General features: G+C 44.5%; 2 protein-coding genes and 1 long non-coding RNA gene across 4 annotated transcripts; 1 reads left to right on the forward strand and 2 right to left on the reverse strand.

The window, feature by feature from the left end:
• Positions 1-36,901: 36,901 nt before the first annotated feature.
• Positions 36,902-83,976, reverse strand: rasip1 (Ras interacting protein 1). Its single transcript, XM_051919841.1, has 16 exons — positions 83,713-83,976; positions 72,129-72,311; positions 71,210-72,036; positions 68,276-68,499; positions 67,933-68,106; positions 58,165-58,363; positions 54,940-55,075; positions 54,752-54,902; positions 54,502-54,663; positions 46,325-46,362; positions 46,007-46,158; positions 45,789-45,901; positions 45,450-45,693; positions 45,082-45,257; positions 43,548-43,689; positions 36,902-37,481 (listed from the first exon to the last, which is right to left on the reverse strand). The coding sequence occupies exons 2-16, from the start codon at positions 72,260-72,262 to the stop codon at positions 37,300-37,302; spliced, it is 3,054 nt and encodes a 1,017-aa protein (XP_051775801.1). The 5' UTR covers positions 72,263-72,311; positions 83,713-83,976; the 3' UTR covers positions 36,902-37,299.
• A 741-nt stretch (positions 83,977-84,717) lies between these two features.
• On the forward strand, positions 84,718-114,794 carry LOC114666881 (cytochrome c oxidase subunit 6B1). Of its 2 annotated transcripts, none has more exons than XM_051919840.1 (4): positions 84,718-84,739; positions 109,428-109,577; positions 114,152-114,252; positions 114,445-114,794. In XM_051919840.1, the coding sequence occupies exons 2-4, from the start codon at positions 109,472-109,474 to the stop codon at positions 114,496-114,498; spliced, it is 261 nt and encodes an 86-aa protein (XP_051775800.1). In that variant the 5' UTR covers positions 84,718-84,739; positions 109,428-109,471; the 3' UTR covers positions 114,499-114,794. The 2 variants fall into 2 exon arrangements, with proteins under 2 accessions (XP_051775800.1, XP_028677750.1); XM_028821917.2 differs by lacking the exon at positions 84,718-84,739 and adding an exon at positions 94,970-95,070.
• LOC127526016 (uncharacterized) lies at positions 86,984-87,483 on the reverse strand. The gene is made up of 2 exons (XR_007933641.1): positions 87,254-87,483; positions 86,984-87,039 (listed from the first exon to the last, which is right to left on the reverse strand). It is a non-coding gene; the product is annotated as an uncharacterized LOC127526016 (long non-coding RNA).
• Positions 114,795-127,678: the final 12,884 nt, after the last annotated feature.

The following is a 127,678-nucleotide window of genomic DNA, read 5'->3' on the forward strand; positions in this document are numbered from 1 at the left end:
AAAGTGCGGATGATGATTGACTTACCCTCATACTTAAGGTCAACACTTGGGCTTTTGAAGGTGAGACTGAAAGTGGAAGCTAAATGGAGGGTCAATCATGTAAGTTCTGGGCGATGGGGCCTGGACATTTATTTATCTGGTCCAGGTAGCCATCATGGTTGAAAGATACAGGCTTACTGACAGCTGTAAAGCTAAATACCTGCTCACATTAGCATTGTATCAAGTATCCAACATTCATGATGGAGCAAAAGTGCAGAAATGACTCAAGAAAAAATACAAGTTGCCCATGAGAAAAGCGACTCAAGTTTCAAAGTATCCGCTAAACTTTACACCCTGGGGGCATTTTTCAGCAATCTCCACCTGAGGAGCCTTTTTTATTCAAAAAATATATGCAGGACAGTCAGTTTTTCACTAAGCCCTGACAGGTAACTTCTCAAATGTGATAGAATCTGAGTTTGTGTAAAATTGAAACATTCCTTTACTTAGAATCTGCTGCCAAACAGGGCAGTAATACCAGGGCAGTTTTTTTTCACCTCTGAGGTGGTCCCAGACATGTCAACTGTACCTGACTAAAGTTTCATGTTGGTAACACAAAGAATTCAGAAGTTATTTCATTTGGGACCATGGGTCCCCCTCCCCTATCCAGGTTTCAGAAAAACTTATTTTTGCACATTAAACAATGAATCATAAAACAACTCTGAACCCCTTCCCCTAGTCCACTCAAGTACCCCCAACCTACACATCTACATGGAACCATTTACATTGTTTGCTCCTGCTTCAATTAGATTTGTTAGGCACACCATCAGCGGTGTGTCATTATGTCCATATATGGACATCTCAATATCGTTGGGGGACGTCAGTGACTGCCATCCAATGGTATGAGGTTTGCAGAGTGTGTGACCTATCGAGTCAGCGCTAATAACTTGGAAATGTCAGGTGGTACTTGCCAAATGGCCTACACCTCCTCTTATTTGGAATATATCTCATTGTTGAAGCATCGTACAATTATGTGATTGAAGGCTACTGAAAGTACTGATCTGTCACTTGTAGATTTTTGATGTTTTGTGAATTAATATGCAAGAGCACACGAAAAATCAGAAGAGCGGTGTAACGCTGTTTCCAGTTTTCGGCCTATAGTTCGCGTTTGCTCAGTCAGTGGGAGGGTTCATCGTGTTGGTTGAAATCTATTGGTCGGGACTTTTTGCTACTTGGGTATTTCTTACACAGAATAATTACTATTTTTTTCAAATGTTTTTGGAGAAAATTTACAAAACACCACATGTATCATACGAAAATAAAAGTCAACCGCAAATATTGTAACAATTTGATTGCCAGGAGTGTGAACTCAACATACATCGCTTACAAACATGATATTGTTGGCATCGGTGTGGGGCCTAGTTCACCTGTATGATATAGCGAAAGATTTTTAAACAATTACTCGGCCCAGTACTAGGCCGCTCAGTGTGTAAGTGGGTACTGTCAAAAGTACAAGTAGATGTGGTACGGGGGTCTTTCCTTGTTTTATAGAACGTTATAACAAATTTAAAATCATTCTGCCTACCTTTATTTTGCGTGCGAGTCGCATTACTATCACTAGAGTATGTGCCAAGTGTAGCAAGAAGGTTATTTGTGCCAAATTTAATTTTAAATTTATTTCACAAAACAATGCATTTCAGCTGAGAGAGGGGGGGACTGCCAGTGAGATGTACAAATGGCAGCTGGAAGTCAGGTTAGGGAGATGGGCAGAAAACATGTGAAACAGGTTATTTTAAAAGGTGCTTGACCAATATGTCTGTGAAGGTATTAATAACCAGCCTGTTCTTCTGGTAGTCATCCATATCTGACATTAATTCTATGAAAATGTCATTCTGTGAGTGTTTATAATGTCGAGGATCCAGCATGACGTCAGAAGTATCTCACTATGCTGCCGACGCTCCTCGTTGCTGGATGGAACATCTGTGTGCCAGCATTCTCCCACTTGGCTGGGATGTCCCTTTTTGAGGATTATGCATTATATTCTGGAAAAGAATGTTATCTTTTAAAGCTAGTTCAATACGTCTGTGTCTTTTTGTACCAAATTTCTCTCTTGTATTTATTTTCTGCTATGGGTACAAAAGGTATGGTATTTGATTCTAGTCAAATCTGCATCAAGAAACACATCCCGGGCAGAAAGCGCGCCCCCCTGCTGGATACACCAAGTCAGTGCGACGTGAAACGCTGACATTCAGCACGAGCGGACATCTTGAAGGATAAGTTCAGTGCTTTTTTAGTGGAGGTTATTTCAGCATTTGCCACGGGAAATTGTGTTCTAAAGTTAAGCGTTTTCTATAAATTAAAAAATACAACCCCTCCTTTAACCGCCACCTTATCGTGGTGGAGGGGTTTGCGTGTCCCAATGATCCTAGGAGCTCTGTTGTCCGGGGCTTTATGCCCCTGGTAGGGCCACCCAAGGCAAACTGGTCCTAGGTGAGGGATGAGACAAAGAGCGGTTCAAACCTTCTATGATGAATGAAAACTTTGGACGCCGTTTTCCCTTGCCCGGACGCGGGTCACCGGGGCCCCACTCTGGAGCCAGGCCTGGAGGTGGGGCTCGATGGCGAGCGCCTGGTGGCCGGGCCTGCACCCATGGGGCTCGGCCGGGCACAGCCCGAAGAGGCAACGTGGGTCCCCCTTCCCATGGGCTCACCACCTATGGGAGGGGCCAAGGAGGTCGGGTGCAGTGTGAGTTGGGTGGTGGCCGAAGGCGGGGACCTTGGCGGTCCGATCCTCGGCTACAGAAGCTGGCTCTTGGGACGTGGAATGTCACCTCTCTGAAGGGGAAGGAGCCTGAGCTAGTGTGCGAAGTTGAGAGGTTCCGGCTAGATATAGTCGGACTCACCTCGACGCACAGCTTGGACTCTGGAACCAATCTCCTTGAGAGGGGCTGGACTCTGTACCACTCTGGAGTTGCCCCCGGTGAGAGGCGCCGAGCGGGTGTGGGTATACTTATTGCCCCCCGACTTGGAGCCTGTACATTGGGGTTTACCCCGGTGGACGAGAGGGTAGCCTCCCTTCGCCTTCGGGTGGGGGGGACGGGTCCTAACTGTTGTTTGTGCGTATGCACCGAACAGCAGTTCGGAGTACCCACCCTTTTTGGAGTCCCTGGAGGGGGTGCTAGAGGGCATACCTTCTGGGGACTCCCTCATTCTGCTGGGAGACTTCAATGCTCACGTGGGCAATGACAGTGAGACCTGGAAGGGCGTGATTGGGAGGAATGGCCCCCCCGATCTAAACCCGAGCGGTGTTTTGTTATTGGACTTCTGTGCTCGTCACGGATTGTCCATAACGAACACCATGTTCAAGCATAGGGGTGTTCATATGTGCACTTGGCACCAGGACACCCTAGGCCTGAGTTCGATGATCGACTTTGTGGTCGTGTCGTCTGACTTGCGGCCACATGTCTTGGACACTCGGGTGAAGAGAGGGGCGGAGCTGTCAACTGATCACCACCTGGTGGTGAGTTGGCTTCGATGGTGGGGGAGGATGCCGGTCAGGCGTGGTAGGCCCAAACGTGTTGTGAGGGTCTGCTGGGAACGTCTGGCAGAGCCCCCTGTCAGAAGTAGCTTCAACTCCCACCTCCGGCAGAACTTCGACCACATCCCGAGGGAGGTGGGGGACATTGAGTCTGAATGGGCCATGTTCCGTGCCTCTATTGTTGAGGCGGCTGACTGGAGCTGTGGCCGTAAGGTGGTCGGTGCCTGTCGTGGCGGCAATCCCCGAACCCGTTGGTGGACACCGGTGGTGAAGGATGCCGTCAAGCTGAAGAAGGAGTCCTACAGGACCCTTTTGTCCTGTGGGACCCTGGAGGCAGCTGATAGGTACCGGCAGGCCAAGCGGAATGCGGCTTTGGTGGTTGCTGAGGCAAAAACTCGGGCGTGGGAGGAGTTTGGGGAGGCCATGGAGAACGACTTTCGGACGGCTTCGAGGAGATTCTGGTCCACCATCCGGCGTCTCAGGAAGGGGAAGCAGTGCAGTGTCAACACTGTATATGGTGGGGATGGTGCGCTGCTGACCTCGACTCGGGACGTTGTGGGTCGGTGGGGGGAAGTACTTCGAAGACCTCCTCAATCCCATGAACATGCCTTCCAATGAGGAAGCAGAGCCTGGGGACTCAGAGGTGGGCTCCCCCATCTCTGGGACTGAGGTCACCGAGGTGGTCAAAAAACTCCTTGGTGGCAGGGCCCCGGGGGTGGATGAGATACGCCCGGAGTTCCTCAAGGCTCTGGATGTTGTAGGACTGTCTTGGTTGACACGCCTCTGCAACATCGCATGGACATCAGGGACAGTGCCTCTGGATTGGCAGACTGGGGTGGTGGTCCCCCTCTTTAAGAAGGGGGACCGGAGGGTGTGTTCCAACTACAGAGGGATCACACTCCTCAGCCTCCCTGGAAAAGTTTATTCAGGGGTCCTGGAGAGGAGGGTCCGTCGGATAGTCGAGCCTCGGATTCAGGAGGAACAGTGTGGTTTTCGTCCTGGTCGCGGAACAGTGGACCAGCTCTATACCCTTAGCAGGGTCCTGGAGGGTGCATGGGAGTTTGCCCAACCAGTCTACATGTGTTTTGTGGACTTGGAAAAGGCATTCGACCGTGTCCCTCGGGGAATCCTGTGGGGGGTACTCCGAGAGTATGGGGTACCGGCCCCCCTGATAAGGGCTGTTCGGTCCCTGTACGATCGGTGCCAGAGCTTGGTCCGCATTGCCGGCAGTAAGTCGAACCCGTTTCCAGTGAGAGTTGGACTCCGCCAGGGCTGCCCTTTGTCACCGATTCTGTTCATAACTTTTATGGACAGAATTTCTAGGCGCAGCCAGGGCGTTGAGGGGGTCCGGTTTGGTGGGCTCAGGATTGGGTCACTGCTTTTTGCAGATGATGTTGTCCTGTTTGCTTCATCAGGCCGTGATCTTCAGCTCTCTCTGGATCGGTTCGCAGCCGAGTGTGAAGCGGCTGGAATGAGAATCAGCACCTCCAAATCCGAGACCATGGTCCTCAGCCGGAAAAGGGTGGAGTGCCCTCTCAGGGTTGGTAGCGAGATCCTGCTTCAAGTGGAGGAGTTCAAGTATCTCGGGATCTTGTTCACGAGTGAGGGAAGAATGGAGCGTGAGATCGACAGGCGGATCGGTGCGGCATCCGCAGTAATGCAGGCGCTGCATCGGTCTGTCGTGGTGAAAAAGGAGCTGAGCCGCAAGGCGAAGCTCTCAATTTACCAGTCGATCTATGTTCCTACCCTCACCTATGGTCATGAACTATGGGTAGTGACCGAAAGAACGAGATCGCGAATACAAGCGGCTGAAATGAGTTTCCTCCGCAGGGTGTCTGGGCTTTCCCTTAAAGATAGGGTGAGAAGCTCAGTCATCCGGGAGGGGCTCAGAGTAGAGCCGCTGCTCCTCCGCATCGAGAGGAGTCAGATGAGGTGGCTCGGGCATCTGATCAGGATGCCTCCTGGACGCCTCCCTGGTGAGGTGTTCCGGGCACGTCCAACCGGGAGGAGGCCCCGGGGAAGACCCAGGACACGCTGGAGGGACTATGTCTCTCGACTGGCCTGGGAACGCCTTGGGATTCTCCCGGAAGAGCTAGAAGAAGTGGCCGGGGAGAGGGAAGTCTGGGCATCTCTGCTCAAGCTGCTGCCCCCGCGACCCGACCTCGGATAAGCGGGAGACAATGGATGGATGGATGGATAAAAAATACAAATAGCCAGTTCTGGCATTTTACAATGGACCCTGTGGGGCTTAATATTACAGTAAGGAATGCGACCAGCAAAAAATGAATAGTGTGTGTGCTTGGAAATGGAGTGTATTAAAAGCAGACGGAGTAACTAAAGTGTAAATATTCTCAAAGCACACTCAAAAACCGTAACGAGACATTTCTACTTTGTTATTATACCACACTGGCTCACCCTTGAATTCCGCAATGCACTGCAATTCAAATCTTACTTGTCTTGAAATGCTTTATTATTTTTGTACACGTCCAAGATGACTTGTCGATATTTTCCTTCATCTTTGTATAAGAAATGTAGTGACAGCAGCACCCTCTCCCACCCAAACCAACAACAAGGGGAATTTTTCAAACCACAAAATGAATGTGTTAGTCTGTCGCCTATCCTTAGCTGAAGAGTTACCAACAAACTCGCTCAACTCAACTTCAGTGTGGTTAAGGGGCGGTGGTGGTAGTGGGGGGGTCTACACAAGCTCATGGTTTCTCTGCCCACAGCCTTTTCTCTTCCTACTTTACGTAACATTACATCAGGATTACATCTTTGCCTGAAGAAGGGGCCTGAGTTGCCTCGAAAGCTTGCATATTGTAATCTTTTTAGTTAGCCAATAAAAGGTGTCATTCTGCTTGACTTTTCACTACTTTACATAAGAAAACAAAACAAATTGGACAAACGAGAGGAGGCCATTCAGTCCATCAAGCCTGTTTGTTTAGCTGTTAGCTAAGGTGTCCCCAATAACTCATCCACATTCTTCTTAAAAAGTAACATACAGTATTCAAATGAAACCAGTGATATTTAATTTACAAATCCATCTAGTGTATCATCTTGTTCTTCTACACTAAATTCATACATGTATTATTAGCAATATGGCTAATCAGTCAAATGCTTTGTGATAAACAGTATTTTTGGTTTTCCCCTCAGGTGCGTCAATGTATAAATATCTCGGCAGGCCCACTCTGCATGTACTTTCTAAGGTAATGCCTGCTACTCTGGCAAACTTTCCGTAATCCCGATTTTATAGTCACGGCAAACGCAACTCCGCAGTCCAGGCTTTTTTTCTCTGTCGGCTTGAAAAGCTGAACCCATCCCAGTCAGCGGTGGTCCAGCTTTATAGAGCGATCATTGAAGGCATCTTCACATTCTCCATAACATAGTCTGCTATGGCGATTCACTCCAAACATAAACCCCAGTATGTTATTCGGACAGCAGTGAAGATTGTAGGACTGAAACTGGACTCCATTGTGGTCCTGTAGACATCACGGGTCAGGAAACGAGCAGGAAATGTCAGCAGAGACTGCACTCGCCTGGGCAGCCATCGAGGAAATGTTAGCGGTCACTAAAGAACGTAAACAGTTTGTGTCCTACTGCAGTCACTCAGGTTAAATACAGGTTTGGGTTAGGGTCACGGTCAGACCCTCTCAGATTCATCTCTATCTCTTCCTATTTCTATTCTCCTCCATTCAGTTTATTTTATATTGGACTCACCTAACATATTACTGGCCCAGAGTGCAATTCTAATTTTCTGTATTGCTTTATATATCTTTGTTTACTGTATTTAATATCATGAAGGTGTCATGTATTGTAACTGTGTTGTTTGATTCCATGTACCTTGTTATGTGTATGGATGGAACACCAAGAGAACTTTCTAGCAACTACGCTGCCTGTCGATAAAGTTCAAGTCACACTCGACATTTCAGTCACTTAAAATCGAAAGGCATGTCAGCGAGTCTCATAGAAATGTGTTGAATGAACTAAGCATCTTCTCCTCATGCATTGCCAGATAAAATTGTTGCTTCTGCCAAAAAAAATAAGGAATGCCCTCCCAAAATGGCCCTTGGGGGGAGTTGGGGTCCACCAGGAGTTCAGAGTGGGAGGTACCAGTGCTGAATTTAGCATAATGCTGGTATCTTGCCATTTTAAAAATCTGGTAGTTCAGCACTTTTTGAGTACCAGCATACTGTGGAACACTAATGGAGACGCAGGATGTTTCACATCAGTGATAACCTTCATGGTAACAGGAGTCAAGATATACATCAGGTAATCTAACTTGTGTTTTTTTTTTTAATTCAATTAAATGGAGTTCTGAACTTGAATACTTTTTCGCAATGACAGAATGATGTCTTGCTGCATCCCAGCAGGGCTTGTCAGTAAAGATTTAAATGAACTCTGTACCTGTGACAATACTGTCACAATAGGACGGAGTGGTGGCTCTGAGGCTAGGGATATGCACTGGCAATCGGAAGGTTGCCGGTTCGAATCCCGTAAATGCCAAAAGGGACTCTGCTCTGTTGGGCACTTCAGTAAGGCCCTTAATCTGCAATTGCTGAGCGCTTTGAATAGTGAGAAAAGCGCTATATAAATGCAAAGAATTAAGAAATCACAGATGCAGTAATAATAATAATAATTCTTAAGGAAAAAGTTTGCTATAATAATAATAATAATTCTTAAGGAAAAAGTTTGCTATTTTTCAAGTCCAAGTTATTTCTTCATACTCAATGTACAGTATATATTAGTTTGACACATACAATTGTGTTCGTAAATTAAATCAAACCACATTAGAATGCAATTTTATGTGCCAAATTAACGCAATACTTTGTGAAGAAATAAATTCAACTTAAAAAAAAAAACACCAAACTTGTCCTTCATGAAAGTTCATTTCAAAGCTTTTCGTGGCAGCGATGAGTCTTGGCTCGCCACAGACTCCGCGTGCGTTATGTAACTTTTGTAAGGTTAAACGCTCCAACTTGAAAACCAGAAAAAGAACATACTAGAAACAAAAATCTCCTGTTTGTTTTAATCCAACGCCGCTTTCATGGATGACAAAACTGAACTAGCAGCTCCTGGCCTGATCACTTTATGAAGGTGGCATGTTGCTGCCGTCTTTTCAAGTTCGTTTTTTGCTCCCTTATTCCATATGACTGCAAATTGGCCCTGAATGACGATGAGAGTGTTTGTGCCTCACGAGAGACCCCATAGGCCAGCAACCCCATCCTAAATCTGATTTAAGCAGGTTCAGTACACAAATGGCGTGCTAATTTGCCAAATTATGAATAATCAAAACTACGTTAAATTCGCCTGTTTATTTTTGTAGCGCACTTCACCGCGTGCACCCGCTACAAAAAAAAAGTAAAAAGAAAATTGAAAAAAGATGGTCACTGTGACTCAGCAGACTTGAGTTGCCCTCCCTCAGTGCTTGGACCCCAATTCTTATCACTATGTGAATTTCCCCTTGGGATTAATAAAGTATCTATCTATCTATCTATCTATCTATCTATCTATCTATCTATCTATCTATCTATCTATCTATCTATCTATCTACAAGCCTTTTCTGTGTAGTTAGAGTGGATCTCCCCCCATTGTCCAAAACAAATTTGTTAAGTTGAGTGGCCTAGTGATGTACTGACTTTCATATGGAGCTCTAAATGTTGAACCAGACGCTCCTGGGACGAGCACCAAAAAAAATACTGTACATAAAAAATTAAATTAAATAAATAAAAAAGCAAATGTGGAGTCTCGCCACAAGAGGGTGCTGCTGTGCAATCACGTAATCACATAATGACAACTAAAGCCAAGGAGCGTGCTGGGCAGCAAATAGGTACATGTAGATAGGGAAGGCACTATATGATAGATAATTAAACTTAATGTAGTAGGCAGGATTAGATAGATAGTTGTGAAAGACACTATATAATAGATAATTAAATTTAGTGTAGTAGGCAGGATTAGATAGATAGATAGATGTGAAAGGCACTATATAATAGATAATTAAATTTAGTGTAGTAGGCAGGATTAGATAGATGTGAAAGGCACTATATAATAGATAATTAAATTTAGTGTAGTAGGCAGGATTAGATAGATGTGAAAGGCACTATATAATAGATAATTAAATTTAGTGTAGTAGGCAGGATTAGATAGATGTGAAAGGCACTATATAATAGATAGATAATTAAATTTAGTGTAGTAGGCAGGATTAGATAGATAGATGTGAAAGGCACTATATAATAGATAGAAAATTAAATTTAGTGTAGTAGGCAGGATTACATAGATAGATAGATGCTATATAAGAGATAGATGTGAAAGGTGCTATATAATAGGTAATACTTTATTTGTCCCATGGGGAAATTTAGCTAAATATGTCAAGATTTCCACAAATGTCTCACCTTGCAGCTTGCTGCCTGCAAACTTTTGGAATTCGCTCTCGTATTGTGTCCGCATACGATAAAGAGTGCTCGAGTCTGAAATGAAGGAGCCGGGTTAACAATGCAGTTTGAACAAACTGAGGTGCCCCCAACATCTTTGCTGGGGTCTCCCCATGTCATTAGACACTCTCATTGCTCTCTTGTTCTACAGCTCCATGCTGGAGTTTTTATATTCCTGAATCCTTAATTTTTTTTTCTGGTATCCAAAGTTTGACCCAAAAGTCTTCACAATTTATATGCTGACTGTGATTTACTATACCGCTTTGTTTTCTTATAGTCTTGTATTCCAGCCCCACCTTTGCTCACCTACTACATCGTGAGAGATCGAGCTCGCCTTCTTGAAGTCCTCGTAGGTGCCATCAATAACCTTCTTGAGTTCTGGCCTGCCTGAGTGCTCCTCTAAGAAGTCCCCGTGCACCTGGGTGATGGACCGGTCACACTGCAGGCAGCCTCTGGCTGGGCGTCCAAGATGTAGGAGCCCAAGAAGAAGTAGAAAAGTGAAGGGGTACATGCCCGAGCCTTCCTTTAAACGGAGAAGGATACAAGACACTAAAAGGGTTAAAAAGAATGACGTCACAAGAAAAGGTAACGCAGGTAACGCAAAGGGAAACAAATGCAATCTCTAGTTTGACCACAAGATGGTGCTCACGCACATACATGACTCCGTAGAGAGGGCAGACCTGAACAGAGACGGCAAGAAAATGGCATTCCATTCAACGAAAAAAAAAAAGAAAGAAACGTTAATTAACGGTAGATAACTGCCTGCCGTGGACCAGTCCTCGATAGTCACAGAGCAACGCTAAAGTTGTGCTACCCAGTGAACTCTGTTGGAATTTACGGGATCAGCAGCCCCAATCCGGCACTTCAGCATCGCGGAGACCAGGCAGGAGCTACGTTTTCGAGTGCGAGTCCTTTGAAGAACGGGCTCGTCTTCCCGGCCGGACAGGTTGCTGCCACTCAAGCGTTTAGCCCCGCCCATAGCGTCTGACCTCCCCATTGCTTGAGAAGCTCGAATCTGTTTTTTCGCGGACAGCTGCACCACAGCGCTCTCTGCTGGCTACCGTAATATAAATCCAGTAAGGTGCAGTTTAAAATGCAACCTGTGCGTTAAATTCGTTTTTATGTCTACACACCCCTAGTTTTATTTTTAGTAGAGCTGCTGATTAATCACCTAAAATTTTTTGCGATTGCATTTTTTTTCACGCAACTCGTAAATGCGTTTATTTATTCCGGTTAATTTGACCGCGCTTCACATATTGTTAGAGCAGCAGCGCCAAATGAATCCAAATCTTTTAAAAGTAATAATGTAGTACTAGTAGGGAATAAAGTAGTATTCCTCTGTTATTTCTTTATCAGGGCCGAATTATTGGTATGGACGATCTGGGCAGGTACCCAGGGTGGGATTTTGCCAGCGGCCGCAACACGAACAAATTTAGAATGGTGATTACAATCAGAGCCGGTCAATACATTAAGGCAGGGGCGGCCTTAGGCATGTGCAAACTGTGCACCCGCACAGGGCCGCCACGCCAACACAGTATATACTGAATATAAAACAGAAAGAGAAAATAACGACACAGTTGACGGCAATGTGGCCGAAAAACATTGTGTTTCTTGTTAATTAGTACGCTGTATTTACTAATGTCGCTCGAGGCGGAGCAGTAAGCTATATGTAGTATTATAACGTTCTGCCGTAATGAGAATATCACGGGCCGCCACTTGGTTTTCAAGTTACGGACACGCGCATATAGAAGCGCAGCTAGTGCACGTGGGCGAGTCGTCTTACAAGTTCATGTGTCACCTAATTTTAATAAAGTATTAGTGTTAGCGCAATAGTCATAGTGAATATCTGGTCGGATAGGGGACACAAGACATTCGCATATCCATTCTAAGCACAATGAAGAGATTTCGAGTACACGAAAGCTGGCAAAACACAGCGGCAAATTTCGGCAAAAGTTAAACGCTTGTGTCAAGAGCACGAGGCGGCTATGCAGTGTCCGCAACGGACGTGTCCATCCGCCGTGCATATGATACCATATTGACACTGGCGGGCGATTCTTTCTCTGCCCAGGGCCGCCAAGAGCGGGGCACCGTTTATGAAAGTGAAGGGGCGCGCGTTCCGGACAGAGAGGGAGACCCCAAACCCACGCGGTTGTCAGACTCTATGAATACCCGCTATGCGCACCCAAACTCGTCTAGGGCTTCGACCTGCTCTGTCCCATTTGATGATCTTCGTGATGATCCACACCAGTGCTTCCCAAACTCGGTTCTGAGGACTCCCTGTGGCTGCGGGTTTTTATTCCAGCCAAATTCACAATTAGTGATAATAACTGATCTCATTTATTTAGTTGGTCTTTTTGTCCTTCTCTTATTATGCTTTTTAGAAAAGCACAGCAGTATGATTTTACATTTATAAGACGTTTAGAAATATTTCTACTTTTGCTTTAAACGCTTACCTCTCTTTTGCTGTTGTCCTATTGTTTTGTTATTTTTTATGTGCAGTTCGCATCCTTCATTGTATCCTAATAATGGTAATTAAAACAAAAAGGACTGACAGCCAGGTAAAGAGCACTGAATGATGAAAGGCGGCAATAACTTCAGCGTCAGACCCACTAAATAGTAAATGATAAATTAAGAGCGAAAATCAGGCTGAAAATTGTTAAAAAATAACAAAAAAACTATCCCCTTTTAAATGCTTAGGACATTTTCATATACAGTACATTTACCAAACTCAGTTTTGTTATTTCTCCATCCATCCATCCATCCATCCATTTTCCAACCTGCTGAACCCGAACACAGGGTCACGGGGGTCTGCTGGAGCCAATCCCAGCCAACACAGGGCACAAGGCAGGAACCAATCCTGGGCAGGGTGCCAACCCACCGCAGGTTATTTCTCCATTGACTCCAAAACATTGAAACTGGGAAATAACAACTCACTTCACTGGGCCAGGAGTCCAATTCAAAACAGAAGTTAGATAGATACTTTATTAATCCCAATGGGAAATTAAGTTGGTTGGAACAAAAGCCTGCAGCCCCCCCGGGGGGGTCCCCAGGGCCGAGTTTGGAAAGCCCTGATCCACACCGAAAGTCCTCTTGTTGGGTGACACCCTGCACGTGCCTAGCTGTACATTTAATCTGGGGCACAGGGGGCAAAGTGATCACCGCAACAGATGCATCTTGGGGGGGCTCGGGTCGGAGATGTTTTACTGTGCTTCATAGCACACGAAGGACTACATCTGATCTCTTAATTGAGAAGTCGTTGACCGCTACATTTAAATTTAAAATAAGAGAACGTGTTGAGCAGATGGAAAGAGTACTTTGAGAGGCTGATGAATGAAGAGAACAAGAGAGAGAAGAGGTTGGATGATGTGGAGATAGTGAATCAGGAAGTGCAACGGATTAGCAAGGAGGAAGTAAGGACAGCGATGAAGAGGATGAAAAATGGAAAGGCTGTTGGTCCTACCTGTGGAAGCATGGAGGTGTTTAGGAGAGATGGCAGTGGAGTTTTTAACCAAATTGTTTAATGGAATCTTGGAAAGTGAGAGAATACCTGAGGAGTGGAGAAGAAGTGTGCTGGTGGGCTGATATTTAATAAGGGTGATGTGCAGGGCTGCAGTAACTACAGGGGGATAAAATTGATGAGCCACAGCATGAAGTTATGGGAAAGAGTAGTGGAAGCTCAGTTAAGAAGTGAGGTGATGATTAGTGAGCAGCAGGATGGTTTCATGCCAAGAAAGAGCACCACAGATGTGATGTTTGCCCCGAGGATGATGATGGAGAAGTTTAGAGAAGGCCAGAAGGAGTTGCATTGTGTCTTTGTGGACCTGGAGAAAGCATATGACAGGGTGAGGAGAGAGGAGCTGTGGTATTGTATGAGGAAGTCGGGAGTGGCAGAGAGGTACGTAAGAGTGGACGTGCAGGACGAAAAACGTTTTTCAGATTTAGTCAGCAAGTGAAACCTGTTAAAATAAATGTGAAAGACTCCCAGTAGCAAAATGCTTGTTGACCAGTGAATCCTCATCTTGGTTCGTTCTCCCCATCATCTGCACGTGCTGTGCTGGCCTGGCCTGTGGCCGAAGTGCTGATTGTTTGTGCCTCACGTTTCGTTTGGTTTCACCGGTGCAGTGCTAGTAAATTATTATCACCGTCGGTAGAATTTGTGTACGTCACGCGTGGATTTTTAGCAGTGTTCTTTGTCTATTATATACTTTCTCCGAGTCATTTGTGCCATTAGATGCGTCTCTTGTGTGTGAGTGAGGAGCTGGGTCAAGGCTGAGCGCATTCCTGAGGCTCCCCGAAATAAAATAACCCTCAGAATCTGAGCGAGGACCCACAGTGCTCAATGTGGTGAACCTCCTCACCAGGTGGTCTAAGCTAGTCCTCAACTCTCTTCTCAGTCTCCAACTCCCAGAAGTCCACTGTAACATATTCACACATTCTCATCACCCATTTATTGTACAACCTCCAATGAGACCCCCTGTTGACTGGGTTCGGATTTGTCCCCCATTGTCTGCCTTAGTGATGGTGGCACACTGGTTAGAGATGGTGGTGCCTCATGGTCAGTGGGCCTGGGTTCAAATCTCAGCTTCTTTCTTCTATCTATCTATCTATCTATCTATCTCTATCTATCTATCTATCTATCTATCTATCTATCTATTATATAGTGCCTTTCACATCTATCTATCTATCTATCTATCTATCTATCTATCTATCTATCTATCTATCTATCTATCTATTATATAGTGCCTTTCATTATCTATCTATCTATCTATCTATCTATCTATCTATCTATCTATCTATCTATCTATCTATCTATCTATTATATAGTGCCTTTCATTATCTATCTATCTATCTATCTATTGTATAGTGCCTTTCATATCTATCTATCTATCTATTATATAGTGCCTTTCACATCTATCTATCTTCTTTATTATCTTTGCCCAGGTTTTCTATCACCCTACACGAGGAGTGCAAAACAAAAGGGCAAGAGAAGACAGGAGCGACAGGAGTTCTACCCAACATAATGTAACACCAGTGTGGGGTGTCCTGGTAGGAGTAAATGTGGGTGTGGGCCCTGGTGGCCGGCCCAAGGTTGGCATTGACCCTCAGTGACAAAAGGGGACTAAGGAAATATCTGGATGAATTTGAAGTGGTGATAAGTGAAAGCAACATCCACCTTCATTTGTGTTCCATGCTGAACACAACAAAAAGAATGTAGAAGGAAAAGTTGGGAGATACGGCAGTGGAGGTGCGTAATGTTTGTAAGAAATACACCAGCAAAGTGTCCAGAACTGAGGAGCCACGAATAGATGGAGGTCAAGTCATGGTCTCTCACTGGTAGCAACACAAAAGCTTCCGATGGAAACCAGCATGGCATGGTGCCAGTCAGAGGGGAAATATGGCTAGCATGATGCCAGCTAAACAGCAAACTGCTTAATTCCCCCATTTATCTATCCATGAATCCATTTTCCAAAACCTGCTTTCAAGGTCACTGTGCCATGCTGATGTTCGGTGCGAGGGAGGAACCAGCCATGGTGGAGACACTGGTACACCTCTCATTATGAGGCATCCCTGGAGAAGAGGAGCCCAGTTATTTTAAGGGTTGTGGAAGGCTGAGGGATGCTAGGACACCAGGACACCACTAGAGGGAGTTCTAGCCCTGAGTCCAAGAGCGGGTTTCAAGCTGCCTTTTATGCCAGGCTGGGGTTCCCATCAGGGTAAGAATACACCAAGTGAGGGATAAAAAGCAGACAAAGGGGTGAGTTGTCTAACCTGAAAAGACAGGGGTTCAAGAGTAATTCAGGTGTGCTTTTGAGTTCTTTATTTATACTTGGGTATGCCCAGTTATTGATACATTGTGCCTCCTTGGCATTATTCAGAGTGAGGGAGGATGCCATAATGGTAACAATTCCCAACTGCTTCATAATTCAATCATCCTGGGTTCAAATCAGTGCTCTCTGTGTTTGCGGTCCCAGCTTTCCTACGAGATCTCCAAATCTTAGGTTAATTGGCAACTCTAAGCTGGCACCATGTGAGTTCAGCTGCATATCTCCTCAAGGGTTGACATATCACCCCCCCTCCCGCACCCAGAGCTGCCACCACAACTTTACATTACATTAAATGAAGAAGATTTGACAATGGAACTTAAGGGTGACTCTGCCCCCCAATCCCCACCTGACTCCCACCTCCCCCCACATTGACCTCCTGCTACCCACACAGGCTTTTTGGGCATAATACACTTTGGACTTGACACTTCAGAAATCTGTTATCACGCTGCCCTGTTCAACTCGCTTGCTCACACGTCTTACTAAGAGAACACAGGCAGTCCTATTGGGACCGTGGGCCAAAGGGGTGGACAGGGTCAGCATGAAGTGCAGGTGCCCACATCTCCCTCTCAATCCAAAAGAAAAGGCTAACAGAGAAAAGATGGAAGAAACCAGAGAACTCACCAGTCTCAGGAAGCCAACTGAATCTACTGGCCTTGTCACAGCCAACTATGTCGTCTCTGGGAGCTACCACTGCAGAACCCTCCCTTGCCCCGCCCTCTGCCCCGCCCACCGAGTCTGAGCAGCCACTCCCCAGCTGAGAGACACCTGACTGTCTGCCATTGGCAGGCCTGGCATGCCCAAACAACCCCCCATGTTTATAGTGGTAGCACCCACATCGTGCTGTGCCAATCAGCTTCTGAGTTTGGCCAACTGTGGAATAGCAGGATGACCCTGAGATTGGGGTCTTAATGTTGGGCACAGGTATTGGTGGTCCTGTCTTATGCCCGAAGCTGTTGGGTTTGTCCATGCCTCCCTGTGACCCTGAACTGGAGTAAGCGAGTTTTTGGAAATGTGGTCTTCACTACAGGGTTATGGGGTTTATGAATAACTATGTGAATCAATTTTGACACAAATATTAAAATTAGTTTTATGTCAGCTACTCCTACACTTTCATCTTCTTGTCCTGGTTGTTCAGGGCCAACGGGACCCATGCGTGCAGGAGAGGATACCATTCTATCACTAAGGTCACTCATAGAGCCAACTCCAGGTGGAATACCAGTTCTGTCACATGGAGTCAACCTTGGACCAGGTGCCAGTTGATTGCAGGGCACACTCATTTGGAAAAGGCAAAATGCCAGTTAATTATAGTGGCACAGTGACTCATATAGAGACAACAGTGGGCAGGGGGTCATGCCATTGTTGGCACACTCGCTCATACACCGCCAACTCTGGACTGGTGTATCCAGTCAGTCGCTGAGCACACTAGCTGATATGAAAACACTGGCACATGGGGAATCAGCGCATCACCGGGCACATTCATTCTTTTAATATCTGCATAGCATTTTAATCACCATGGCACAAATTGACATAAACTGAGTCCACCCTTGACAAGAGGTCAATCAATCACAGGACCTGCTCATGTGGAGCCATCCCTGGACAGGAGGTCAGCCTGTCCAAGGACACACATGGGCACATGGCGCCAACCCCAGATGAGCGGCCATTCCATCACAGAACGCACTTATTAACAATGAGCCAACACTGGACTGCAGGACTGTTCATCACTGGGTACGCTACGTCATTTACTGTCAACTCCTCTGGTCCAGGCCAGTCCATCACAGGACACACTAAGGCACATGGAGCCAACTATGGAAAGGAGGCCAGTCCATCACAGGGCACATGAACTCATATGAACCAACACTAGATGGCAGAACATTTCTTCACAGGTCACACTAAGGTGCCAGTCCTGAATGGTTGGTCAGTGCATCATGGGAAGCACTTGCTCACAAAGAGCCATCCCTGGACTGGAGGCCAGTCCATCACAGGGAACGGCCAGGTAAATGGAGACAATTCTGGACAGGAGGTCAGTTCATTACCGATCACGCTAGTTCACATGGAGCAAACCCTAACTGTCAGGCCGCTCCATGATTTGAGTCGCTCACTCATTTAGAACCAACTCTGGACAGGATGCCAGTCTATCACTGGGCACACTAGCTTAGCTGGTGCTTACCTGACATGTGAGACCAGTCCATCTGAAGAGACTGCACTGAACCAGAGACCAGTACATTACTGGGAACACTCACTGATATAAAGCCAGTCCTGAGCGGGAGGACAGTCCATCACAGGGCACACTAACACATATGGAGTCCATCCTGGACAAGAAGGCCAATCCATCACCACAGCCACTCGTTAACATTGAGCTAGCCCTGGAGCAGACACTCAGTCCTATCAGGACAGTCCAGGATAGGAGCCCACTCCATCACAGGGCATAGTGCCAACCCCAGACAGTCCTTCACTGGACACACTCACTCATACTGAACTAGTTCAGAGTTACCACTCAGCCTACCCAGAATCCTTTTCGGAAGGTGGGGTCCCAGAAGCTGAGAGCCCCTAACAGATAAAGCAGCCGGATTCTCCGCTGGCTAAATGGAGATCTCTATTTATCTGAGTGATAGGACTTGTGTCTTGTAAGCTGCAGTGTCCTAAATCTGTGCCATCTTAGCCTCTGGGTTGGCAGTGCCACGCGCTGAGTGACTCTTCAGCGGAAACCTACTGAGGCACACTGCGTTGGCAAAGAGAAAGAGCAGCTGCAAGCTGAAGCGCACCAACGGGTGTAGATGAACACATCACGGCGGAGACGGACACATTCCGGGGATCGACGGACACATCTCAGGGAAGATGCTTAACGTCACAAACACAAACGCCACCCCTCTGTGACTCCATCTCAGCAAAAACGGAACCTCATGGGCCTCAACAAGCTGTTTGTTATTAAGAAACCAAGGCCACCCCTCTAAAGATGGACACTGGGGTGTAAAGAGCAGAAAACCTGAAATCCCCTGGCTGGGAAGGAAATTCATCTGGTAGGTCAACCCTCACCATGCTTCTCTATCCAGCAGGGGGCGCTATCTCCCTTGTTGGAATAAGTTCTTTTGTTACTTAACCTGAAACTACACGGTGTGGAATAAGCGCTCTGTTGGCGCCGACCCGACACAGACTGACAACGGAGGCACAGGTGAAAATGAACAAAAATATTTAGTTTTGTATTCTTCAGCCGTGGGGCCCCACGGGCACTACACACTCCCCAAAACACACAGAAAAGAAAAACACCCAGAAGTCACACTCTTCTTCCTCCACTCCTCCCAGGCAGCTTTGTCATCATCATCATCCTCCTCCTCGTCCCGACTTGGAGGCAGCAGCCCACCCGGACGTGCTTTCAGGTGATAATTAACCTAATTCAGGCCGCACTTCCGGGTGGGCCTGCATTCCAGCCCATTGTTAAAGCCGTGCAGCGCCTCCCGGTGGTGGGCACGGAGCCCAACAAGGCTGAGCCCTGAAGTCGCACACCTGTGGCCCCCCGATGCAGCCCATGGCTGCTCCCCCGGACCCAATGTCAAAGGGGCCTTCCCAGCTGGGCATGGGTCTCGGCCGTCCGCCCCAACAGATACGAAATTAAAAGGCGATACCCCTCCCTTAGTGATACGGCGGTAAGAAATCACACAGGAGAAGTAACTTAGCTTTCTTTAATGACGATAACGGACGAGGAAGCCAATGACAAGACCGTCACCGAATTGGGAGCTCGATGTATACAGTCTGCCATTTTTCGTCTCTGCGTTAGAAGGATTTTCAGGATCGGATGACGTTATGTCCCATCCGTCCATCAGCAATGTTCCGAGGCTTTAGACCCTTTCTCCACATGCAGGCCCCCACTTAGGTAAATCACGTCATCCCAAACAAAGCAAAGAAGACCCAATGTCATGCTGACTCTGACACACAGACATAGTGCCCGTTGCCCATGTCGCAGTTGTCCTTAACTTGTCTTGTCTTTAGATGCTAGCCTAGCAATTCTACATGCTGGGCCCCTGTACTAAATCTGGCTTCATGTGAGAAGAAAAGAAAAGAAGATGTAGAAGATGTAGTCTGATTACAGCGTAGTGCGGACATCAGTTTAGCACACCCTGACTAGAGCTGCTGATTAACTGTGCAGACTGCATCTCACTAAAACACAAGTCACATGACAGTTAGAATTTGTTACTAACCCTCACCTACTCTGTTCCTCTTCTCGGTACTCAAATGTGGCACTTGGTGCCACGGCCCACCCGCCAAGTTTGTTTTGCCTGCCTAAGGTAAAGTCATCTGTGATGGAGGATCACAGGAATCATGGGAAAGTGGGGGTCCTGTCATCGGATTGGCTGGCCCAGCGCTGTCTCAGCTGTGGAATAGCCAATAGGGGGAGGCAGCTTGATGGCTGAGGTCTCCAGGACTCTGAACAAATCCAAATCATATTATGGGATATCATCTACTGTTGAATTCTGCTACCTACTTCTAAAATTTTTATTTTTATACCGTATTGAGGGTTTGTTCTGTTCTGTGTATTGTGTTGTATTGACACCCACTGCACGCCCAACCTACCTGGAAAGGGGTCTCGCTTTGAACTGCCTTTCCCGAGGTTTCTTCCATTTTTATTTTTTTTTGGGAAGTTCTTCCTTGTCTTCTTAGTGACCGGGCAGATCCAAGCAACTAGAGGCCAGTAAGCTTAACGTGCATCACAGGAACATTAATGGAAGGAATTGTTAAGAATAAGCTTGAGCAACGCATGGCAAGGACAGGAGTCATTAGGAACAGTCAGCGTGGGCTCAGACGAGGAGGTCGTGTTTTACTAACAGGCTGGAATTCCATGAGGAGTCAGCAAAAGGATACGAGCAGAGTGGAGTATGTGAGATTATTAATCTGGAATTTCAGAAAGCATTTGACGCGGTGCCACATGAGAGGGTGGGCATCAAACTAAAAGGAGTGGCAGTTCAGGGTGTGGGGTGTAGATGGGTGCAGAATTGGCTCAGACACAGGAAGCAGAGGGTGGTTGCTTTGAGATTAGGGGTCTGCACTGGCAATCGGAAGGTTGCCGGTTCGAATCCCGTAAACTCTGCTCTGTTGGGCCCTTAACCTGCAATTGCTGAGTGCTTTGAGTAGTGAGAAAAGTGCTATATAAATACAAAGAATTATAAAGAATTATAAAGAATTATGGTGTGAGGAACCAAATCAGGTGTGTGGGTGTGTGTGTATGTGTCCTGCGGTGGGTTGGCACCCTGTCCAGGATTCGTTCCTGCCTTGTGCCCAGTGTTGGCTGGGATTGGCTCCACCAGGGGTGGCACAGTGGGTAGCGCTGCTGCCTCACAGTTAAGAGACCTGGGTTCACTTCCCGGGTCCTCCCTGTGTGGAGTTTGCATGTTCTCCCCGTATCTGCGTGGGTTTCCTCCGGGCGCTCCGGTTTCCTCCCACAGTCCAAAGACTTGCAGGTTAGGTGGATTGGCGATTCTAAATTGGCCCTAGTGTGTGCTTGGTGTGTGGGTGTGTTTGTGTGTGTCCTGCGGTGGGTTGGCACCCTGCCTGGGATTGGTTCCTGCCTTGTGCCCTGTGTTGGCTGGGATTGGCTCCAGCAGACCCCTGTGACCCTGTGTTCGGATTCAGCGGGTTGGAAAATGGATGGATGGATGGAACCAAATCAGAATTGGGTGACGTTAAAAGTGGTGGCCAGCAGGAGTCAGTGTATTTTTAAGATATAGAAATGAAGAAGAGTCAATCTGAAGGAGACTGAAGACTGCAAAGTGGTGGCAGGGGAAAGTGTAGTTAAGCAGCATAGGATGGTGGTCTGTAGGATGACGTTGGAGATCAAGAAGAGGAAGACAGTGAGGGCAGAGCCAAGGATCAAATGGTGGAAGCTGAAAAAGGAAGACTGCAAAGTTGAGAGTAGGGAACCCAGCCACCGGGGATGCACAAACCAGTGTGTTTCTTTGTGCCAGTCCCAAGCCCGGATAAATGGGGAGAGTTATGTCAGGAAGGGCATCTGATGTAAAATTTTGCCAAATCAATATGCGGACAACAATACAAATTTCCATAATATGGAAGAAGATGATCTGCTGTGGCAACTCCTAATGGGAGCAGCCGAAAGAAGAAGAAGAAGAAGAAGAAATGATTTAGATAGGAATATAAATAACTAGGGGGCTTCACCCCCTGCTCACTTCACTCGCCAACCCCTGTGTTTGGTTTTCCAGATGCACACTTTTAAGATTTTTTTTTCTTTGAATTGTTACAATTTCATTCGTTTCACCCATTGGGGTGACCTTTCCAGCAGGCATCCCTTGCCAACACCAAGCAGAGGGTGTCCTGGCTGGGAATTGAACTGGGCTCCAGGAAGTGTTAGGCCGGGTTTATACTTCACGTGACGCGACGCATGCTCCAGCGGATACACAAGCGTTTTACTGTTTATACTTGCGCATGCACTTTACGTAAATCCGGAAGATTCTACCAGGTGGCTGTGCGAGATATCATCACGGTGAGAATTGCCTGAAACATCCATTAAATTCTGAGGACACCTTGTCACAATATCTCTGAAAAGAATCTAAGTGAAGGTTTATGGATGTGGTGAGAGAGGATATGCAGGTGGTGGGTGTAACAGAACAAGATGACGAGGACAGGAAGATATGGAAGAAGATTATCCGCTGTGGTGACCCCTAACGGGAGCAGCCGAAAGAAGAAGAAGAATCCAGGGATGTGCCCGTTTCAGCAAACATCTGGCACGAGACAGAAACAATCCCTGGACTGAGCATCAGCTCATCGCAAGGTGAATACAAGCACTCACATACACACTGGCGTCATTTTAGTGTCACCAAGTCCCCAAATTTGCATATCTTTGGAAGGGAACCGGAGCCCACTGAGGACACCACCAGGAAAACATGAGAACTCCAGGCAGGGAACACCAGCGACGGGACTCCCTGCGAGACAGCAGTGCTACCACTCTGCCACCGTGTCACCCCATGTGTGTCATTATTAACAGCATTCATTATTTAAATGAAATGAACGATTTATCTGTAAATTGTAACATACATACTTTAATGCATTTCATCATGAAAGTGACATCAAGTATTAATCTAAAGATTCTAAATGTGCAGAGTTGGAATATCAGACACGTAATGTGTTCTGTGTGGTGATCTATGGCTGCCTGCCGCTGCTGTCCACACAGGAGGAAGTCAAAGAAGCTCCTAGTGATTAACATCTGGGTCGGTTTTAAGATAGATAGATAGATATGAAAGGCACTATATGATAGATAGATAGATAGATAGATAGATAGATAGATATGAAAGGCACTATATGATAGATAGATAGATAGATAGATAGATATGAAAGGCACTATATGATAGATAGATAGATAGATAGATAGATAGATATGAAAGGCACTATATGATAGATAGATAGATAGATAGATAGATAGATAGATAGATAGATAGATAGATAGATAGATAGATAGATAGATGTGAAAGGCACTATATGATAAATAGATAGATAGATAGATAGATAGATATGAAAGGCACTATATGATAGATAGATAGATAGATAGATAGATAGATAGATAGATAGATAGATAGATAGATAGATAGATAGATGTGAAAGGCACTATATGATAGATAGATAGATAGATATGAAAGGCACTATATGATAAATAGATAGATAGATAGATAGATATGAAAGGCACTATATGATAAATAGATAGATAGATAGATAGATAGATATGAAAGGCACTATATGATAGATAGATAGATAGATAGATAGATAGATAGATAGATAGATAGATAGATAGATAGATGTGAAAGGCACTATATGATAGATAGATAGATAGATATGAAAGGCACTATATGATAAATAGATAGATAGATAGATAGATATGAAAGGCACTATATGATAAATAGATAGATAGATAGATATGAAAGGCACTATATGATAGATAGATAGATAGATAGATAGATAGATAGACAATGCAGGTATACAAACAGACAGTAACTTTATATAATATTAACGTTTACCCCCCCGGGTGGAATTGAAGAGTCGCATAGTGTGGTGGAGGAACGATCTCCTCAGTCTGTCAGTGGAGCAGGACGGTGACAGCAGTCTGTCGCTGAAGCTGCTCCTCTGTCTGGAGATGATCCTGTTCAGTGGATGCGGTGGATTCTCCATGATTGACAGGAGTCTGCTCAGCGCCCGTCGCTCTGCCACAGATGTCAAACTGTCCAGCTCCGTGCCAACAATAGAGCCTACCTTCCTCGCCAGTTTGTCCAGGCGTGCGGCGTCCCTCTTCTTTATGCTGCCTCCCCAGCACACCACTGTGTAGAAGAGGACGCTCACCACAACCGTCTGATAGAACATCTGCAGCATCTTATTGCAGATGTTGAAGGACGCCAGCCTTCTAAGGAAGTATAGTCGGCTCTGTCCTCTCTTACACAAAGCATCAGTAATGGCAGTCCAGTCCAGTTTATCATCCAGCTGCACTCCCAGGTATTTATAGGTCTGCACCCTCTGCACACAGTCACCTCTGATGATCACGGGGTCCATGAGGGGTCTGGTCCTCCTAAAATCCACCACCAGCTCCTTGGTTTTGCTGGTGTTCAGGTGTAGGTGGTTTGAGTCGCACCATTTAACAAAGTCCTTGATGAGGTTCCTATACTCCTCCTCCTGCCCACTCCTGATGCAGCCCACGATAGCAGTGTCGTCAGTGAACGTTTGCACGTGGCAGGACTCTGAGTTGTAGTGGAAGTCCGATGTCTTTATATCGGCTAAACAGGACCTACTTCTACTTCAGTCCCTGATTTGGGACCAACACAGGGTGACAACACTGAAAGTTGTAGTGAGCTACCGTCTCTCCAGACTGAAAGCAAGGAAATAACTGGCGAACATAGTAAGACAAAAGAGAAGAAACGAAATTATGACAGCGACTATTTACGAATGAGTTGTTATGAGCCTAAACTGCTTTGTGTAATTTGTAATGAAGTCCTGGCCAACAGCAGTTTAAAACCATCACTTCTTCGTAGACACATTGAAACAAAACATCCACCGTACAAGGATAAACCTGTAGCATATCGTGATGACCACACAGGGGGTTCACCAATTTATTCCGTTTTTCTGAAGGGGTTCACAAGGAGACAAAGGTCGAGACTCGCTGCTTTAATGCTTACAGAGCGAGTCCATTTATCACTCTAAGGTATTACATAGCACCGTGTACAATGGACTTCATCTCAAATTGCTTTATGGATTGTGACAAGAGATGAAGATCAGCCGGCATAAGGGACTGGTCACCCAGCCTGGACGGAGAGCGTCGGTGGATGGACGCTTAGTGTCCAGTTGGGAGGACATAATTGAAGGACAGGGGGTTAGTGACTACAACTGGGGGCCTGTGTGTTTCCCCCAGCCTCCCTCCTGTTTGGACATCCACCAGTGGGTGTTGTTGGGTGGTGATTCCCCTGAGAGGTGGCTTAAAGAAACCATCTGATGAAGAGGAGAATTCCATTGTGTGGTGTATGCTGGATTGTGGAAGAAGAAGAAGAAGAATTCTGTATCAGGCAGTTTGTGAGAATAAAAGGTCATTTGAACCCTGGACTGTGTCGGTGCAGTTGTTTCCGGGGTTTGGGGGTCTCTCTGACACCACCTAACGGCACACAGGATGAATGAAATCTTGTTTTTTTTCACTTCTTTCTGTTTCCATCCCAACTGAAACCTTAAAAAGAGACTTTTGGAGAAATTAGGTGAATGGGATTGATGAGCTCTGTGGGGCTGAACGTGAGCTCTAATGCCCTAGTAAAGGCGCTATATAAAATGGAGACTTGACCTACTCTTAATGTGTATGAGTGTGTAAACATACGACGGCAGGCTTTTGAGTTGGTTGTGTTGAGTTTCTCGAGTCTTTACGCCAATCCCTGACTGGTCTGGATGAGACAGCTGACCCAGCGGAGGACCCTCGTCCCCTATACATGACACCACTTTCAAAGTGTATGAGGATTGTACGCTGCTGGCCAGTGGGTAGCCTGGCCCATCACCTTCAGTCCAAGTAGATCCCAGATGTTTGGAGGTGCCCGTGTGGAATCAGAGCGGCAAGGCGCTGCTAGACTGGCAGGCTGCTCACGGCCTTCACGCTGGCTGACGTCATCGACTCCTTGGAAGCACGTTCTTGGTCAGGTGATGAGAGAGCAGTCAGGCTGGGCGTGGGGCATCCTGCAAGGCAGGCTTTCCTGCCAAGCCGTTTCCTGCAAGCTCAGGAAGGAAGTGGGCTTCCTGCTTTAGGACCCAGCTGCACAAACAAGGCTGACCCCTCCGAGCTCGCGTCCACCATTCTGCTAGAGTGTCGGGCCTTGACGGCTATCCATGGGCTCACTTTTAGCTGGACCCAAGTTCAAACCAGTAGCCCTAAACCAGTTTTGCAGGCAGCACAAATCAAGATGGCAGGTCACTTATAGAGTGCCTTGGCTTTTGCATTCTACTTGTTACACACGGAGGGGTCATTTAGCCTATCTGGGACCACCTGTTAGTGTGCTTGATGGGATGTTGTGTCATTGCATGCACCACACACACTATGGAATTTAAAAGAACCAAACCAGTAATGAAGTGGTGCACCAAAGGACGGCTCACTGGCTTGTAACTGTCAGTATAATGGGAGTGTTCGGCCCCCCCATTAAATTAAAGATAAATGAATGGTTAGTAAATTATGAAATAGTGCGTGTGTATTATATAGTGCCTTCCATATTTGAGTAGCTATCTGTCTATTATATACAGTAATGCCATTCACATCTGCCTGATACAAAGTGCATTTCATATCCATCCACATATCATATAGTGCCTTTCATATTTCATTTCACACATGCGCCCCAGAGAGTCACCTCTTCTGGGCTCACCTGAAGTAAGTAATACCACCCCGGGACGAGAGGGGGGCACTGCCACTAACAGACTTGTTTCCTCCTCCCCTCACAGCCTTTGAGGGCACCGAATTGAATGAGGCCCCTCCCATTGAGGGCAGGAATCAAAAGAGGCCCCGCCCCTTCCACTCCGCAACACATACAAGCAGAACAGCCACAGAGGACGGCGTCACCCAGCCTGGACAGAGAGCGTCGGTGGATGGACGCTTAGTGTCCAGTCGGGAGGACATAATTGAAGGACAGGGGGTTGGTGACTACAACTGGGGGCCTGTGTGTTTCCCTCAGCCTCCCTCGTGTTTGGACACCCACAAGGGTCATTGGGGGCCGCCAATGGGTGTTGTTGGGTGGTTATTCCCCTGAGAGGTGGCTTAAAGAAACCATCTGATGAAGAGGAGAATTCCATTGTGTGGTGTATGCTGGATTGTGGAAGAAGAAGAAGAAGAATTCTGTATCAGGTAGTTTGTGAGAATATAAGGTCATTTGAACCCTGGACTGTGTCGGTGCAGTTGTTTCCAGGGCTTGCGGGTCTCTGTCTGTCTATTATATACAGTAATGCCATTCACATCTGCCTAATACAAAGTGCATTTCATATCCATCCACATATCATATAGTGCCTTTCATATCTTATTGTCACACATGCGCCCCAGAGAGTCACCTCTTCTGGGCTCACCTGAAGTAAGTAATACCACCCCGGGACGAGAGGGGGGCACTGCCGCTAACAGACTCCTCCCCTCACAGCCTGGAGAAACCGCCCCTTTGAGGGCACCGAATTGAATGAGGCCCCTCCCATTGAGGGCATGAATCAAAAGAGGCCCCGCCCCCTCCGCTCCGCAACACATACAAGCAGAACAGCCACAGAGGACCTGGCTTGGGTTAACTCAGCGGTTCTCAAACTGTTGCCATATGTGGCGTAATGTCGCTATTCATAAGAAAATTTTAAACATGTAGCGGTGTATCGGCAGCAAAAAATATAGGAATACATTTTATTAGGGTTTCAAAAAAACGTTACTTTGGGCACGATTAAAACTGCAAATACTTAAAGGTTGAGAAACGCTGGGCGAACTGAAGCCTGACCATCCAACCAAGACGTCTTGTTAGTTCGTTAGAAACCTGCAAAGTGAAGTGCTTAACTTTCTGTTATTTTGACTGAGTGAAAAGGTGTTAGGGTGGCACGGTGGTGCTGCCTCACAGTAAGGAGACCTTCCCGGGTCCTCCCTGCGTGGACTTTGCATGTTCTCCCCGTGTCTACGTGGGTTTCCTCCCACAGTCCAAAGACATGCAGGTTAGGTGCATTGGCGATCCTTGCTGTGTGGGTGAGTGTGTGTGTGCGCCCTGCGGTGGGCTGGCACCCTGCCCGGGGTTTGTTTCCTGCCTTGTGCCCTGTGTTGGCTGGGATTGGCTCCAGCAAACCCCCGTGACCCTTAGGATATAGCGGGTTGGATAATGACTGACTGACTGACTGACTAAAAAGGGGTTTGTTACCCAGCTGGCACCCCAAACATCTTTTTTGTTGTGGAATCATATTTTCGCCCCGCTACACTATCTAATACTTATTATATTACGCCATTCACTTCTGTCTGTTTTATTATATAGTGTCTGATCTCCACATCATCAGGCCAGACTGCGATTACAAGTTAGACCAGCAAAGTCGGCAGTGGAACATCTGACCAGGCAAGGACCTTCAGAAACTGCATGGCAGGTGAACCAGAGAGAAGGCAAGAAGGATTAAAGATGATTTCCACGCTGAAAAGGAAAGAGCAGGTAATGTCGATCCATCAGCCACAACATCCAAACCACTGACGTCAATCCTATTGATTATCTGAGTACGATGGCATCTGTCAAGGGCAGGGACATGTTAGGCATCAAGTCTACAGTCCGTTCTTGAAGGTGATGTGTTGGAAAATGAACAAGCGTAATGATCTGAGCGTCAAACTGTGATGGCTGGACGACTGGGTCAGAGCAGCTCCAAAATGGCTGACCTTGTGGGGTGTTTCCCAGGGTCTTGTAAAAGTGGTCCAAGGAAGGACAAGTGGTGAACCAGCAGCAGTGTCATGGGTGCCCAAGGCTCATTGATGCATGTGGGGAGCAAAGGCTACCCCGTCTGGTCCGATCCCACTGAAGAGCAACTGGAGCAGAAAATTCTAAAAAAAAACGAAATGCTGGCCATGAGACCAAAGTGTCAGAACACACACAGTGCATTACAACTTGCCGAGGAGCAGTCAGAGTGCCCATGCTGACCCCTGGCCAGTGCCAAAAGCACCTACAGTACAGTGGGCACATGAGCATCAGTACTGGGCATGAAGCAATGGAAGACGGTGGCCTGGTGCGATGAGTCACATTGTCCTTTACATCAGGTGGACAGTCGAGTGCGTGTGGTGTTCCTGGGGAAGAGATGGCAGCAGGGTGTACCAAGGTGTGTGGGCCAGCCGACAGAGGCCACGTTTCTGCTAAGAAACCTTAAATCCTGACATTCACGTAGATGTTACTTTGAGACATACCACCTACCTAAAGATTGTTGCAGACCCCCTACACCCCAGTACTCCCTGATGACAGTGGCCTCGTTCAGCAGCGCCCTGTTACACTGCAAAAACTGGTCAGGAATGGTTTGAGGAACATGACAAGGAGTTCAAGGTCTTAAGATGGCCTTGAAATTCCCCAACTCTCAGTCCAATCGAGCATCTAAGTGATGTGCAGATAAAACAAGTCCGATCCATGGAGACCCCACCTCACAACTTACAGGACTTGAAGGATCTGCTGCTAACGTCTTGGTGCCAAAGACCCTATGACATCTTCAGAGGTCTTGTGGAGTCCATGCCGCTACACATGATGTGGCTGGTCGGTGTATCCAGGAGGGAACAAAGGCAAGACAATCGGAGGCTGAGAGTAGGCGTGAAAAAGTTGCTAGTAGAGAAGATGAAAGCAGAGATTAAAAAATCAATCGGCCATTAAGACCTGCAGAAATTGCTGAGCTTCTTATGATTTTCTGTGAAACGCGTGCTTGAAGGAGTTTGCATGTTCTCTCCCTGTGTCTGAGGGACAGTCCAAAGGCGTGCAGGTTAGGTGAATTGGTGATCCTTAATTGTCCAGAGGGTCTAGTTAGTGTGTGTGTGTGTGTTCACCCTGCAATGGACTGGCACCCCGTCCAGGGTTTGTTCCTGCCTTGTGCTCTATGCCCCATTTGTTGGAATGAAAAATGCAATGCATATGTCTCTGTTACATGCTGTTTGGTATGGGATTCATAGAAGCTGTATTCAAGTTTGTGATGTGCCATCTGTTGGAATGATAAATTAAATACACATATCTCTGTTATGTGCTATTTGATATGGGATTTGTAAAAAGCAGTTTCAATGTTTGTGATGCACCATTTGTTGGAATGAAAAATGCAATGCATATGTCTCTGTTACATGCTGTTTGGTATGGGATTCATAGAAGCTGTATTCAAGTTTGTGATGTGCCATCTGTTGGAATGATAAATTAAATACACATATCTCTGTTATGTGCTATTTGATATGGGATTTGTAAAAGCAGTCTTAATGTTTGTGATGCGCCATCTCTTGGAATGATAACTGCAGTACATACGTCTCTATTATATGCTATTTGGTGTGGTATTTGTAAAAGCTGTATTCAAGTTTGTGATGTGCCATCTGTTAGATTGATAAATTAAATACATATGTCTCTGTTATGTGCTATTTGGTATGGGATTCGTAAAAGCAGTTTTAATGTTTGTGATGCACCATTTGCTGGAATGAAAAATGCAATGCATATGCCTCTCTTATATGCTATTTGGTATGGGATTTGTAAAAACAGTCTTAATGTTTGTGATGCGCCATCTGTTGGAATGATAACTGCAGTACATATGTTTCTGTTATATGCTATATGGGATCGAATATGTAAAAGCAGTTTTAATGTGTACGATGCACCATGTGTTGGAATGAGAAATGCAATGCATGTGTCTCTGTTATATGGCATTTGAAATGGGATTCGTAAAAGCAGTGTTAAAGTTTGTGATGCACCATCTTGTGGAATGACAAATGCAATGCATTTTATTACTACAAATATTTGTGATGCGCCATCTGTTGAAATGACAGACACATAATTCCAATAAGACTGTGGGGACGCGCAGAGCAAAACTAAGTGCTGATGGGTTTAGTGGAACTTTCTAGATTAAAAGAGACCGATAACCAATCTGTGGCAAGTTTATCGGTGGGGGGGGGGGGGGGGTTATTGACAAACAGGGGTGTCCAGATGGTCAGAATCACAGCTCCAGACGGATCACACTCATCAGCCTTCATGTTAAGGCGTCCGCAAGGATGCTGCAGGGAAGACTTGGGCTGCTGGCTCAGCCAAAAACACGGGAGGAACAATATGGATTTCATCCAGGCTGTGGACCAGTGGAGCAGCTCTTGTCCCTGGCGAAGTAGCTGGATGGTTCATGGGAGTCTGACAACCCAGTCTACACGTGTTTTGTGGATTTGAACAAAGCATATGACCGTGTCCCTCAGCATGTGCTGTCGGAGGGGCTGCAGGAATATGGAGGTAACAGGGCCGCTCTTGTGTGCTCTTCAGCAGTGTGAGCTGTGTCTGAATACTTGGCGTCAAGTCAAATTTTGGTCACTGTGGGTGGTTCTCCATCAAGGCTGTCACTTGTCACCACTCCTGTTTGTGGTTTTCATGGAGGGGCTATCAAGGCACAGACGAGGACGTGAGGGTGTCCAGTTTGGGAGCCTAGGACTGGCATCGTTGCTTTGTGCAGATGATGTTGTCCTCTTTGTCTCTTCTGACTGTGACCTTCAGCACACATTTGGGGGGATTCGCTGCAAGTGTGAAGTGGCCGGGATGAGGAGCAGCACCTCCAAGTCTGAGGTCACAGGTCTCTCTCGGAAAAGAGTGGATTGTGTTCTACAGGCGGAGTGTTCTTTGTGTTTCATCTTATCTTTAAGCTGCTCTTAGTCATGTCCCATGTGTTTTGTGGGTGGTCCCCCAAGAGGCGTACGTGGTCACCTGCCAATCACTGCCCCCCACCCTATACATCTGGAGGATCTCCCACAGTTCCTGACGGTTCATTTCGAGTGTGCCAAGGAGTTATGGTGAGTTCTTGTGTTGTTCCTCCGCTGGCGCTTCTTGATATCTCTGGTCCTCTGTGCTCTGTTTTTGACTTTGCCTCGGGATTCCTGCATCGAGACTGCGTTTGCCTTGCATTGCCTGGTGTTTCAGGAAGTTCTAATTCGTCTGTTGTGCTCCATGGAGCTTTTAAGAGCATTTTGTGAGGATAAACATTTGATTTGTATTATACTAGGGGGCATCGCCCCCTGCTCACTGCGCTCGCCAACCCCCTCGGCCTGCGCTATGTGCCAGCCACTCCACGTCTCCGCCGCTCGCGTATGTGGATTTCACTTTCACCAAACCACAAATCTTTTAATTCTCGTGGACAGGCCTCTTCATTTAGAAGGATCACTACTTTTCCCTGATGGCAACACGAATTACATGATCTACAAGTCTCCGACTTAAAGTTTACAGCCGAACAATATCTACAGACTGTAAACTGAGCAGGTTGGGCCTGAAGACCACCCTCTGCAATTGGATCCTGGACTTCTTGACAGAGAGGCCCCAGTCTGTTGAGATGGGCTGCAACACTTCCAGCAACATCACACTGAGCACTGGAGCGCCGCAGGGCTGTGTGCTTAGTCCTCTGCTGGTCACCCTGCTGACTCACGACTGCACTGCCACAACAACACCAACCACATCATCAGGTTTGCAGATGATAGGACGGTGCTGGGACTGATAAGCTGGGATGATGAGGCAGCATACAGAGATGAGGTGGAGCTGCTGTCCGCATGGTGTGAAGACAACAAATCTATCTCTCAATGTCGACAAGACAAAAGAGATAATCGTGGACTTCAGAAAATCATATCCTGCCCACATCCCACTCACCATCAACGGATTAGATGTGGAGACTGTTTGGAGTACCAAGTTCCTCGGTGTGCACATAACTCAGGAACTTACGTGGACACATAACACCTCATCACTAATCAAGAAAGCCCAGCAGAGACTACACTTCCTGAGGCGGCTGAAGCCAGCAAGTCTTCCCCCTTCCATCTTCACCATGTTCTACAGTGGCACCACTGAGAGTGTTCTGACCAGCTGCATCACAGTCTGGTATGGCAACTACAACATATCCGACCGCAAGCGCCTGCAAAGGATAGTGAAGACAGCAGAGAACATTATTGGGGTGCCTCTCCCTTCACTACAGGACATATTTTACAAACACAGTGTCTGTAAGGCCTGCAGCATTGAGCAGGACCCCTTACACCCCTCACATGGACTTTTCACACTTCTGCCATCCAACAGAAGATACTGCAGCATCAAAGCCAGATCTGCCAGGCTGCAGGAGAGTTTTTACCCCCAAGCTGTCAGACTTCTTAATACCAGGCTGCCCCCTGGGACCTTCCACACGGCCTCAACCACCTCAAAAACAGAACTTTTATACATGCGAGCCACTGACCTGTGAAGACGAGTGTGCAGGTAGAGAAGAACTGAAAATCTCATACTGACCTTTAAGGATTTTCACATTCTTGATATTCTTCTGCTGTGAAACATTCTGACCTGTCATTGTTTACACATCTTAAACAACTACAGTGGAACCTCGGGTCACGACCGTAATTCGTTCCAAAACTCTGGTCACAACCCGATTTAGTCGTGACTCAAAGTAATTTCCCCCATAGGACTGTATGTAAATATAATTAATCTGTTCTGGACCATACGAGCTGTACGTAAATACAGTATATATACGCTCGCTCACGCTCTCTCTCTCTCTCGCTCGCTCTCTCTCTCACTCGCTCTCTCTCGTTCTCTCACGCTCTCTCTCACGCTCTCTCTCTCTCTCACTCGCTCTCTCTCTCTCTCGCTCGCTCTCTCTCTCGCTCTCTCTCTCTCACGCTCTCTCTCTCTCTCGCTCGCTCTCTCTCTCACTCGCTCTCTCTCTCTCTCGCGCTCTCTCTCTCTCACACGCTCTCTCTCTCTCTCTCGCTCTCTCTCTCACTCGCTCTCTCTCGTTCTCTCACGCTCTCTCTCTCTCTCTCGCTCTCTCTCTCTCTCGCTCGCTCTCTCTCTCGCTCTCTCTCTCTCTCTCACGCTCTCTCTCTCTCTCTCGCGCTCTCTCTCTCTCTCACTCGCTCTCTCTCTCTCTCTCACGCTCTCTCTCGCTTGCTCTCTCTCGCTTGCTCTCTCTCTCTCACTCGCTCTCTCTCTCGCTCACTCTCTCTCGTTCTCTCACTCTCTCTCTCGCTCGCTCTCTCTCTCGCTTGCTCTCTCTCTCTCTCACGCTCTCTCTCTCTCTCTCGCTTGCTCTCTCTCTCTCTCTCGCTCACGCTCTCTCTCTCTCGCTCGCTCTCTCTCTCTCTCTCTCGCTTGCTCTCTCTCTCTCTCTCTCGCTCGCTCTCTCTCTCTCTCTCTCGCTCGCTCTCTCTCTCTCTCTCTCTCACTCGCTCTCTCTCTCTCGCTCGTGCTCTCTCTCTCTCTCGTTCTCTCACGCTTTCTCTCTCTCGTGCTCTCTCTCTCTCTCTTTCTCTCACACTCTCTATCTCTCTCACTTGCTCTCTCTCTCGTTCTCTCACACTCGCTCGCTCGCTCTCTCTCTCTCTCTCACTCGCTCTCTCTCTCTCACTCGCTCTCTCTCTCTCCCACTCGCTCTCACTCGCTCTCTCTCTCTCTCGCTCACGCTCTCTCTCTCTCTCTCTCGCTCACGCTCTCTCTCTCTCGCTCTCTCTCTCTCTCGCTCTCTCTCTCGCTTGCTCTCTCTCTCTCTCACTCGCTCTCTCTCTCTCTCACTCGCTCTCTCTCTCTCTCACGCTCTCTCTCTCTCGCTCGCTCTCTCTCTCTCTCTCACTCGCTCTCTCTCTCTCACTCGCTCTCTCTCTCCCACTCGCTCTCACTCGCTCTCTCTCTCACTCGCTCTCTCTCTCTCCCACTCGCTCTCTCTCTCTCTCGCTCACGCTCTCTCTCGCTCTCTCTCTCTCGCTCTCTCTCTCTCTCACGCTCTCTCACTCGCTCTCTCTCTCTCTCTCGTTCTCTCACGCTTTCTCTCTCTCTCGCTCGCTCGTGCTCTCTCTCTCTCTTTCTCTCACACTCTCTATCTCTCTCACTTGCTCTCTCTCTCGTTCTCTCACACTCGCTCGCTCTCTCTCTCTCGCTCGCTCGCTCTCTCTCTCTCGCTCGCTCTCTCTCTCACTCTCTCTCTCTCTCTCTCACTCGCTCTCTCTCTCTCCCACTCGCTCTCACTCGCTCTCTCTCTCTCCCACTCGCTCCCTCTCTCTCTCACTCGCTCTCTCTCTCTCCCACTCGCTCTCTCTCTCACTCTCTCTCTCTCGCTCGCTGCACAGTGAATGCACAGAGAGAGACTGAACACGTGTGTAAATCACCAGCGCGTACGAACTGGTAGTTTAGACTGTCTTGTTCGTCACCCGAGTGTGTGGTTGTGAACAGATGCAAAAGTTTGGCGGACTTTTTGGTCGTAACCCGATTTGTACGTGGTCCGAGATGTTTGTGACCCGAGATTCCACTGTATTATCATTCACTGATAATTTCTGTATTATCCATATCTATTATTTATTATGTATTTATTATATTACATATCTATTGACTATATTTATGTATGTAGATTGCAAATACCATACATTGCATCAATGTTCACATTGCTAACTACACGTCAATATTGCTGCTATTTCTTTGTCTTGTCTTTGCAAAATGTGTTGTTTGTGTTTTAATTTGAAATTTTTATTTTAATTCTATTTTTAATTTATTATTTCCACGTTATGTTGTTACACTGTGGACCCTGACCTTCTCAATTTTGTCTATATACTTGTTTATGGTTGAGATGACAATAAAGTTCACTTTGACTTGATATTCAATCTCTTTTCGCTGTTCTGTTATTTCACTGAGTAATAATTTTCATTTGTTTGCACTAATGCGATCGTTACTATCAGTTTTTTGACACTTTCGAATTTTCATACTTCCATTATCTCTAACCTGTTCTGCATGTGTATCGCGCCAACGTTTTTGAATTCTTTACAACGTCCTACTTTGTCTTCTACTCTTTGTCTTTTATTTCCGGCCCCCGGCGTGGTTATAATCACTTGGCACAAAGTCTTGTCTCAAGGGATGGGAAAGTATCTCTTTGAAAAAGTCTCGCCTCGTCCCAGGATTTTTTTATTATAATAGAGAGATTTATATTTTGTTTTTGTCCTTTTATCTTGCCGGGGTTTGGCAGTACATCCCCCTCCAGTGTACATTTTTGGGAGTGTTGTGTTCATAACATTGCCAGTTCAGGGTGGTGAAGTTAAAGACAAAACACTCAGTTCACCGTTCAGGCTCCATCCCCATCTTCACCTATGGTCATGAGCTGCAGGTAATGGCCGATCGAATGAGAACAGAAGTACAAGCGACAGCAGTGAGGATTCTTCTCTGGGTGGCAGGGTGAGAAGCTCAGCGATTCAGGAGAACCTCAGAGTAGATTCACAGCTCGGCTGGATCAAGAGGAGCCAGTTGAGGTGGTTTGGGCATTTTGTAAAGATGACCCCCCCCTTACAAGGTGTCCCCCCCCCCAAATCTGCTCTGGGCACATCCCACCAGGTAGAGACCCTGCGTCAGACCTGGGACACGCTGGAGGGATTCTATCTCTTGGCTGGCTTGGGAACGCCTGGGAGTTCCGCAGGAAGAAGTGGAATCTGGTAGGTGGGGGATCAGGGAAGTCTGGGCTGACCTGCTTGGCCTGTTGCCACCGTGACCCTCATCAGGAAGAGCGGCTTCAGAGAAACAGATGAGGTTAAGCAAAATTTTGAGGAATTACTGTAATAAAGAAAGAGCGAGAGGGAATTGACTGTATGATCGGGACTTTATACAGTGAAACAGAATGTAGAATACGGACACGACAGGACTTCAGAGCAGGAGTGAGTTCTGGTTAGACCACAGAGAGGTTTCACAGAGTGTAGGGAAGAGCTGAGGAGATGATAGGAGTCTATAAAATAAAAGAGACACATGACGGAACACACATAAGGACAATAACACTTTCTTAGGTTTAGAGGGGGACTTGACAGCCCCTACACAGTACAATAAGGTACAAGCCTAACCAGCACGATCCAAATTTGAAGTAGCAGTGAACTGCTTTAAGACGTCTTGCTAGATCTTCTGATGAGGTGCACAAGAGCACACGTCCTTCAATGAACAGGCTCTGAAAGGCCTTGGACCTTAAAAGAACAAGACGGGCAAAATAACAGAATCCTTCAACATACACAGAGCAGGATCAGGGATTCATTTGAGCAATTAAACATTATAACGTGAAAGTAGATCTGGGCCAAGACCTGTCACAGCCCGTGAAGAATGAAGACGACTAGTAGCATGCATAACCTACAGGCATAGTCATACATTGACAGAACTTCAGAACATAGTGAACGGTGAAATATACACACACACTGTACACCAATATCTCGTGAGGAGGACAATCAAGTGACCTTCAGACAGAAAAGTCTCGTGCATCGGGGAATGGCAATACTAAGATACACACCCTTGCGCCATTTCACGTGAAACCTACAAAGAAACTGGACAAAATATTTGGTCCATTGTCCCACCATTGTGATGACCTGCCGTTTCTCACAGGTGATGGATCCTCTGATTGGCCGGTAAAGACTCTTGTTCCAGGTTCCACAGGAAGGTTCTGACCCGTTGGACCTCCGAGTAGAGTTCTTCTGAAGGGATTGGCACAGAGAGCTGCAGCTGAGACACCTCACTTGGCAGTATGAGAGGAGGGTGGTCCAGGAAGCTTTCAAAGATATCTAAATGAACAACGAGATGACAAGTCAAAAGACCCCTTTTGTTGTAAACACTTGGGTTTCAGTTTCCTTTCCAGTGGTGTCTGGAACAAAAGGCCTCTGTAGGAAGGATAAAGGGCAGGCCCGGCTGGCCAGTGAGGCCATATTTAAGGTAAGTTCAAGTAGACAGTGTGGGGAACGAGGCACGGCTAAGGTGGGTTCATTTTTTGCTTGTGTAACCTGCCACCCCAAAAGTAATATTACAGGAGATCTCGAGCAGGGCTGTCAAACTCAGTTTTATAACACTTTATACCCCCAACGCGGGCCCAACATTTTCTTTACAAACCCGACTAACAGATGTCTCTCTGCTCATCGTAATCGTACAGTGCATCCGGAAAGTATTCACAGCGCATCACTTTTTCCACATTTTGTTATGTTACAGCCTTATTCCAAAATGGATTAAATTCATTTTTTTCCTCAGAATTCTACACACAACACCCCATAATGACAACGTGAAAAAAGCTTACTTGAGATTTTTGCAAATTTATTAAAAATAAAAAAACTGAGAAATCCCATGTCCATAAGTATTCACAGCCTTTGCTCAATACTTTGTCGATGCACCTTTGGCAGCAATTCCAGCCTCAAGTCTTTTTGAATATGATGCCACAAGCTTGGCACACCTATCCTTGGCCAGTTTCGCCCATTCCTCTTTGCAGCACCTCTCAAGCTCCATCAGGTTGGATGGGAAGTGTCGGTGCACAGCCATTTTAAGATCTCTCCAGAGATGTTCAATAGGATTCAAGTCTGGGCTCTGGCTGGGCCACTCAAGGACATTCACAGAGTTGTCCTGAAGCCACTCCTTTGATATCTTGGCTGTGTGCTTAGGGTCGTTGTCCTACTGAAAGATGAACCGTCGCCCCAGTCTGAGGTCAAGAGTGCTCTGGAGCAGGTTTTCATCCAGGATGTCTCTGTACGTTGCTGCAGTCATCTTTCCCTTTATCCTGACTAGTCTCCCAGTCCCTGCCGCTGAAAAACATCCCCACAGCATGACGCTGCCACCACCATGCTTCACTTTAGAGATGGTATTGGCCTGGTGATGAGCGGTGCCTGGTTTCCTCCAAACGTGACGCCTGGCATTCACACCAAAGAGTTCAATCTTTGTCTCATCAGACCAGAGAATTTTCTTTCTCATGGTCTGAGAGTCCTTCAGGTGCCTTTTGGCAAACTCCAGGCGGGCTGCCATGTGCCTTTTACTAAGGAGTGGCTTCCGTCTGGCCACTCTACCATACAGGCCTGATTGGTGGATTGCTGCTGAGATGGTTGTCCTTCTGGAAGGTTCTCCTTTCTCCACAGAGGACCTCTGGAGCTCTGACAGAGTGACCATCAGGTTCTTGGTCACCTCCCTGACTAAGGCCCTTCTCCCCTGATCGCTCAGTTTAGATGGCCGGCCAGCTCTAGGAAGAGTCCTGGTGGTTTCGAACTTCTTCTACTTACGGATGATGGAGGCCACTGTGCTCATTGGGACCTTCAAAGCAGCAGAAATTTTTCTGTAAACTTCCCCAGATTTGTGCCTCGAGACAATCCTGTCTCAGAGGTCTACAGACAATTCCTTTGACTTCATGCTTGGTTTGTGCTCTGACATGAACTGTCAACTGTGGGACCTTATATAGACAGGTGTGTGCCTTTCCAAATCATGTCCAGTCAACTGAATTTACCACAGGTGGACTCCAATGAAGCTGCAGAAACATCTCAAGGATGATCAGGGGAAACAGGATGCACCTGAGCTCAATTTGGAGCTTCATGACAAAGGCTGTGAATACTTATGGACATGTGCTTTCTCAATGTCTTTACTTTTAATAAATTTGCAAAAATCTCAAGTAAACTTTTTTCACGTTGTCATTATGGGGTGTTGTGTGTAGAATTCTGAGGAAAAAAATGAATTTAATCCATTTTGGAATAAGGCTGTAACATAACAAAATGTGGAGAAAGTGAAGTGCTGTGAATACTTTCCAGATGCACTATGTTCTACCTCACGTCCCTCCTTATAAGCTTTTATATTCTTGGACGTTGCAGTGGGCATACCAGCAGGCATAGCACCGAACTGAGCTTTGAGTAAAAGAATTACAACAGTGCCTAAAGTCGAGCAAAAATGGACGAGAATTTGTAAGAAAGGCAAAGTCCATCTGTTAACTCCTGCGTGCGTCGCGATCAGATGTCACTTGACCACGTTAGAAAACGGGTGTAAATGCACTGGTGGTGCATCACACAGACCACATGGAGAGTTGGTCAGGAACATTTGCAGTGGAAATGCAAATGTGTCTTCTCTCCACATACAAACAGTCACGTCAGAAGAAAAGTCAAAAGAATGATGTCGGGTGCTGGTCAGGTAAGCCGCAGAAGGCTGGCCCAGCTTTGTCACTTGCCGAGCTTTAAAAAGTGAGAAGAGTCGGTAAAGTAGAGTTGCCCTTTCCTTCCTGAGGCACTCGCACCAAAGTTCTTTACAGCAGTGTGGCACATCACTTCCGTTTCACTTTTTCTTGTTGGCGTTATTGATTTCAGCTAGGGTTCCTCCCGTGACTGCGGTTCAAATGTTCTTTTTGTGTCAGTTGTCACATATTTGCACCTGGGGACCATATTCTGGGCTCTGAAGAGGTAAGCAGTTCCACTCCTGAATGAGAGGGGGCGCTGACACTAACAGTATTTTCTCTTTTCCTCGCAGCTCCAAAAAGCTGCTGAAGGACACAGCCTAGCCCCGCCCCTTTTGGCACCAACGCTATCAAACAGAGCCGCCCCCAGAGAGTGGCGTCATGGACCGACCCGGCGTTTGAGGAGGACCGAACTCCACGTCACGTTTATTCTTGTAGCCACCTTGTTTTATTGTATTTTGTTCTCTGTAGTCTGGTCTGCTTCCTGGCCACACTACACAGTGTTACTTTGCTAATTATACTGATATGTAATACTGATGCGCTGTGCAAGAGAGGACAGAGCCAACTCTACTTCCTTAGAAGGCTGGCGTCCTTCAACATCTGCAATAAGATGCTGCAGATGTTCTATCAGACGGTTGTGGCGAGCGCCCTCTTCTACGCGGTGGTGTGCTGGGGAGGCAGCATAAAGAAGAAGGACGCCTCACACCTGGACAAACTGGTGAGGAAGGCAGGGTCTATTGTTGGCATGGAGCTGTGGCAGAGCGAAGGCTCCTATCAACAGGCTCCTATGGAGAATCCACGGCATCCACTAAATAGGATCATCTTCAGACAGAAGAGCAGCTTCAGCGACAGACTGCTGTCACCGTCCTGCTCCACTGACAGACTGAGGAGATCGTTCCTCCGCCAAACTATGCGACTCTTCAATTCCACCCGGGGGGGGTAAACATTAACATTATACAAAGTTATTGTCTGTTTTTTACCTGCATTATTATCAATCTTTAATTTAATATTATTTATTGTATCAGTATGCTGCTGCTGGACTATCTATCTATCTATCTATCTATCTATCTATCTATCTATCTATCTATCTATCTATCTATCTACTATCTATCTATCTATCTATCTATCTATCTATCTATTATATAGTGCCTTTCCTATCTATCTATCTATCTATCTATCTATCTATCTATCTATCTATCTATCTATCATATAGTGCCTTTCACATTTATCTATGTATCTATTATATAGTGCCTTTCACATTTATCTGTCTATCTATCTATTATATAGTGCCTTTCACATTTATCTACCATATAGTGCCTTTCACATCTATCTATCTATCTATCTATCTATCTATCTATCTATCTATCTATCTATCTATCTATCTATCTATTATATAGTGCCTTTCACATTTATCTATCTATCATATAGTGCCTTTCACATCTATCTATCTATCTATCTATCTATCTATCTATCTATCTATCTATCTATCTATCTATCTATCTATCTATCTATCTATCTATCTATCAGCTTTGTTCTCTTACGTCTGTGTTATGCACACCTTGTGTCTTGTGGGTGGTTCCCCAAGAGGAGGGACCACCTACCCATCACCGCCAGGGACTGCCCCCAGGCCTACAGAGGTGAGGGTTTCCCACAGTTCCTGGTGGTTCATTTGAATCCTCTAGGGAGTTGACATGTTTTTTGAGTTTGTTTACCTTGGATCGACCTTTTTGAGGGAATCCCTTGTGCCTTTTGTGCTCCATTTACACATCAGAGCATTTTTGTGACAATAAACACGTCTGTTTTGCTTTTTCCTTTATATCTAGGTGGGGCTTGATGGGAAATTCCCTACCCAGTGGACATTTTGGAGAATTTTCATAACAGTTGGGTCATTTATGTGAGCAGCCGGTTTCCATTCTAACTGGAGGTTAACATCCACAGCGCACTTGAGACTTGAGATGTATATCAATGGCAGGTGTAAATGTAAGTCACATACGGATACGATCTCTATTTGAAATGCAAGTTAAAGGCTGTCTTTGAGAATACCAATGGTCACCACAGGCCGCCTGTAACCTGTTTTAATAATAATTAATAATTCATTACATTTATATAGCGCTTCTCTCAATACTCAAAGCGCTATTGAATACTGAAAAAGGAGGCCACTTTAAAAAGGGCCATCTTAGGGGTGGGGGTTGCTTTGTTTTCCATGCAATTTTTGTAAAAATTGATTTATTTGTATGGAATGTTGTGCGATTTCAATAAAATCAATAAAATAAAATAAATAAAAAATAAAAAGGGCAGTGGGCTTGAGTTTGACACCCCAGTGTGGTACAGCAGGTCCACAGCTCCCGTCAACGGCCAGTTTTAAATAAATAATCGCCGCACTTAGTGAGGGGCCCGTGGTTGTGTGGCTGAAGCAGGTCCTGGGGAATTTGTGATGTGGACGTTCCTCACGTTAAGTGCACAGGTGAGAAGCGGGCCGCATCCCTAATTGTTCCCAGGAGCTGCTGATTGCCACAGCTGCCATGTCCTCTTCATAAATAGAAGCACGAGGCGGTTAGAGGGGTGGAAAAGTAAAAGAGAAATAAAAGAAACGGAGGTTGCAGGAGTAAGGAGGAAGATGAAGAGAGAAAGCGAAGAGCGAGCGAGGCAACTGGATTGAAGAGCCCCTCACGAGCAGTGTATGGCCGACACTAGAGGAGGGGCAGTTGGAAGTGGCCGCCCCAGCTGAATGATTTCTAGGAGCTGGAGTGACCGGTAGTGTGGATGACTCCCCGCGGAAGGCAATGGGAGTCATGGAGTCTTGGGAAGGTGTACCTCAGCGTGAGCGACCTGGCCGTTGAGGAACCCAAGTCTCAGTCCGGTAAGGTAGCCGTACGGAGCCAGGGAACGGACAGCAGTAAGGTCAGCTGCAGGAGGGGCGACTCCCCTGTTGAGAAGCCCGTATGGGAGACCCGCCAGATAAAAGAAGACACCGGGCTTTGGATTTTAAAGGGACTGCTTCCAGTATTGTTTTAACCTCGTTTTTTTTTTAAAGAGTTTATTTATTGGATTTTTAACCTCCACTCTGCACCTATTTTATGGATTATTTATTTAATGACTTTTTGAGGCACTGCACTTTACTTATTTGGACACTTGTTTTGTTGATTTTAATAAAAGCACTTTGCACTATTACACCATCCCCTTGCTCCATTTGTTATGCCTCACTGTCGAGTTCATCGGTAACATTACCGACGGTGAAGGGTTCAAGGGCTCCCAGAAGCTGAAAGGGAGCGTGGAGCGAACCCGCATTGTCACACCCTGACCTGGTGAAAATCAAAAAGGGCTTTGGCAGAGGAAAAGATTTCATTCATCTTCCTCACTAGAAACGAAATTAACACAATAATAACAGAACAAGCAGATTTGGGTACTCGAGGCTTTAAATGAGGGGCAAGAATCAGTGCCTGGGGGTCTCCTTAGCATCAAGGCCATATAATTTAAAAAGGACGCATATAACATGGAGGTTGCCGCCCCTTTGTTCATAATCTTGGTGCTGGCATATGAAAGTAGCGTACAAATGGTTATTCCCTGAAAAAACATCTCACACCTCCGCTGCTGATGAGTGATATAACATCAGTTACCTGTTAAATGTCCTCTTTACAGAACATCAATAAATCGAGAATCATACCTGTCATCAAGTTGGTATCCTCTGGTGGTGCCCATGAAGCAGGGGGCTCCCTCGCAGGTCCCAGTTTATAATGTTGCAGCAGGTGATTTAACTGCATAGGACTTAGCAAAGGATAGTCCTCTTGCAAAGTAGACCAGCTAGACTAAGGGCAAGAAGTTGAGTAGATATTAGACATTTGTGTCATCCATGCCTCTATCCACACATCCATTCCTTTTACTTTTTACTAACATCTCTCTCAAGACTAAAATCTGCCAATACAGGTCATTAATCCTGCTGATTCTTCTATACGGATCTGAAACGTGGACTATGCTCACGTCTGAGCAGAATAAACATGAAGTCTTCCAAATGCTTTGCTTACATCAGATCCTAGGCATCACTCTTCGAGATCAACTTCGAAACGAGATCATTCTGAAGAGATGCGATAGTCAACTGACAGTAGACATGGAGATCCAACCTAGGCGATACAAATTGCTATGGCGAAAACGACCCCTGAATTGGAAGGTGCAAAGAGCAGCACCAAAAAAGAGTTGGAAAAGAAAATTGAGGAGGACTTGAAGAATCATCATCTAAGCCTCCAGGACACCAAAGCCATTGCCTTCTCCAGCATGGAGAAATGTCATTAGTGAAATATCGAACCCTTGCAGCTCCACAGCAGTGTATGTTCTACGGAAGAAACCCTACCTGTCACCAGCTAGGAAAAAAAGAAGAAGACGAAGAACAGTTGTTTGGTATTTTTTGTAGAGATCTGTGAAGGAGTTTAATTTGTCACCTCCACTTGTGTGCTTTCTGCCTCTGTGAGAGATCCTTCAATGTCCTACTGAGTTACTCAGTGGTGAAATCCTGCTCTACAAATCTAAAGATTACATCGGATCTAAGTAAGAGGCAATTTTTAGGAAAGGACGACGATCATATTGATTTCTTGAAGTGGGCCGGTACTCTCCAGTGCTCAGTGTTTCGCTGTTCGCAGTACCGTTTCTTTTCTGTGTGCTGGCAGTTTTTAAAGTTAGCCAGTACTCACTTTTTATCCTTTGGAATTTGTTCACTTTTTTTTTCAGTACTCTGTACCGGCACTTCTCTTACCATTTCAGTAGCATAATTCCACATGTGCCGAATGGTAGCTATCTCCTGAGAATTGAGGCAAAAGGGAAGGCTCCCTTATCCGCTGGTCTCCTACCTAAATCTCTCCGTGTCTTAGCTTACATATGAATGATAGGGGAGGGCTAAAGAAGTTGAAGTACCTAGAGTCGCACCTCTTCATTGTCTAACTTCAAACACTGATAACAGCACAATCTTCTCTAAGATCAAATCAAAATGTACAAACAGTAAAAGGTTAAGCAAAGATTTTGGTACACGAACAGATCTTTACAAAATAATATTATTTAGAAAATAGTGAAAGAAAACAAACTCAATAAGAGTCTATGCTCTCAGAAATGCCAAAAGAAATAAGAAAATTGAAAGTCCTCTGTGAGGACGTCTTTGCCAAGTAGTGTAGTACCATGAACTGTTAGAAGATGAAGGTTTTCTTTTCCCCTACCTGAATCAGGAGAGTCTTTGGGATACAGAGGAAGTTCACAGTGATGGACAGCTTGCGAAAGAACTCATTGGCAATATCTCCTAGTCCGGCACCTTGTAACCAGTCTAGCACAAGATCAAGGTTCGTTCGGATCTGGACAGCACGAGACCATGAGAAGAACAATTCTGAACTGGAGCCTGTTGAGAGAAGACAACATGAGGGGAACTGGTAAAGAAAAAGGCCGTAGAACGTCTATGATAAAGGAAACACCTAAAGCCCTCACTCGACCCAAATTTAGCTATGAAAAATATGACCTGCATGAACATTGTGGATTTCGTGTCCTGAGAGATCTAAACATTGACTGATTGAAGAAAGGATAACAGACGTACCTCTTTCCATTAGGGTGTTGAAGAGGGATGCGTTACTAAAGAAGAAGAGGTAGCCAAACGTCTGAGACACAAGGTCAGGGTGCAGTTGACAGGTTCGGGTTAAATCCAGGGTTGATCTGTACACTTCTAGGACTCTGGCTACTCCTGGTGGCATGGATGACAAGTCTTCATCTGGAGTATCTCCAGATGATTTACTAGAGAATGGGTTAGAATCCAGCAGAGCTGGGAGAGCCGAGTAAAGGGTCTGTTGAGAAGCACAACAGTCAGTCAAGCTGTGGTAAGGTGGACACATGATCAGATTGGAATATAAATCTAGAGTAATGTTAGAAGCTTTCAAACCTTAGTTAGATAGTAAACACACTGCTGGAAGGTATACATGATGACGTCATCAAGCAGCGTTAAAGCCTCTGACCCCATCTCCAGGTCAGCTGACAGGGCTGGATCGCACAAGTCTGCCAATTATAATAATTCACAACATTTACGCTGGAAGACCTTCCCCAACTAGACTCTTAGTCGAGTTCCTTCTATTCAGAGGGTAGGTAACATTAAACACTTACTCTCAAACTCCCAATCCTTTTCCATATCCTGGACCTTGAGCTGAATAAAGTTGAGCAGCTCTGTAGCGTTGGACATCCAGAACATGAGTGGCTGCAGCTCGGTGGTCACAGCCTCGATGCTAAGAGTGCTCACCTCATGGCTGTCTTGCTGGCTGTTCACACACAGAGTAGACACATATGGAAAGGAGACAATAGACAGAGAGAAGCTAAAATGTACCCACCACCTGCAGCAGCAGTTCTCCTCATAAAAAGACCCTCAACCCATCTCTCCATAACACCTTCGACCATCCATTAGAAATGCCCAATCAAGCTACTTACTTTTCCGGCTGCTTGTCTCCAATCTCCTTAATCTTCTCCTGTAACACAGACATGGTGTAAAATGAACATGTAAGACAAAACTGTCATCAAAACTGGGTACTGACAACTTAACACACTGTCTGGGGGCATCAACCCCAGAACTGGAAGTGTCAAACTGTTTTTAGGTCCTGGATGGTGTCTCTGAAGATTCTGGGGTGGTAGGCAGAGATGAGGAGCCCCAACAGGCCAACTCAAAACCAGTTCCTAGAAAGAGAGAGGTAGTGATATTTGGGGACTCAGTCATTAGGGGGGATTAAAGCGCAGGTTTGCTCCAGAGACAGAGAGTCTCACACTTTGTGTTGCCTTCCGGGTGCACACGTGGGGGACCTCCCTGGAAGGGTGGATAGGCTCTTGGCCAGAGCAGGGGTGGATCCAGTTCTCTTTGTCCATGTTGGAACAAATGACATACATAGGGGTAGTCTGTCAGTTCTGCCATCCAAATTCAAAGAGTTAGGTGCCAGGCTGAGAAACAGAACTGACAAGGTAGTCTTCTCTGACGTTCTGCCTGTGCCACACACCAGTCCAGGTAAGACTGAGGAGATTAGAAGGCTTCACGTGTGGCTCAGATCTTGATGCTGTAAAGAAGGGTATAGGTTTATGGGGCAATTGGGACTCCTTTTGGAACTGAAGGGGTATGTTCCCCCATGATGTGTTGCATCTGAACCGGAAGGGCACCAATGTGTTAGGGAGGTGTATGAGTAAGTTAGTCGAGGATTGTTTAAACTAGGGAATGGGTCAAGGAGTTTAGGACAGGTCAGGTTTAGAACTGTACATGGTGGAACAAACAATAGTGTAAAAGTAAAAATGCATAGTAATGTAAATTCTAACCCAATGTTTAAATGTAACAGTAAAAAGAGTAACACATTAAAAATAGCTTGCCATAATGCTAGAAGTATCAAAAATTAAACAAGCGAGTTGGAGTCGTATGGAGCAGAGCATAATTCTGATATTATAGCAATAACTGAAACCTGGCTAAATAACAAAGATGGGGATGAGCGTAACATAGAGGGGTACACATTTCTTAGGAAGGGTAGACAGAGCAGAAAAAGACTTGGGTTTGCTGTTTATGTCAAACAGAATTTAAATGCAAGTCCTCTTCAGTTGGGCGATGAGCCCCATCTTAGTGAGGACATGTGGCCTCGCCTAGGGAAAGCGGCCTTACTTTAGGAGTGTGTTATAGACCACCCAATCCAGACAGTGATTTCAACACACATCTTTTTAGTAATATCAAAATGGCAAGTTAACAGGAGGATGTTATAGTCATGGGGGACTTTAACTATCCGAATATTAACTGGGATAACCTTGCAAATAGTGGAGCACAAGAGCAGGAGTTTTTAGAAGTAATCAGTGGCGTTTTCTTAACTCGGTATGTTAAAACACCACTACGGGGTGAAGCCTGTCTGGATTTAGTATTTTGTAATAACCACAATAAAATTGAGGGTGTAGAGGTGATTGAACCACTAGGGTCAAGTGACCATAATATAATAAAATTCTCAGTATGTAAGAGTGCAGATGCAAAGACTAAAATTGTTAAGTTGAGCAGATCCAAATTTTGGTGCGGAGTAAGTCTAATAAAGAGTTGTACGATGATTCGGTGGCGGGGAGTCAGTCTGTGAGTTTGTGGTTTTATATAACCCCATTCTGAGGAATACACAATAATCGGAATTGTCTGCAATAATCAGTCCAGCATAGCTGGCAGACACTTTTTTTTATCTCTCAGGGACACTTAAAAGACCACCGAACCATTATAATCCACTCCAACCTTGGTTTGTTTCTCCTTCCCCATTGACTTTAATGTATTTTACCGAGTCCAGCGGAGTTCCCAAATATTTCCACATTCTCACCAAAGTTGCAGCAAGGTGAATTTCACGGCCGGTGTGTGCTCATCTCTAGTGGGGACTGAACTGGCAACCTTATGGTGTACAATTCACCACTTTAGCCACTAGGGGGCCATACATGTGTTAACTATTAGTGTGCGACCATAAAGCCTCTTATGCATATGTAACGGGCAGATCTATTCAATTTGTAACCATTGGATGGTCTTTATATATATATATATATATATATATATATATATATATATACTGTATACAGGGGGGCTTTGCCCCCTGCTTGCTTTGCTCGCCAACCCCATGCCTGTGCTATGCCCTAGCCACTTTGCAGTTCTGCCGCTCGCGTATGGGGATGCGGTTGTACAATTTAAACAGATTTTTATTTTCCTGGGAATTGTTACATATGCATAATAGAACTATTTTACATTACAGTGAGTAATTAACCATATTAAAAAAGAGTAAAATGTAATAATTTGAAAGTAAATTATGTTTCATGTTGCGTTCGAGTTATTTGTTGCGTAATGCGATTTTGTTCTGTTTGGCTTTGAAATTAACAAGCAAATACTTTTTAAACTTACACTTTTACTGTAAAACTTCAGTAAAAACAATATTTGGAATTAACTTTTCATCAATATCGCATTGAATTTTGATTCTGTGTTTGGACTTACATCGTGACAATGCAACGTATAACTGCCCGTGAGTGAATTTTGTTTCTTTCTCTCAATTAAATAAAACAACTTTTTCGAATGTTTGGCTCTGAGATTTGTTAATTGTCTTTGCAAAAGCTTTTCTAATGGGAAACTGTAAAGTTTTTAATACGAATGGGATATCAAGATCTCCTTTGTTGTGTAATGTTATCCCCTGAAGATGTCCTACATTACTTTTCTTGGATACATTCTTCTTTCAACAGGCAGAGGAAGAGTGAATGGTGTTAACGGTTGTAGATATTCTTCATGATATTGTAAGTTGATGTTTTCATGTTCCACACAATCACCACCAACTGTTTCAGCACAGTCTATTGATACGCATTTAACCAATTTGCCGTGAACCGTTTGACATTTTTTGTTTGACTTTATCGTTTCTTGTTCCAGGGATTGCCCATGTACTCATTTTTTTCTGTTGATAACCCTCCGGGATTAAATTCTTCAGTAAGATCTGGACATAATACGTCTTCTTAAATTGGGAATTTAAAGTGAGGAAATCGTTAACATTTATAAGAGCTGAGAGAGCTTGAAGTGTGTCTGTCAAACTTCACACGAATGAGAGGCGAGATTACCAGGTGTGTGGTTGAATATGGTCGAGAGGAGGGCAGGACTTGAAAAAATCTTCCAAAAAGTCTCGTCTTGTCGCAGGATTTTTTTATTATAATAGATATGTACAGGGTGTTCCAGACCTAACTATGCAATTATTGCATTGCATTGCATTAAAAGTTGCATAGTTAGATCTGGACCACCCTATATACAGTATATATATATATATATATATGTAGTATTTACAGTGATCCCTCCTCGATCGCGGGGGTTGCGTTCCAGAACCCCCCGCAAAAGGTGAAAATCCGCAAAGTAAAAACCATATGTTTATATAACGAAGGGCTTGACTACGCATGAAAGATAAACACAAAAGAGCACAAAAGTTAACTCTTTACACAGCAAAACACGCTGATGCTGAATGAGCGAGACGAGATGCTGGCTAACGCAAAGCGGAATCGAATGCTGCTCTCCGTCGCTGGGCCAGTCAACACCCAGGAACTTAACCGTGTGCTCTGATTGCGTAGCTTCTCAGCCATCTGCCAATAGTGTTCCTTGTATGAAATACAACTGGGCAAACCAACTGAGGAAGCATGTACCAGAAATTAAAAGACCCATTGTCTGCAGAAATCCACGGAGCAGCGAAAAATCCGCGATATATATTTAGATATGCTTACATATAAAATCCGCGATAGAGTGAAGCCGCGAAAGTCGAAGTGTGATATAGCGAGGGATCACTGTATACACACACACACTAGGGTGCTGTGCCTCCCTGGCTGCCTATGGCAGTGCAGCCCCCCCTCAGTAGCCCGCTTTGCTCTCTGTTGGCCCACAGGTATATTCCAACACAGTCCAACTCTGGCCCTGAGATTTACTTATACTTAAAGCAAATGGTAAAGCTATTGGAAATCGTTGTCTATGTGACATGAATGGTAATCTTCTTGCTCAATTATCGCCAGTATCTAACTTAATACAGAAGGTATATGACTTCTCCTGTATGATCACCAGTCATAAATTTGTCGGCAATTGAATGTTATTCAGTTTTACAATTTGTAAGCAGGTGCCATCATGTAGGCTTTCTCTGTCGCCTCCTACACACCACACAACTGAACTACTGCTGTTCTTAGTGGAGCGGATGTACACGAGGTATTCTGCTTGACATGTGTGCGTTGAATTAGTTGTATTGACATAAGAGCATCATTGTTGTATTCTCCCAATGAAGAAAAAAAAATGATACACTGTATGATGTAGGTTTTGAAGAAAAATGAGTGTTGCATAAAGACATCACATGAAAATGTTGCACGATTTTGCTAATCTCTGTATATAATCTTCATTTGGATCTTGATCTTTGTTTGTCCGCGAATTCCACGCATGCGTAGACCACCTTCCAGTTTAGTACGTTGTTGTCACTCACGGATGTCAACAATGTGCCGGAATAACGAAAGGGGTGGTGGACAGTGTTACGCTGGTTAGCTCCTGAGGCCTGGTTAGAGAATGAGATTGCCGAAGATAAAAGGTACGTGCCTATGTAACATATGAATGAAAGAAAGACAGTGGGTAAAATAAATGACAACGTAACAGCATGTTCCGGAAATTATTATTGTTACGTTGTAGCCGGCGAGTGCTGCGCGTCTCACAGTTGTACCCTGGCTTGCTCACATGTCAGTGAAGTGATCCCTATTTATGCCTTAAAGAGCCTGGATACCTATGTGTCCCCCTTTTATAACCATTGCTCCGTGTATATTGCCTTACTCTTTGGATTGCCACAAAGCAACCTGCGAGATTGGAGAAAGGTTGACAAGAGATCGTGAGAGGAAACGACAGCGTCGTGAAAACGAGACGGACTGTGAACGGAGAGAAGCAGAAATGCTCCTCCACCACCACGTAATTACTATTCGGACAGTGATTCCGAGTAGGCCGTTCCTATCGAATCAATGTCCAAGGGTTTTGTTTTGTAATTTTGTTTCCCTTATAAAAAATCATAATGCTGTGCAACGAAGGGCCCAGTTCACGACTGGCAGCCGCGTTTAAACAGGGAGCCCTTCACAGACAACTTTAACGCGCGCAACGTAGTTGGGCACACATGGCTAGTATTTTTATATATACAGAGTAGATAGATTCTGGTGACACCATTTTGTTTTGTTTTTTTTTGCTTTTGATCGGGTCACCTCTGCCATGTACAGTATAAGTGGCCATGTTGTTTATTGTTGCTACGCTGGTTGTCAATCACATGACAAGGGTGAGTCGCCACTCCCCACACATCCAAGATGGCTGCTTCAGACATCCAGAGAGAGAGAGAGAGAGATGTTGGCAGTACACACTGATAAAGCGTGTTGATGCACCCACCACCGGATCCCAAATCAGGACCCAAGCTCAGCCGGGCGACGGGTGACACCTCAGCACCACACTCATTCTAATGCAGTGGAACAATGTGAGGTTTTTTCACAGGGGCTAGAGTGCCAATCCTGCCACCAAACCCCTGAGTTTTCCCTACACGTCGGAGGACCTGCTTGCAGGTTAACATCCAAAGCATTGACTTTGGGCTTGAAGTTCCTTTTTTGTTCGTTTTGGCTTTTTGACCTTTGCTTTGTCTTTTTTTGCTCTACATTTGGTTTAGTTTGCCTTTTTGGAACCAACCTCTGCCTGTCCTACTGTATATCCAGCCTGCCCCCTTGTTGCCCCCCATCCAGGGGAGGTTTAGGTTCTTCAGTTTATATATGAAAACTATGGGGTTCACCCCCTGCTCGCTTCGCTCGCCAACCACCCCGGCCTGCGCTACACAACAGCCACTTCGCATCTCTGCCGCTCACATTGTGAAGAGGGGGGCTGAACGCACCTCAAGGAGATGTGGTTGCTCCTCCGAAACCCCCTCTTAAACGGTGATACAATGGGAAACAAATTGTTTTTTTTTTAACCTCCTCTTTGCTCGATCAGCTGCTGGCTTGCTGCTGCTGCCGTGACGGGTGATCTGGAACCTCGAGTGGCACTTTGAACATTTAAAAGCCTGTACAGCAGCTGTCCTACTCTTTGTCTTTAATTTCCGGCCCCAGGTGTGGTTAAATCTCTTGGCACAAAGTCTCGTCTCACGGGACATGAGTTCTTGATATTTTTTAGTTTATAATTTAAAAACAGAATAAGAATCTGAAAATCTAACAACATCATTTAAAGGTCGACAAATTCTGAAAAGAATGATACCAAACATATATATGTAGGTTTTAAAATAGACCCAATTTTAAGCGTGACAAAAAAACGTCACATAAAGTCATTGCACAAAATCGTTGCACTTTTAGGCTTAGGATTTTATACAGTTAGGTCCATAAATATTTGGACAGAGACAACTTTTTTCTAATTTTGGTTCTGTACATTACCACAATGAATTTTAAATGAAACAACTCAGATGCAGTTGAAGTGCAGACTTTCAGCTTTAATTCAGTGGGGTGAACAAAACGATTGCATAAAAATGTGAGGCAACTAAAGTATTTTATTAACACAATCCCTTCATTTCAGGGGCTCAAAAGCAATTGGACAAATTAAATAACTGGAAATCAAATGTTCATTTCTAATACTTGGTTGAAAACCCTTTGCTGGCAATGACAGCCTGAAGTCTTGAACTCCTGGACATCACCAGATGTTGGGTTTCCTCCTTTTTAATGCTCTGCCAGGCCTTTACTGCAGCGACTTTCAGTTGCTGTTTGTTTGTGGGCCTTTCTGTCTGAAGTTTAGTCTTCAACAAGTGAAATGCCTGCTCAGTTGGGTTAAGATCAGGTGACTGACTTGGCCATTCAAGAATTTTCCACTTCTTTGCTTTAATAAACTCCTGGGTTGCTTTGGCTGTATGTTTTGGGTCATTGTCCATCTGTATCATGAATCAATTTGACTGCTGTATTTAGCTGGATTTGAGCAGACAGTATGTCTCTGAACACCTCAGAATTCATTCAGCTGCTTCTGTCCTGTGTCACATCATCAATAAACACTAGTGTCCCAGTGCCACTGGCAGCCATGCACGCCCAAGCCATCACACTGCCTCCCTCCACCGTGTTTTACAGATGATGTGGTAGCTTTGGATAATGAGCTGTTCCACGCCTTCTCCATACTTTTTTCTTGCCACCATTCTGATAGAGGTTGATCTTGGTTTCATCTGTCCAAAGAATGTTTTTCCAGAACTGTGCTGGCTTTTTTAGATGTTCTTTAGCAAAGTCCAATCTAGCCTTTCTATTCTTGAGGCTTATGAGTGGCTTGCACCTTGCAGTGCACCCTCTGGATTTACTTTCATGCAGTCTTCTCTTTATGGTAGACTTGGATATCGATACACCTACCCCCTGGAGAGTGTTGTTCACTTGGTTGGCTGTTGTGAAGGGGTTTCTCTTCACATGGAAATGATTCTGCGATCATCCACCACTGTTGTCTTCCGTGGATGTCCAGGTCTTTTTGCGTTGCTGAGTTCACCAGTGCTTGCTTTCTTTCTCAGGATGTACCAAACTGTAGATTTTGCCACTCGTAATATTGTAGCAATTTCTCCGATGGGTTTTTTCTGTTTTTGCAGCTCAAGGATGGCTTCTTTCACCTGCATGGAGAGCTCCTTTGACCGCATGTTGTCTGTTCACAGCAAAATCTTCCACATGCAAGCACCACACCTCAAATCAACTCCAGGCCTTTTATCTGCTTAATTGATAATGACATAACGACGGACTTGCCCACACCTGCCCATGAAATAGCCTTTGAGTCAATTGTCCAATTACTTTTGAGCCCCTGAAATGAAGGGATTGTGTTCAAAAAATGCTTTAGTTGCCTCACATTTTTTATGTAATCGTTTTGTTCACCCCACTGAATTAAAGCTGAAAGTCTGCACTTCAACTGCATCTGAGTTGTTTCATTTCAAATTCATTGTGGTAATGTACAGAACCAAAATTAGAAAAAAGTGGTCTCTGTCCAAATATTTATGGACCTAACTGTTTATGTAGAGTAGATATTTTTCCCTTTTTTTTGTTGCCTTACTATTTGTTGTTGATATCAATAAAAAAATCGATTACAAAAAAACAAAAAAAATGAGGAGACTCACCAAGACCAGAGATTTGATTAAATTGGCCGTTTTCAGTAGTAGGACGGGCAAGTGTGATGGCGCCAGGTGTCTGGAGGCGTGGTCTATGCAAAGTGCCAGTAGGTAGGCGGGCGCCAGGGCTCCACCCTCACTATGCAAGGAGTCGTTCTTCTCTACAATCTCCTAAACAGATGCACAAGTGGATTAGTCAGATGGTGAGGAGCGGATGAAGAAGGTGGGCGCACAAGCAGAGCGGCTCGACCCAGCCTACCTTTAGCAGCTGCTCTTCAAATTTTGGGTGGTATCTCAATATTGGTTCTCGGGACTGCAAGTAATCCCGTAGAGCTGCCTGCCTGTCCACAATGGAGCGCCCACAGGCCCCACAACAGAATGCTCCACTCAGGTTGGGTGGGGGCGTAGATCTGGGGCAACCAGGGCAATACAGACGGACGGGCAGACGTAGGATCCTTGTAGAGAAAGAAAAAGTGTTTCCCCAGGCCGATGATGTCTCCCGTTTTTAATTCGGCCTCCCGGAGCAACTCGGCGCCATTATGGGTCACAACTCCACCCCTAAATGGTCGGATTACAGCAGACTCTGAAAGAAGAAAAACATAAAAATCAGAAGTAAAGGAAATAAGAAAATGGGAGGAATGTGGAGCATTTCACAGAGAGACCGCCCTGGGATCGGGCTTTCAAAACGTGAAGATGCTGTCGTTAATCTTCACAGGGAGCCAAAGCCTATTCTAGCAGCACAGTAACAGAATATTGAAAGTTATGGGTTTGCTGGGCCTCCCCTCCATCTCCGCATTAGTTTCTTCTTATTTTGGTTATTTTTGTAAATTATTTTGTTACTAAGCAACATGTGGACCTCAAATAAAGGTGCTTCATACAGAGCAAGCTGAACATTTCCATGTTGGCTGCACAATTTTTTTGTTTTCAGTATGAAAATATACAGGTCTACAGTGAGCACATCGCTGGTCAAACATCTGAAAGAAAAACCAAATGTCATTCTGTGACGTGGAGTACGTGTGGCGTCTCAATAAGCCACATGGGTAGCCAGCTGCTCACTGGTCAGTTTGGCAGGCCCTTGACTGTGTTTGCCCCGCGTGCATTCTGTTTCCTTCCCTTGACGCTCAGCAGATGGCGCTGTTGTTCTTAATCTTCTTGCTATGAGTCACCACAGCAACGCACTTGACCCTCAGCAGATGTCACTGTAATTATGTGGCAGACCATCACAACCCTTAACATTTTATCTATACAGTGGAACCTCGGTTTGCGAGTAACTTGGTTTACGAGTGTTTTGCAAGACGAGCTAAAATTTTTAATAAATTTTGACTTCATAAACGAGCGAGGTCTTGCAATACGAGTAGTATGTATACGCTTTGTCTGCTGAGCGTCACGTGATCACAACTGAGCTGATGGTTCTTCTCTCTCTCTCTCTCTCACTGCGGGATTGTGGGCAATCGTCTCCTATTCTCCGTCTGAGTCGGCGTGCTTCACTCTTATAGTCAACATCCATACGAGCGTATACTGTTTACTACAGCATTGTGACTGTGTGTGTGTGCTGTGACGTGTGAGTCCCCGTCTTGCACCCCAAAACACAAAGCTGAGTCTCAGTACTTTAGCGACACCAGCTTTATTCAGCTTGAAACAGCAACAGCGCGGTTATTTATTGTAGCGGGATCTGCCGTTCTCCTATACACAGACACAGCAGTCGGGCAGGGCCGTGGCCAAGTAGTACTGTGCCCTGCGCATTTGTAATGTTCCTTGTTCCTTGTATCACCCATCGACGGCAGGCGCTTATAGCATGTCCGCGATCTTTTCGGATTTCCTTTTACGGCGAACTGCTACAGCGCTGGGTGCCTGCGATTGCTTTGAAACGCTCTTCTGCATATCGTCCCGTTGGATGGAATCCAACAAGAGTTTAGAAACTCACTCATACCAGCCATGATTCTTTTCAAAGGTAAAGTGCAGGTTATTTTGTTTTATGTATTTTTACTTTATATTTTGTATTAATCATTTTTATATGAAAAGTTTTGGGTTGTGGAACGAATCATCTGAGTTTCCATTATTTCTTATGGGAAAATTCGCTTTGATACACGAGTGCTTTGGACTATGAGCATGTTTCCGGAACGAATTATGCTCGCAAACCGAGGTTCCACTGTATACAGTATATAAACTAGCTGTGCTACTCATCTAAGATGGGCTGAAATTTAAGTAATCAATGAAGATGTCAATGTTAATGTTTGTATTAATAATTTTGTATTGCATGTAGAAATTAATTGCATTACATTTATAATTCTGACAGATGGCGCATCACAAACATTTTCAGATGCATTACTATGGGGACAAATAAAGTTCTATCTCTCTGTCTATCTATCTACAAATGTTTGTGAGGTGCCATTTGTTGGAGCGGCAAATGCAATGCATATGTCCCTGTTATATGCTATTGAGTACTGGATTTGTAAAAGCAATGTTAATGTTTGTGATGCACCACCTGTTGGAATGAAAAATGCAATACATTTATCACTACAAATCTGTTGGAATGACAGAGACATAGCAGCCGGACAGATGATTCGATCAAACAGGCGATTGACTTTTAGGGAAATCTCTGAGGATCCGAACATATCACATGGTTCTGTTCAAAACATTTTAACAACAGATATGAACATGTGATGAAAGTTGTTCTACACGTTTTGACGGTTGAACATAAGCAACAGCGTTTGTCCATTTCATTAGAGCTGTGCGATCGTGCCGCTTCAGATTCTGGCTTTTTAAGAAATGTCATCACGTGAGATGAAACTTGGGTCTATGGTTATTATCTTGAAACCAGGGTTCACAGTTCTCAATGAAAATCATCCAGTTCTCCTCGTGTGAAAAAAAAGGCGCATCAATCAAGAAGTCCAACATCAAGGTGATGATGATTGTGTTTTGTCAACTTGATGGAATTGTGCCAGCTGAGTTTGTACCCAGGAACACTGCGGTGAACTCTGAACATTATAAAGGCTTATTAGAGTGTTTAAGAAACGTAGAAAAGAACCTTGAGAAATGGGCAAACAGTTTCATCCTCCATCACGACAATACTCTGTGTCACACATCGCTACTGGTACGGCAATTTCAGTCAAATAAAAACATTACGGTGTGTCTTAGCAGCACCGGACCGATACACTCTCCTTGCACATTTGATTCATGAAATGAATGATTACCCGAGAACGAGTCACACGATTCTCTCTCATTTGATTTGTGAACTGAATCATTGCCCACGAATGACTCACACGATTCTCACTCACTTGTTTTAAATATGCATCTTAAATGTCTTGTCATGCTCTGTGTACTGAAACGAGACAATGTCATATGAATTGTCATCATCTCAAATATATATTTAATTATATATACATACACACATACAGTATCAAATTATATAATAGTGATATGATCAGGGTGGAATCCCCACCCACCCTGAACTTTACATATGCGCCAACATCTAATCCTAACAGTGAATCAAACAAATTAAAAATGAATCAAAAGAATCAAATCACTTAATCGGGCAGTTTGAAAGAATTAGTTTAGTAAAATGAATCGAAATGCCCATCGCTGCACTCACTCACTCTCCATACTCAACTAAAGACAAACCAAATTCACAATTCACTTCTTCTTCCAGTGTCACACGTCAGCGATGCCTACCTGAGGAGGTAAAAGGCTGGCCTCGACGTACCAGCAGGTGCCAGGGCAGGATGTCAGGAGCAGAAAGAAAGGTGTCTACTTGAAGATATTCCCTCTTCCTCCGGTTCTTAGCCCCCTCTCTCTCTTTCTGGCGCTCGGCTGCTGTCATTGTGCGGCCAAAAATGTGAGTGGAGCGAGACATGATGTAGAGAACAAAATCCTGTCAAAAATTTTATAAAAGAAAGAAGCAGAGAATGAGAGTTCTGCAGGTACGGGGCTCTCACCACCCACCAGGTGGCACTCAGTAAAGTACAGAAGATGATGATCCCATCAGGGGACAGTGGCTTAGTTGATGATAATAATTTTAGGACCTTGATGAGAAAGCAAACATTCCAGGGCACACTAAAACAAATATTTTGTTGTATGGCATAGGGATTAGCAGTGCTGACCTAACTTTCACATCCTCCCCTTGTTGGCTTTGTGGCCACCAGGGGGCGCTCCAGCTCCCCAAACCTGACACAGACAGGCTCTAGATAGAAATCTCAATAAAACAAGAGGATTGTATTCTTGGGGAAACTCTTATAGTAAGTGTTTTCCACAGCACACGCACAAGGCAATTCTATGTCTTTGTCTACTTCAGGGGTGGGCAGCATCGGTCCTGGAGGGCCGCAGTGACTGCAGGTTTTTGTTCCAGCCCAGTTTCTTAATGAGAAGTCAATTATTGCTGATGAAGCACTTATTGCTCAAGTGATATTTTTCTGCTTCGTTTTAGTGGTCTCACTTGTTAAGGCCCCCCACCCTTATAATTGCTTTTTTCAGTCTTAATCAGCTGCATTCTGTTATTGGTGGCTCCTTATTAGCAATAAAATGCAAATGACAAAGGAGCTGGCAGTTCTCCATCTAACTTGTTTCCATTTACACCTATGTGGATTCATCCTGCACGATTTGGTTTAATAAAACACTTTAGAGAAAAATGTGACAGACTAAAAATGATCCATTTTTGGAAAGAAGAAAAAGTCTACGATATAAGAAGCTAACATTGCAGATTAACAAGCCGTACAATTCAATAAGAGTCTGAGCTTGGCAAGGATTGCTTTCTAATTAAGCAAATGGGTTGGAATGAAAACCTGCAGCAACTGCGGCCCTCCAGGACTGACATTGCCCACCCCTGGTCTACTTCTTTCTCATCCTCTCTCTCTCTCTCTCTGCCTCCCCCTTGCCCACCTCCTACCAAGTCTGGCTCTCTGAAAGAAGGCAGGGGGCTTCTTTTATGTTGCACTCAGGGGTACTTCTGGCGGCCTGTTGGCATGGTCCAGAAGCACTTCTGGGTGAGGTGGAAGCCCAGTGGAGTAGGGCTCTGCAATCCCTACAGCCCACCCTGGCAGCATTCACAGAACCCAACAGGGCTGAGTTGGCAAACTCCAATTCCCATTACACCCTGTGGGAATTTGTGGTGCTGTAGTTACCCTTGGGGACTGCCATCTAGTGATCCAGGGCAGATAATGCCCCATGCACGCTCTCTTCCCAGGTCCTTCCATTATGAAGGTGTCCAGGCCGGGGCTCTTACCCAGCCATCCGCCACAGCTGGCATTACCTCGAGGGATTTCTCCGTCCTCTCACATCCCAAAGGCACACATTAGGTGAACTGGCATCTCTACATTGGCCCAGAATGAAGAAATGTAAATGTGCACAAGAATGAATCCTTCCAGATTACATTTCTTTAATTTATGGTCTGTTATGTATTAATATGTTTATGTGTTTTATTGTTTTCACATGCACTTTCTGTGATGTTTGTAATTATGTTCTGTGTATTTAAATTAAATTCTGTGAATTTCCCCTTGGGATTAATAAATCTATCTATCTATCTATCTATCTATCTATCTATCTATCTATCTATCTATCTATCTATCTATCTATCTATCTATCTATCTATCTATCTATCTATCTATCTATCTATCTATTATATAGTGCCTTTCCTATCTATCTATCTATCTATCTATCTATCTATCTATCTATCTATCTATCTATCTATCTATCTATCTATCTATCTATCTATCTATCTATCTATCTATTATATAGTGCCTTTCCTATCTATCTATCTATCTATCTATCTGAAGCGGCTGGGATGAGAATCAGCACCTCCAAATCCGAGACCATGGTCCTCAGCCGGAATAGGGTGGAGTGCCCTCTCAGGGTTGGTAGCGAGATCCTGCCCCAAGTGGAGGAGTTCAAGTATCTCGGGGTCTTGTTCACGAGTGAGGGAAGAATGGAGCGTGAGATCGACAGGCGGATTGGTGCGGCGTCCGCAGTGATGCGGGAGCTGCATCGGTCTGTCGTGGTGAAAAAGGAGCTGAGCAGTAAGGTAAAGCTCTCAATTTACCAGTCGATCTACGCTCCTACCCTCACCTATGGTCATGAGCTGTGGGTAGTGACCGAAAGAACGAGATCATGAATACAAGCGGCTGAAATGAGTTTCCTCCGCAGGCTGTCTGGGCTTTCCCTTAAAGATAGGGTGAGAAGCTCAGTCATCCGGGAGGAGCTCAGAGTAGAGCCGCTGCTCCTCCGCATCGAGAGGAGTCAGATGAGGTGGCTCCAGCTTCTGATCAGGATGCCTCCTGATCACACATCTAACCGGGAGGAGGCCCAGGGGAAGACCCAGGACATGCTGGAGGGACTATGTCTCTCGGCTGGCCTGGGAATTCCTTGGGATTCTCCCGGAAAGAGCTAGAAGAAGTGGCCGGGGAGAGGGAAGTCTGGGCATCTCTGCTCAAGCTGCTGCCCCTGCGACCCGACCTCGGATAAGCGGGAGACAATGGATGGATGGATGGATGGATGGATGGATGGATGGATGGATGGATAGATAGATAGATAGATAGATAGATAGATAGATAGATAGATAGATAGATAGATAGATAGATAGATAGTGTGGCACCCGGCTGGGTTTGTCGCCTGGCTGGGATGCCCAGGAGGAGCGGAGGAGGGCTTGTGCCTCCTCCAGGACACGAGAGGGCATCCTGCCTGGTTGCCTTGGGGACCACGGGTACAGAGCTTTGAAGCTCTACCCTGTAGGGGCCTGTGGTCACCACCAGGGGGCGCCCTGATGCCTTGGGAGCCCTGGACCTCAGTACTTCCACCACACCCGGAAGTGCTGGGGGGAAGAGGATTGGGGACACCCGGAGGACTTCCGGATGTACCGTCAGAGCTTCCGCCACACAGGGGTGTGGCTACGGAGCCCCTCAGGATGCACCTGGAGTCCTTCCGGGGTGAATAAAAGGGGCCGCCTCCCTCCAGTCGTGGGCAAGAGTCGGGTGGAAGTGGACGAAGCTTGGTGGAGAGCAGCGGAGGCGGACCAGAGACTGAGAGAAGGCATTCTGCGTGTGGCCAAGGACTTGAGGGGTGATTGGTGCTGCGGCACTGGGTTTGTGCTCATGATAAGTGTAAATAGTAGTTGTGAATAAACGTGTGTGGTTTAAACATCATGTCTACCTGTCTGTGTCCGGGCTGTTCCCCACAATAGATAGATAGATAGATAGGAAAGGCACTATATAATAGATAGATAGATAGATAGATAGATAGATAGATAGATAGATAGATAGATAGATAGATAGATAGATAGATAGATAGATAGATAGATAGATAGATAGATAGATAGATAGATAGATAGAACTTTATTTGTCCCCAGGGAGAAGGCTTTTATTAACGTCATAATGTCACAGTTTGAACCGCACTAAAACAACACCAAACAGTTTTTCACATTCAGTTCCCTGATAATTTCAAGCTTCAGATGATTAAATTAATAAAACATCTTGCACTGTGATGATTACAAAACACAATGAGAGGCCTGAGGGCTCGATATTAGAAGCTGCAGAGCTCAAATGTATTGTGTGTTTTGTGTGTTTCAGTTTCTAATTGTAAATTTATTCTCGGTTCTTGGTAATTGTTGTTAATACTGCAGTGGGTTTCTTTAACGAGATGGCCAGTGGATGGTTGGAAAAATTAAATGCTGTGGTGGATGGCTGGGGATCCTGCCCAGCCTGGACTCCTGGAAGGACTGGGAGAGGGACAATACCTCCTCTGGGCCACAAGAGGGCAGTCGGCCTGGTTTGCATCGGGGCCAAGGGATCAGAGCTTAGAAGCTCAACCCTGTTGGGGCCTGTGGCCACCACCAGGGGGTACCCGGAGGATTGCAGAGCCCTGCATTGCAGCACTTCCGCAACAACTGGAAGAAATTCCAGGCACACCCAGAGTGCTTCTGGGTGCTCATGTAGCACTTCTGTCACACCAGGAAGTGCCACCGGAAGATCATCACAGAGCACCTGGAGTTATAAAAGGGGCCGCCTCAGGCAGGAGTCAGGTGGAACAGGATGGCGCCTACAAGGCAAGGAGTAGAGGTGGCAGAAGTATAGAAGAAGAGGAAAGAAAGGACTGAGTGTTTGTCTAATTTGGACATTGTGAGGTGCAGTGTATAGAAAAGAAATATTAAATGTGTGTGTTTTGGACATTTGGTGTCTGTCTTTCTGTGTTCGGGGGCTGATTCTCCACAACGCGTATAAAGAAAATTCTTCAATGTTCCTTAAATTTTTTGAACACGGTATTATAAGTTTATACATTGGTTTACTTTTGCAAAAATGTTTATCGTGTGGCAATTGGTTATGTGGAGAAAGAAACAGAGGAATAGGAACTGGGGGTTAGTACGTTTGATACGACAAGTTTAATTATTCCGTCCATCCTTCCAGGGTCAGCAAGCATGGGGCACAAGGTAGGAACAATCCCTGGAAGGGGCGTCAGCTCATTTTGTTCTTGTCTGTGGCCCTTACGCTTCAGTAGTGGAGAGACGCCCACGTCATCTATCCTTTTGCTGCTGACATCATCCGACATCCTAGTGTGTACGTTGGACGATGCAGGTACTGTATGTGCCACTTCTCTATAGTCAAGCATATATTGTTAAATTCATCTGTAGATTGTCTTTATTGAATTGGTTTGAACATACGTTTTAAGTTATGTTAAGAAAAATGTTTAATCTGGCAGTAAGGAAGTGGGATAAACCGGTTCTTGTTCAGGGTATAATCATGACTCACTAGATCAGATGGATAAACTGACTTCTGTGGAGGACAAAGAATGACAAGCTGGTTTGATCTGGCCAAGGATAGAATGGAGGATGGGTCGTACCTGAGGCCGGACAGAGGAGCTAATGCACTACACCCCTACTGGTCCAACAGGTGCGTCAAGGACCACAGGGCGAGCTTACGTGTAGGGCTAGGAGTCCATGTGGAGTTTCTGCTATTCCATCCATCTAGATCGGGGGGTTCTCAAAGTCGGTCCTGGGGACCCCCTGTGGCTGCCATTTTTTTTCCTCTACTCTTATTCTACATTCAGAAAAGCACAGCAGCATGATTTTTACATTTCTAAGACACTGGCTGTCCCCCGCGGCTCTGTCTGCAACACTACTTGGTCACTTACTCCATGTTTCTATGGTTCTCTGTGTGAAGAATAACTTCCTAAAGTTTGTGTGAAATTTCCCCTTAACAAGTTTCCAACTGTGTCCCCATGTTCTTGATGAACTCGTTTTAAAGTCACCGTCTCAATCCATTGGACTAATTCCCTTCATAATTCTAAAGACTTCAATCATCTCCTCTTAATCTCCTTTTGCCTAAACTTTCCTCATTATTTATAGTGTTGGAACCAGCCTAGTCGCTCTTCTCTGGATGTTTTCTAATGCTTCCAGATCTTTATTGTAGCCTGGAGGCTGTTGTGGTGTGAAATTTTGCATATAAGTTGATATTTATTTGTAACATAGACAAAGCAAATGTAATATTAGTGTTACATTATTGATGAGAACAGCAATGGTTTGATGGTTAGGTACCCCACCACTTTTTGGGACTGATCCTCTTTGTAATTATTTTCGACAGGGTTGGGAGAAGCACCTCAAACCAGTTTGGCCAGTGATTTTCTGCAGGGCTCTCTCAATCAACCCCCACAGGAAAGTCAGACTGTCTGGTAAGTATCCGTTGAACAAATGGTTTTGGGGGGGCAGCTGTGAAGGTATTCTCTGCCCCCATTGGTCTGAAGTATGGCTTGTATCAAACACCCTGGCACCGAATGTCAACAAAACAAAAGAGATCATCGTTGACTTCAGGAGAAAGCACATGCCACACTGGCCACTTACAATCCATGGAAACAGTGTGGAGTCAAGCGAGAAGCACCAAGTTTCTGGGAGTGCACATTACAGATGACCTGACATGGACCACAAATACCACTTCTCTTGTCAAGAGGGCACAACAGCGACTTCATTTTCTTCAAAGGCTGAAAAGAGCAAACGTTCCCTCTCCTGTCCTCACAACTTTCTACAGAGGCTACTATAGGAAGTATATTGACCAGCAGCATCTCAGTTTGGTATGGCAGCTGCACTGTCGCGGAACAGAAGATACTTCGAAGAGTGGTGAGGACAGCAGGTCCTCACTCCCATCTGTTCAAGAATTACACTACTCACGTTGCCAGAGCAGATCCGTTAAGATCATAAAAGATCCCACACACCCGGCACATGGGCTGTTTGAACTTCTGCCCTCTGGAAAACATTACGGCAGTATGCACTGCAGAACGACCAGATTTAACAGGCCATCAGAATACTAAACTCTGTTAAATAACCTTTGTCCTTTTGCTCTCTTACTTACTGTGCACTTTATTACCACAAATAGGTCTTAAGTTTACATTATATTGTATTGTAATATCGTACAATATTACATTGTCTATATTATATATATTATGTATAAACTAGACAAAGAGCCCGTTTCGACAACGTAAGATGAAATGGGCACGAGTTTGTGTCAGCAGTGTATGAAGAACAAATGATAAGTAACGAAGAAGTTGTTTTGTAATGATTGTAGTCCGCTTTACTCATTACCGTACAGGCTTGTACTGTTAGTTGATGAATTTTCCAGGCCTATAGTATAATATTGAATGATAAATGTTCCAGTGGGCGGCACGGTGGCACAGTGGTAGCGCTGCTGTCTCGCAGTAAGGAGACCTGGGTTCGCTTCCCAGGTCCTCCCTGCATGGAGTTTGCATGTTCTCCCCGTGTCTGCGTGGGTTTCCTCCGGGCGCTCCGGTTTCCTCCCACAGTCCAAAGACATTCGATTCTACATTGGCCCTAGTGTGTGCTTGGTGTGTTTGTGTGTGTCCTGCGGTGGGTTGGCACCCTGCCCGGGATTGGTTCCTGCCTTGTGCCCTGTGTTGTCTGGGATTGGCTCCAGCAGACCCCCGTGACCCTGTGTTCGGATTCAGCGGGTTGGATAATGGATGGATGGATGGATAAGCACCACAAACCTGATATAGGTGTATTGAATGAATGCGTAATTGAATCAGAATGCGTAATTAGGCCTTGAGCTGTAGTCGAAATCGCCTTTCAGGCCTCTAGAGCTTTAATCGAAGTCGCCTTTCTCTTTGAATTTTTGCAGCCTGCCGCGATGTTGGGGTTGGCTGTCAGTCTCGTAAGGTTTTTCGGGCAGCTGTGCAGAAGGCGACTGCACATTCAGCTTCGGATGGACGTGAGTGAGTGAGTGAGTGAGTGAGTGAGTGAGTGAGTGAGTGAGTGAGGAGGCAGGCGAATTATGTATTAGGATATTGTATCCATATAGTGCAATATCAGAATCACTGTGAAACAATGTGCAATATTTTCTTTCATATTATATTTCACCCACTGACTGGCTTACATTTATATATATCTTTTGTTTTTATTGTTTGTACTGTGCTGCCATGTGCTGTCTTACGCTGTCTTACCTACTTTCTGTGTAAGAAGTGAAATGTTTGTAATGTCTGTATGTTGTCTTGTGTGAACTTGTCTTTTATGTCTGCACATTGAGCCTGGAGAAGCGCAATTTCGTTCAGCTATGCATCTGTTGTTGTACTGTTGTATGGTATGTTCACTTACTTACTTACTTACTTACTTACTTACTTACTTACTTACTTACTTACTAACTATCAGAAGCCTTTAAGTACCATGACGCCCTATTTGCTGGGCTGGAGGCCTTGAACAGAGAATCTATAAATTTGCTTGCTTTACCCCTCTCAAGCTCTCTCTCTCTTACCAAACTGATGAAAGAGCATCTCACACACCATGAACTGAAAAGGACAACACAATGAGGAGCACAGCTCGGCAGCCATATTGAGACAGGCATGCGGCCTGTCCTGAAGAAAGATGACCACAAATGAGGCCTTAACTAGAGACATTTAAAGTAACTAACAAGTCTGTGTGCCACCTGAAACTACACATCAGCATTTATCAGGTTGTATGGTTGCCAGTGTTCAGATGTATTTTGCTTATTGTTATTATTTATGAATATTATCAATAATACATTAATTAAAGTTGTAACTTAACTCCTGCTTGTCTTTTACTCTCAGTAATTGCCTGATGTTATAGATGTAGAAGGGAAGGTGGCGAGAAGTTCTAAAGTACAATACCTTATAAAGAGTGCTAAGTCTGTGAGATTTGAGGCATTCTGACAAAGGCTACAGATTAATAACACAAAAGGGGAAAGTAGAGTAATAAAATACTCTAACAAGACAAAACAGAGACAAAAACTGCTCACAGGACACCAGATGAGGCCTCACCAGTGTGTTATAAAGCTTGAGCAGAACCTCCTGTGACTTGTACTGCACACATCAAGGCGCTATATAGCATGACACTCTGTTAGTCTTCTTAATGGCTTCTGTCTGGAAGTTGATGGCGTCAAGTCCGCTACGACTCCTAAGTCCTCACAAGGTGGACTTCTGATTTTCAGACCTCCCATATTTGGGGCAACATGTTGTAATAAAGAGTCTGAAGAGGAGAACAGGTTCAACCTAGGACCTTAACTGATAAAATTCTTCAAGAATTTGTGTGTTCTTCCTCTATCACCTGGATTGTTTGTTGGGTTCGCTTGTTGCCATCACACACTCCTTGTGCTCCTTAGATCACAGATTGTCATCGAACATTTAATGTTACTTTGTAGGACAAAGCTGACATCTTTCTGCAGGGCTGTTCACTTCGGGCTTTCTCTGATTGTCATCGTCGGTGTCATCCGGTAAACTGGATTGGGTTTTATTGGCTGTGTTTATGTCGATTAGTAGATTGATGTGTGTCGTTGACGTGAAGGTGGGTTGTGTAAATAGCTGCATATCTATTAGATATACTGTATATATTTGTGTTTGCAAATCTATATAGATAAAAGCCAAATACCACTGAATCACTCACTCATCACGAAATCTCCCGAACCATGAGGACTTGGGATTTGAAATTTGGAATGTAGGTTACCCTTGGCCCATAGGTGCTCGCTAAGAAACGGCTTTAAAAATTTCACGGCCCAAGCGCGAAATTTCTTATAGTTTTTTTAGACCCGTTTGTATGTCTGTCCACTTTTCACGAGAGAACTACTTAACGGATTGAGATCGGGTTTTTTTCTATAATTTGCTTGAACATTCCGTTGATTTTGCAACTTCTCTCATCGCGTTACGTATCATAGTTCGCTTGCGGTACCGATTTATTAGCGGGAATCTGAGAGAGACTCATTGGGGGGCGGGGCCCTCCTCACTCACGCGTCTGCCTCAGGGTCGTAACCTTAACTCCACTTAGTTAGCGAACGAGAGAACAACTTAACGGATTTAGATTGGGTTTTCTTCTGGGTGGTGCCCTGCTTTCTCCTTAAAACAATGAGACAAATCTCCAGCCAATTCAGTGTGAATCTTAGCACCCCGGTGCCCCAAGAAGGGTCTCCCGCACTGACTCCCAACCTTTCTGCCCCACCAAGCCTTTACCTTTTTCTCATCGTATCCCTGAAGCAGAAGAAAATATGGTCTGTCTGTAGGCGGCAAAATCAGACTCTGGGACAGAAGCTCCAAGTCACTGGTGCCACCTTCTCCCTCCTCGCCTCTCTCCAAGTCTCTTTCTGTGTCTCTGTTGCCATCTGCTTCCTTTGGCAATAGGGCAGCCTGGAAAAACAAGACACAGCAGACCTTCAGAGTTTAAGCCGGACAGGGTAGATTCGGGGTGCAGAACAACAATTAGTGTTGAAGACGAAGGGGGCTTCTATGAATGGGGGATGTAAAAGGGTTTTGTGATGACAACAACATCTGTCAGGATGAAGAGTTCACTGTGCACCTCTCCATCATCCAGCAACATGCTCTTCACGTTCTTCCGGTCCCCCTCGCCTTGTCCGCTCCGGCTGCTGTTGCCGTGCCGGCGACGTATGCTCAGGTTCATGTCACTGATGCTCCGTCGGAGGTCGACCGTCTTCTCAGGGATCTCACTGCTTGCTTCGCCACCACTCCCGGATGCCATACGTGTTCTGGCTGCTCGGAAACGACGTGCCTGTGCATTGACATCTGGGGGAAAAAAAAAAATCAGCATTGAGTCTTTGTGAAGGATACAGAGGCCAAAAATCCCAATAAGTGAAAAAGGGATTATCTCTACATATACAATGTGCCCTGCCAAGGAGATACACGCGAGAAAGGAAATCAAAACAAAATAAAAAACAAAAAAACAGCGATCAACGCCAAAAGAGAGACAAGAGTTGAAGTCAAGGGCCGAGGGAGAGGTGAAACCAACCGAAACTCGCGAGAAACAAAATTCGCTTATTAGAATTTCTTCCAGAAGGTTCTTTAAATCCGCAGTTCAGATAGATAAAGGAATCTCCAAGCGACCTTATATCCTGTGCCTTTAAACAGCTTGTAGAATTCCAGAAAATGATGTCCAGCCTTTAGACAATTAGACAATTAGCTTCTGATAGCCAATTAGCCTAACTGGACTCAACATGTAGATGGATGTTAAGGCCTACCATCAAACCCACCGCCTCTTTGCTTGACATACAAAAGAAATTAGTCAAGACCTCAGACAAAAACAATGGTGAAATTTTGTGAATTTCCCCTTGGGATTAATAAAGTATCTATCTATCTATCTATCTATCTATCTATCTATCTATCATATAGTGCCTTTCCTATCTATCTATCTATCTATCTATCTATCTATCTATCTATCTATCTATCTATCTATCTATCATATAGTGCCTTTCCTATCTATCTATCTATCTATCATATAGTGCCTTTCCTATCTATCTATCTATCTATCTATCTATCTATCTATCTATCTATCTATCTATCTATCTATCTATCATATAGTGCCTTTCCTATCTATCTATCTATCTATCTATCTATCTATCTATCATATAGTGCCTTTCCTATCTATCTATCATATAGTGCCTTTCCTATCTATCTATCTATCTATCATATAGTGCCTTTCCTATCTATCTATCTATCTATCATATAGTGCCTTTCCTATCTATCTATCTATCTATCATATAGTGCCTTTCCTATCTATCTATCTATCTATCTATCTATCTATCTATCTATCATATAGTGCCTTTCCTATCTATCTATCTATCTATCATATAGTGCCTTTCCTATCTATCTATCTATCTATCTATCTATCTATCTATCTATCTATCTATCTATCTATCTATCTATCTATCTATCTATCTATCTATCTATCTATCATATAGTGCCTTTCCTATCTATCTATCTATCTATCATATAGTGCCTTTCCTATCTATCTATCTATCTATCTATCTATCTATCTATCTATCTATCTATCTATCTATCTATCTAATCCTGCCTACTATACTAAAATTAAGATCTATCTATCTATCTATCTATCTGGTGGACCTCCACAAATGTGGTTCAACCCTGGGAACAATCTCCAAATGCCTGAAGGTTCCATGTTCATCGGTACAAACAATAAGACGCAAGTATAAACACGACGGGACCACACAGCTGTCATACCGCTCAGGAAGGAGACACATTCTGTCTCCTAGAGAAGAACAGACTTTGGCACAAAAAGTGCAGCTCAATCCTTGAACAACAGGAAGGGACATTGTGAAGACACTGGAGGAAACAGGCAGACAAATATCTCCATCGACAGTAAAACAAGTCCGATGTCGACATACCCTGAAAGGCTGCTCAGCAAGGTAGCAGCCACTGCTCAGAAGCCGCAGTTTGCAATGGCACATGGGGACAAAGATCTTCCTTTGTGGAGAAATGCCCTCTGGTCTGATGAATCCAAGATCAAACTGTTTGGCCATCATCAACCATCGTTGTGTTTGCAAGCCAAAGAACACCATCCCAACCGTCAAGCATGGGGGTGGGAGCATCATGTTGTAGGGGCTGCAGGAGGGACTGGTGCATTTCACAAAATAGATGGCATCATAAGGAAGGGAAATGACAAAAGAGTCTTCCAAATAGACAAAGACCCCAAGCAGACCTCCAAAGGTGTAACAAAATGGCTTAAGGACAACAAGGTCAAGGTATGGCCATCACAACACCCGGACCTCAATCCGATTGAACTGAATAAGCCTGTGTGAGCCAGGAGAGGAGGCCTACGAACCTATTCCAGTTACACCAGTCCTGTCTGGAGGAATGAGCCACAATTCCAGGAACGTATTGGAAGAAACTTGTGGAAGGTGACCCAAAACGTTTTGGCTCAAGTTAAACAATTTAAAGGCAATGCTACCAAATATTAACAAAGTGTATGTAAACTTGTGAGCTACTGGAATTGTGAAATAGTCAATAAAAAGTGAAATTCTCTGAGGTCTGTGAGCGTTGTTGGAGAAAACGACTTTTGCCCTGCACAAAATCGAAGTCTTATATGATATGAGAAATGTATAGTTTGTTAGTATAAAGTCTGTGGTGGGGTTACAGAGTGAGTTTTAAAGAATTCACCCAAAGTGTATGGAAACGTCAGAATTCAACTGTAAGGTAACCCACTGAACAGTGAGGATGCGCTCGGCAGCCCCTAACTCCTGAAGAGACACCAGCTATGTCATCATTTTGGAGTCACCAGCTCCTGGCTGGCTTACCTTGGACTTTAAACCACACATCTAAAATGAGACTGCAAGGCGCGTTTCTTGTAGAATAACTTATTTACCCCCTTGCCCCTCAACCCCGATGCCACCTAGAAAAGCATGTGACTTTAAAAGGTGGCCCACTGAGTGCCACACCCTGCACCCACCCTTGTGTCCTGAGGTGCCTCAAGAGCTCTTACCAGCTGTGCTGTTGGCCTCTCCTTTGCGCTCCTTCTCGAGCCTCTCACGCTCCTCACGTTCAAAATCATCTCTCCGGCGGATCTCGAAGCGCCGTTCAAACCCTTCTTTTGGTCTCCACATCTCCATGAGCAGCAGGGGACGTTCTGAGCCACTGAGAGCCCGTCGGCACTCAGCTACCCATCCACTGCTCACCAGATGGACCTTGGCCTCGGACCTGGACCTCCCAATGACGTCACAAAGCACAAAGTCATCTGCTGTGGCTGCACGATGGTGTCCCGGAGTGCCAGACTCATTCTGACTTCCGTCCTTCTCATTTTCTCCTTCTGGTTCTTCAAGGCTGCTGGTGGGCTGCTGCAGCACATGGCCATAGCGAGAGATGAAGTCGACTATAAGTTCCCCGGCAGTTGAAGCCTTTGTGGCAAGCACACTCTTGTAATTTGCCCCCGTGGAGAGGGCATCTGCATAGATCTTAATTAATCCTGGGGGGTTGTAGACTGCCTCTGGGACCCTCTCCCGCTCCCCACCTTGTCTCTCACGGTCGCTGTTGGAACGTCCTCTTTGGAAGAGGTGTGAGAGACGCTTATGTCGGGGTTGCGACGCTCCACCTGCTGGCTTTGAGCGCAGGAAAGAGGGTGGTGTGGGCGAAGACCCCAGAGGGGGCAAGTGGGAGGCCAGGGAGGGAGTAGAAATCGATAAGGAAGACGGTGGTGGATTGGAGGACAAGTGTTCAGGGTGGGCTGTCATCTGATGCTGGAAGTGAAACGTGCCACTGATCCCCGCACTGGGGACGTCGGGAGCAGAAGCTGCATCTGAACTGGTGGTGGACCTGTCAGGTGGAAACACGGAGAGATCAACAAGTGAGCGCAGGGCATACGAGGGAAACGTCAAAATGAAGAAACGCCTCGGCGGCAAACTCACTTGACGGAACCAGCACTTGGCCAGCGTCGACCCAGCTTAGCAAAGTGTTTCTTGGGGGAGTTGATCCACAGGCCCACTGGGAAATGCAGCTTGCGGAAGCGTGGGCTGCTCTGCTTGCGGTCCTCGGAGAACATGACTGCTGGTAGGTGAGGGCGACGAACGACGCCGTGCCCAACCTGCACACTTGAATGGGTGAGAGAAAAACACATTAAAGCTGAAACGTCGAACTTCAGTCCATCTGCTGAGCTAAGCAAACATCAATAGAAGAAGAAGAAGAAGACCTGGTCAGGCACACAAAGACATTCAAGCAGAAAACACACAGTTACACACAGGGCTGCATATGGGGGTGAAGATGGGGGCACACAAAGGTATCAAGGCCAGTGTGTGTACTTACTGAAATGCCCCCTGACAAATACTGACTCACGGACATAAAGGCACTTGCAATCACTTTTTCTCAAAACAGAATGTTGAGCTGTTTCTGGAGCGCAGTTAGGATGTTTCTTGGCACCTACTAGGGGTGTACCTGGCAGAATCCTTTAGGAAAAGATCCAAAGGCAGACCACGGACTTGCTGGAAGGATTATATCCCTTGACTGGGCTTATTTACATACAATATACTGTGAGGAACGGCCAGGACACCATAAGTCGGGGAGGACAAGGGGAGACATCATGCACAGGACATTGTCTCCACCAGAACAGTAGATGGCAGGCACTCCTGGGTTACAGTAGTACCATAGATTCCCACAGGGCATTCTGGGACTTGGAGTTCATCGGCTCAGCCCTGTTGGATTCCATGAGTGCTGCCAGATGATGCTGCAGGGTCTGAGGAGCCCTACTTTGTGGGGCTCCAGCCTCACCAAGTCTTGGGGCTACTGGAAGTACTTCTGGGGTTGACTTGACTTGACTTGGGGTTAATATAAAAGGGGCTACCTGCCTCAACCCGGGGAGTCAGATCTGGGGGAAAGGGAATGGAGCTTGCATGGAGGAGTACTGGCAGTGACCGAGACAGAGAAGACAAGTATAGCTTGTTTGTATATTATGCTACTGTGTTTCTGTATTGTTCTTGGGGCGTGGGAAACACTTACCACAATAAAACTCTTTTCATTCATTTTATACTTGTGTCTGGGTGGGTGTTTGGTGAGCCAAGTGCCCCCTGCTGAACACAACATACATATATAGCTAGATAGATAAGGCACTATATGATAGATAGGAATAGTGCTATACAATAGGTGGATAGAAATTATGGGCACTATCTGACAGATTGATAGATAATGTGAAGGTGCTATATAATAGATAGATAGATAGATAGATAGATAGATAGATAGATAGATAGATAGATAGATAGATAGATAGATAGATAGATAGACAGACAGACTATGGTCTGAACAGAATGACTAGATAGATAGATAGTTAGGTAATAATTAAATAGTGCCTCTGCTATTCATTAGATAGTGTCACACATTGGTGCCTTTGGGCATCACCTTCCAACCTCAGACAAGATAACCAATACCACCCCAGAATGAAAGGGGGTGCTGTTGCTAAACATCTCTATTGCCCTCAGTCCAGATCTGAAACCCATGGAGGTTGTCCAGCACTTACCAAGTTCCTCCCAGACTTGCCGTGCCCCCTTTATTGGATACACCAAAAAAAAAACACGAAACAGATACGACCCAAGAAATGGTGTCAGAATTTGACTCTGCATCGCTGAGGGTGGAGTTCCTAACAAAGCCTATTTATTTGATAGCGAGAAGCTGTAATTGACAAGGGCCTTGTTGTGGGCCTCTGTTCCTGTCACAATAGATAAACAGGAGAGGTGCTATATGATAGATAGATAGATAGATAGATAGATAGATAGATAGATAGATAGATAGATAGATAGATAGATAGATAGATAGATAGATAGATAGATAGATAGATAGATAGATAGATGAAAGGCACTATATGATAGATAGATAGATAGATAGATAGATAGATAGATAGATAGATAGATAGATAGATAGATAGATAGATAGATAGATAGATAGATAGATAGATAGATAGATAGATAGTGTGTGTGTGTATCTATCTATCTATGGTTGGAACACACAACAGAATGACTAAAAAGGAAGAAAATTAAAATGAAAGAAAAACCTCTGCCTTGACCGTCCCAGTCCCAGTGAGGTGCTATACAGACATATTGCTGAGGGGCTCCTTCATACCAACAGGGGGCCTTAGTGGTTTCTTGACACACGTCTGCTGAATAATTTGTTGGCTGAAAGTCCTCAGTGCTATTGTATCACAGAGCGTTTGTGCAGCGTTGTTCATAATGGCACTCAGTTTTATTTTAATTCTCTTCTCCTCTACAACCTCCAGGGGGTCTGGCATGTGTCTCATAACTGAGCCTGCACTTTTAATTAGCATGTTGTTTTGGTGGCCCTTCCTTGATGTGATGTTACTGGCCTAGCACACCACAGCATAGAGAAGAGGACACTATCTAATAGATAGTCAGTTTGATTTCTAGACACTCAAAGTGCTTTACGTAGCCAAGCTGTGTTGACAAAGCCAGAGAAGTCGACATTTGCACAAATGGACTTTTCAAACACAACACACGCCCTGTGTTGACGTGACACACACTTGAATTAATCATATGGTAAGTATACACATATCTGGGGGCATAAACACATACGCACACTCACACCTGCTGTCAAACATCTCAGAGTCACACGCATTGCACACATTTTCACGCTCTGTCAGTTCTGAGCCTAAGCAGGTCTGCACACTTGCACATGAAACTATGTGTGGATGTTTGAGCACAAGACACCCAAACACAGAGAGTAAGCATACGCAGGCCTATTCCAAAGCCTGAACGCGTTGTACTTGACTCCATTGTAAAGGAAGGTGCAGACAGACAGGTGTCCCACCCCTGGTATTTTTTTTTTTTTTTGTTAGGGTGACTGCCTCACAACGCCAAGTGTTCCCCCAACACAATGGGTGGCAGCATCCCTCTGGTGTGGCTCTCATTCTGGACACCCACAGGGCTGCGTGGGAGTTGTAGTTGTGGTGGGCAGCCCTGCTGGGGTGTGTGGGTGCCAGTCAGGAAGGGGTTCTGCCTTACCCAGAAGTGCTTCTAGGGGGGCACACTTGTTAAGCCAGACATACTCCCATGCCCAGGATGAAAGGGAGTGCTTCACCTACTCCCTGAGAAGTCGGAAGGTGAGTCAGGCGATGTTCATCTCGGATGAGTGGAGGAGAAAAGATAAAGCAGGAAATAAATAAAAGAAAAGAATTGATGGCTTGATATCCTGGAAGAAGAAGAACCTGTAAGAAGGAATTGTCTGGAAAAGACACACTACTGGAACCCAGGACTGTCTGTGTGTAGTTGTGTCTGGGGCTTGGGGCTCAGTGACGCCCCTACAGGCCATAGCTTGAAAGTTTTCCCATTTTACGTTAAATCAGCTTTGAGACTCAGTGGATTTAATTTTTTTTTTTTTTTAAGACGCTGATCAATAGAAAAAGACTCTTAGACGTGAATGGAAAAACAGATTTGTGCAAAGTGATGTAAATTAATTACAAATATGAAATAAGGTGTTATTTGTTTAATTGATCTCTTTGTATCTAGATTCTCATAAAGGTCTGATCACGTTTTTGATCACATTTATGCAACAACTGAGAAAATTCTAAAAGGTTCACAAACGTTCATGCACCCCTGTAACCGATCACATTCGTACCCCCCCCCTTTAACATGTCACCCCCCAAATCATCACTGCTGCAGCCAGCTGGTTTGAGAAATCCCAGAATGAGTTCAGTGGAGACCACCTATCCAGGGTTTCACTTTGACTGTCCTCTAAATTCGCCTGAATGTGGAAGGACCAACTTGAGTCGTATCACACAGGTGGGCCCACCGACAAAATGAGGACAAAATAAAATACAACAAGCCGCTCTACGGAAAGCTCCAATCAGGGGACATAGACAAGAAAGCGACTGAATATCCCTTGGAGTCGAGTTCAATCAATCATGAAGAAACGCAAAGGGGATGGCAGAGCAGGAAATCAGCCGTCCACAAAACATCAAGTCAACAAGGAGACCAGTGAGGGAGGCCACCAAAAGACCACTGAAGGAGTTACAAGCTACAGTGGATGAGACTGGAGGGCCTCTACAGAAAACAACGGTACCCCGGAGCTTAACCAGTCCTAACTCTGAGGGTGACGGGCAAAGAAAAAGCACCGAGAGTTTGTCAAAAGGGACATGGGAAACTCTCAAGTCAGCTGGAAGAAAGTTTAATGGTCTGATGAGGCCAAAATGGAGCTTTTTCTGGCCATCAGGTGTAACGCTGTGTTAAACGGCACATTGTCACAAACACCGTGAAGCACCATTGTGGCAGCATCAGGCTAAGGGGACGCCTTTCTGCAGCAGGCCCTGCAAGGCTTATGGGGGCAAATGAATGCACTAAGAAAAGGAGAATTCCTGGACGAAAACCTGAAGAACTGGGCAAGAAACTTGGGAGAAAATTTGATTTCCAGCAAGACAACAACCTCAAGGAGAAGGCCAAAGCTACACAAGGAACGGCTTCAAGACAGCAAAGTGAATGTCCTGGAGGGGCAGAGGTCGAGTCGAGACCTCAATCCAATTGAGGATGTGTGGCGGCTCACTCACGATCTCCATGACACCTAACACAGCTTCAGCAGTTTGTCAAAGAAGAAGAACTGGGGGGGAAATGGCAGTGTTGGGGGGGAAATGTGCAAAGCTGAAGGAGAACAAGAGACCTGAGGACCCTGACTGAAGGCTGTCATGGCTGCCATCCATTAAACGCTGATTCGAAGAAGCTGACCACTTCTGTAATCAATTATTTGGTTGTTTAGATTCCTTTAAGGAGAAATCCTGAAGGAAAACCTAAAGCAGTCGGCAAGAAACCTGGGAGAAGATGGCAAGACAACAACCAAAAGCAGAAAGCCAAAGCTACCCAAGGAATGGCCTCAAGTAACAGCAATGTGAAGATCCTGGAGGGGCAGACACCGAGTCGAGACCTCCATGCAATGGAGGATGTGCGGCGGCTCACTCACGATCCCCATGACACCTGACACAGCTTGGGCAGTTTAGCAAAGAAGAATGAAGAAAAATGGCAGAATGGAGATGTGCAAAGCTGACGGGACAGCAAGAGAGAGACCCGAGCACACTGACTCCAGGCTGGCATGGTTGCCATCTGCTACATACTGACTGGCAGGGGTGAATATTTATGTGATCAGTTAGCCTGTGTTTTATATTTATAATTCATTTAGACCATCTTGAGGAGATCTGTTTTCAATTTGACATTCAAGAATCTAATTCTGTTTATCGGGGTCAAAAAAGCCAAATGAAATCCACTGGGATTCAATATTGTTTAGCAATAAAGTGTGAAAATGTCTTATTTCAAAGGTGGCATCCTATCACAGTACCACGCCTGGAGTCACTGAGCTCTTCAGAATGACCCATGTTGCTTCACAAATGTCTGTAAATGGAGACTCATGGTGAGGTGCTTGATTTTAAACACCTGTGGTAAAGGGGTCTAACTAAAACTCCTGAATTTCAGTAAATAAGAGGGGGGTCCCAATACTTTCGTCCATATAGCGCAGCGTTTGATACCGTTGACCATTCTATTCTACTGCACAGGCTAGAAAATGATATTGGGCTCACAGACACTGTACTCGCTTGGTTTAGTTCTTATTTATCAAATCGATTCCAATACGTACAGAAATGTGCTGACAGGACTCCATCATTATACACAGAAGTTCAATATGGTGTCCCGCAGGGCTCAGTACTGGGACCTTTACTGTTTTCACTTCACATGCTTCCACTGGGATCTCTCATTAGGAAACATCATGTTAATTTTCACTCGTATGCAGATGACACCCAGTTATACCTTTCATTTAGAACAAATGAAGTTTCTTCAATGTTGTCTTTAATTAGTTGTGTTAGTGAATTGAAGGAGTGGATGAATGAGAACTACTTGTCTTTAAATACAGATAAAACAGAGATGTTAATTATTGGAGGGAATAACGCTGATCACAACAATATTTTGTCATCATTTAACTCAGTTGGAATCACCATTCATTTTACTGAATCAGCCCACAATATAGGAGTTCTCTTTTTTGTCATTTAAAGCGTACATTACAAAGTTGTCCAAATCATGTTTCTTAAATCTTAAAAATGTTAGGAAATTAAGGCATTTTCTAAATAAAAAGGATTCTGGGAAAAAATAATTCATGCATTTATTTCTAGTAGGATTGACTACTGCACTGTGGTGTTCACTGGATTTTTAAATTGCTCTTTATACAGCCTCCAGTTAATCCAAAATGCTGCTGCAAAAATTATTACAAGAACAAGAAAATACAAACACATAACTCCAGTTCTTAAATCCTTACACTCTCTCCCGGTTAAGTTTAGGGCAGATTTCAAAATCCTGCTTTTAACATATAAAGTCTTAAATGGCCGAGGTCTGGCTTACTTGTCTGAACTTATCATGACTTACAAACCTGAGCGCACATTAAGATCTCAAGATGCCGGTCTGCTTATGATTCCAAGGATTAATAAAATAACAGTAGGAGGTCAAGCATTTAGTTACAGGACTCCCTAAACTGTGGAGTGGTCTGCCTGCTACTATAAGAGATGCCCCTTTGGTCTCAGCTTTCAAATCCCGGCTGAAGACTCATTACTTCAGGTTAGCACACCCTGACTAGAGCTGCTGATTAACTGTATAGACTGCATCTCTGTTGTCAGTCATTAGCACTAAAACATAAGGAATATGATAGTTAGAATTTGTTACTAACCATCACCTATTCTGGAGGATCGCAGGAATCATTGGGTAGAGGGGTCTTTTCATGGGATTGGCTGGGCCAGCACTGACTAAGCTGTGGAATGGCCAATAGGGGGAGGCAGTTTGATGGCCGAGGTCTACAGGACTTTGATCAAATCATCTACTGTTGGATTATGCTCTGTATTTGTAATATTTCTAGTGCACTATTATATTATATTGATGATTTGTTCTGTTCTGTGTATTGTATTGTATTTACCCCTTTTTGTGAATCCACTGCACACCCAACCTACCTGGAAAGGAGTCTCACTCTGAACTGCCTTTCTCAAGGTTTCTTCCATTTTTTCCCCTACAATGGCTTTTTTTTTGCAAATTTTTCCTTGTCTTCTTAGAGAGTCAAGGCTGGGGGGCTGTCAAAAGGCAGGGCCTGTTAAAGCCCACTGTGGCACTCCTTGTGTAATTTTGGGCTACACAAAAATAAATTGTATTGTATTGTATATAGTGTATATTCACAAATGTGGGCAAACCAAACTGAGTGCCACTATGAACAAAGCTGCACATCCTCTCTGTGACACACCAACACTGACGACTTTCAGCCAGCAATGTGTGTCAAGAAACACTACGGGGGGCTCCTTTTCACCAACAGAATACGCCCGTATAGCGCCTCACTGGGACAGGGACTGCCAAGTCAGACATTTTCTGTCATCAGAGTTTTCTTTTGATTTAGCCATTCTGGTGCATATTTGAGAGGGTTTTGCTACTTGTCATAATATAATAAAAGTTTTTGTTTATGGGTGGAGGCTTCCGTAAATCTGTGAAGTTCTATTTGCCAATCAGAACACAAGCACACACACCTGAATGCCTTCAGCACAAGTTGTCACCCATGCGTGTCTGAGGATCACCTTTTTCTGGTTCTGCGGAGGTAAGCAATACCACCCCAGAGTGAGAGGGGGCGCCGACGCTCACACCGCTTCACTTTTCACTCGCAGTTCTGAGAGGCAGCCCAAGGACAGTCAAGTCAAGTGAAACTTTATTTATAAAGCACGTTTACAACAAGTGCAACTGAACTTAAGTGCTGTGCACGAAAGGGTTCAAATATGTATATACACATCACAGAACTGCAAACATGACCAGCCATTACATAAAAGAGAAACTCCAAACACCCACACATACATACACTGTATTGCCAAAAGTATTGGGACGCCTGCCTTTACACACACATGAACTTTAATGACATCCCATAGGCTTTAATATGGAGTTGGCCCACCCTTTGTAGTTCTAACAGCTTCAGCTCTTCTGGGAAGGCTTTCCACGAGGTGTAGGAGTGTGTATGTTTATGGGAATTTGGGACCAGGAGTGTATTTGTGATGTTGGATGAGAAGGCCTGGCTCACTCACAGTCTCTAATTCATCCCCAAAGGTGTTCTGTCGGGTTGAGGTCAGGGCTCTGTGCAGCCAAACCAAACTTGCTCATCCATTTCCTTATAGACCTTGCTTTGTGCACTGGTGTGCAGTCATGTTGGAACAGGAAGGGGCCATCCTCAAAGTTGAGATCATGAAATTGTCCAAAATGGCTTCGTATGCTGAAGCATTAAGAGTTCCTTTCACCAGAATTAAGGGGCCGAGCCCAACCCCCTGAAAAACAACCCCACACCACAATCCAACTTTCCATTTGGCACAATGCAGTCAGGTGAGTCCCGTTCTCCTGGCCAGACCTGTCCATTGGATTGCGTGATTCGTCACTCCAGAGGACACATCTGCACTGCTCTCAAGTCCCGTGGCGTGTGGTGGGCTTTACACCACTGCATCTGAGGCTTTGGATTGCACTTGGTGATGTCAGGCTTGGCTGCAGCTGCTCGACCATGGAGACCCATTCCATGAAGCTTGCTACGCTACACTGTTCTTGGGCGTTTGGAGGTCTGTAGCTATTGATTCTGCAGAAAGTTGAAGACTTCTGCCCACCTCAACATGTGCTCTCCCCAGTCTGTGATTTGATGTGGCCCACCACTTCGTGGCTGAGCTCCTGTTGTTCCCAATTGCTTCCACTTTGTTGCAATACCACTAACAGTTGACCGTGGAATATTTAGTAGCAAGGATATGTCACAAATGGACTTACTGCACAGGTGGCATCCTATTACGGTACCATACTTGAATTCACTGAGCCCCTGAGAGCGACCCATTCTGTCACAAATGTTTGTAGAAGCCATCTGCATGCCGAGGCGCTCGATGTTATACACCTGTGGCTATGGAAGTGATCGGAACACCTGAATTCAATTATTTGGAGGCGGGGGTCCCAATACTTTTGTCAATATAGTGTCTTTATGATCATGAATGTACATGAGCCAACATATACAAACATAAAGTCAACCTCTTGCTGGGTCAAATGAGAGCAAGAAGAAATAAGATATTAACGATGACTTAAAAATGGCCAATGTCGGGGCAGCCCTAATATAATAAGGCAAGCCATTCCAAAGAAAAGGAGCAGCCCCCCCGCAAAAGCCCAATTCCCCCCATACCCTATCCTGCTTCAGCCTTGACCTCAGCACAACGAAGAGCATCTGGCTAGCAGACCGCAGTCCTCCTGTTGGCGCATACAAGTGAAGACGTTCTGAGACGTAAGATGGGGCTCCTCCATTCAAACTTTTAAAAACAAGTAATGGAACTTTAAAATTGATTCTGAAGCGGGCCGGTGGCCAGTGGAGCGAGGTCAGTATCGGTGAAATAGGGAGATGCTTACGAGAGCCGCTGCATGCTGGACTAATTGTAGGTGTCCTAACAAGGCCTGATCAACACCTACAGTACATACAAAGAACTGCATTGAGAACTCCAAACGAGATGTTGCAAAAGCACGGATGGCCTTTTCCAGATCACTAAAAGAAAGTAAAGCCGTCACCTCAGCTAAACGCCTCAGCCGGAGGAATTCTGCACAAAATGTATCAGTCTGTCGAGTCTGAATGAGCTGTCAAAGATCACATCCAGGTTCCTACCTTGAAGCTTCAGGGTGTATACAGTTTGGGAAGGGGTCCGAGGTCCAACATCAGGGACTCTCAAGGTTTTCCGAGCTTTTGAAGACCAACATCTGGTGCCCGTACCGCCACATTCCGGATAGGACACTATAAAAACGGGCAGTGCCCGGGAGATGGCAGCTCTTTTAAGAACCAACTAGCAATGCAGGCGAAGTTCTCGCTGATGGGATCCCTTTTTTTGCTTTGCTGCGCTTAATTGCCTTACTGGCCAAATTTCAAAAATTGAGTGACTTTGATTTTTTTTTTTGTTTTGGTTAAATGCCCACATTTAAATGGGGTAACCCAACTATTTATGCTGGCCCATTTAGAGTCTGTCCACCAGTCACAAGGTGCCATCGTATGAACACAGGCGTCCGCCCTTGGGAGGGCAAGTCACAGCTGCATATTTCCAGGCCCATACTATACTGTGTTATGCATAATAATCATAATAATGAGAATTCTTTACGGTGATATGGCGCTTTTTCTCATTTCACATAATGAGTGGGGAGCCACTTCAGCCACCACCAGCAAAGTGCCACATCCTCCTGGATGATGCGATGGCAGCCATTTGTACGCCTGCCCGCTCACCACACATGCATGTAAAAAGAGAACTTCTCTGTTGGAAATACCCGCACACTTATACCCATCCACACAGAATGCATGTATAACGTTACATAGCATGTAAATTGGGCACACACTCCACGATGGCCCCCAGCCCTGCTTTCCTCCTTATTCCCAGGCCGTCCCACTCTCTACTTCCTCACATTTTCACACTTGTTCCCTGCACTCCGCTGCTTGATATTGGTATCCCGATGTGAGAGCCGCACCTCAACGACTTAAAAACGAGACCTAAAAAGAGACTCACATCAGCCGCAGAAAGTCAAAAGTACGGTGAGTTAGGCAGGGCAGCTTTAACACCACCCCACATTGTCACTGTCACAGCTCTTAGGCTGGTAAGACCCTCCAACGCTTGACGCTACTGAAGATGAATAGCAGCCTTAAAGAGTTCCAGCTTACTCGCCCTACTTGAATCAGCGCCCTTCATCTACCTGTCAACATAAAGTGCCATCCATTTTGATATTTAAAATCCCGGGTGATTCATCTCGCCCACCCAACCAGATATCAAATCCATTGATTACACAAAGCACATTGGAACATTGCTCACTTTGAAAGGCGCTGTATACACTAAACGTAGACTGACCCTTCCTCCGATTTCACATGAAATGGACCTTCTTGCTTGATGACCCTTCCCACTCGTAGCTAATCTCAGTTATTTGACCCTCCAGGGCTGGGCTGGTAACACCACTTTAAGAGGGGTCCACCAAATCAAAAAACTAATTAAAAGGGTTAGCGGGCCCAGAGGGTCTCACACTGTGGTTATGTTCTTTTCTTTTTTTTTTTTGGCTGAAATCAGCTTGCCAGTTGGGACCACCTATTACAGAGTGCAGAGTATCAAATGTACCAACAGATAGGGAATAAACAAAGAGAGTGGAGCATACGGGCTGGCATAGAAGACACCCTGGCAACTGTGCCCTAAGTCCGTCTGCACGTCGGGCTGCGGCTTCAGACAAGCCAAGCACGCCGGGCCAGCGTTACAACTATGGACCCCCTTAGATCTTCTAAGGCTGACGATGTTTTATTGCAGCTCATGTCTGCTCTCAGACAATAACACCTAGGTGAGGTAACTGATGCCATGCCTGTCAAAGACACCTTCACATGCTGCACACTTAGCGTCGCCCCATTCTCCTCTACTTTTTTTTTATCATTTTTAGTGTTACACACCAACCAAAGAGTCAACCATCGAGTATGACTTACCTGATCTCTGTCCTGTAAGGGTGTCCCACAGGGTCGCACTATCTGGGACAAATTCAGGGGGTGTCCAAAGTTATTTCCAAGCTGCTGGGAGTGCAGTTTCCCCACTCTTGTGCCAGCGTTATTGACCCCCTCAGAATTCACCAGGAAGGTACAGCTTTGATCACCACGCAGGACTCACTGTTGGGATTGTCCGTGTGCAGCTGCAGCCTAAACTGGAAACTCCCACATCCTTCCCTTCCTCTCAGTCCACCTCCCATCCTCCCCCTTTCACATTTTCATCTCAGCCCCATATTCAACCCCCCCACCACCATCACCACCCCTGCCTTGAACCTGGGCATTATGAAGGCTGGTGGTCTGCAGGGGATTATTTTTATTGTACAACACTGGACGTTTGAGAGATGACATCATTTACTGTCCAAACAGGACTACCATCACCAGACCAGCACCCCACCTTTACCAGGCATCACCCTGGCTGCCTCTGGCCTGAACAAGGGGAATCTGCAAAACAAGAACAGACTGTTCAGGGATATTCATTCATAAGAAAAGAAGTGTAAACAAATAATCAAGACAATGAAAGGAAAGTGGGAATGGATAAAGAGGAGACGACTCAAGGTTGAGACACACAAGCCCGATATCAGGAAAGAGCCCAGGACTGGCAGAAACTCTTTATTGTTCCTGAGAGCAGCAATCACAGGAAACAGATCTCGGCGGAAGGAAACTCGGCATTTTTTATGCTTGTATTGGATTTAAAGGGGGGAGCACAGCGCAACAACTGCAGGATAAATCTTTGATCGAATCCCTAAAGGCTGATTTACACTTCCCGCGTGACGTCCGCGCGAATGCAAGGCGAGCGCGCGCTGAGCCAAATAAACACGTTTATACCTGTTGCGGCCCGTTCGATCTGCGCGCGGCTGTGTCTGGTCAATGTCGCATTGTTATCAATGTCACAGCAGAGGATGAGAGACTCTGCTGATGGATGAAGGGCTGTGCCTGCGATTGCCGACTTTAGGTGGGAGAAAAGGACAAGGTGAGAGTTGTCAGATCCATTAACCAAAAGCGGTGAAGGAGGGGCGAGTGAGTGCTGAGGTAACCCACAAGATGAGAAAATGCATTTCAAAGGTTTTGCACGCCTTCCTGACCTGTTGCGTCATATTCATCCCTCATATTCATTTAATCAGTCTCTCCCTGAAATTCACCATTTTGAATACACGGACGCCGCGTCACTCCGAATCGTCGCGTAGTTTGAAATTTTTCCCTGGACAGCGCTCGCTGAGTCGCCCGCGCGCTGCATTTTGGGGGCGTTTTTCTAAATATGACGTCACTTTCTCCGCCCGTTCCTCGCGACCAGCGCATAAACCGGGCGGTGTTTCTTAAAACTACGGGCTGCGACCTAATCCGTGTCTGTGATGGGTCGCCACACGAATGTGTCGTAAAATTGCGGCAGTACGTGAAATAAAATGCTATTATGTGTCACAGTAGCCCTTTCGTTTCTGTGCGTGACACGAAAATAAGAAGTCTTCCCCCACCTCCAATCAGTATGAGAAGACTTGACAGCAGATACACGAATAAGAAAGAAAGAGAAGGGGAAAAATTGACAGACGAGTTTTTAAGGTTCATAAAGACACCGCGACGCACATACAGAATATCAAAATGAAAATAACGGAGGGCGCACAGGAATGGGACGATTTTCAGGGAGTTACAGGGCGAGTAGAATGGGTGGGAGTGTAAATGTATATCAGGCATGTCCAACTCCGATCCTAGAGGGCTACCGTGGCTGCAGGCTTTTCTTCCATCCACTTTTGCAACACTGACCGATTCTGCTGTTAATGGACTGTTTGCCCATCAGTTTAATTGCCTTATTTTTTAAGATGCAGTCCTCCGAATTGCTTCACTTTTTCCTTAAACGACACTCAAACAGAAATGAGAGTTGAAGTGAGCCAATGGCTGCCTTCTAGTCGGAATCGGAATTTGAATTAGGATCAAAATGTATTGGACACATACATTTATACATGTATTAGAAATATGACGTGGTGCGCTTGGTGCTACATACATGATAAGAGAAGGGCACTCTCTGGAGGCTTAGGGACAGACTGTACAGGTGACAGAGGACAACACCACAAAGTGGAATGAATGAAGGTTGTGTCATCTGCAAATTGACATTACATTAGAGATCTTTATTGTCACATGGACTATGACAGCATAGCGATGATGATGTATACATAAAGACAGAAATAAAAAAGCCAGTCGACCATTTTCTAACCCACTTAGTCCTGACCAGGATCGCTGGGGGTACTGGAGCCTGGATTCTGAATACTGGATCCCAGCTAGCATAGGGCACAGTGCAGGAACAAACCCTGGATGGGGCACCATCTACACCCACTCCTCAACCAGACACTCGTCGGGCCAGTTTAGGATCGCCAATTCACCTAACCTGCACGTGTTTGGGCTGTGGGAGGAAAGTGGAGCACCAGGAGGAAAACCACACAGACACAGGGAGAACATGCCAAATCCATACAGCAAGGGCCCGAGACACAAACTCTGGTCTCCTTACCACAAGGCGGCAGAGCTACCACTGCACCACTGTGCCACCCTTAATAAAAAATTACCAAAGATAATAAATATCGTGTCAATTTTTAACCCTCATAATGCAGACCAAGGTTGCGAGGATCTGGAGCCTCTCCCAGCCAGCAAAGAGCACAAGACAGGAAGATAAATTGGCCAGGGTGCCAGTCCATCACACACACAAACACGCACACACATGAATTACTCCATGGGATTATAAAGTTTATCTAATCTAATCCACACACACGGGCCAGTTTAGTGTCACCAATTCACTTCACCTGCATGTCTTTGGACAGTGGGAGAAAATTCACACGGACATGGAGAGAACATGCAAACTCCACACAGGGAAGTCCCAGGATGCAAACCCAGGACTCCATACTGTGAGGCAGCAGTGCTATCACTCTGCCAGTCCTAAATAAATAAATACCGTAAAGAATAAACAGTACACTAGCACACAATTCCATTATTAAATTAGTGTAGCGGCTTTAGAATGGCTGCTGGTGATTTGGAAGAAGACAGACACAGCAATACCCAAATTCTGCCGTTTATTCTACAAAAGCGTCATCCACTTTTTTCTGCAAAAGCGTCCTCCAGCTTTTTTTTTTTTTTTTAATTAACCATATATACACAAATACGATAAATACAAATTTAATAATTGAATATAAACAGCAACAATGAAGGACAATAATTAACGTTGCAACATACCTACAAGACAAGCAGTAAAGGGCACAGTCAGCACATGTAACGTCAGGCGCTCTCTGTCTCCTGTAGCAAGCCAAACAAAATACCAATGAGGTTGGATCTCCGCTAAACCAAACACTTTTAAAATCCACTTCTGCCGACCAAAAGTGACAACAGACCCTCAAAACACATCAACAACCACGTGGTGTGATGTTTCCACTCAGTTTCAGACAGAAAAACACTCATTTAAAACTTGTCAGCTTATACAAGAGACGGAGAGCATTGAGAAGCACCTTACCTGCAAAAGCGTCCTCCAGCTTTTGCCAGGAGTCTGCTGTACGTCACATGTGCGTCCTATGGGTGTTACATTAATTAAAGCCCCCCCCCTGCTACAACAGACAAATAAGAACTATATACAACAGATACAATGATTACATTCACATTAAACAAAATTCACAATATATAAAACAGAAGAATTTCAGTATAAAAAAATATAGTTTTGAGAATGTTCACAATAAAACAAACTAACTCAGCCACATACTCCCTTCTGAACTTCTCAAAACACTGAGGGTCAGGTAATGGCAGAGTTCTGAATAACAGTAACATAACATAACATGTCATTATTTTCTCACAGTACATCACAGTACTCTTATGTGCGACAAAACCGTCTCCCAACCAAAAGGGAAAGTGTCAAAAGGAAGCTGGCCAGACTTCCAATGTTCACTTGCGTAAGAAGGTGCCTTATACACAATCTCATCCTAATGAATAAATGACTGTTACTCCAACATTGAACTTAATTAACAGAATTATACATATTATACACATTGCTAATTAACTTTGAACTATTCCAATAGGATAACTGACGGTTGTTCACAAAAATAAAGTTTTGGCTAACCCACTAACACCACCACTAGCTTGTTTGTTTCTCTGCGTCATGTTCTGAATCAATCTGTTAACTGGTTTTACTATCCTTCCTACTCTTGTTCTGATGTGCCCTACTGTGTTACTTGGTGCTCTATCGTGTATCAAAGTGATCTCAGACATTGATCCTCTGGCTACTTGGTCCTCAGGATGACTGTGGTTCAGTTCTGGCACTTCTGCACCATGCATACTATCCGTTTCACTGTTGTTGGCCCTATTTGTCTCAACCCCAACACTGTGACTCACAGCACATGGTCCAGCATGACTACTTACATCATTACTGTCTGCTTGGGAGTTGTCAGCCTCTGGCACAGCATTGTCAGGGGATACTTCAGGAGGTTCAGATGATGCACATTCTCTTTCTGGAGGAACCCCTGAAGGGGTTGTCTCTGCTACCCAACTGGCAGTACGCTCTATAGGGTCAACTTCTGATCCAGTCACAGAGGCAGTTCTCTCCACATCACACTGGTCCCAACTTGGTTCAGAGCCACTATCAAAGGAAGGCTCCACTTCCTGTTCGATTACCACTGGCAAGAAGCTAGCTTGCAAGATCAAGTTCCTATGAACAATCTTCTCCTGTCCATTAATGGTGTTTTTGATGTGGTATGTATGGCACTTTGAATCTTTAGAGACCACAGTGTACAGTGTAGAGTCCCATCTGTCAGCCAACTTCCTGCGACCACGTTCACCTCTGTTTGCCAAGAGAACTCGATCTCCTTCCTCAATGTCTGCACCTTTTGTCTTCATGTTGTACAAGTCTGCCTGGCGCAGCTGGCTGGAATCAGTGTTGACTTGGGCCAAGATGAGAGCTTCCTTGAGGTCATCCCTCATTCTCCTGACATAGCTATCATAGTCAATGATATCACTGTTCCTCTCCACATTGTGGAACATAACATCCACCGGCAGTCTAGGGACCCGCCCATACATCAGGTAGAAGGGAGCATACCCAGTTGACTCATGAGCTGTACAGTTATATGCGAAAGTCAATGTCTGCAGCATTTGCGGCCATTTAATCTTATCCCTGGGCGGTAAGGCTCTGATCATGTTCCCTAAGGTTCTGTTGAACCTCTCAGTGTGGCCATTCCCCATTGGGTGATAAGGTGTTGTTCTGGACTTTTTCACGCCTGCAATCTGTAAAAGCTCCTGGATCAGTTGGCTCTCGAAACTCGCCCCTTGGTCTGAATGGATCCTCTGGGGGAATCCATAGACACAAAAATATCTATCCCAGAGCTGGCGCGCAACTTGTTTTGCTGACTGGTCTGAGCAGCAGAAAGCATGGGCCATCTTGGTGAAGTGGTCTGTCACCACCAATACATTCACACTCCTTCCTCTGGAGTCCTCTGCAGACCAAAAGTCCAGACAAACCAGCTCAAGGGGGTATGTAGTCTTGATACTTTCGAGTGGGGCTCTCCCCTCTGGCTCCAGTGTCTTGCTGACTACGCAGCGTTTGCAGCATTTGACATAGTCTCGGACGTCGTGCTCCATTGTACTCCAGAAAAATCTCTGCCTTGCCAGGTACAGTGTCCTACTCTGACCCTGATGACCGGCATCATCGTGGACACCACGAAGAACATGTGTGACTAGGGAGGAAGGTGTCATATACTGGTGGCGCTTCTTCCCAGTCACTGAGTCTTTACATACCCTGTACAGGATATCATCAAGCATTTTCAGTTTCTCCCATTGTTTCAGAGTCTTAAGAACCTTCAGCGATAGTACAGCCCTTTCTCTCCTTGATGGCCGCCTCCCTCGGGTGACAAATGGGATGACCTGGGACAATATAGCATCTCTCCTTTGCTCATCCTGGAGCTCTTGGAGTGAGAAGACAGGCAAGGCATCTTGGCCAGGTGGGATTAGCTGTTCCAGGTCTTGAGCCAACCAAGTGACCACCCTCTGGTTGGCTCCTTGGTCCCATTCCATATGACCTGAAAGGACCGCAGACACTTCACCGCTTGTCATAGAGCAGTGTCTAAGGCTCTCAGGTGGGAATGAGCACTTGATACTCTGGTTGCTAGCACTGACTCTAAATGCCTCCTGGACCATGCCCTCTCTAACCTGCTCCGACTCCTCTAACAGTGCTTTGTACGGCTCTTTAATGAGCCTCTGGCAAACACGATTTTGGACAAAGGGCTGCCTGCTTAGGGCGTCTGCAACAATGTTCTTACTACCAGAGATGTACTTGATGCTGAAGTTGTATGGGGACAATTTTGCTACCCATCTCTGCTCGCACGCGTCGAGTTTGGGCTTTGTGAGGATGTAGGTTAGCGGATTGTTGTCGGTCCAGACGGTGAAGTTGTGTCCCTTTAGCCAATGGCTAAATTTATCACAAACAGACCATTTCAGTGCCAGAAACTCTAGACGGTACGCTGGATAGTTGCTCTGAGCACGGGTGAGAGCCTTGCTGGCAAAGGCAATGGGGCGTGCCTTACTCTCACCCTCTTGGACCTGAGATAGCACAGCACCTAATCCATCCTGCGAGGCATCTGTGGACAAGATGAATGGTCGACTGAAATCAGGGTGTGCAAGGACAACAGAGTCTAAGAGAGTAGATTTTAACTGTTCAAATGAGTCACGCTGCTCTTGCCTCCAGTCACTTGGATGTAATTTCCTGAACGAAGCAGCACCTCGTGCATTCCCTTTCCTCCCCTTAGGTGCAGCAGTCAGGGCGAACAAGGATTTAGCTATACTGGAACAATCTTGGATGAACTGCTGATAGTACATGACCATGCCCAAGAATGACCTGATCTTCTTCTGTGATGGCGTTAAGCCATCCTCCATCATAAGGTCAGCCTCTGTCATAGCAGCGATAGCTTTGACCTTGTCAGGGTCAGTTGAGACACCACTTTCATCCACAACATGCCCCAAGAACCTCACAGTTCTTCTGAGTAGCTGGCATTTTTTGGGGGCCAGTTTCAGTCCATGAGCATGGAGCCTGCTGAAGACCATCTCCAGCCTCTTGAGGGCTTCAGCCTCATTGGGTGCATACACTAGCACATCATCCAAGTAACAGAGCATCGTCAGGAAGTTCTGGTCACCAAAAATACCCATCATGAGGCGCATGAAGCTTGCAGGGCTATTACAGAGGCCCTGCGGGAGCCTGTTAAACTCATACAGCCCCATGGGTGTGGTGAAAGCTGTAAGTTTTTTGTGTTCCTCTGCCATTGCGATGTTATAAAAGCCAGAGGTAAGGTCCATGGCACTAAAGATGGCACTCCCTCCCAGAGCTGCGAGACAGTCAGACTGGTGTGGCAAGGGATGTGCGTCCTTGACTGTGCGCATGTTCAGCCAGCGATAATCCACACATATCCTGAGATCACCATTCTTCTTCCAAACAAGCACTAGTGGGGAGGCCCACTCACTGTTAGACTTGCGGATGATCTCAAGCTCTTCCATCTCTGTGAGCGCTTGACGGAGCTTATGATATTGCCCTGGTGGGACACGTCGATATGGATGTCTGAAGGGTCGATCATCAGACAGATGGATGTGGTGAACAAAGTCTTTAGCCATCCCACAGTCAAGCTTACTCTTTGAGAACACATCCTCATACTTTTGCACCAGCTGCAGCAACTGAGATTTCCAGTGGTGGGACACCTCACAGGAGTCAATATCCAGATCTTCCAACCCCAGCTTATGTAGGCTATCATGAAAACTGGGACAAGGAGGGCAGCCTGGCTTGCTGACCACTTCATCACACAGCGTCTGACTCTGCAGCTCAAGCTCCTCAGCTGGTGTCTGTCCAGTGGTCACATCCAAATCTTCAACAGCAATGCAGGGTGACACATTTGCAACCTTGGTGTTGCGCTTTAAGATGATAGGTTTGTCAGAGGTATTCAAAATCCTTATTGGGACCCACTTATCACCACTCATGGAGCACACCGACCTGCAGACAATGATGATTTTCTTGTGAGTTTGTGCCTTAGATGGTTCGATCAAAATGGCACTGCCCTCAGAAAGAGGTGAGGCTGCAGGTAATTTGGCCCAAACCAGGTGTTCTTGTTTAGGGAGAAGAGTCACTGCCTGTGCCAACCTGGCGGTTCCAATAGCATCTGGGATTGTTTCACCTCTCCACCTGTTAATGCCAGACAGCATATTAAGAAACTGCATTATTTCAGGTGCTTTAGTGGACTCAGGTTTGCTTACAACTTGCCAGAACTGGGGAGACTGCTTGAACCACTTTAGAAGGTGCTTTATAACATTTGTGCCCAGGATAAGCTGGTCTTTTTGCCCAGGGATCACCAAGGCAGGCACACTGAATGCACATCCATACACCTCCATCCTTAAATTGTAAATGCACTTGGGCCTAACCTGAACTCCACCACAGCCAATGAGCACAACATCAGTCTGGATATTGTCAGTCTCCAGTGCCAATCCAGCATTCTTTAGCACCTGCTCAGCCTCTGCATTAATGGTGCAAGCCATAGAGCCGGTGTCGAGCAACGCTTGTAGTGAGACTTTATCACCCACCTGTGCACTGGTATAAAACAGACTGTCAGCTTTATCAAGTCTAATTATGTTCTGAAACAGTACAGTACTTCCAGGTGGGGCAGATTTCAGGCACTTTGTATACACAAACTGCACATCTTCATCAAGGTTGAGGGCTTCAACATTTTTACTCACACTGTCCCCTCCTGAGTGTGAGCAACTTAGTTTCCCTGATCAGATGAGCTAACATTCTGTGCAATAACGGCTTTGGGGCAGTCTCTCCGCTGATGCCCTATTTCTAGACAGGTTAGACATCTCCTCTCTCGCATACAATGTGTTCGTGTTGAGTGAGAGGCGTCCCCGCAGACTTGGCATGGAGGGAAACGTGCTGGGGTTGAAGCCTGTGGTCTAGCTGTAGCGTGAACAGGCTGGCTGGTGCGCTCTAACACTCTCTCCAGCATACTTAGCACACGTTCCAGAGCACTTGGCTCTGAAATGACTGCCTCACTTGACTTGGTTGGATTAGGCGGGATGCACCTGGCTGTGTTCACATGAGCACATACAACTTCAGGTTCTGGCACACTGCTACTTGTTACGGCAGTGGCCACTTGTATAGCATGTGACTTCATCATGTCTGCACCTGATCTTTTAGCTCGGCATTCTCGCTGATGCTCATCTATAGCCTCTTGCACCTCTGTAATTGACCACTTGCTTGTAGGCTTACACTTGAAAACACATGCGAGACTACGGTCAGGACAGTTTCGGATGAACATCATGGCTATTTCTGCATCCATATTCTCTAATTTACTACCCTGACGTCCCAAGTGCCTATTGGCCACTTCAGCAGCTGTGTTCAACCTGACCCAGTAATCTATTGGCGTTTCTGTTGCTATTGGTTGGGTGGCATAGAAATCGGCCAGTGGTAGACATGAAGCAGGGCTCTCACTAAAGTAGCGTCTCAATATAACATAGATTGTCTCAGGGTTAACAGTAGCACCAGGTGAGGGGTTGCTTTTCAGTCCCACTTTGACTATACTTTTTGCCTTACCAAGGAGGTGGTTCAGGACCTCATCTCCCTGCTCATGACTTGGAAGGCCTTTTTTATGCAGGTACACCGCCATCAGCTCAATCCACTCCTGAATGGAGTATCTGTCTGCACCATCGCCACGATACATCGGGGGCTCTTTGATATCCGGCCTCACTACTAAGTTCACTTTGGACAAGTTTAGAGTTGTGTCAGGTGGTTCAACCCTAGCTGACTCAGCTGATGGAGGCTGACTTGGAGTGAATGGGTGCTGACTAGCCAGCAAATAGCTGGCTATGGATTCACCTATCTGGCTCCCCAACTCACCAATTAACACACGTAACTGTTGTACAGTGTTGTCATTTGTAACATTGAGTCGAGAATTGAGGTTCAAGGACAGGTATGTCATTTACGCTTTCTGATTCAAATGGTTCATTTAAATCATAGGTTAGCACTGGGGTCCTACCAACTTCTCCATCTATATTAAACAAACCCCTCCCCCTGCCTGAAAGTTGTGTAGAAATATTAAAGGTATGTTGACCTCTGCCTGCCATATCTCACACAGGAACAAAACAGTTACAATAACAGTGAGCAAGAACTATTAAGCAGTTTACATTAAATATTTCAACTTATGTCACTAACTCTTAACATGAACTTATATTAACCACAGTTGCGCTTATGCAAAACACCAAAAACCATCTCAGCAGCTACAAAAAGATCCACACTTCCACCAACTTGATATCCCACGATGTCACGAGCACACAGCTTGACCTCGGCGATCGGCGGTAGCTGATCAGTGGATCCGGGTCACGGCACCAGTTTTATGTAGCGGCTTTAGAATGGCTGCTGGTGATTTGGAAGAAGACAGACACAGCAATACCCAAATTCTGCCGTTTATTCTACAAAAGCGTCATCCACTTTTTTCTGCAAAAGCGTCCTCCAGCTTTTTTTTTTTTTTAATTAACCATATATACACAAATACGATAAATACAAATTTAATAATTGAATATAAACAGCAACAATGAAGGACAATAATGAACGTTGCAACATACCTACAAGACAAGCAGTAAAGGGCACAGTCAGCACATGTAACGTCAGGCGCTCTCTGTCTCCTGTAGCAAGCCAAACAAAATACCAATGAGGTTGGATCTCCACTAAACCAAACACTTTTAAAATCCACTTCTGCCGACCAAAAGTGACAACAGACCCTCAAAACACATCAACAACCACGTGGTGTGATGTTTCCACTCAGTTTCAGACAGAAAAACACTCATTTAAAACTTGTCAGCTTATGCAAGAGACGGAGAGCATTGAGAAGCACCTTACCTGCAAAAGCGTCCTCCAGCTTTTGCCAGGAGCCTGCTGTACGTCACATGTGCGTCCTATGGGTGTTACATTAATTAAAGCCCCCCCCTGCTACAACAGACAAATAAGAACTATATACAACAGATACAATGATTACATTCACATTAAACAAAATTCACAATATATAAAACAGAAGAATTTCAGTATAAAAAAATATAGTTTTGAGAATGTTCACAATAAAACAAACTAACTCAGCCACATTAGCAATACTGTAATCCCTGTTGCCAGTGTCTAGTGTATATTCAGTGTATACAGCAGAGTATAGCGACACACTTTGAAGCCTCAGCCAGCCGCTCCACGCAGTATCCCGGCATTCTCAGCCCTCACCCAGAATGCTTTGCGTGGGAACGTCCGCTTCTCGAGAAGACCGGCGGCAGCATCGCTAGGTAGGCTGTGAGGGGTGGGTTGCGCGACACCTGGGCGCTTCATATTAAGTTGATAAAATGTAGAAAAAATGTTTTGTAAGAGGGTCGCCGTGACAGCACAATTCCAAATGCGCGTTTTTCATGTAGAAAACTAGAAAGAAGAGGGGCTGTCCTGCGAGTGGAAAGCTTGTGGAGGGGCGAGGTCAGCTTTCCGTTAGGTCTAAACTGCACGGCTGGTGTTTCCATTAAGTGGATAATTAAGGCGCAGGCGATGGGCTTTCATGGAGGCAAGAAACAGACCTGTTTTCTCCTGTGTGTACGTGTGGAGAACGAGTCATAGAAGGCCACTGTAACATTTGCGTGTATTCATCAAAGTCATGTAACTGTTCTTTTTACTGCAGGATATTATCGGTTTAGTCGATCTTGTATGCACGTAGTGCTGCCAATATTCCTCGATAAGGTAAGTGCATTTCATAAAGAAACGTGTTATAACAGCGGACGAAACTCAAGTACAGGCGTTCCCAGGTTCTGTCTTGGGGTACCAGATTGGCTGTGTGTATTTATTTATAAAGCACTTTAAAAACAACATCAAAGCTGACCAAAGTGTTGTACAACAAAACCCAACATATCAGACATACAATAACCAAAGGGTAAAAGAAACAGAAACACTTAAGAGCTGAAGAAAATCATAACACATTTATTAATTTATAATAATTTATTCTTGCCACTTTCACACGCAAATGGTTCAGTCCTAATTCCATTAAATGATTTTTACTAATTGTATCCAAATACTGACGATTAGTGATGAGCAGTACAGACAACGGGTGCAAATGACACTGAATACTAACAGCAAGCAGCTACTTCAGTATACAATTCACTTGTGAATTAAATACTAAGACCAGGCTTAAATGACCAGAACACAATAAAAGAGCAAAATCTTAAAAAGCACACAAATGCATGCTATGTTCCCCTAAAAAAGATAGCAAACCCATTTTGTAAATTCTTTATTGACACAAAAAACAGAAACTGGGAAATAAATGTTTAATAAAGGCAGAAAGCAGAAGATGGATGCAATGAACACCTACAGTTATGGTGGACTGAACTTGAGGACGGCTTAATTACGTCTTTTATTACTAATTAGCACACAAATTAATGGAAAATCGAAGCTGTAGTTTTTCTAACAGGCAGTCTCATTTGCACCCGTGTGTGCATTGCTCATTGCCTTTAAGTACAATTTAAGTAGCAAACTCCACAGAAATAAAATGAATTGAAATAAAAACGGTAAAACAAAGTGCATAAAAGTACAACAACAACAAAAAAAGAAAACCACATCTGAATTTCTTCTAAATGTAGATATCATACGAGAGCCTAGACCAGGCATTCCCAAACTCGGTCTTGGGGACCCACTGTGGCTGCAGGTTTTTGTTCCCACCAGATTCATAATCTGATAGCACTGATCAAATTTAATTAGCTAGTATATTTTTTTCCTCTTCTTGTATTCTACATTCAGAAAAGCACCACAGCATGATGTTTACAATTATATGACATTTAGAAATATTTGTTTTTGCTATAGATTTAAATGCTTAACTCTCTTTTTTTGATTTCATTATATATCACCCTTTTCCTTTGCAGTGTGCCCCTTTCATTGTATCTTAATAATGACAATTAAAAATGAGCAGAGCAGACAAACACTGAATCATGAAAGGCCGCAACTACTTCGGCGTCAGTCCCACTGATTAGAAAATAATGAATTAATTAAACAGTTAGAACACCTGGAAAAATAGAATGGAAAACAAGATGAAAATGTTAGAAAGAAAGAAAAACACATTTTTCCCATATAACTGCCTAGTACATTTTAATATATATACATACACATATATACAGTGGGTATAGAAAAATGCTTTACAGTCTTAAATGAAAACACACAAACCAATATTTTTTCCAGCTTTGCTTACTCAATGCAACCTCTAACATCCAAGTGAAAGATATCACAGCTACAGTTCAGAAAAATTATAAAAAATCAAAAACAAGACCTACTGAGATTAATAAAGGACCCCCCCCCCAATGTTAATGTCATTTTGTTGAACCCCCTTTTGCTTTAATGACAGCCTTGAGTCTGTTGGGATTCTTCTCTATCAGCTTTGCACACCTAGATTGAGCCCACTCAATATTTGCCCCCTGCTCTTCTTTACAGAACTGTTCAAGTTCGCTCACATTGGATGGTGAGCGTTGGTGGTCTGCAATCTTTAACTCTTTCCTCAGATTTTCAGTGTGATTTAGGTCTGGGCTCTGACTGGCCACACCAGGACATTCACTTTTTTCTCCTTCAGCCACTTTGTGGTCCATTTTGCTGTGTGCTTCGGCTCGTCATCGTGTTGAAAGGTGAACATTCTGCCCATCTTCAGCTTTCTGGCAGAGGGTAGCAGGTTTTCCTAAAGAATTTGACAGTATTTTGCCCAATCCATTTTTCCTTGTAAGTGCTGGGGGGAAGAAGACCAGGGACACCCGGAGTGTTTCTGGGTGCGCAGCCGGTACTTCCGCCACACTGGGGAGTGCCGGCGGAAACTAATCGGGAGGCACCTGGAGCACGTCCGGGTGATTATAAAAGGGGCCGCCTCCCTCCATTCGAAGGCTGGAGTCGGGAGCGGAGTAGACAAAGTCTTGGAGGAGAGGAGTGGAGGTGGCCTGAAGAGAAGAGAAAGGCATTGTGAGGCCTGGACTTTGGGGGAGTTTTGGGGTTGTGTGTGCACTGTAAATATTGTAAATATGATTAAACGTGTTGGTTGGTGAACCATCGGTGTCCGCCTGTCGGTGTCCAGGCCATGCTCCACAATATATGTGTGTATATATATATATATATATATATATATATATATATATGTGTGTGTGTGTATATACACACTGCGGTGGATTGGCACCCTGCCCGGGATTGGTTCCTGCCTTGCGCCCTGTGTTGGCTGGGATTGGCTCCAGCAGACCCCCGTGACCCTGTGTTCGGATTCAGCGGGTTAGAAAATGGATGGATGGATATATACACACACAAGGGTCTCTGCTCCCTGCTCGCTTCGCTCGCCCACCCCCGGGATTGGTTAACCGGATATACAATTAAAAGGGATTGTTATTTTCATGGGAATTGTTACATATCCGTTATTTTCACTTTTACTTTAAAACTTTTGTAAAAACAATACTTGTCGTTTATTTCCGGCCCTGGGCGTGGTTACATGTCTTTCTTACAGGACGTATAACGCTGCTCGCATTGTGAAGGGGATGCGGCTGAACTCGCGCTAAGGAGATGCCGTTGGATCATTTGTTGTCTTTCTGCTGCTTCTGTCGCGCTGCCCGTCAATCATTTTAAAGCCTGTACAGCCGCTGTCCTTTTGCCACTTCGTGTCTGTGCCGCTCACGTTGTGGGGGGGAAGGGGGAGGCTGAACACATGCTAAGGAGAAGCAGTCGGCTCATCTGTTGGCTTTCTACTGCTGGTGAGCTTTTTAGCCTGGGACGAGATGTGACTTTTTCAGAGAGATATTTTCACATCCCATGAGATGAGACTTTGTGCCAAGAGATTTACCCATGGGCGGCACGATGGCGCAGTGGGTAGCGCTGCTACCTCGCAGTTAGGAGACCCAGGTTTGCTTCCCGGGTCCTCCCTGCGTGGAGTTTGCATATTCTCCCCATGTCTGCGTGGGTTTCCTCCAGGCGCTCCGGTTTCCTCCCACAGTCCAAAGACATGCAGGTTAGGTGGATTGGCAATTCTAAATTGGCCCTAGTGTGTGCTTGGTGTGTGGGTGTGTTTGTGTGTGTCCTGCGGTGGGTCGGCACCCTGCCTGGGATTGGTTCCTGCCTTGTGCCCTGTGTTGGCTGGGATTGGCTCCAGCAGACCCCTGTGTTCGGATTCAGCGGGTTGGAAAATGGATGGATGGATGGATTTACTCATGCCCAGGGCCAGCAATAAATGAGAAAGAGTAGATGACAAAGTACAATGTCGTAAAGAATTCAAAAACGTTGGCATGATACACATGCAGAGCAGGTTAGATATAATGGAAGTCCCAAATTTCAAAAGTCTCAAAAAAATGATAGTAAAGATCGCATTAGCGCTAACAAACGAAAATTATTACTCGGTGAAATAACGGAGCAGCGAAAAGAGATCGAATATATTGTACAGATTTAAACTGTTCCTTGATAACCCTTCGGGATGAAATTCTTCAATAAGATTTGGACGTAAATATGTCTTCTTTAATTGGGAACTTAAAGTGAGGAAAACATTAAAATGTATAAGAGCTGAGAGCGCAGGAAGTGTGTCTGACAAAGGCATTCACACCAATGAGAGTTGAGCGGACTGTGGGCGTGGTTGAATATGGTTGAGAGGAGGGCGGGACTAGAAAAAAAATCTCAAGGCAAAAGTCTCGTCTTGCAGGACTTGAAAAATCTCTCTTCCAAAAAGTCTCGTCGCGTCAAAGGATTTTTTTCATATAATAGAGAGAAAAAAATTCCCTAAATCCTGTTTATGGCTTGCCATTCTGGGAGTATTGACTGTTGTTTGATGGGAGCAAGCTGCAATACAACAAAATGTAAGAAAAGTGAAGGTGTCTGAATGCATTCTGAACACACTGTGCGTGTTTGTTTGTGTGTGCGTGTGTGTGTGTTTTTTTTTAAGCCCAGTATGAGCGCACTCTGAAATGGATCCATCTGTAAAGCCAATAATGAACAGTTCATTTAGATTTTTTGTCTGATGCCTGTTAATGTCTTGAAGATATCTGTAATTGGAGATGACATATCCAGGTTACGTGACTTCACAGACTTCACAAAGTGAAAAAAGTGTGTGGGGGGGGGGGGGGGGGGGGGGACTGGACGAACTTAGTAGTGCTGAATCATAAGAATGATCCCCAATTATTCAGAAGCAGAGCTCAATGACTGACCCAAAGGGCCTCAGCGGTGGCAGCAGCAGCTCCACTCAGGAGAACATGCACCGCTCAGACAGTGAAGTCTTCTTAGCTAAAGTCTCAGCCTCCAGCGCTTGTTTCATGTATGTGTAGGAGACCTCCAGCTACAAATAGGCTGTGCAGTAAAGTAATGAGGAGCAAAACCCTTTATTTACAGCGTTATGTGTGAGGAGGAGTGATGTAACATTGGCACTAAACACGCAACGCAGAAGTCTGTACAGTTATTAAGAACGGGGACAAGTTATTGTACTTCTTTGTTGGAGTTATGAGCCGTGCTGCTTTATTTTGAATTAACTGTCGAAAAGTACATGAGATTTGAACAGTATGAACAAAAAGCACCACATTAGTCAGCTCTTTTTATTAAAATGAATAATCTCACTTTTTAAGATCCGGCAACTTACAAAACTGCTTTAATGGTACAGTCTGTCTACACTGGTAAAAGATCAATGAGATGTGACGACCGTCGGTTACACCAGAGCTGACTTCTACTATCCCAGAGGGACATTTGTCAAAAGTAATACCTTCATTTCAGGCATATTTTTCGATGTGGTGAGAAGTTAAGAAAAATGACCCCTTTTATCGGCTAACTAGAAAGATTACAATGTGATGCAGGCTTTCAAGGCAAGTTGTAACTGAAGTTAAAGGCATTTGATTTGAGTAATCAGTGTTTCCTTACTAGTGAGAGTTTAAGAAAAACTTTTTTTCCAGATTTAAATGCAAACATTTTTCAGTGATCTGCTGTTTCACCTCAATAAAGCATTAATTAACCTACTTAACGTTACTTTTTTTTCTCAAAAAAAAAAAAAAAAAGGTAAAAAGCGTTGCATTTTTTGGGTTGAAAAATGACATTTTCATTAAATCTCTTCTTTCTACTGTAAACCAAGCAAAACACTAAAAGTAAAAAGTGAGAAGTGTAGAAAGTTTAATAATCATATAAATAATAATAATAATGAATAATAATGTGAACTGCACGCGTTTTTCAATTTCACTGCCTGAAGACAAATTCTCCTCATTATCACTGCTGATAAGGGGCATTTCTTAGTGGACACCATTATGAAGCTAGGAGAAGACACACCTACATAATTGCCTGGGTAACACTTGGGACTGACGCATACGCTGGACGCGGCTACACCATTGCTCAAGCTAGACACGCCTACACCGTTGCCCGGGTAACACTTGGGCCTGATGCTATCTCTAGACACGCCTACACCGTTGCCCAGGTAACACTTGGGCCTGACGCTCACGCTAGACACACCTACACCGTTGCCCAACCTGATGCTCAAGCTAGACATGCCTACACTGTTGCACGGGTAACACTTGGGCCTGACACTCTTGCTAGACATGCCTACACCATTGCTCAACCTGGCGCTCACGCTAGACATGCATACACCGTTGCCCGGGTAACACTTGGGCCTGATGCTAACTTTAGACACGCCTACACCGTTGCCCAGGTAACACTTGGGCCCGACGCTCATGCTAGACACGCCTACACCATTGCCCGGGTAACACTTGGGCCTGACGCTCACTCTAGACACGCCTACACCATTGCCCAGGTAACACTTGGACCTGATGCTTACACTAGACACGCCTACACCATTGCCCGGGTAACACTTGTGCTTACGCTCACGCTAGACATGCCTACACAGTTGCCCGGGTAACGCCTGCCTCTAACGCTTTCAGCTGTAATTTTACAACCTGAGTGACACTCGGGTCTAACGCTAAGGAGGTTAATGAAAGGAGTACTCCATCTAATAGTATTTTTTTCATATTTTACTTACCCCATGTAGTTTTTAGTAATGGCTGAGAACATTTTTAACCTTGTGGTTTTCATGTAGAATGTAGATAACAAAGTTTCTGATAGAACAGGCTTCTGTAGTGACCAACGCTCAATAACCGCACATACTATCAAAACATCTATTAAAAAATTGTGTTACTCGTGTCATGTAATCCACATGTCCGGTTGTCCAGATATATGCTCACAACGTCCGAAACACCTCCACTTTTATTAAAACATCCACCATAATAAAAGGACAAATGTTTGTTTATCTGTGTGTCTGTCTGGTTGCAGTATTTTTGTCATTGCAACAGATGGCACACCAAAAATATTTGTAGTAATAAAATGAAATTCCTAGAAATGTTTGTGATGCACCATCAGTTAGAATGACAAATGCAATGCATTTGTTTGCTACAGATGTTTCTGTTGTTCAGTCTTTTGGAATGACAAAGGCAGCACATTTTATCACTACATGCATTATAAATACAATCCAACAGGTGGCGCACTGTAAACATTAACGCTGAGGTCTACGTTGATTACTTAGATATCATTTGTTTAAGAAGGCACTTTCAGGAAATGCTTCCATTAACAAAAGTGAAACGTGCTTAGACCCTTGTTTGGTGTTGACAGTGGTGTACAGCTGAGTGTAATTGGCTGATGAACTCAAGTTAACATTATGTTTCTGAATTACAGCTTTCAATGGTTACACAGACAGCGAGAGAGAAAGAAGGGAAGAAAGAGAATTGGCCAGAGCAGCAAACAATGACAGACGCCATGTCTAAATGGACAGATTTGAGGGAGTATAATCTTCAGACTTGTTCACATAGTGATTTGATACACGCGAGGTAAACCATCGAAGAGCTGTACCTGTTAGGCCCATTATTTTCATCTCTAAGTAGTGGAATGCTATGATGAAAAGTATAAAAGGTGGTCCTTAAATCTAAAAGCATAATTATGGTCGCACTTCCTGCATCAGAAAAGAGAAGACTACCATGCACACCAGGGGTGGGCAGCGTCGGTCCTGGAGGGCCGCAGTGGCTGCAGGTTGTTGTTTCTTAATGATCGGTCAATGAAGCACGTATTGCTCAAGTGATGTTTTGATGCTTCATTTTAGTGGTCTCGCTTGTTAAGGTTCCCCACCCTTAATTGCTTATTTCAGTCTTAAACAGCCGCCTTTGGTGTTTTTAATGGCTCCTGATTAGCAATAAGATGTGAATGACAAGGGAGCCAGCAGTTCTCCATCTGACTTGTGTCCATTTACACCTGCATGGATTCATCATGCACTGTTTGATTTAATATAAAACTTAATAGAAAAATGTGACGGACTGAAAATGGTCCATTTTAGGCTTCAAATCATTTATATCAGGGGTCTCCAAGTCCGGTCCTGGAGGACCACCGTGGCTGCAGGTTTTCATTCTAACCCTTTGTTTTAATGAGTGCACCTGTTTGTGCAGCTAATTAACTTCATGTGAATTCATTTTTTTTAAGATCTGTTCCTCTGAATTTCTCCATCGTTCCTCTGAATTGCTTCATTTCTTTAGTTAAATGGCACCTAGACAGAAGTGAAGTGAGGGAGCCAACAGAAGACCAACTAAGTCAGGGCCTCAAACTCCAACCAGCTGCTTAATGAGGTGCCGATTCTTGTCATTAATTAAACCCGTTCTTTAATTTCGTGGCTTTGTTGCTGTCTCTCGTGGTGCATTAGCAGACATTTCCGAAATTGTTAATTTTCTTTTGTAAGAGCACAGGTAAAATGTTTTGGGGACCTGAGCAGATTGACATTCCTGAGACCTTCACCTTTTCTTTATTTTCAGATATTGTATGATGGATGCCAGTTGTTTTGGCTCATTTTGTATCTCATTATTGTTTGGCTGATAATTAAGGAAAAAGAAACAATTAAGGGGTCTGAGTCTTCAAGAGCAAGTCATTTAAAATAAGTCCAAAAGAAGTTAATTAGCAGCGAAAACCGGTCACTCATTAAGAAAAGGGCTAAAATGAAAGCCTGCTGCCATGGTGGTCCTCCAGGACTGGAGCTGGCGACTCCTGATTTACATGACATCCTTGGATTGGAAAAAATCTACAATCTAAGAACCTAACATTGCAGACTAATGAGCCATAACATTAAATAAGGTCTGATATTGGAAAGGATTGGTTTCTAATGAAGCAATTGGGTTGTTAAGAAAACCTGCAGTCAATGCTGCCAACCTCGATCCACACCAACAGTTAAAGTAGTCTGAGTGCTGGGACTGGGCCGGGGTGATAGCCAGATTAGAGTTTCTCATAAAGGCTTAAATACGGTAAGGTACAAGTTATAGAATCAAAATCGTCATTGACTGTAGAAAGAAAATCCAAATTGCAGATTGGTCAATAATTGTTAAGAAAATTTGGATACATGTCTCATCTCTTTAACAGAAATCTAACAATAAATTAATCAAAGATGGTGCCATGTAGCACTGATTTATTAAAGATATGCAATATTGTTTAACTTCTCGTTTTGTCGGGCAGAGTGAGCCCAGCATCTCTCAACAGGAGCTTCATTTCTGTTGCTACACTACTGCAAAATCAGAGCAAACGGTCCAAATAAATCACGCCGTGTAGTAGTTCAGTTACAGTAAAGAGTAAATCACCTCTGGCTGCAGAGTGATTACAGTAGAAAAGTTATAGTGCTAAGTAAATGTACAGTAAAGCAATTAAAGCAGAAGATAGCCCAGTAGAGTTACAGTAAAAGATTGATCAGCGTGTACAGTAATTATGTTTATTCATACAGTCACCTGTGATCTAAACAGCATTGTCCAAGAGTGCAAACTAAATCACAAAGTTCATTAATGCAATTACAGTGCAAGATAAGTCAGACTGGATGACGGAGTGGTGACTGTTCAATGTCAGCCGTGCAGTGGAGTGATTACCGGACCAGCGTTAGTCAAACCTAACATGAAAAATAAAATTGCAGCAAAGTCAATGTCCAGTAAAAAAAAACTATCATCCCTGCTGAGAAGGAGGATGGTGTATGACACGGGCGGGAGGCCGGCGCAGAAAGACAGACGGACAAAAAGATAACGTCATGCCCGGCCGGTATTGTATACTGGATGGACCAACCGAAGCCGAGAGTCAGGTAGCTGTTCCATCCCCGATATGCCAGGTGACAGTAATCCTTGTAATGCAACTCAGTCAGGGTGCCCACAGGGGTACTTGGGAGTGCAGCCCTGTCGGGGGTCCCTGGGTGCTGACAGAGGAGGACCTCCCTTACTTTCTTTGTGGCCAAGATGTGCTTCCAGGGTGACACGGCTCAGGACCGAATGCAGTCCCAGATCGGGCTTCAAAGGCAGCAGGCGGGACCCCGACAGGGCTGCACTTCCGGACTCCTACCCCCAAATACCCCCATGGGTGTCCCATGACCACTGCTACCTAGTGTATGGGGAATGGACTGGCTCCCGAGTCTTGGCTTCTGCTGGTCCGTCCACTATAATATACTGCCAGTCCATCCATCTGTCTTTCTGCTCTGGTCTCCCGTCTGGGTAATAAACCACCCTCCTTCCTGGCCAGGATGTCCATTCTCCTTCTACAATAGATAGGTAGAACTTGACCCCAAGGGGAAATTGGGCGATTTATAATGTTAATTACAAGTGTACAGATGAAATATCAAAATGGTTGTCAACTTAGAGTAGGTACATTCCTTTCTTAAGGGAAGGTTATTAGTATTTCAGTCTTTATAGTGCCTTTCATAGCAATCACACAGTGAAACAGAAATCTGTGGAAATCTGTAAGCATGATGTGTAATGTACTGTTACTTCTGATTTATAGAGGAGCTTAATTAACGTTGCATTTGTGTTTTGAGATCGCAAAGAGTGCCTGAATAAAGAAGGTTAACAAAATCCAATTGAGTTGCATTTCTAAGAAACATTCATTGTTGGATTTTGCTTTACGTTGTTTGTTGTAATTGTTTTTTAAAATGAACTTCTGTTACAGAACACTCCAGAAATATAAATTTGTAGTGAGCGTGAAGACGATCAGATTCTGACTGTTTTTTAAAACAGTGGTTTGTTTGTTTTATTTTGGGGACCACAGTAGCGCACCCAGCACACTCTCACACAGAGACCCATGATAAAGCGTTTCAAAATGAATGGATTAAAAATATATCTATTATATAAAAAAAACTTTCGACGCGACAAGACTTTTTAGGATACAAGACTTTTTGGAAAAGATTTTTTCAAGACCTGCGAGACGAGAATATTGCCATGATATTTTTTCCAAGTCCCACCCTCCTCTCAGACATTTTCAAACAAGACCACGGCCCGCTCAACGCTTTTGTCAGACACACTTCCTGCTCTCTCAGCTCTTATAAATTTTAACATTTTCCTCACTTGAAGTTCCCAATTAAAGAAGATGTATTATGTCCAAATCTTTTTAAAGAATTTCATCACGAAGGGTTATCAATGGAAAAAATGAGTACAACGGGCAATCCTAGCACCAAGAAATGAGTAAGTCAAATGAATTTACGCCAAATATGTTGATCCGTTACATGGCAAAATAGTTTAATGTGTATCAGTAGACTATGCTGAAACAGTTGGTGGTGATCATGTGGAAGATGAAAACAACAACTTACAATATCCCAAAGAATGTCTACAACCGTTAACACCGTCCGGTCTTCCACCACACAAATTTCTGTAAAAAGAAGGATGTACAGTAATCCCTCGCTATATTGCGCTTCGCCTTTCGCGGCTTCACTCCATCGCGGATTTTATATGTAAGCATATTTAAATATATATCGCAGATTTTTTGCTGGTTCGCGGATTTCTGCGGACAATGGGTCTTTTAATTTCTGGTACATGCTTCCTCAGTTGGTTTGCCCAGTTGATTTCATACAAGGGACGCTATTGGCAGATGGCTGAGAAGCTACCCGGCTTACTTTTCTGTCTCTCTTGCGCTGACTTTCTCTGATCCTGACGTAGGGGGATTGAGCAGGGGGGCTGTTCGCACACCTAGACGATAAGGACGCTCGTCTAAAAATGCTGAAAGATTATCTTCACGTTGCTATCTTTTGTGCAGCTGCTTCCTGAAACGACATGCTGCACGGTGCTTCGCATACTTAAAAGCTCGAAGGGCACGTATTGATTTTTGATTGAAAAACAAACTCTATCTCTCTCTATCTCTCTCTCCCTGCTCCTGACGGAGGGGGTGTGAGCTGCCGCCTTCAACAGCTTTGTGCCGCGGTGCTTCGCATACTTAAAAGCAAACAGCCCTATTGATTTGTTTGCTTTCCTCTGTCTTTCTGACAGACTCTGCTCCTGACGCGCACTCCTTTGAAGAGGAAGATATGTTTGCATTCTTTTAATTGTGAGACGGAACTGTCATCTCTGTCTTGTCATGGAGCACAATTTAAACTTTTGAAAAAGAGACAAATGTTTGTTTGCAGTGTTTAAATAACATTCCTGTCTCTCTACAACCTCCTGTGTTTCTGCGCAAATCTGTGACCCAAGCATGACAATATAAAAATAACCATATAAACATATGGTTTCTACTTCGCGGATTTTCTTATTTTGCGGGTGGCTCTGGAACGCAACCCCCGCGATGGAGGAGGGATTACTGTATCCAAGAAAGGTAATGTAGGACATCTTCAGGGGATAACATTAGACACCAAAGGAGATCTTGATATGCCATTCGTATTAAAACGTTAACAGTTTCCCGTTAGAATAGCTTTTGCAAAGACAATAAACAAATCTCAGAGCCAAACATTTGAAAAAGTTGCTTTATCTAATAGAGAGAAAGAAACAAAATTCAATCACGGGCAGTTATATGTAGCGTGAATGCAAATGTAACACTTCACATGAAAATTAAAATCTGTTCAAATTGTACATCCACATCCCCATATGTGAGCGGCAGAACTGCAAAGAGGCTAACGCATAGCGCTGGCCTGGTGGGTTGGCAAGCGAAGCGAGCAGGGGGTAAAGCCCCCTATTTGACTAAATTAAAAAAGCAAAAAAAAAAAAAAATTCAATAAACAAATAACGTATTCGCAAACCCCCCCTGCGGCGATAATAATTTACAAAACTACACAAATGAATTCAAACAAAACATGATAAACACGACATGGGCCAAAACATAGTCCAGGTGTGGGTAATGATGGGGAGTAGAATGAACCCCCCCACAACAAACAGCACTCTGAATGAAATGTACAGTGAAGGGGAGTGCTCTGTATGATGAAGACGTATCCAAGCAAGATGAAACTGCACAGCACAAGCACATAAATCCAACAAGAACTGCAATCCATACAGTGATTGATTTGTAATCCGACAAAGTGTGAAGAGTAAAAACAAATAGATACAGATGATCATGACTTTACCTCTGTGTCTTTCTGGTTCCTTATTTAAGAAAGCACCTAATTATCCCTCTTTCCAGCAACACCTGCGTCACTCTGAAGGTCTCCAATGGTGTAACACTGTCAGGGCTGCTGGGAGGTGTAGGCCGTTTAAGTAGCGCTGCTACAATAAAGTATCTTATCTACAAGTTGTTTCGTAACTCGTGTGTTATAAATCCGCCAGAGGCAAGATAAAAACTTCATTGTTTTTTTTTTAATTTGTTTACTTATAGTGTTATAACAAAAACTTTTGTTTACAAAGCAAAAAACAAGAATGCATAAAATTAGATTTTTTAATTACTCTGTCGCGAAGTTTCTAATGTCAGAGAGTGGAGTGAATGGAGAAGCGTTCTCAACGAGTACCGTTGTTTCCATAGGATGTGAGTACATGAAGGCAAGAAAGCTGGGGTATGGTAAAAAGATACAATGCCAAGAAGTTCTTACAAAGCTGTGTCCATCAGTGATAAAAAATACGGTGTTATACGCTGTGACACTAGAGGGCACTGTCGCTCCTCTAACCTGACAGACAGACACTGACGATGTGCGTTGAAAGCACCAAAAATTGATTTATTTCTTTTATATTCTTTGCAGTGCTCTCTAGTCATCACAGCTACAGGCAATAAAGCACCATACACCACACAATTATTTCTTTTCTTTCTCCTCCACCCCTCCCAGCAAGCTCCGTCCTCTGCCTCCTGACTCTGGCTCACCTGCTGGGTGTTTTGCCGTCCTTTATATATTGTCCGACCTGGAACTGCTTCTGCTGTTCCGTCCACATGACTTGCCAACTCTTCCAGTCAGATGGAGAAATCAAGTTTTCCGTTAGCTCAGAAGTACGTCTGGGCTTCCGTCCCCATGACTCGATAGTACTTCTGAGCTGTGTAAAAAGCAGAAGTCCCCACAGCGTCTCTTGGCGGCACCCATGGTACCCAGCAGGGCTGTGGAGCCGGACTCCAGATCCCATGGTGCCCTGCAGGAATCCGGGGCACCGTTATGCTGCAGGGAAGTTACCCTCTAGTGTCTCGGGGGAAGCAGTGTCTAAAAGTAGCTGCCTTCCCCCATCCTTCCATTCTCTGGGCGTTCCAGGTGGGTTGAGCTGCTGGCCATCCCTTACAATGCAAAACTTAAAAATATTATCTTTTTAATAGCTTCTGGTTTTTAGTTAATACGAAATGTCATCAGCGATTAACTTGATGGTCAATTGTGTTCCATTGAAAGAGTGAAGACAGTTGTGATTCTTTTGTGCAGAGAGGCAAGTTAACTCATAATTTAAAATGTATTTTTCCTTTTCTTTATTTTATTTTGTAGATATTTGAAGATATTTAAAATACTAACAACCCAAAGATCTGACAATGTCAGAAGCTATGCAGGAAAAACTGAAGAACTACAGAACGGCTCCATTCGATGCCCGCTTCCCCAACACCAACCAGACCAAACACTGCTATGAGAATTACTTGGGTGAGGTGTTTTTGTTTTTTATTTTCATTCTGAGAATGTATAGCATGTCACTCTCAAGTGGGCTGGTGGGGTAGGGGGCACAGGTCTGGTGTATAATGAGGCCCTATACAAGACTGAAAGGATCGAGGCAGACTCTTACAAGTTAGATGCTTAATATACTCAGATTATAGAACGCTTTGTAAGTTTTAGACAAAATGGCAGATTTTAAACTGGTGGAACAGGAGAGATGGGTTTAGAGTTTTCTTCTCTAGTACAGGTTGAACTCTTCCAGACGTATGTACAGCAAGAATTGTGACATGTGAAGAAACGGGTTGAGAAAAGATGGCAGCAGACTATTCAGGTAAGGGACACTGGAAAGAGAGACACATGTAAGGAGGCTGCGAGTGAGTGGTGAGACGCACATCATTACATTAATCTTCTTTCTGAGATCCCGTCTACTCCAAAAGTGCTTCTTGTAGAACTGGTAGTCTAGCTTGGAAATGTTTCTTTTTTTTTTTTTTTCCCCAGTGCGGACATTGATAGTCAGGTCTACTCCATGAGTTGATGGAAGGTAAACTTAACATGCACTGAAATTCTCTTAACTGTCCACTATGCAGACAACTCATTGTGCCAATCAGAGTGTTAGTCCTGCTAAAACTCCATTTAAAATTCAACTTCATAATCTGTTGTCTGAGATTCTTACTTGTGTGATTCCCATAGACTAGTGACAGTACAGTAGTATACTAAACAATTGACAATCTTGAGCATCATTCCGTGTTAAACATGATCACACACATCAGTTGCACTTCTTTAGGTAAAAACTGTACCTGAATTTAGCAGTGCCAGTGCTCATGGTCTTGTACTGTTCACTGATAATAAGTGGTCCACTCCATCTGGTAAATGGTTTATCAGTGGCTTGCAAAGGTTTGGCCTCACATCCCAAAGCTATGTTAGATGCAACAAGCCAATGACAGCAACTGATTGTTTCTAATTGTGGAAGTGATACCTCTGGACAGTGTACCCCTCTTGACCTGCATTGATGCCTTTGTCTTTGACTCTCTGAACTAGAGTCTCCTTCAGTGTTAGTATTGGGGTACACACTAAGTGATACTGTTGTAAGTCACTCCCGTGGTCTAGTACCCCCCAGGTCAGTGTTTTCACTCTTGAAGTGCTCTCAGGTATAGTCTTCTTGGATGGTCTTTTCCAGAGATCAAAATATCCAATGTGGACAACAGAGAGCGTACAGCTCCCCAAACCTGGACACAACAGACACGTAGCTCAGTCTTGCCACACAGCACCTGTTTATTTTAAGTGGAGAAGTGCTTTTGAACTTTGCTTCCCGCTACACAGCACAGCACAAAGCACCAATGCACTGTCCCTTTCTTCTTTCTTTTCCCTTCCTTCTCTTTCTCTCACCTCAACTCCTCCTCCAGCAAGCTTTGTCCACCTCCTGCCGACTCTGGCTGCTCGAGTTGTGGCCGCTGGCTAAGCACCAGTGCTCCAGGTGTCCCGTGATCTTCCGGCTACACTTCCGGGTGTGGTGGCAGCCCTGCAGGAGGAGGCCACATGGCTGAGCAGGGTTGAGCTTCCATGCTCCAAACCTGTGGCACTGTAGCACACCAGGGGGGCTGTCCTCTGTCGTCCTGGGTGAGGTATTTCCCTGTGCAAGCTCCTTCCCCTGGTCCTTCCATTATGGAGGCATCCCTGCTGGCTGTCTGTTACACCAATAATTCTGACACTTGCAGAGGCCTTAAGAATCAAGAAATCAAGTAAAAGCAAAATAATTAATTTGTTTACTGTGTGTCATAAGCAAGTAGAGCATATGTGTCTACTGTAAATATAATTACTTTTGGCTTTTCCTCAGCAAGACCAGTTTGTATGGTTCTGTAAACTCATTTGAGCTCCTAGAGCCAACCCTCCCAAGCACTAAAATCCTATGACCATTGTATTTGATTGTTTTTACTCACAACTTTAATATATGTTTCATGCTGGCTTGGACCCATGTCTGTATTTATAACAGATTACAATATACTGAGGCTGCCTTTCTAGCAAATCTTTCCAATGTGAACTAAACACATGAACTCTGGCAAGCCTTTAGACCACCAGTCAGCCTTGTCCTGCGCTTAAACTTTGACCTCTAAACATAAGCAAACACGCTTTTGTTATTTTTTTGCATTTTTTTGATTTTATTACAATCAAATAACATTCCATACAAGCAAGTCAAGTTTAACAAAACTGGGTTTGAAACAAATCAACCCCACCCATAGGCCAGCATAGTAAAACTTTAATAATAGTAAAAATATGTAAATAAATAAATGAATTAAAATAAATATTTTTAAAAAAAGGAGAAGAGAATCCGCTCCCTCAATTTAAATGCTTATTCTAAAATGTTATTGATTTAAGCAAACACATTTTGTGCATTAAAAAGCCACGGCATCTTAATGACCAAAACCTTGATTTGCAAGTAAATGCTGTAGAGGGAAGAAAAGCTGCATATACACACAAACTCTCGAGTAAGAGCTCAAATGAGACAGGGTGACGCTGATATACAAGCTAAACACTTTCTGTTGCTTCGTCTGAAATTAAAAGCTTAGTCTCAAAGTGAGTACGTTTTATAAGAAGAAAAACAACATTTATTTCTATAGCACATTTTCATACAAATGATGTTGCTCACAGTGCTTTACAAGATGAAGAAAGAAAAAAGAAAAATTTAAAATTAAGATTAGGCAATACTAAGTAACAAAGAATAAAGTATGGTCCGATGACCAGGGAGGACTGCAAAAACAAAAAAAACTCCAGACGACTGAAGAAAAAAAAAACAAAATCTGCAGGGGAACCGAGTCCACAAGACCATCCAGCCCCAACTCTACCTCACATAAATGACCTCAATCAGTCCTCATGGTTTTCAGGCTTCACGAGGAAGAATTAGATGATGATGAGGGTCATGTGGACCTCTGGTCTCCCATCCATCAATGTAGGGACTGCACGGTGGCCTGATCAGGTGGTGGTGGCGCAGATCGGCACCACAGAAAACTGAAAACAGAACAGCAGCGAAAGTAGGGGTTAGTATGGATTCTGGAGATATGATAAAAAATGATAATTAAATGCTTATACAGAATCTCAGGGGTATCATATCAGGGGTATCATATATACTCACGTATTGAAACCCAAAAAATCTATCATAAAATCAGACCCTGACTTATACGCCTGTTCAAAAATGCGACACTTAATTTTTTTTAAATTTTTTTTTACATTTTCTTGTCTCCTCCAATCTCGCACCAGCTTCTCAGACGCATCGAATTTTGTTGCAGCAGCGCAGTTACCAATTTCTTTCGCCACTTCAACGACTTTTAATTTAAAACCAGCTTCATATTCCTTCTGATCGAATGCTCCATCGTAGATAAGGGATGCTCTTACGATAAAGGAGTATGAGGGTGTGAGATACAAAAAACACAAAACAGTGCAAATGTTGCTTCGGAATAGTTTGGGTGTTACCGTGTGGTCACATAGGCACAATACATAGGAAAACAAGGCTGTGTGCTCCGTGGTTACTTTCTCAGGTGGGCGTTAACATATCATAATCTCTTGGACCAATAGTGTGAGTTTTCTGCAGTCGACTTATATGACCAACATTATAAAATACCGGAAATTATATGGTAAAACCAAGCGAGTATATACGGTACACTAAAATGAAGCTATGAGAAAGTCATGTTAAAATAATGGGTTTGCTCCCTGTAATCGGCTGGCATCTCGCCCAGAGTTGGTTCCTGTCTTGTGCTCGGTTCTTTTGTGATAGGGTTCTGATGTCCATGAAGTTGTAATTTAAAAAATGGATGGATGGATGGACATAACAGCGTTATCAGCCTCATCTGTGGTGACCTTCCCCTCCAGCACAGCTGCTGCTGCTGCTTGAAGAACCGATCGACTTTTAAATATCTATATCCATATAGAGTGGATTCAGAAAGTATTCAGACCCCTTGACTTTCTGCACACTTTACTGTGCTGTAGATTTCATTTTAAATGGATAAATCTGACATTGTTGCCCTTCAATCTACACTCGGTTATCCCATAATGACAAAGTGAACACGGTTTTCAAATGTATTAAAAATCAAAAACTGAAATCTCTCATTCTAGAAATATTCAGACCCATAATTCAGTACTTTTTTAGAAGCTCCTTTGGCAGTACCCCCATTTTCGAGTCTTCTTAGGTAGGTCTCTATAAGGTTTGTACACCAGGATTTGGGAAGCTGATCCCTTGTTTCTCTGTTACAAACCCGTTTAGTTGGAGGTGACAGACGTATGAGTTTGGGAGGCAAATGTTTCTTTGGATGCTGCACATTGTATGTGCTGGTATTTAGATTTCCCATAATTCCTGTGCTCATTGTTAATGGTTTTATCACGTCCTTCAGACTCCCTGTTTGATCTTTTATTGTGTAGTCCTGCTAGTCTGATTTCTTTCATTCCAGTTGACCTTGGGTATTTCATGACTCCTTGATGAGCTTCATTCACTCTGTCATCTTCTAGCCCATAAAAAGAATTTCACATGCAAGTACATAATTGACTATTTTTTTTCTTTCTTTTATACTTCTGTGCAGATTATCATCGCTGTAATAAGGCAATGAGTGCAAAGGGCCAGGAAGTCACTCCTTGCCAGTGGTATCGTCGGGTCTACAAAAGCCTGTGCCCAGTGTCTTGGGTAAGAGTTTGTGTGCCTTCAGATGCTCCTTTGGAGGCCGTTTTAAAATATGCTCACGAGCCTCAGGGGTTTTTGTTCAGCCGCACTCATTTTCCATCAATTCTGTACTCCATTTAACAAGGAGATGCTCTTAATCTTACATTGACATTTCTGCAGTAATGAACAATAAGTCAAATCAATTTATTTTTTTAGGTGTCAAAATGGGATGAGCAGGTTGAGAACGGCAGCTTCCCTGGAAAGGTGTGACTCTCTTTCACGCCGGATCGTGAACACTGGCCGTCTCCGAGAATAAACTGAAGCCTTTCAGTTTTCATGGCCCAGACCCAATCAAGTCTCCTGCTGCGCTGTTCACAGCTGACAGTGCTCGCCTCTTTACGCACTTCAGGTGCCGCACCAAAGGACTCCATTTCTGGTTGGCGAGGTGGAAATCAACACACCGCTTATTGTGTTTTAGCTGTCGTGCCTTATGATGTTAATCATGAAATGTCTGAATGTGGCTGAAGGTCAGTTTCACTGAACAGAGAATAAATATAAATGTTAGACTTTGGACTTGGCCTCAGTTATTAAATAATGTGATTTGAAACTATTGGACTGGTGCACTGAGACTGCAGAAAATGAGCGTGGACAGGGATGGCAGTCACAGAGTGGGGAGTCGCATTTGTGGTCGGGTAGATTGGCATCTCTTGGTTACCCATTATACAGGGTGAGCCAAAAAGCGGTAGCACATCTCAAACGTTTATTCTACAAAAACGCTACAAAATAAAATACATTTCATTACGACACAAAAAAGGGTATGCAAATTAGATTTTTTTTGAAAATGGTGTCTTCAAGGTGGTGGCCATCATTACCGATACACTCTTCGAGATGATTTCTGAACGCTCGCATGACTCGTTCAGCCATTTGGTGGCGAATAGCGTCCTTGAGGGCTTCAAGGTTTTGAGGTCAGTGTGTGTACCCCTTTGACTTGAGGAGAAATGACATGGAGCAAGATCAGGCGAACGTGAAGGCCACCCAACAACGCTGCGCAGGCAGATCATCTCCCACAAAACATCCATGGCTGTCTGTGCTGTATGAGCTGTCGCTCCATCCTCTTGTAAACAGGCATCCACCACATCCATCTCTTGCAGTTGGGGCAGCAAAAAGTTCTCCAGCATTTCAATGTAACGTTCTGAAGTGACAGTGACCATTGTTCCCCCCTCCTCAAACAAGTAAGGGCCTACAATGCCAAATTGTGCAACGGCGCACCAAACTGTAACACACTCGCTGTGCAGGGGTCTCTGATGAAGTTCACGAGGGTTGGTTTCAGCCCAATAGCGAAAATTTTGCTTATTTATGCAGCCATTCAAAAGGAAATGTGTCTCGTCGTTGCACATGACGATGGCATCTCGATGAACGGTTTGCAGAATGTCCGCGCACGACTCTCTACGGCTCTCCCAGTCTCTCTCAGTGAGCTCCCGCTCTCCCATCATCTTGTATGGATGGAAATGAAGGTCCTCATGCAAAATCAAAGACGTGTTGGAAATACCTAAGGCAGAAGCACGCTGAACGTCTAGGAGACTGCAAAATTGATGTCCTTACAGCTTGGATGTTTCAGGCGTTCATACAATCTGAGGACGGCCTGGAGATTTTCTGTTCAATGTTGTTGTACCTGTCTGTCTCAATTTAGCCACCCACTGAAGAATCGTTTTTCCGATTTGGGACGTCACCGTTAAGAGGAAAGCTGAAGTGCGTTCAGAAGGCGTGTTACATAGTGATGATGGATTCGTTGTTTTTGAAGTTTGCTTTGACAGTAAAAGCACGGTGCGCACCACACCAAGGCATGTTAGGGATTGAAACCTACAAGGGATCACCTATCAAAGCACCCCCTGACCCCAACACTAGGCCAGTGTTTCCCAAACTTGTTTCTGGGGACCCCCTGTGCCTGCAGGTTTTTGTTCCAACCAGATTCCTAACCAATGACAACGCCTGATCACACTGAGCTCATATAATTAGATAGTATTTTTTTTCCCCCTCTTATTCTACATTTAGAAAGCACAGCAGCATGATTTTTACATTTATAAGACATTTAGAAATAGTTCTCCTTTTCCTATAGATTGAAATGCTTAACTCTCTTTTGTTGATTTCGTCTTTTTTTCCCCATCATTTTTCCCTGGTTTAATAATGACAATTAAGAAACCAGCAGAGCAGACACCCGGCAAACAACACGGAATAATCAAAGGTTGCAACTAATTTAGCGTCAGCCCCACTAATTAGAAAATAATTAATTAATTAAATAGTTAGAACACCTGGAAAATAGAATGAAAACCAAGATGAAAATGTTAAAAAGCAAGAAAAGCACTGTGTATATATCATATACACAGTGGGTATAGAAAAGAATCCATCCATCCATTATCCAACCTGCTATATCCTAACTACAGGGTCACGGGGGGTCTGCTGGAGCCAATCCCAGCCAACACAGGGCGCAAGGCAGGAAACAAACCCCGGGCGGGGTGCCAGCCCACCACAGAGAAAAGAATCCCCCCCTTCGAAATACTCCCATTTGTTTTGCTTTACAGCTTTAAATGAAAACACACAAACCAATATTTCTTCCCAGCTTTAATTACTCAATGCAACCAGTAACATCCAAGTGAAAGACATCACAGCTACAGTTCAGAAAAATTATAAAAATTCAGAAACAAAACCTACTGAGATTAATAAAGGACTCCCCCCCCCCCCCCCCCCCCCCCCCCACCCCCATGTCAATGTCATTTTGTTGACCCACCTTTTGCTTTAATGACAGCCTTGAGTCTGTTGGGATTCTTCTCTATCAGCTTTGCACACCTAGATTGAGCCCACTCAATATTTGCCCCCATTTTTATTTACAGAACTGTTCAAGTTCGGTCAAATTGGATGGTGAGCATTGGTGGTCTGCCATCTTCAGATCTTTCCACAGATATTCAGTGTGATTTAGGTTGGGCTCTGACTGGGCCACACCAGAACATTCACTTTTTTCTCCTTCAGCAACTCAATTTTGCTGTGTGCTTTGGCTCGTTGTCGTGTTCAAAGGTGAACATTTTGCCCATCTTCAGCTTTCTGGCAGATGGTAGCAGGTTTTCCTCAAGAATTTGATGGTATTTTGCCCCATCCATTTTTCCTTCTACCCTAACGAGAGCCCCAGGCCCTGCGGCAGAGAAACACCCCCACAACAAGATGCTGCCACCTCCATGCTTTACTGTAGGTATGTTGTGGATCAAACAATTAGAACACCTGGAAAAATAGAATGAAAATCCAGATGAAAATACTGGTAATCCATCCGTCCATCCATCCTCTTCCACTTATCCAAGATCGGGTCGCGGGGGCAGCAGCTTGAGCAGAGAAGCCCAGACTTCCCTCTCCCCGGCCATTTCTTCTAGGTCTTCCAGAGGAATCCCGAGGCTTTCCCAGGCCAGCCCAAGAGACATAGTCCCTCCAGCGTGTCCTGGGTCTTCCCCGGGGCCTCCTCCCAGTTAGACGTGCCCGGAACACCTCACCAGGGAGGCGTCCAGGAGGCATCCTGATCAGATGCCCAAGTCACCTCATCGGACTCCTCTCGATGCGGAGGAGCAGCAGCTCTACTCTGAGCCCCTCCTGGATGACTGAGCTTCTCACCCAATCTTTAAGGGAAAGCCCAGTCACCCTGCGGAGGAAACTCATTTCAGCCGCTTGTATTCGTGATCTCGTTCTTTCGGTCACTACCCACAGCTCATGACCATAGGTGAGGGTAGGAACGTAGATCGACCGGTAAATTGAGAGCTTTGCCTTACGGCTCAGCTCCTTTTTCACCACGACAGACCGATGCAGAGCCCACATCACTGCGGATGCCGCACCGATCCAAATGTCGATCTCGCTCCATTCTTCCCTCACTCGTGAACAAGACCCTGAGATACTTGAACTCCTCCACTTGGGGCAGGATCTCGCTCCCAACCCTGAGAGGGCATTCCCCCCTTTTCCGGCTGAGGACCATGGTCTCGGATTTGGAGGTGCTGATTCCCATCCCAGCCGCTTCACACTCGGCTGCAAACCGATCCAGAGAGCTGAAGATCACGGCCTGATGAAGCAAACAGGACAACATCATCTGCAAAAAATACATTATTCCCATATAACTGCTTAGTACATTTTGATATTTTTTTTAACCAAACTTAGTTTTCTAATTTCTGTATTGTTCCCAAAACACAGAATCTGGGAAATAACAGTTCACTTAATCATCCCAGGAGTCCAATTAAAAACAAGCTGATTGGAACAAAAACCCTTTAAGTGAGATGGTGTCCCGTGCAGGACTGTTTGTTGCCTGCATAGCCACCCACTTGTCTCTAACTGTTGTGAACAGACTGTGGAAACCAGAAAAAGGTTGGGATGCCAACAGGGCAACCCTGTTTAATGACAGTTGAAGATAATAAATGAGGTGAGCGTCCTTGGCACTTGACTATAATGTGCCACTTCAGCAGGAGTTCTGTCTGCGTTGAGGTCCTGGTCCAGAATGCCCACCTTCTTCCAGGGACTCGCCCGTTTTTTATGGCATCTAGGGTGAAAGGGGCAGGGCCTTCTCGGGGCATTGTGGGTGGAGCGAGGTGCCCTACCCGGGATGTTATCCCTGAACTGAGCCTGGAAGGCGGTAACCAGATGCGCGTGCACGTGACACCATGAATTGCGTAAGTGATGTAGAAAATGAATCTGCGTAGATGTAAAAGAACATTCAGAATCACAGCACACTGCAGCACTTCATCGTGTGCTTCTCACTTCGGTCTGCTGAACCTTTAAACTGGTGGTACAAACGCAGTCCAGGTAGGCCACAGCATTCGGCTGTTTGTCCAGTTTTCACAGCCTGGTGGTTTTCAGCCGAACAACAGTTTATTCCGTATTGTGCTCTGTGACGAGTGTCATGTCATTATAGTGACACTTTCAGTTCCCCAATCAGAATGTATTTATTTTTTATGTGTAACAGTTTGATCTGCATCAGAGTTCTACCAGAACATACAAATGTCTGTCTATTTTCTGAAGTTCCTTACTGGGGTCACGCAGCTAAAGGGCCTGAATGAGAGTAATTCCACACCAGACCAGGAGGTGGCAGAGCACATCCTCTCACTTCTCTGCAGACCAGTTATGGGAAATTCCGCCTGGACCTGATGATGTCACTTCCTGTTCCGGCCCCCTTTAAAACGCCATCTTGACAATCTCAAATCAGTTCTGTTGTTGGACTCGAACCTGTACACATCTGTACTTCTACTTTATCCATTTGAAGCCAGGTGGCTGCCCCAAAGCTTTATTTGTCTGTCATTGACACTGGGCAGCAGGAGTCAGTTGAGCACAATGTAAAAAGCCTACCTAGGTGGGACATCTACTCATTGTAGCACACACAAACTCCTACTCCGCCAATTGGGAGACCCTGAAGTCAGCTGACAGGAGGTCCTATGGTCTGTGGAACAAGGAAGGTGAAGGATTGAAATATTTGGGACAAATACCTACGTGAACGACTGATGCCAGGATTAAGGTGGCCATTTTTGTTGGACCATAAATCAGACACATCATCAGTAACACGCAGTTTGAAGACTTGCTAGTGGGCTAAGAGGAAGTCTCGTGGCATTCATTCATTTATTATTGTTGAGAACTTTCTTGGCAACTACAAGGCATCAAGTTATGTCGAGCTGGTTGAAACCACGCTTCAAACATGCAGAACCACACAGTGTTTCATATTGCCGAAGATTTGTGTCCTGTATTCACACTTGGGACATCAGATCAGATCACCTGCTGATCTTGGTGTGGTTCAGTGATGGATGTGGTGAAAGGCTTCACCCCAGGACATTACCAAGAGGGAAATGCAGGTTTAGGGCAAGTGGAATCCATCAATGCTGGCCGAGTATTATGGGATGCTAAAATGAGAAGCAAAACAAAAAAATGGGCATCAAAACATTTTAGCTCAACTGAACTAATGCAAGGTGTCCGCCTCATTAAGTGAGTAAACGCATTAAATTCAGTTAAAGTTCATTTATGAGTCATTCTGAAAAGATACTAAATGTTCAGGGTTTAACTAACTGTCATAATCGGCAAAAACCTTTGAAAATAGGTACTGTCCAGCTCTGAGTCCTCCTGCTCCCAGGCAGGCACACAGCCATTCGGTGATTTCGGAGCGGGATGAGCCAACGGACAAAACCAAATTAAAAGAAAGCTGTGATGCGTCTCTCTATTACAAAGTGTGCTTATTTTCTACAAAGGTATACCAAAAAAAAAAAATCTCAATGTTCTCTTTGTGATGGGTTAAAATACAAAATCTAATTTTCTTGTGATTTGGCCAATACGGAAAACGTATGAATTCAGGAAATATCCAGATGCCTTCACTTTCTGCACTTTGTTGTGTTGTAAATGAATACAACTGCCAAGGTACTCTCTGTAGACCCCTGCTGTCAAACTGTGGTAGGGCAGAGTTGAGGACGATGGCATCCGATCATTTCTAAAGCTTTAAATGTTTCCAGGAGCACAGTGACCTCCAGAACTGTGAAAATGGCAGAACACACAGGAACTCCATAAGAAAGGACAGAGCAGCGACTGTGCTCCTTAAATGTGGGAAGCGACCTCCTTCACAACTTCTACAACTCTGTGATGGTCAGTGGGATTTTCAGGGCTGTGGTGTGCAGGGCTGGTGACATCACTTCAAGAGAGGCCCACTGAATTAACAGGCTAATTAAAAGGGCAGGCTCAGTTATGGGACACACACCGGACCCCCTGGAGGTCATAATGAAGGAGAGAATGAAAACAAAACTGAATCATTTAGGGGGAGTGTGTCACGGCACACTACAGGGGTCCTTTAAACCAACAGCAATATGTCTGTATAGCACCTGACTGGGACTGGCACTACTAAGCCAAAACTTTTTCTTTCTTGCTTTATAGTCATTCTAGTGTGTGTTCAGACCAAAGTTTGAGTTTATCTATTATACAGTGCCTTTCATATCTATCTATCTATCTATCTATCTATCTATCTATCTATCTATCTATCTATCTATCTATCTATCTATCTATTATATAGTGCCTTTCTTATTTATGTATCTATCTATTATATAGTGCCTTTTCTTTCTATTATATAGTGCCTTTCATATCTATCTATTTATTATATAGTGCCTTTCATATCTATCTATCCATCTATCTATTATATAGTGTGTTTCCTATCTATCTATCTATCTATCTATCTATCTATCTATCTATCTATCTATTATATAGTGCCTTTCATATCTATCCATCTATCTATTATATAGTGCCTTTCATATCTATCTATCTATCTATCTATCTATCTATCTATCTATCTATCTATCTATCATATAATGCCTTTCATATCTATCTATCTATCTATCTATCTATCTATCTATCTATTATATAGTGTCTTTCTTATTTATGTATCTATTATATAGTGCCTTTTCTTTCTATCTATTTATTATATAGTGCCTTTCATATCTATCTTTCCATCTATCTATTATAAAGTGCCTTTTCTATCTATCTATCTATCTATCTATCTATCTATCTATCTATCTATCTATCTATCTATCTATAGTGCCTTTCATATCTATCCATCTATCTATTATATAGTGCCTTTCATATCTATCTATCTATCTATCTATCTATGTATCTATCTATCTATCTATCTATCTATCTATCTATCTATCTATTATATAGTGCCTTTTCTTTCTATTATATAGTGCCTTTCATATCTATCTATCTATCTATCTATCTATCTATCTATCTATCTATTATATAGTGACTTTCTTATCTATCTATTATATTGTGCCTTTTCTTTCTATCTATTATATAGTGCCTTTCATATCTATCTATCTATCTATCTATTATATAGTGCCTTTCTTATTTATGTATCTATTATATAGTGCCTTTTCTTTCTATCTATTTATTATATAGTGCCTTTCATATCTATCTATCTATCTATCTATCTATCTATCTATCTATCTATCTATCATATAGTGCCTTTCATATCTATCTATCTATCTATCTATCTATCTATCTATCTATCTATCTATCTATCTATCTATCTATCTATCTATCTGTGTAATACCACCCGCAGAGTGAAGTGTGGTGCCAGAGGTTTGGTGCCATGGTGGTACTTCTCAGTGGTAGACACAGGCAGACTGATTCCAGCTGAGGGTCAACATACACAGAGGTTGTTGAAGGAAGTCTGCTCTAGTGTGCCCATTTCAATTCGAGAGAGATTTGCGCGATCATCAAAATCCTTTAGCATTTCCTGATGATCGTGTTTTTGAGAGATATCGCTTCAGCCAAGAGGGAATTTTATACATCAGAAATGTGTCATCTCCTTATATGAGGAGCCTGACTTGGAGACAACAACAACAACAACATTTATTTCTATAGCACATTTTCATACAAATAATGTAGCTCAAAGTACTTTACATGATGAAGAAAGAGAAAAAAAAAGAGAAAATAAGAATTAAAATAAGAGAACACTAATTAACATAGAATAAATGTAAGGTTCGATGGCCAGGGAGGACAGAAAAAACGAAAAAACTCCAGACGGCTGGAGAAAAAATAAAATCTGCAGGGGTCCCGAGGCCACGAGACCACCCAGCCCCCTCTAGGCATTCTACCTAACATCAATGATCTCAATCAGTCCTCATGGTATTCAGGTTTCTCTTGGAAGGACTTGTTGATGATGGCCATGGGGAATTCTGGCCTTTAATCCATCAATGGAGGGACATCATGGTGCTTTGATCAGGTGGTGTGGGTGCAGATCAGCACCACAGAAAACCAGAAAAAGAACAGAAGAGAGAGTAGGGGTTAGTATGGATTTTGGAGCCACTATGAATAACAATGATAATTAATTGAATATACAGTGCATCAGGATTAAAGTAAGATGAAGCTAAGAGAAAGCCATGTTAAAATAATGAGTTTTCAGCAATGTTTTAAAGTGCTCCACTGTATCAGCCTGGCGTATTTCTATCGGTCAGCTCATATTCCAGATTTTAGGTGCCTAACAGCAGAAGGCCACCTCACCACTTCTTTTAAGTTTAACTCTTGGAATTCTAAGCAGACGCTCATTTGAATATCTAAGGTTATGATTTGGAGTGTAAGGTGTCAGACATTCTGAAATATAAGATGGAGCAGATTATTTAAGGCTTTATAAACCAGTATTTTAAAGTCACTTCTGAATGACACAGGTAACCAATGTGACATCAAAACTGGAGAAATATGCCCAGATTTTCTTTTCCCAGTTAAGATTCTAGCAACTCCATTCTGCACTTGTTGCAATCGATTGATGTCTTTTTTGGGTAGTCCTGAGAGGAGTGCGTTACAGTAATCTAGCCGACTGAAAACAAAAGCGTTAAATTATTTCTCAGCATCTTTCAATGTTATAAGAGGTGTAATTTTTGCTATATTTCTTAAGTGAAAAAATGCTGTGCTAGTGATCTGATTAATATGTGATTTAAAATTCAGGTCACAGACAGCAGTTACCCCTAAATTCTTTACCTCCTTCTTGACTTCTAATCCTAATGCATCTAGTTTATTTCTAATAACCTCATTATATCCATTATTGCCTATAACTAAAATTTCAGTTTTCTCTTTATTTTGTTTGAGAAAATTACTACTCATCCATTCAGAAACACATGTAAGACATTGTGTCAGTGAATCAAGAGAGTCGGGGTAATCAGGTGCTATTGATAAATACAGCTGCGTGTCATCAGTATAGCTGTGGTAGCTCACGTTATCCCCCGAGATAATCTGACCTAATGGAAGCATGTAAATCGAAAAGAGCAGCGGACCCAGGATGGAGCCTTGTGGAACACCATATAGAATATCAGGGGTCATAGAAGTATAATTACCACAACTAACAAAGAATTTTCTACCTGCCAGGTAGGATTCAAACCAATTTAAGACCCTGCCAGAGAGGCCCACCCATTGACTAAGGCGATTTCTAAGAATATTGCGATCAATGGTATCAAATGCGGCACTCAGATCTAAGAGGATGAGAACAGATAAACGGCCTCGGTCTGCATTTACCCGTTGAGCTCTCACGACCACGAGACTGCTTGCATTGCTCTGAGGTTTTTTTTGTAGGCAGCACTTGCAGTTCAGAAAGTCAGTCACAGAGCGCTGTTTGTCGGGCAATTCACAAAGTCTACTTGGCCCTGACACACTTCCTCAGAGTTGTTATTGTTTCTCCTGGATACCTGTGTGTGCTGACAATTAAAGAGGCCTTTGTTCCCATTACAGGTAATATACAGTACAGGCAAAAGCCATTTCTTTCAAATCAGATTAATATTCTTATTTCCCAGGATTCCCTACTGTGATTGGAGCATTGGAGTGTACTCAGGTCCAAATCAAAGCCCCATCAATGGAGAAGTTGGACTGCCTGTGCCACCTCTGTAGGGTCCAGGTATCGCCCACCTCATGCTACCAGTAGTGACAGTGACCATAGCCAAATGCAAAACGAGTGAAAAAACAGAAAAGATGAGGGGGGAAAATGTCAGTGGCCTCCCTCCACCTGTTAAACCATTCTTTCCTGTTTTGGGGGTCATTTCATTATTGCCCCTCTAGTGCACCAAAGCAGCTGAAACTGATTAACAAGCCCCTCTGCTACTTCACTGACCAGATCAATAGCCCAGAAGTTTCATTGACTTGATGCTATACTCAGATTAAAAAGTGTGCCTTTCATTTTTTTGAGCAACATATACATATATACACACACATCTCACCACACCCATCAAAAAAGGAATATATGGAAACCTGCAAACACACCTATGGCACACACAAAGCACCAATATGTGCCTACAGTAAAGTAGGCAGTAAACCCACTGCTGCGTCCTGCCACTGCTTCTGTAGAGGAGCTTCCCCCTTCAATGCCCTCAGAAACGGGGCACCAGACATTTTGCTGAAGTTCCAGCTTTTCATAAGGGGGTCAAGTCAAGTCAAGTCAAGTCAAGTAGAGCTTTATTGTCATCCTAACAATATACTTACAGTACACAGTGGGACGAAATATCGTCCTCCAGAGTCAAAAGGTGCAGTACATAAGATATATATATATATAACTAAAAAACATATACAGTACTAAGTAGTATTATGTAATCCAGAGAGTGTGTGGAGTAAAGAGTCCAGTGTGGAGGAGGGCAGCATGGTGTTCAGGAGCCGGACTGCTTGGGGAAAGAAACTATTGCACAATCTCGCAGACCTGCTCCTGATGCTGCAGAGCCGTCTTCCAGATGGAAGAGGAGTAAACAGTTGGTGGGAGGGGTGGTGGGGGTCAGCCATGATGCTAGTGGCTTTATGAAGGCAGCGTGAGGTGTAGATCTCCTGCAGACTGGGTAGAGAGCTGCCAATGATGCACTCAGCAGTCCGCACAATTCTCTGAAGGGCTTTGCGGTTGGAGGCATGGCAGTTTCCATACCAGACTGTAATACAGCTGGTCAGGACGCTCTCTATGGTGCCTCTGTAGAAGGTGGTAAGTATGGGTTTAGGGAGGTGCACCTTCTTCGGTTGTCTGAACCTCGCCAGTTTTTTTTTTTTTTTAGTGCTAATGGCTTAACAACAGAGATGCAGTCTGTACAGTTAATCAGCAGCTCTAGTCAGGGTGTGCTAAACTGAAGTGGTGAGTCTTCAGCTGGGATGTGAAAGCTGAGACCGATGGGGCATCTCTTATAGTAGCAGGCAGACCACTCCATAGTTTAGAGGTCCTGTAACTAAAAGCTCGACCTCCCACTGTTATTTTATTAATTCTTGGAATCATAAGCAGACCAGCATCTTGAGATCTTAATGTGAGCTCAGGTTTGTAAGTCATGATAAGTTCAGATAAGTAAGCCGGACCTCAGCCATTTAAGGCTTTATATGTTAAAAGGAGGATTTGGAAATCCGCCCTAAACTTAACCAGGAGCCAGTGTAAGGATTTAAGAACTGGAGTTATGTGTTCGTATTTTCTTGTAATAATTCTTGCAGCAGCATTTTGGATTAACTGGAAGCTGTAGAAAGAACAATTTGAACATCCAATGAACACCGCATTGTAGTAGTCAATCCTACTAGAAATAAATGCATGAATTAATTTCTCAAAAATCCCATTTATTTAGAAAACGCCTTAATTTCCCAACATTTTTAAGATGGAAGAAACATGATTTGGACAGCTTTGTAATATGCGCTTTAAATAACATGCTAGAGTCAAAGAGAACTCCTAGATTGCTGGCTGATTCGGTAAATTTAATGCTGATTCCAACTGAGTTAAGTGATGACAAAATATTATTGCGATCAGCGTCATTCCCTCCAATTATTAACATCTCTGTTTTATTGGTGTTTAAAGACAGGTAGTTCTCATCCACCCACTCCTTTAATTACCCCTCCAGTAAAACTTCTTGCTCATGCTGGGAAAAACATTTGCACTCTTTTTTTTTTTTGCCGTCTCTGTCCACCAAGAAGCGACTTGCCCATCATGTTTCCTAGTCTCGCAGCACTGGAGCATGCAGTCATCTTAGATGACTGAATCCAAGCTACGCTAATCTAATCCTCAGGTGTGTTTGGAGAACCAACCATAACCGGATGAGTTTAACCACCATTAGCCGATCCAGGATGAGGCTTCTGATCTTGGATGATTTAAGCGACGTACTGAGAATAAAGAAGATGGCAATTTACAGACATTTTCCATCCAATCTAACAGAGCTGGAGAGGATCTGCCTGCAGAAAGAATGGAGAAATGAAAACGGCCTAAATTCTGGTGTGGAAAGTTTGTAGAGACTTCAGAAGAAGACTTGGAAGCTGGAATTACAGCCAGAAGGGCTTCTCCAAAGTCCTGAATTAAGAGTCTGAAAACTTCGAAGAATGTGAAATTTCCGTTTTTTGAATTGTTAATACATTTGCAAAAGTTTCTGAAAAAGTTTTCACTTTGTCATTATGGGTTATTGAGTGTTGATTGATGGAAAAAATGGCAAATGTATCCATTTAAAATGAAATCTACTACACAACAAATTGTGCAAAAAGTGAAAGGGTCTGAAATCCTCGACTCCTCTATTATGCACAAAGCTATTTAATCAAACTCAGGGTCATGATGTGCCAGAAAACCTCAGCAGTACTAAGGTGCCTGTACATCACAGAACCCCACACATTGATATGAGGTGGGCTACCCTGGCAATATTAGGTGCCAGTGCACCCAGGACCCATTCACATATATGCACACACACAAAGGGGCAATTTTAGAACCGTTAATTAGCCTGACACACAGGTAACGGTAGCCTTCGAGGAGACAGAAGTAGACATGGGGCCTCCACTTGGGCAATCGCCAGATTGGATTCCAACCTAGAACGCTTAATCCAGAAGGGGACAGAACAAAGTACGGTACCTACCTTCTGTGCGAACGATACCTTGGAAATATCATTATAAACGTACCGTTACTTTTCATAACAACATAAGTAACAAATGATAG

The sequence above is a fragment of the Erpetoichthys calabaricus genome, chromosome 16, assembly GCF_900747795.2.
Source record: "Erpetoichthys calabaricus chromosome 16, fErpCal1.3, whole genome shotgun sequence".
NCBI classification, from domain to species: Eukaryota; Metazoa; Chordata; class Cladistia; order Polypteriformes; family Polypteridae; genus Erpetoichthys; species Erpetoichthys calabaricus.

What these genes read in the sequence shown, in the direction of transcription:
- rasip1 (XM_051919841.1), bottom strand. Translation starts at nt 72,262, where the DNA reads ATGTTCTCCGAGGACCGCAAGCAGAGCAGCCCACGCTTCCGCAAGCTG. An exon ending in TTTCTCTACAAGGATCCTAC is followed by an intron (nt 54,903 to 54,939) that starts GTCTGCCCGTCC and finishes TGGTTGCCCCAG; the next exon opens with ATCTACGCCCCCACCCAACC. An exon ending in TTGAAGAGCAGCTGCTAAAG is followed by an intron (nt 54,664 to 54,751) that starts GTAGGCTGGGTC and finishes GCATCTGTTTAG; the next exon opens with GAGATTGTAGAGAAGAACGA.
- LOC114666881 (XM_051919840.1), top strand. Translation starts at nt 109,472, where the DNA reads ATGTCAGAAGCTATGCAGGAAAAACTGAAGAACTACAGAACGGCTCCA. An exon ending in CTGCTATGAGAATTACTTGG is followed by an intron (nt 109,578 to 114,151) that starts GTGAGGTGTTTT and finishes ACTTCTGTGCAG; the next exon opens with ATTATCATCGCTGTAATAAG. An exon ending in GCCTGTGCCCAGTGTCTTGG is followed by an intron (nt 114,253 to 114,444) that starts GTAAGAGTTTGT and finishes TTATTTTTTTAG; the next exon opens with GTGTCAAAATGGGATGAGCA.